The following is a 121,896-nucleotide window of genomic DNA, read 5'->3' as shown; positions in this document are numbered from 1 at the left end:
GGCCAACAATTTTGGATATTCAGTAGATCCAGACAAATGGCAGCATTTATGGGAGAGGAACTACAAATTAACAATGTCCACCGCATATAAAGAAAATCAATATGAAATGTTTTATAGATGGCATATGCCCCCTGAGAAACTGGCAAAAATGTTTAAAGATAAATCGGCTAAATGCTGGAAATGTCGGGCCTCTGTGGCTCAGACTGGTAAGACAGTCTGTTATTAACAGCAGCTGCTTGCAATTACTGCAGGTTCAAGTCCCATCAGGCCCAAGGTTGACTCAGCCTTCCATCCTTTATAAGGTAGGTAAAATGAGGACCCAGATTGCTGGGGGCAATAAAAGTTGACTTTGTATATAATATACAAATGGATGAAGACTATTGCTTAACACTGTGTAAGCCGCCCTGAGTCTTCGGAGAAGGGCGGGATATAAATGCAAATTAAAAAAAAATGTCACCAGTTACCAGGATCTTATTATCATATGTGGTGGACATGCCCAGAAGCCAAAAAAATTATTGGGAGAAGCTAAACAGTTGGTTAGAAGAAATGACCCAACAACACACTGACTCAAAACCGGAGCTGTTCTTATTGGGAATTCTAGCCGAGAAAATCAGTAAAGAAAATATTTATTTGATTATACATGTAATAAAAGCAGCAAGAATTGTCTTTGCGCAAAATTGGAAAGCAGAGAAAATACCTTTGGAAGGAGAAATTATTAGAAAAATTTTAGATTGTGCAGAAATGAATAGGATACTGTAGATCAGGGGTCTCCAACCTTGGCAACTTTAAGCCTGGTGGATTTCAACTCCCAGAATCCTACCTAATTCCTGCAACCGTTCTTCATATGTTTTAACTCACCTTCAACATGTATTTGCGGTGCTGTAACCTCAAGGACCGAAGGCTTTGTTGAACGTAGACGTTGAACGTACCTAGGCATTGTACAATCACTGACAACACAATAACTCTGGACAACTGGGATTTTGACTGTTTGTCTCTTGGACCACAATAACTTCATTTACTTTGCTTATCACTTGGCTAGTTTCCATCTCAAGTTTCACATTGAACCTTGATAGTCCTTGACTTAAAACCACAATTGTGCCAAAAGGAGACCGTCGTTAAGTCAGTTTTGCCCCGTCTTATGAATTTTTCTTGCCACAGTTGCTAAGTGAATCATTACCATTGTTGTTGTTTTTTTATTGAAAAAGTTTTTACAAAAATTTCCCCCCCCCCTTTTTTCCCCCATTACCATTGTTAAATTAATAAATTACAGTAGTCCTCGACCTACGACTGCAATTAAGCCCATAATTTCTGTTGCTAAGTTGTTCAAGTGAATTTTGCCCCATTTTGCAACCTGCCACGCAAAAGTTGTTAAGTGAATCACTGCAGATGTTAGGTTACTAACCACGGCTGTTAAGTGAATCAGGCTTCCTGGCTTGTCAGAAGGTTGCAAAAGGGGATCCCATGACTCCAGGCCACTGTGACCGTCATAACTATGAATCAGTTGCAAAAACGGCTGAATTTTGATCACGTGAACACGGGGATGCTGCAACAGTCGTAAGTGTGAAAAACGGTCCCTTAAGCAGGGCTTAGAATGCGTATAGTCAAGGCTCTGGTTTTCCCAGTTGCAATGGATGGCTGTGAAGGTTGGACCATAAGAAAGGCTGAGCGCCAAAGAATTGAGGCCTTTGAACTCTGGTGCTGGAGAAGACTCCTGCAAGTCCCTTGACTGCAAGGCGAACAAACAAGTCAGTCCTAGAGGAGATCAACCCTGACTGCTCTTTAGAAGGCCAGATCCTGAAGATGAAACTGAAATACTTAATGAGGAGGAAGGACTCCCTGGAGAAGAGCCGAATGCTGGGAACGATGGAGGGCAAAAGAAGAAGGGGACGGCAGAGAATGAGGTGGCTGGATGGAGTCACTGAAGCAGTAGGCATGAGTTTAAACGGACTCCAGAGGATGGTAGAGGACAGGAAGGCCTGGAGGAATGTTGTCCATGGGGTTGCGATAGGTCGGACACGACTTCGCAACTAACAACAAAGCAAGGCTGAAATGCTACCGGTTCGCACCAGTTCAGGCGAACAGGTAGCGGCAGCGATGCGAGGCTCCACCCACCTGCCCAGACATCATTACGTCCTCTGCACCAGTGGTGGGTTTCAAATTTTTTTACTACCGGTTCTGTGAGTGTGGCTTGGTGGGCATGGTATGGCTTGGTGGGTGTGGTTTGGTAGGTGTAGAAGGGGAAGGATACTGTAAAATCTCCATTCCCTCCCCATTCCAGGGGAAGGATACTGCAAAATCCCCATTCCCTCCCCAATCCAGGGGAAGGATACTGCAAAATCCCCATTCCCTCCCCATTCCAGGGGAAGGATACTGCAAAATCCCCATTCCCTCCCCAATCAGCTGGGACTTGGGAGGCAGAGAATAGATGGGGGTGGGGACAGTCAGAATTTTTACTATTGATTCTCTGAACTACTCAACATTTCCGCTACCGGTTCTCCAGAATTGATCCAGAACCTGCTGAAACCCGCCTCTGCTCTGGGCATGCGCAGGAGGCTTTGCACATGCGCAGAGGCTCCAAAATCACATGTGACATGCACACACGCGCGCGCTTCCAAACCAGTAGGAAAGGTAAGTAGATTTCACCCCTCTCCTTACGTGAACTGTTGGAAGTCAAAGTCTACCTGTACCTGGTTTCATTTGATGGACTCCTAAACGTTCTGAAAATATTTGGGGGTGGGCCATGAGACAGGAGAAGGGAGTGAATCAAAGCCCCCCTCCCTCCCCTCTGGAAGTTAATTCTATCTTGATTGAGTTCATCACGGCCTTCGGGTGATGCCAAATTCACGCTGGGTCAGAACAACCTGTGACATCCAGCGAAGGTCAGGAGATAAGAGAGAAGCTCTTGCACAATGTTTGCTGGTGAGATGTTTGCTCACTTACTTTATCGCGTCCAGACCTCCGTTTACGCTGTCGGTAACTTGGGTGGAAACTTTCCTAAACTGTTCTTGCATCTGTTCCAAAACGGATTGGTTAGGCTCCTCGGTCGATGGAGGCGGCTCCTCACTGAGGACAGCAGCTTGAAAACCTAGGAAGGGAAGGGAAGCATGGATGAGGGGCCCCACTCCCCCCCAAAAAAATCATGAAAGAAAACCGATCCCTTTTTAACAGATTAAGAGAGTTGGAAGGGAGCTTGGATGGTAGGTCATCTAGTCCAGGGGTCTCCAACCTTGGCGACTTTAAGACTTGTGGACTTCGACTCCCAGAATTCCTCAGCCAGCAAAGCTGGCTGAGAAATTCTGGGAGTCAAAGTCCACAAGTCTTAAAGTTGCCAAGATGGGAGCCCCCTGGACTAGATCAGGGGTCTCCAACCTTGGCCACTTTAAGCCTGGTGGACTTCAACTCCCAGAATTCCTCAGCCAACCTTGGCGACTTTAAGACTTGCGGACTTCGACTCCCAGAATTCCTCAGCCAGCAAAGCAAAGCTGGCTGAGGGATTCTGGGAGTCGAAGTCCGCAAGTCTTAAAGTCGCCAAGGTTGAAGACCCCTGATCTAGTCCAACCCGCTGCCCAAACAGGAGACCCTACATCACTTCTGACCAACGGCAGTCCAATCTCTTTTTAAAAGCCTCCAGTGATGAAGCCCCCACAAACTCTTTTTACTCTTTGGAAGTAAGGTACGCAGGTGATCTTTGACTTACGACCACGACCGAGCCCAAATCCCTTCTGAGACAGTTGTTAAACGAGACAGTTGTTAAGCAAGTCTTTTCCCCATTGGGAGACCCTTCTCACCTAACCTTTCACTGAATTGCCGCCGTTGGTAAGGTAGTCCCCCGGTTGTTAAGTGGATTTGGCTTGTCAGAAGGTCGCAAAAGGGGATTGTGTGACTCCAGGACGCTGCGACCGTCATAAATGTGAGTCAGTCACCAAGTGTCCGAATTGTGATCCCCAAAGCATGGGGTTGCTGCAACAGTGCTAAGTTTGAAGAATGCAAGTCACTTTTTTTTTTTAGTGCTGTTATAACTTTGAATGTATAATTAAATAAAAGCTTCTATCTATTTCCAGAAATCTTAAGTATTGATCAATTTTTCTTCTTCTTAGCTTTGCAAACAGCCAAAGTGAACAGCGAACATTTTTGCACCTGGCCTTATTTTCGGGGAGGTCTTATTATTTTGGGGCGCGTGGAGCAAGATGGGGCTCCTCTTGCCGTCTTACCTGATTTCCAGCTCTGTCTCTCTAACCCTAACCAGGGGAAATGGTGGGGAACTGGCTGTGCATGTGGTTAAATATTTTCAGGGAGGGCTTATTTTGGGGGGAGGGCTTATTTTGGGGGAGACACAGTAGCAAGATTTTTTCCCCCCCTTTCTAGATTCCTTCCAAGCAAATGTAGCTAAGTCTCCTTCCCCCCCCCTCCTCTGCTGACCAAATTATCAAAACAAATTTTACTTTATGGAGCCTCACAATTTGCTCCTTAAATTCGGATGCTTTATGAAGCAACAGCTGGTGAATCCATGCTTAATCGACTAAGGTAGCTAAGCCCAGTCGACGGGGGTAAATAAAAAAACCATTACCAAAGCCCCGGATGAGCCTTAAACTCAATCTTTGGTATCCGTCCAGCAGGCTGAAATGCAAGAGGTGCAGAGCTTTCTTGAACCCAGTGCCTGGCCAAAAAAACATTCTCTATCGGGTCCTTAACAGAATTGGGGGTTTCTGTAAGATTTAGGGGCTGGAAAAGGATTCGGAGGGTTGAACTGTAGGATTTGGCACCATACCTGTGTGAAAGTTCCCCTTCAGCCATCTGGTAGCATCTCCTTCTGATCTTGGGCTACCAGACTCAGAACCTGGTTCTCCTCCTGCAACGCTTGCAGGTAAGGAAGACATGGGAAGCCACCTAAGAAGACTTACCTGTGAGGAAGACCAGGGTAAGGAAAATTGCAACAGACTTCATGGTGATACCAGCCCAGGTTCTTGTGAAGAATGAGAGAATTAGGACCGCTTGCCAGGGAAGAAAGGACCAATTTATGGATTGTAGGACAAGGTGACCATCTAGTGCTATAATTTATTAACCTGGGCTCCGGAGCGGTGGGACAAACGAAGGGGATTTTTAGCTCTTTCCCTACCTTTTCCTTGCCAAATCGTGGTTTCGAAACCCAAATGTATAAACACACATACCGTCATTGATTCTCGGAAAAAACAGCCACACGAAGCCCTCGATATCGAAAGAGTTTTGTTTCAATTTTTTAACAACCCCTCGAAGTCCGCACATCTTACGGCGCTGATGGAAGAGAAGCTTTGTAGCTCAGGGTGGGCTGGAGGGGTCCTTGGTGTTCTCGCAGCTCGCTGGTTTCCTTGGAGACCTTTCATGACCCAACTAGGGAGCATCATCAGTGCTGGAAGAGACAGGGGTTTGCGGAATGGAGGGGGAAGAGGAAGAGGAGGAAGAAGAAGATGAATGTGGGGTCCTTAGTGCTCTCTGAATTTTGTTGAGTACCCATAGGCCAGGGGTCTCCAACCTTGGCGACTTTAAGACCTATGGACTTCAACTCCCAGAATCCCCAGCAAAGCTGGCTGAGGGATTCTGGGAGTTGAAGTCCACAAGTCTTAAAGTCGCCAAGGTTGGCTGAGGAATTCTGGGAGTTGAAGTCCACCAGGCTTAAAGTGGCCAAGGTTGGAAACCCCCTGATACTAAACTACAGGTAGTCCTTGACTTAACAACCCCACAATCGAGCCCAAATTTTCTGCGGTTGACCTTTTTTGTTGGCCAACATTGTTAAGCCACTCCAGTGATTAAGCCACTCACGCACTCGTGACGTCTTGCCTGGATTACTGCAACGCTCTCTACATGGGGCTTCCCTTGAAGGGCATCCGGAGGCTACAGTTAGTCCAGAATGCGGCTGCGTGGGTGATAGATGGAGCCCCTCGTGGCTCCCGCGTGACACCTATCCTGCGCAGACTGCACTGGCTACCTGTGGCCTTCCGGGTGCGCTTCAAGGTTTTGGTGAACATCTTCAAAGCGCTCCATGGCATAGGGCCGGGCTATTTACGGGACCGCCTACTGCGACCAGATACCTCTCACCGACCCGTCCGCTCTCACAGGGAGGGACTCCTCAGGGTGCCGTCAGCTAGGCAGTGCCGGCTGGCGACACCCAGGGGAAGGGCCTTCTCTGTGGGGGCTCCCACCCTCTGGAACGAACTCCCCCCAGGACTCCGCCAACTTCTGGACCTCCGAACCTTCCGTCGCGAGCTCAAGACACATTTATTTACCTGTGCAGGACTGGCTTAGATTTTTAAATTTAGAGGGGTTTTAAATTGGTTTTAATATTTATATTTCCATTTTTAATAATTGGGCATATCTTAAAATGTGGATGCTTGGCAACTGACTCGTGACGGTCGCAGCATCCTGGTGTGTGTGTGTGTGTGTGTGTGTGTGTGTGTGTGTGTGTGTGTGTGCGAGACGTGATCCCCTTTTGCGACCTCCTAACAAACAAAGTCAAGATTCTGGAAAGCCAGATTAACAACCGGGTGACTAACTTGACAATGGTGGTAATTCACTTCAACAGCGGTGGCAAGAAAGATAGTAAAATGGGGGGGGGTGAGGCCCCCCCCCCGAAACTCCCTTAACAAATGTCTCGCTTAGGAACAGAAATCCTGGGCTCGGCTGCGGTTGTAAGTCGAGGACTACTTGTATCCCATTTGGGCAGGATCCAGGTTTTTCTGAGGAAGCCCATTCGTTCTGATTCTCTGGGCCAGGGGTCTCCAACCTTGGCAACTTTACAGGGCTGGGAAGTGGCTCACCAGGCTAATGCAGCCTGTTATTAACACACAGCTGCCTGCAATTACAATTACTGCAGGTTCGAGTCCCACTAGGCCCAAGGTTGACTCAGCCTTCCATCCTTTATAAGGTAGGTAAAATGAGGACCCAGATTGTTGGGGGGGGGGCAATAAGTTGACTTTGTATATTTATTTTATTTATTTATTTATTTATTTTTTCATATTTATATACCGCCCTATCTCCCTAAGGACTCAGGGCGGTTCACAGGCAGTTAAAATACATATAAATACAGATTAAAACAATGATTAAAAAACTTATTCTATAGCCAAATTATTAAAAACAGTACAAATAGTAAAAACCCATTAAAACCAGTAAATTTAAATTTATTTATATTTATGTATATTTATATACATAATATACAAATAGAATGAGACTATTGCCTTACACAATGTAAGCCGCCCTAAGTCTTCGGAGAAGGGCGGGATATAAATTCAAAAAAAAACAACTTTAAGACTTGTGGACTTCAACTTAATTTGTGGACTTAACTTGATGACTTGTTGGACTTGTGGACTTAATTTGTTAACTTGTTAACTTGTTGACTTAACTTGTTGACTTGTGGACTTCAACTTAACACCCACAAGTCTTAAAAGTCGCCAAGGTTGGCTGAGGAACTCTGGGAGTTGAAGTTCACAAGTCTTAAAGTCGCCAAGGTTGGAGACCCCTGTTCTAGGCTACTGTAAAGCATTGATACAGTTCCTTCTGCTCTGTCGGATGAAAAGAGCAAATATGAAGGAAAAAAGAGAGAGAGAGAGATGGAAATCCTCCAGAGATTTTTCACTTTGTGCAATCTTGGCAAACAGATCTGGTCTTGTCAGCCTTTGCGAAAACTTTTGTGGCTGTCAACAGGGCACAACTTTGTCCAACGATACAGGTTGGATACAGACCAAGGTTGGAGACCCCTTTTCTAGTCCAAATCTCTGCTCAGGCAGGAAACCCTATACCAGTGTTGGCTAACCTTTTTGCCATTACCTGCTAAAAGCCGGGGGAGCACGGGGGGGTGGGGGGTCACGCGTACGCGTGCCCACACCCATAATTCAATGCGCCCCACCCGTGCTCCTCCTGCTTTTGGCATGCAATGGCACGGTGGGCCCGTTTTTCGCCCTCCCCAGGTTCCTAGAAAAGCTCTGGAGCCTGAGGAGATTGAAAATGACCTTCCCCACTGCCCCAGAGGCCCTCTAGAGGCCAGAAACGTCCCGTTTTCCGACTTCCGGTGGGCCTGGACACCCTGTTTTTCACCCTCCCCCAGGCTCCTAGAAAGCCTCTGGAGGGCCTTCGGTGGTAGTGGTGGTGGGGGGAAGGCCATTTTCACCCTTTCTCACCCACCCCTGGAGGCTGGAAACAGCCCATTTCCTGACTTCTGGTGGGCCCAGAACGCCCGAAAATCATGTGCGTGGTGGAGCTGAGCTAGGGCAATTCTTGCGTGCCCACCTATGGCTCCATATGCCACCTGTGGCACGCATGTCATAGGTTCGCCATCACGGCCCTATATCATTTCAGACAAATGGTTGTCCAATCTCTTCTTAAAAACTTCCAGTGTTGGAGCATTTACAACTTCTGGTGGCAAGTTGTTCCATTAATTAATTGTTCTGTTAGGGACTTCCTCCTAGAGAGGTTGGTCCTCTCTAGAGAAGCTTCACTAGACCCGGGGTTCCTCAGCCAGCAAAGTTCTGGAAGTTGAAGTCCACAAGTCTTAAAAGTGGCCAAGGTTGGAGACCCCTGCACTAGAGGGTTACTCCAACCCACTGGTTACTAATAGGATTAAGTCCATTTTCTGGACGCCTGTTCTATAAATCAACCAGATTAACTTGCCTTCATTCAACACGTGTTTGCTGCGTTGTAACCACAAGGACCGAAGCCAGCCAAATCTTGCAGGCTTTGTTGAACATAAGACGGAGTTGTGTACCTAGGCATTGTACAATTGCTGACAACACAATTCACTCTGGGCAACTGGGAGTTTGACCGTTCATCTCTGGGACCACAGTGACTTTATTTACTTAGCTTATCGCCTGGATGGCTTCCATCTGAAGTTTCACACTGTACTTTGGATCGGAGTCTCAAAACATTTTGAAAGTGAGTGAGTGGGAGGGAGGGCGATATTATTTCATGAGTCCATCCAAGGATAACGAAATGAGAGATCGGTTATCAGCTCCGGAATATAAATGGATGACCTGCTTGAAAAATGGGTCTTCAAAACCAGCTTTGATTGTTTCCTCCCAACCTTGGATACCATACAAGCCAGGATTTAAACCAGGGTTTGTTTTCAGTGGGATCTGAAGACAAGTCAATCCAGGGTTGGCCCTTAACCCCAACAACACAACATCGTTTTTCACTTGCTACTCTTCTCTCATCAAAATCGAACAGGGGCTTTTTTGATGTGTGTGTGTGTGTGTCAAACATAGGGGTGTTCGTCCATCGTTGTGGGGTTCCACAAACTCTTCTCCTTAGCTCAAAGGTGTTTTTTTTCCCAAAAGGCAATTGGATTTTGATTTTTTGGTTTTCTTTCAGAAGACGTTTCACTTCTCATCCGAGAAGCTTCTTCCGTTCTGAGTGAAGAAATCGTGTCGGCTTGAAGTTCGCTCAGAACGGAAGAAGCTTCTCGGATGAGAAGCGAAACCTCTTCAAGGAAAAAAAAAAAACCAAACCAAGAAAGTCCAGTTGCCTTTTGAAAAAAAGCACCTTTGGGACAACCGTGACCTAGATAACTGAGAGTCTCCACAGACCTTCTCCTCAGTCTCCCCCCCAAAAAAATCAGAATGAAAGACCAGAACAGGAAGCGTTGTAGATGGGTTTTATTGAAACCAGATATTCTGAACTTTGCAGAGGAAGGCGGCAGCTCCTCTTTTGAGGTTGTTTTGTTTTCCATTTGTAAAAGATCCTTTTTTTTTTTTTTGCCCCCACCCCACCCCCGGCCCATAACTTATAAACATGATTTACACGCAGTCTCTGGTGGCGGGAGGGAAGGGGCAGTGCAGACATTTCCCCCACAAACGCCGTAGGGCCTGGGAGTGACAGCAGGCAAGGCAGCTCTCTCGCGCTCTCTTGCTCCGGTGGTCCCTTAAAGCTCTTTCATGCACAGGACAGAGGCTTCAACTGAAGAGGGATGCTTGTATCGGGGGTGGGGGGGAAGGTCGGAGAAACACTGTTTTCGTACATCCAGCAAATGCAGAGAGACAACGGCAGCTCCTGCACAACTTAAGGAAGGAAGGAAGGAAGGAAGGAGAAAGGAAGGAAGGAAGGAAGGAAGGGGAATAGACACTATTTTGGTGCCCCCAAAATAGGCCTGAGAAAACCACAATTGCCGTTTACCTTTTGGCAAATTCAACAGGAAGGAGGGAGGGAGGAAAAAAGGGAGGATTTTGAAGAGGGAAGGAAGGAAGGAAGGAAGGAAGGAAGGAAGGAAGGAAGGAAGGAAGGAAGGAAGGAAGGAAGGAAGGAAGGAAGGAGAAAGGAAGGAAGGGTGCCCCCAAAACAGGCCTGAGAAAATCACAATTGCTGTTTACCTTTTGGCAAACTCAACAGGAGGGAGGGAGGGAGGAAAGAAGGGAGGAAGGATTTTGAAGAGGGAAGGAAGGAAGGGAGGGAGGGTGGGTGTCCCCAAAATAGGCCTGAGAAAACCACAATTGCTGTTTATACCTTTTGGCAAACCCAACAGGGAGGCAGGGAAGGAGGGTGCAACCAGGGGCCCACAAAACAGGCCCGACAATATCACGATTGCACTTCATCTTTTGGCAAACACCCCCCTCCCCCAACCCGCAAAAAATTATCCTCAATAGACAAAAAACAAGGGAAGGTTCTGTTAGGGAACGGAAGTTTTTTTAAAAAAAAAAACCGCAGGTCCGATGGATTTTTCTCTTTGGAAAACCGTCCAAGTTCTCTCTCTCTCTCTCCTTCCTGGATGGAGGGGGGGAAATGGGAGGGGGGGAAATGGGAAATAGGAGGGTGGGTGGGAGGGGAGGGGGCTAAGCTCCCCTCAACCTGAGACCTCTGGCACCCCCATCTCTGGGAAAGGACACCTTTCCACATTCCCGATGCTAGAGCGCCCCCTGGTGGCAGGAGGCAGCCAAGCATTGCCCCATAGATCTTGTGAACCGTATTTTGGGCCAAAGTCCCCCCCCCCCCAGACCTCCAGTTCCAGCCACTCCTTGTGGGTGGGAGGCGGAAGGCATCCTTCCTGCTCTCCACTCCCCAGACGGCCTCCCTTCCCTTCCTGCCCCACCAAGGGCTACCTCTGGCTAGACAAGGATGCGGGCGGGAGGAAAACGGGGGGGTGGGGGGGCACGAACTGCACTGAAGGTGGTGAAGAAGAGGAAGAGGGGGAGGAGGAGGAAGAAGGAGGAGGAGAATGGCAGTTTAACCAATGGTCAGGCCAAAGCCGCACTGGAATTTGTTCTTGCGGTGGTTGAGGAAGGCGCCCATGGCTAGTGTTAGGGGCAATGGGATCAGCTTTTTTTCCAAAGCGGCGCCCACGATCCAGTTGCTGTCGATGGAGCCTGGAGACAGAGAGGAATCGGAGTCAAAATAATAATAACAACAACAACAACAACAATGCAGAGAGAAGGGCCCTTCCCCGAACGTGTCACGAAGGAGTGATAAATGATTACAACAAATAATTGTCATAAATGTATTGTTATTGTATAATATAATAAAGGGAGGAGATAGAGACAGACAGACAGACTAGATAACATAGACAGACAGATAGAGGTGCATAGACAGAAAGAGATCAATGGATTGATAGACAGAGAGATAGATAGACAGAAAAACAGAGAGAGAGAGAGAGAGAGAGAGAGATACTGGAGATAGATATGGATGATAGATGGATGGATAGATGATGGAGATAGATATAGATAGACAGTCAAATAGATATAGATGATATAGATAGACACAAATTGAGAGAGAGAGAGAAAGAGAGAGAGGATGGATAGATAGATAGATAATGGATGGATAAATGGATAGTCAGATAGAGATGGATGAAGAGATAAATGGATAGAGAGATGGATGAACAGAGAGATAGATAGGCAGATAGAAGGACAGAGAGATGGATAGCTAGACAGAGATGGAGGGATGGATGAATAGATAGATAGATGGATAAACTGGGTGTGGGAGGTTTTCTTTTAAGGGTCTCCCCTCTTTCAATAACCCAGCATGACCGTTGTATAGGTCAGCCAGTTGCCTGGACTGTGATCATGTGAACCATAACAGTCCTAAGAGCGAGGACTGGGTTATATAAAAATCTGTTTTGCCAGGACCGTAACTTGGAACGCTCACTTAAAAAATGGTCATACGGACTGTCTGCAGTTATTGTTTTGAATAAATGACCCCCCACTCCCAAAATCAATTCCAAGAGTTCCATACCTTTGAAAAGAAGGTTGGCTTTGGGTAAATCCAGCTGGTACCCAAAGGTTGCGCTGGTGTCTTGCATGCGAGTGCTGGCTTCGAATTCCACCCCTACCTGCAACTGGAAAGCCGGACCAGAGAGAAGACATGAGAGCCAGGTCAATGACGCCTGGGGCCCCACTGCAGCCCTGCCCCCCCCCCGGCTGAAGGCACATCCAACCCCAAAAATACACCCTATGCATCCCTTCAGGCCACAGGCCTGTATTGTGGTCTGCCAGAAGCTTGAGGAGCTGACAGTCAGACAACGATGAGGCTGAGGAAGAGCTGGGCCAGTCCTGGAGGCTGGGGAAGGCCAAGATGAGGGCTCTGCGTCGGAGGCAGAGGTGGGGCCAGGGCCATCGGGGAGTGAGGTGCGGACTCCAGAGCCTCCAGAGGCTGACAGTAGTGAGGCAGAGGAACAGGAGGAGCCTGTTCCTAATGAACGCATGAGAAGAGCTGCCAGAAGGCAAGAGCAGCTCAAGCAAAGAGGACGACTCGGGAGTAGGGCCAAGAGATGATTGGCCCCTCCCATAAGGCTTAAAAGACCAGCAACGGCATTTGGGCTCTGCTGGAAAACAATATTGGTAGCTTCGTCTTCTTGCATTTATTTTTGTATCGGTGTCTTCCAAACTTTTGCCAAGAAAGGCCTTTGGCAGTTTGCCTAATTGGACCAAGGTTGGTGATAAGACTGAGGAATTGTGTTAGGAAGAATTTGATTTGATTTAGTTTGGGCGACGCTGAGAATGAGTTTAATTCTCAGCTGTTCTAATAAGGTCTGTCTGTTTTTGAACTGATTGCGTTTAAGACTACCTATTTGGGCCTGGGTCACAACAGCCTGGTGAACTTTAATTACAGTTTATTGGAGTCATGGAAGAAGGGAAACCATGACGCTAGAGTGTCAAACTCAAGGCCGGGGTGCTTTAGATGTGGCCCGCGGTGCCTCTGCCAGCAAAAACAGAGCTCGGGAGAGCCGCTCACAGTCTTTGCGAGGTCTGTTTTTGGCTGCGACGGCCTCTTGCAACCCCAATGCCAGCGAAAACGGAGCCCGGGAGGGCATCTTATCCCTGAATGGTTCAATTTTGCAATCCCACGGGGTGGGGGGGTGGGGGAGGAAGACGCAGCTGCTTTAAAGAGGGGGCTTCCACCTTTTTCCATGCGTCGTCTCCCAAAAGCCACTCACCTGGTCGCTGGCTTTGTGGTAATAGGTGGCGTGGGCTCCAGCCTGTCCTACTGTCAGTGTTGCGACCCAGTTTGGCGCTGTGAAGGGTGGAAAAGGGAGAAGGTCTTCCTTGGAGGACCAAGATATGCCCACACCCGCCCCAGACTGAGTGGCCTCCCCACTAGAAGTAGTCCTCGATTTACGACCACAAGAGGGACCGGAAAATGTTTTCATTAAGCGAAATATTGTGTGGCCTTATTTATTTGTTAGGTTTCCATACTAGTTTTGTTGAGGAGCTCAGAGTGGTGGTATACACTCTTGTTCCCTGGAACACCAACTGTTGTGACTCGTCCCCCTCCTCTCCTCAGCCGGGCCCCTCCCGTCTCCAGCCAGGCCTGTTATCAGACTTGGAGTCTGATAATGAAGATGAACGGCCTGTCATGCCTCCAGCCCCCGGCCCTGGCCCCATGCCCGGAGGCGTGTGTTCCTTTGGCTCAGCCGTCAGAGGACGCCAGCCAGGGATTGGAATTGCTCGGGCCTACTCCTTCTGACCCCTCCCTTTCCCAAACAGCAGAAGACAATTCAAAGTGGGAGGATCCTCGCTTCCGGAGATCTGAGAGGCGACGCCAGCAGAAGGAAGGGAGGGGCAGGCCTGGATAAATGCTGAGTCATGGAGCCACACCCCACAGCCTATATAAAGGACCTGCTTGTGGCATTCCAACCTTGAGTCAAGCAAAGTCTCATCTAGTTTGCTGCTATCGGACTCTATCGCTGAAGTCACAACTTGGACTCCTGCCTGCCCTGATAAACCTTGAAGGGACTTGGCAAGCTGCAGAGGCTTCGTTGCCAAGTTTGCCACAGACTTCCTTGACTCGTTCGTCGGAGTGGGGGGTGGGACACGAAACCAACCCTGTCAGGTAGACTAAGCTGGCCCGGAGACAGACAGGGAGTTCTCTTGGCTAAGCAGGGCCTGAATATGTTCACTTTCTCCATCCGACACCTCCTTCTTGTGGAATGGGACAACTCCGCCAGGGACGCTGCCACCGTCATAAACGCGAGTCAGTTGTGAATCATCTTGATGAACATATCTTTTCTTTTATGTACACTGAGAGATATGCACCAAGACAAATTCCTTGTGTGTCCAATCAAACTTGGCCAATAAAAATTCTATTCTATTCTATTCTATTATCTGAATGCACGGTAGATCATGTGACTGCGAGGATTGCTTCAACGGTCATACATGCGAAAAACAGTCCTCGGTCACTTTTTCGGTACCGTTATAACTTCGAACGGTCCCTGAATGAATTCTTGTAAGTCGAGGGCTTACAAGAGTTACAATAACTTCAAAGAAAACGTGGTCACCAATAATAAAAGTCACAGAATGGAAGATTAATACAGAGTCGAATTGTCCTGTGGCAAGTCGGCCGGGGCAAGTTGTTCTAGATCAGGGGTCTCCAACCTTGGCAACCTTAAGGCTTGTGGACTTCAACTTTGCTGGCTGAGGAACTCTGGGAGTTGAAGTCCACAAGGCTTAAAGTTGCCAAGGTAGGAGACCCCTGTTCTAGATCCCCTCTTGGGATCTCTGGCTTTTTTCTAAAATATATTTTTATTGTTTACATATAAATATAATGGATACAGTGCAGTTGTCCTGGCATTCCGCTTGCGTGAAACAAAGGTAAAAAAACAAACTAACATATATACTATTTTAAACAGGGCTAGTGCTGTACAGTTATTTCTGACCATCCTATTCTAGAATATCAATTTATCTATCGTTCTAATACTGTGGTGCCACAGGTGGCATGCATAGCCATATCAGTGGGCATGCGAGCTCAGCTCCAGGGGGCGTGCGTGCGCCGGCCAACTGATTTTCGGGCCTTCTGGGGCCACCAGAAGTAGGAAAACAGGCTGTTTCCTGCCTCTGGAGGGCCTGGGTGGTGGTGGGAGAGGCCCAGTTTCTTCTCTCACCTGGCTCCAGAGCCTCTCTATGACTCTGGGGAGGGTGAAAACGGCCCTCCCCAGACTCATACAAATTTGTACCCTTCTTGGGATCTCTCTGAGAGACATTAATCCAGCTGCCAAGTTCCACTTTCCTACTAAACCATATCCAGGTTTAACTGAACCCCCAAAGTCCCCAAACACCAAGAAAATGGTCGTCGGTACCTGTGTATTTTCCAGCCAAAGACATGACGGTCCCCTCTTCGCCTGCCCGTCGATGGTACACCAGCTCTCCGCCCAGCGCCAGGCACGGCGTGATGCTCTGCAGGTAATGTGCCACTAGGATCCCTGTGGAATGCAGATGGGGAGGGGGGTGCTGTTTAACACCATTCCTGAGCGGGGGGGGGAGGCTTTCTTGGTCCCCCGCTGGGCAGCCTTGCCAGGAAAGGCCAGGGACTGAATCAGAGGCCAGGCCAAGCAAGGAGGCTCGGCAAGAGCAAGGAAAGGAATCAGAGGGTGGAGTTTGCTCACCTGAGCCTACTAAAACGTCGGGGTTCCCTAGCGTGACGGCAGCGGTGAAGTCTGTACCTCGGTATTCGCTGTCCACTTGCCAGTTCACAAATTTGGCCTGCTGCGTCTGGAGAGGGTAAGCAAAGACGGCTTGTCTGCACTTGAAGATTTACAGGAAAGGATACGTGGCGCTCAGGGTTAAACTGTGGGTCCTGGGTGCTCTCGGAGCTTGGTTGTTTTCTTAAAGAGATGTTTCGGGACCTAACCAGGTAACGTCATCAGTGCTAGAAGGGGGTGGGGTTTATAGAGAGGAACAGAAAGGGGAGACAGAGGCACAGCAGGAGGAGGAGGAAGAGGAGGAGGAGGAAGAGGAGGAGGAGGGGGAAGACTATGCGGTCTGTTGTGTCTCGTCCGATCTCACCACAGCTGGGGCCTTCTTATCTGCTTCCGAACACGGAGGAATGTCCTAGTATGCCTCCCGGCCCCAGCCCCGGCTCCATGCCCAGACAGGCTGAAGAGGAGGAAGTATCTCCAGCCCCCAGCTCTGACTCCATGCCCAGGCAAACGGAGCAACTAGACCCCCCCCCTCCTCCACAGCATGTGAGCCTGAGGGAGGTCAATTGCCAACAGCTGCCGACTGGAGTGACCCTCGCGTCAGAAGACTTGATAGGCGGAGGCAACAGAAGGAAGGGAGGGGCAGGCCTGGATAAGTGCTGAGTCATGGAGCCACACCCCATGGCCTATATAAAGGATCTGCTTTCTGGCATTCTCTGAGTCAGGCAAAGTCTAAACATATCTTGCTGAAGTCACTTTCTGGTCTCCTGCCTGCCCTGAGGACTTTGCTAGGACTTTGGCAGAGCTGCAGAGGCACACCCGATTCGGATTTCCCTGACCCGGCCGTCAGCGGAGGAGTGGGACACGACACGGTCCTTGGTGCTCTCTGAGCTTGGTTGTTTGCTTAAGAGACGTTTCGGGACCCAACCAGGTAACATCATCAGTGCTAAAAGGGAATGGGGTTTATGGAGAGGAGGAGCAGGAAGCAGGAGGGGGAGGCAGAGGAACAGGAAGAGGTGGTGGAGGAGGAAGACTGTGGGGTCCTTGTTGCTCTCTGAGCTTGGTTGTTTTCTTAGAGACATTTGGGGACCCAACTAGGTAACATCATCAGTGATGAAGTGGGGGGGGGCTGGTAGTTCCTTGACTAAGGTATTGTTTCCTGCTTGACTGTTGGGGTTTTTTCTTTGTAAAGAACACCTACACACCATTCAAAGGAAACAATCCAAAAACCCAAAAGGAAACAAAAAGACCAAAACACCCCCTCACTAGTAATCAACTCCCAGAGAAGCTAAGATTAATACTGATTAACACTAACAAGCCACAACCAAGCAGTAAACAATTATCCAATCAAGGAACAACCAACTCCAATAATCGAACAATACACAACAGCCGAATCAAGGAATCACCGGGGAAAACTCCCACCAACATTGACAGGGCAAGCCATTAGCATATAAACAGACAGCAAACCCCCACTCCCTTCTAGCACTGATGATGTTATCTAGTTGGGTCATGAAACGTCTGCAAGAAAACAACCAATCTCAGAGAGCGTCAAGGACTCACAGCCCTCCACCACCACCAACCAGCCCTCCTCCTCCCTAAACCCCACTCCATTCTAGCACTGATGGTGTTATCTAGATGGGTCATGAAACATCTGCAAAAAAACAACCAAGCTCAGAGAGCATCAAAGACCACAGCCCCCGCCCTCCCAGTCCTCCTCCTCCTTTCTCCTTCGCAAACCTCACTCTCTTTTAACACTGATGGTGTTACCGAGATGGGTCATGAAACGTCTGCAAAAAACAAACAAACAACCAAGCTCAGGGAGCACCAAGGGCCTCGCATTTTAATCCTTGTTTAGTGTTTTCAAGCTTGTTACAATCAGGGTTCTAGCAAAGGGGCTCCCCTGTACTAAAAGATTGCCCCACCACCACCGCCGTTTGCTAAGGAAAGGACAACCCAGCTGATAGAAACTCAAGTGGTACCAATACTCCAGCTTGGGCCAAAGCCCTGCCCAAAAATTGCTACGCCGCCCACTTCCAATTTAAGAGGTATTCAGAGTTTGAAGCTACAGAAATTAAAAAAAACAAAAACCTGACATATTTAGGTCAAGCTAGCAAAGTGAATGAATTTAGTAGGATTCACAGCTAGCTTTCCATTCAGGGAAATATTCAAAGTGGCAAACATTCTAGAGATTATTATTATTTTTTGAAGTGCCATTAAAATGCAATTGTATAATAAAAGGCAAAAAGAATGCAAATATCTGTTCGGACACAAACATCCGATAAATACTAAACAAGCTTATTTGAAAGGTGTTCAAAAATTGACCAGCAGGGGGTGCCAATTAGAGGTCTTGCAATAAACAATGAAGACGCGGATTATGAATGTACAGTGCGATTCCCGCAGGTGTTTCAGAAATGGAAGGTGGCACCGATCAATAACACGACGCAATATGCAATCTTGGTGAACAGCCCCTGCGGCTTAGAAGGGGCGCATTCCATGTTAAGTCAACGTATCTGGAAGAAATGATCACTGTGGCTAAATTTTAAGGGAAAGAGGGGATCGGTGTTGGCCCGAAAGACACGTACCTGAAAAGCCACCTTTGACCGAATTTTATTTGTGAGCTGGTGGATAATCTGTGCATTAAGGCTGCCGCTGTTGTCCATGTCACCCACCAGCACCGGGAAGGCCTGAGAGAAAGAAGTGGCATGTTTGAATAACAAGAGTTGGAAGGGACCTTGGCGGTCTTCTAGTCCTCAAGGTCCCATTTTGAATAGAATAGAATAGAATAAATAGAATAGAATAGAATAGAATAGAATAGAATAGAATAGAATAGAATAGTATAGAATAGAATAGAATAGGAGAGAATATAGAGAATAGAATAGAATATAGAAAATAGAGAAAAGAATAAAATATAGAAAATAATAGAATAGAATATAGAATATAGAATATAGAATAGAATAGAATAGAATAGAATAGGAGAGAATATAGAATAGAAAATAGAGAATAGAACATAGAAAATAATAGAATAGAATAGAGGGAATAGAGAATAGAATAGAGAATAGAATAGAATATAGAAAATAATAGAATACAGAAATTAATAGAATAGAATAGAGGAATAGAATAGAGAAAATAGAGAATAGAATATAGAGAATAGAATATAGAGAATAGAATAGAATATAGAATATAGAATAAAGAATATAGAATAGAATAGAACAGAACAGAACAGAACAGAATTCTTTTATTGGCCAAGTGTGATTGGACACACAAAGAATTTGTCTTAGGTGCATTTGCTCTCAGTGTACATACAACACTTAGTAATAGTCATAGGATACTAATAAGCAATCAACTCATACTAGGAACGTGACCCAGGTTGAGAAACACTTGTAGTCCACACATCTTAAAGTGACCCAGGCTGAGAAAGTTTACTCTAAAACTGAAATAAACAGCTCAGACTGGGGGGGGGAAAAAAAGAGATGCTAGCTCAAGGGAAAACAGATATCCAACTAAGATACTCAAAGTAGCATAAATCACATCCTGATTAAGTATTATACCAACCTACCTCTGTGGGGCTTAGTTGCTTTGTCCCGACATACGTCGCCCCGAAGTGATAATTGGAGTCCCCGACTGTGCTGAGCGCCACCGTATGATTGACCTGAAGAAAGAAACAAGTCAGAAAAGGACACCTAGAAGCGGGCTCCCTAAGCAGACACGCACCAGGTTAGCCAAGGCAAGGAAGAAACGCCACCAGGTGATCACACAGCAAGATCCTTGAAACGGAAGTGTGCTTATATAATAAAGTGGAGGCACCCAAATGGAATGATGTAGAAGACCCTGGACAAACACGTTGGCGGAAAAAAATATATGATTTGCTCACAGGAGTGTCAGCGCAGAGATGCAGCCGTGTCTACATCGGAGCTCGCCAATTCCTTTGTGACTTGTTTCCGGGGAAAAAAGCGGCGAAGGTGTCAAATAAATTAAAACGGAGGGAAACCATCCGAGACTGAAAACCATCACCTCTGTTTTAAACTCACTGGCCACGTGCGAATACTTACTTGTGAGTAAAGCCGCCCTAAACTCATTGGTTTTCCAGTAAATGGCCCGTTATTCCATTTCCATTTCCCAGCCCACTGGCCCGTTATTCCCTGCTGGGAAATGTAAATGTGGAACCCTAAAAGCAGAAATGGGCAATGCATGGCCCTCCAGAGTTGGGACTACCAAGCCTATCATCCATCTAGAGCAGGGGTCTCCAACCTTGGCAACTTTAAGCCTGGCGGACTTCAACTCCCAGAATCCCCCAGCCAGCTTTGCTGGCTGGGGAACTCTGGGAGTTGAAGTCCACCAGGCTTAAAGTTGCCAAGGTTGGAGACCCCTGCTCTAGAAGATCTTGAAGGTCCTTTCCAGCTCTATTCTGATTGACTGATGTTGTAGGGTCTCCTGCTTGAGCAGAGGGTTGGACTAGAAGGCCTCCGAGGTTTCAGAGTTGAACCACCAAACCTATCATCCTTCACCCCTGCTTGTGCTGGCTAGAGCTGATAAGATATAAAAATAATATACCAACCGTCATTGAATAAATGAATGAATATACCAGCTTTATTCTGATTGATTGATCGATCGATTTGATCCTGTTTGAGCAGGGGGGTTAGACTAGAAGACCTTCAAGGTCCTTTCCAGCTCTATTGTGATTGACTGGTATGGTGTAAGGTCTCCTGCTTGAGACTAGAACAGGGGTCTCCAACCTTGGTCACTTTTAAGACTTGTGGACTTCAACTCCCAGAGTTCCTCAGCCAGCAAAGTCCACAAGTCTTAAAGTGACCAAGGTTGGAGACCCTTGGACTAGGTGACCTCCAAGGTCCCACAGTTGGACTACCAAGGCTATCATCCTTCATCCCTGCTTGTGCTGTCCAGAGTTGATAAGATATAAAAATAATATACCAACTGGTAATGAATGAATGAATGAATGAATATACCAACCAGTTGGTGATATATCATTGCATTTGCTTGCTTCAATCTGTTTTTGTTCTTTTAAATAATTTTGCTGGCCATTGATGGAATAAATATCATTGGTTGATTAATGAATTGAAGGCCTTGGTCAAAAGCCTAGATCAGAGGTCAGCAACCTGCGGCTCTGGAGCCGCATGTGGCTCTTGCATCCCTCTGCTGCGGCTCCCTCGCTCAAAATATGTCTTGCAACCGCCAATGTGTAACACCCGCCGGCATGCGATCTATTGAGCTTTTCGACCCCCGGTAGGCCAACCATGGATAAATCAAAAAAAAAAAAAAAAAGAAAATTTCAAAAGAAAACAGAACATTTAATTCAACTACATATGGTACTTTTCTCAGGAAATAGTCAGGTACGGGAAGGGTTTTGTGGCTCCTGGTGTTTTCTTTTCTGTGGGAAATGAGTCCAAATGGCTCTTTGAGTGTTTAAGGTTGCAGACCTTTGGCCTAGATCAGGGGTCTGCAAACTTGGTTCTTTTAAGACTTGTGGACTTCAGCGCCCAGAGTCCCTCAGCCAGCTTTGCTTTGCTGGCTGAGGGACTCTGGGCGTTGAAGTCCACAAGTCTTAAAAGAGCCAAGTTTGCAGACCCCTGGCCTAGATGAAAGGGAAATATTAAGGAGAAGGAACCCTAGGGCACTGCGTTTTTTGTTGCGTTTAGGAGAGGATTGTTGATCTGCAGGCAGACAATTGTAAGGAAAGGAAGACCATCTGAAAGCCGAATGCAAATAGGGAAAGAATTTAATCCTTCCTCCAGGCACTGGGAGCCACGCCCCTCCAGATCTTGCAACATCTGCCAAGCCGCTGGGAACAGAACTGAACATGTGGAGGGCTACAGGTTACCCACTCGATCACTGATTTGTCACACAGTCACACCCCTTACCTGAAAGTGATTGCTGAGACCTTTGTTTACCGTTAATTTCACCCCCTCCATTTGGATAGGAAACAATTCTGCAAAGGAAAGAAGGAACCTGCCGTCAGTGGCTGTTTTTCTCCCGCTGAACTGTTTCCTTCTACAAAATCAGGTCTTAAAGTTAAAACTAGAGAAAAGGAGGATCAGCGGAAACTGGAAGTAATTGTCGCAATGCCTACACTATAGATATAGTCCTCAACTTACAACCACAACTGGAACCGGAATTTCTATTCCCAAGTAAGGAAGAATTCTGGCAGTTGAAGTCCACCCCTCTTCAGTGGGCTGAGATTGAGAAAGGCTGCGGCTGAAAAACTGGAGCCTTTCGACAGTCTGTTGTTAAATTCTAGAACCATCAAGCAGGCTGCTCTGCAGGCAGTCCTCAATTTACAACAGTGGTGGGATTCCAATAATTTAACTGATCCAGTTCGGCAGAGGAATGATTGAGTCTGTCATTTGCACCTCCATAACTGTCTGGTTTGGTTCTGCAACCCAACAAGAAAAGACACAGACTTCAGAGCATCATTAGAACTGCAGAAAAAACAATGGCTACCAACCTGCCTTCCATTGAGGACCTGTATACTACATGAGTCAAAAAGAGGGCTGGGAAAATATTTACAGACCCCTCGCATCCTGGATATAAACTGTTTAAAACTCCTACCCTCAAAACGACGCTATAGAGCACTGCACACCGGAACAACTAGACACAAGAACTGTTTCTCCCCTAATGCCATCACTCTGCTAAACAAGTAATTCCCTCAACACTATTTACTAAATCTGCGCTAAGTAGCCTGCAGTACCACACTCTAACCACTGCGCCACCGCAGCTCACAGAGGTCCATGCATCTGGATAAAAGTATGTTAAGATGGCGGCACGACGGCCAAATGCGATTTACCTTTGCATTTCCGATGACATTCCTCAAAAGTGCCGGGGTTAGGGAGCTGGTCGCATTTTTCTTCTGCACTGCGATCTTGCACGGGCGGAACCAATCCGGTGACAGGAGGCATGGTGAAACCCGGCGGTACCGATACTAAGCCCGAACCTGGGCCCGATACTGTAGGAGGGGGTGCCGGAGAGCTGGCAGCCAGGACGTTGCCCATGGTGTAAACTGGAGAGTAGGGAAAGACTGGCTTATTATTACAGGGCAGGTGGTTTAGCTCAGGGGTGTCAAACTCGATTTCATTAAGGGCCGCACTGAGGGTTGTGTGTGATCTCAGGGAGGCGGGCGTCCTTCGTGTTGGGGGCCCCTGTGTGGCCTGATTGCTCCGACAGCAAAAACTGGCTCCCGAGCTCAGTTTTCGGCTGCGACGGCCTCCTTGTTGTGGCCCGTCAGCAGAGCTGGCAGCAGATTTGGACAAAGAGGAGGTTGGAGAGGAACGTGGGCCAGTCCTGGAGTCTGGGGAAGGCTCGGACGAGGACTCTTGAGTCGGAGGCAGAGAGGGGGCCAAGGCCATCAGGTAGTTTTGGGGGTTTTTTTGAACGGGACGTGAGCTTTTGCAGGAAGCAATTCGTTCATCTGGTGGGTTCAAGCTCTGGAAAAGTTCCGTTTGACTCTGTGCTAAGTTTGGCCTCGCCCTGCGTGTGTCAATTAGTTCTCTGGCAGCATTCCAAGGGAGATAAGGTGGGTGTTTGTAAACACTCCCCTGAAAGACTGTTTGTGAAGCCTTTCGGACTGGGAATGACAATAATTCACAGCCGTATGAATATAAGAGGTTTGCTGGGACTAAGATTGTGCTTTATGCTTTGTAAGGAAGCTTAGGTCAGAACCCTCCTGCGACCCTCTGCCAGGAAAAACGGAGCTCAGAGGCCTTCCCGAGCTCCGTTTTCACTAGCAAGAGGCACCGCGGGCCGGTCCTTCGCTGTTTCCAGGGCGGCCCCCGCGGGCCAGATCTAACCACCCGCGGACCAGATCTGGCCCCCGGGGCCTTGAGTTTGACGCCCCTGGTTTAGGGCTTCACAAGAGTCCATTTTGTTTTGCACCTTTTCCACAATGTGGGGCTTAAGCGACGTCCTTTTCAGCTAAAACGCTTCATGCAAAAACAATTCATGCACAGACCAGTTGGGGAACAGAAAGCGTGTCAAGAGAGCCCCTTTCTTTATCCTTGTGGGTGTGCAAAGCAGACTTGCAAAGCTCCCCTATTTCTAAAAATGCCACAAGGATATTGCACTATTCTCAATTTTGCACCAGCCCATCAAAGATGCAAGGTGCTTATAAGGTACGTTCAGGAGAAAAACGGTGGCCGGGGGCTGTCAATCAGCTAACTTAGCTAAGTTAGTTGATTGTTAGTTGAGTTAGGAGTTTGAGATCCTTCATGCCAGGGGTGCTGTTGGTTCCTTCGTCTTTGTTTCTGGGTAAATATAGAGGTGTGTGTGTGTGTGTGTACGCAGAGCGATAACAATCAAAGTGCGTGGACTCCGTGAAAATTACTCACTAGAAGCAGAACTGGAACAAAGGGCAAAAAATCAATCCGGGAGCCTATTCATGATTTACAGAATAAGAGAGTTGGGAGGGACCTTGGAAGGTCTTCTAGTCCACCCCCCTGCTCAAGCAGGTGATCCTATACCACATTCCAGACAAGTGGCTGTCCAGTCTCTTCTTAAAAACCTCCAGTGATGGAGCATCCACAACTTCTGGAGGCAAGTCATTCCACTGATTAATTGTTCTCATTGCAGGACATTTCTCCTTAATTCTAGGTTGCTTCTCTCCTTGATGAAGGGAAAGGGAAAGGTTTCCCTCGCACGTGCATGCTAGTCGTTCCTGACTCTAGGGGGCGGTGCTCATCTTCATGTCAAAGCCGAAGAGCCAGCGCTGTCCGAAGACGTCTCCGTGGTCATATGGCCGGCATGATTCAACGCCAAAGGCACACGGAACGCTGTTCCCTTCCCACCAAAGGTGGTCCCTATTTTGCTACTTGCATTTTTTACCTGCTTTCGAACTGCTAGGTTGGCAGAAGCTGGGACAAGTCACGGGAGCTCACCCCGTTACGCGGCACTAGGGATTCGAACCGCTGAACTGTTGACCTTTCGATCAACAAGCTCAGCGTCTTAGCCCCTGAACCACCGCATTCCTTCTTCTTGATTAGTTTCCATCTATTGTTTTCTGTCCTGCCTTCAGGGGTTTTGGGAAATAGGTTGACCGCTTCTTCTTCGTGGCAGCCCCTCGAACATTGAAACCCTACTATATCAAAGAGATTCACTTTGAGCTTTAAAACGAGTCTGTGACTCTGAGAGACAGCCTGGCCCAGACTTGCTTCCAACACACCAATGCAATCTTAAAACAATGAAAACGCTCCATAAAATGCAGAACTGGACGGGGCCGTCAAAAAGCCCAGCCGCCGGAATTGCCCGTGAAGGCAGCCAGTCCCCAACCAAGAGAAAACTCTCCAGGCCTTTCCAGCCTCATCAGCTGGCATTCTCTGCTGCTGTTGATCTGTGCGAATTCTAGGAGCGCCTGCAAAGAGAGGTACTACAGAGTCCTGGCTCCAGGGGTGGGCTTCAAAAATTTTAGCAAGGGGTTCTCTGCCCGGTTGCTGGGTGGGCGTGGCTATGGTGGGCGTGGCCTAGTCGGCCTCCTGCACCACAGTGGCGGGGGGGGGGGGGGGCAGACATTTTTGCCCTCCCTGGGCTCTGGAGGTTTTCCTCAAGCCTCTGGCTTAGCGAAAATAGCCTCCCCAGGCTCTGGAGGCCAGAAATGGGCCCATTTCCCAAACTTCCAGTAGGCTCATTTTTCAACCTCCCTGAGGCTCTGGGTGCATCCTGCACTTACCTGCATCCAAAATGGGCCTGGTGGGGGCTCCTGAGAGGGGCGGGCCAGGGTGGGCGTGGTCAGCCAGGAATGGGATTTGGGGGTTCTCAGAACTGCACAGAATCTTAGTTAGAGGTTCTCTCGAACCCCTGCGAACTCCCAGCGGCCCCACCCCTGGCTGGCTCTATGTAAAGGCCGCCAGCTGCTGACCCATTCATAGTGCACGGATCAGCAGGAGGGCTAAGAAAATAACTGCAGGCAGTCCCTGACTCACAACCCTTCATTTAGTGGCCATTCAAAAGGCACTGAAAAAAAAGTGACTTATGACCGTTCCTCACACTTGTAGCCTTCCCCCGCAGAGTGGCGCGTTCAAAATTCAAGACGCTTGGCAATTATGATGGTTGCAGTGTCCCAGGGCCATGCGATCAACTTATGCGCCCTTTGGGGACGAGCAAAGTCAGTGGGGAAACCAGATTCACTTAACAACTGTGGCAAGGAAGGTCATAAAACGGGGTCAAATTCACTTAACAAATGATGAACGTATCTTTTCTTTTATGTACACTGAGAGCATCTGCACCAAGACAAATTCCTTGTGTGTCCTATCACACTTGGCCAATAAAAATTCTATTCTATTCTATTCTAAATGTGTCACTTAGCAGCAGATATTTTCCGCTGCATTGTGGTCGCAAGTCAAGGACGATCGCAACATAGAGACCTCTCACATCCTAGACATAAAGGGTTTCCACAACTCCTCCTGTTGGAATGCCACTTTAGGGCACTGCACGCCAAATATCTAGACGCACACGGGCAGCTATTTCCCCTCATGCCGTCACTCGGCTGAACACTTAATTCCCACACTGTTTTATGTCTTAGGCATATTTACCCATGTTGTATGGCTGTAGTATTATTTTTATCCTTCTCATCTTTCCTACTACCCCATTGGTATCATATTTTCCAAAGCACCAGAAGGCCAGGACAACAAAAGAACGGATGGAAACTCATCAAGGAGAGAAGCAACCTGGAATTAAGGAGAAATCTCCGGACTGTGAGGATAATTAATCAGTGGAACAACTTGACTTCAAAAATTATAAATGCTCCAACACAGGAAGTTTTTAAGAAGAGATTGGACAAATGTTTGTGTTGTGTCTTGCCCGCCCTCAGAGCAGCCGGGGCCTTCTTACCTGCTCCCGAACACTGAGGAATGTATGCCTCCCGGCCCAAGTCCTGGCTCCATGCCCACACAAACTGCAGAAGAAGGAGCATCTCCCTGCCCCAGCCCTGACTCCATGCCCAGGCAAACGGAGCAGCTAGACCCCTCCCCCTCCTCCACAGCAGGTGAGCCTGAGGAGGGTTTACTCCCAACAACAGCTGATTGGAGTAATCCTCGCATCAGAAGATTGGAGAGGCGGAGGCAACAGAAGGAAGGGAGGGGCAGGCCTTAATGAGTGCTGAGTCATGGAGCCACACCCCATGGCCTATATAAAGGACCTGCTTTCTGGCAGTCTCTGAGTCAGGCAAAAGTCGAACTTATCTTGCTGAAGTCACTTTCTGGTCTCCTGCCTGCTCTGAGGACTTTGTTAGGACTTTGGGCAGAGCTGCAGAGGCAAGCCTGATTCGGATTTCCCTGACCCAGCCGTCAGCGGAGGAGTGGGACACGACAGTTTGTCTGGAATGGCATAGGGAAGGGGTCTGCAAACTTGGCTCTTTTAAGATTTTTAAGCAAAGCTGGCTGAGGAACTCTGGGAGTTGAAGTCCAAAAGTCTTAAAAGAGCCAAATTTGCAGACCCCCTGGCATAGGATCTCCTGCTTGAGCAGGGGGCTGGACTAGAAGATCTCCATAGTCCCTCCCAATTCTGTTATTCTGGATATCATGAATAGGCTGCCAGTGAGGTTTCTGCCCTTAATTCCAGTTCTGCTGCCAGTCAGTAATTTACATCCTTTTTACAGAGTCCAAACACTTTGATTTAATTGATATCATTCTGCACACACCCTCCCGTAGATATTTCACTGTAAACAAACATGAATGGACAAAGAGAATCTCTGGCAATGAAGGATCTCAAACTCATAACAAAGATAACATCACTGGAGGCTTTTAAGAAAAGAGTGGACAGCCACTTGTCTGGAATGGTCTAGGCTAGGGTCTCCTGCTTGCACAAGGGGTTCGAGACTAGAAGACCTCACAAGGTCCCTTCTAGCTTTATTCTGATTGGATTGATTGATTGAAATGGTCTAGGGTCTCCTGCTTGAGCAGGGGGTTGGACTAGAAGACCTCCAATATCCCTTCCAGCTCTATTTGGATTGATTGAAATGATCTAGGATCTCCTGCTTGAGCAGGGGGTTTGACTAGAAGACCTCTGAGGCCCCTTCCAGCTCTATTCTGATTGATTGATAGGATTCTAGGGTTTCTGGACTAGAAGACCTCCAAGGCCCCTTTCAGCTTTATTCTAATTGATTGATTGATTGATTATGATTATGATTCTAGGGTCTCCTTCTTGAGCAGGGGGCTGGACTAGAAGACCTCCAAGGGCCCTTTTCAGCTCTATTCTGATTGATTGATATGATTCTAGGGTCTCCTTCTTGAGCAGGGGGCTGGACTAGAAGACCTCCAAGGCCCCTTTCAGCTTTATTCTAATTGATTGATTGATTATGATTCTAGGGTCTCCTTCTTGAGCAGGGGGCTGGACTAGAAGATCTCCAAGGGCCCTTTTCAGCTCCATTCTGATTGATATGATTCTAAGGTCTCCTGCTTGAGCAGGGGGTTGGACTAGACGACCTCCCAAGGTCCCTTTCAGTTCTATTCTGATTATGATTCTAGGGTCTCCTTCTTGAGCAGGGGGCTGGACTAGAAGACCTCCAAGGGCCCTTTTCAGCTCCATTCTGATTGACTGATATGATTCTAAGGTCTCCTGCTTGAGCAGGGGGTTGGACTAGACGACCTCCCAAGGTCCCTTTCAGTTCTATTCTGATTGATATGATTCTAGGGTCTCCTGCTTGAGCAGGGGGCTGGACTAGAAGACCTCTGAGGTCCCTCCTGCACTCACTCCTGGACCCACCCACCCCCCTCCTTGTGGCTCCCCTCAAGACGCTCTGGGCCAAGCGAAGCCTCCTTCCTCTCCTATTCATTCCAAAAGCGAGAGGTTTTTTTCCAGGCTCCGCTCCCGCCAAGGGGTTGCGCCATGAGGGGCGGCGGGGAAAGAGGAACCTCCGGCCGGCCAGCCGGGGCGAGCGAAGGGGATTCCCCAGCCGATCTCCGGGGCCGGATTCCGCGCCGAGGCCGCCAGGGGCTGACCCTTCCCCTCGGCCCGGCCTTCCCGGCTGTCCTGAGGGCTTCTTGCTGCCTTCCCGCCCCGGGACCCATTTTGGCTTCTTCTCCCCGCCGCTCCGCCTGGTCCCTGAGGGCTCCTCGGCCCTTCTCCGCTTCTCCGAGGGTGAGGCCTCCCTTCCCCGCCCAGGCCGGGCCCTCCCCGACCCTCCTCCCCGGGTTTCCTCACTCACGCGGCGGCGGCGGCGGCGGCAGCGGCAACGAGGGCTGGAGCCGGGAGACACCCGAACCCGCTTGCTTCTCGGGGCCCGCCTCTCCGCCGCCGCCATTGGCCCGCCAGGCTCTCGGCCCCGCCCTCGCCCACCCTGGCCTCGTCGCTATTGGCCGGCTTTCCGTCCAGCCGCGCCCCTTCTCCGGGACCATGCAGCCCTCATGGAGTTTTTTTTTTTTTTTAAGGCCTCCGCCGAAGGTCCCACCGCTTCCCTTTCCTCGAAGAGGGATTCCGATTGGTTGGCTGCCCGGGGCATCACGCGCCGCCCCAGGCTCGTCTCGATTGGGCAGATTGTGGAATGAATCTGGTTCCTCTCGGGCGATTGGTGGCGCCGGCTTGCGTTTTTCATTGGTCGCTTTACACGCGGAGGGAGGGAGGGAGGGCTTGGGGCGCCCCTCGGGGCTTTTCCTCAGAAAGAGGCGGGGCTGAAGGAACAAGGTCAGCGGTGAAGAGCGGGCGCAAGGTCAGGTGGCTATCCCGAAGTGCAGCGCGGGAACCAGTGAGTTTTTGGGCCAGAGGCGCCCGCGGAAACCATAGAGAAGTGGGTAGAGCGCCCTTTCGCCCGCCTCAATGGTTTCCATGGAAACCCTTTTAGACGGTTTCTAGGCTCCTCCTTAGACTAAATATGCTTTTCTTTAGGGAAACAATTTCTCTCCCGTCAATTTTGATTGCAGCAGCTCTCAGATTTGCAACCGCACATGCGGTATGGAACTTTCCCGGGGTCCTTCCACCCTATTTTCACTGTACCCCAGAAAATGATGGTTTCTAGGCCCCCCCTTGGGGGGGATATCTCTATTCTAGTGCATCCTGCCCTCAGGGTAAGGCCGTCACTCTCTGCCTGGTCCTTAGTGGAGGCAAGCCATCGTCATCCTGGTTTTCTCTAGGAGGACTACAACTCCCATCACTCTCAGCCAGCCTGTTTTTTAGTACCAGTTGTTCCAATGTGCTGGGAAAGCATTCTGAATGGGCAAGGTTGCACTTCTAAAAGCCAAATCGTGATATCCTGGCCCCTTGGGCCATGAGAAATGAAATGGGTTTGCAAGAACATGCAAAAATGTGGACTATTCTTGCAAAGCAAATGCTTTGCATCCTTGCAAAGCTGTCGTGTCCCACTCCTCCGCTGACGGCTGGGTCAGGGAAATCCGAATCAGGCTTGCCTCTGCAGCTCTGCCCAAAGTCCTAGCAAAGTCCTCAGAGCAGGCAGGAGACCAGAAAGTGACTTCAGCAAGATAAGTTCGACTTTTGCCTGACTCAGAGACTGCCAGAAAGAAGGTCCTTTATATAGGCCATGGGGTGTGGCTCCATGACTCAGCACTCATTAAGGCCTGCCCCTCCCTTCCTTCTGTTGCCTCCGCCTCTCCAATCTTCTGATGCGAGGATTACTCCAATCAGCTGTTGTTGGGAGTAAACCCTCCTCAGGCTCACCTGCTGTGGAGGAGGGGGAGGGGTCTAGCTGCTCCGTTTGCCTGGGCATGGAGTCAGGGCTGGGGCCGGGGGATGCTCCTTCTTCTGCAGTTTGTGTGGGCATGGAGCCAGGACTGGGGCCGGGAGGCATACATTCCTCAGTGTTCGGGAGCAGGTAAGAAGGCCCCGGCTGCTCTGAGGGCGGGCAAGACACAACAAAAGCATTGGAAGATCGACCCGCCAAGTTTTCTTGCAAACTGGGTTTGTCTAGTTTAATAAAAAGAAGGACTAGGGGGTTGACATGATAGCAGTCTTCCAATATTTGAGGGGCTGCCACAAAGAAAAGATAGTCAACCTATTCTCCAAAACAGGGGTCTCCAACCTTGGCGGCTTTAAGTCTGCCAGGCTTAAAGTCGCCAAGGTTGGAGACCCCTGCTCCATAGCACCAGAAGGCAGGACAAGAAGCAATGGACAGAAACTAATCAAGGAGAGAAGCAACAAATTAAGAAATTTCCTGACAGTCAGAAAAACTAATCAATGGAACAATTTGCCTCCAGAAGTTGTGAATGCTCCATCGCTGGACGTTTTTAAGAAGATGTTGGACAACCATTTGTCTTGAATGGTATCTGGCCGTGGTACAACTGTCTGGTTCGGTTCTGCAACCCAACAAGAAAGACACAGACTTCAGAGGATAATTAGAACTGCAGAAGAAATAATTGCTACCTTCCATTGAGGACCTGTATACTGCACGAATCAAGAAGAGGGCCGTGAAAATATTTACAGACCCATCGCATCCTGGACATAAACTGTTTATTATTATTATTATTATTATTTATTGAATTTTTATACCGCCCTTCTCCCGAAGGACTCAGGGTGGTGTACAGCCGGAGATAAAATACAAAATGACGCTATAGAGCACTGCACACCAGAACAACTAGACACAAGGACAGTTTTTTCCCGAAGGCCATCACTCTGCTAAACAAATAATTCCCTCAACACTGTCAAACTATTTACTAAATCTGCACTACTATTAATCTTCTCATCGTTCCCATCACCAATCTCTTTCCACTTATGACTGTATGACTGTAACTTTGTTGCTGGCAATCCTTATGATTGATATATTGACCATCATTTGTGTTGTAAATGTTGTACCTTGATGAATGTATCTTTTCTTTTATGTACACTGAGAGCATATGCACCAAGACAAATTCCTTGTGTGTCCAATCACACTTGGCCAATAAAATTCTATACCACGTGTGCCAGAGGTGGCATGCAGAGCTCTGTCTGCTGGCACACGCAGAGGTCAGATCTCCATGGTGTTTCTTTCGTGAGCTTCTGTTTCCCTGCAAACGACGGAACAGAAGCTCACGAAAGAAAAATTTCTTACCTCTTGCTGCACTGCCGGGGTTGGGATGCTCTGCCTCCCACTGGCTAGCTGCTCTTCTGGTCCATGGTGCGCAAGCCCGCACAAGCGTGCCTGCCTTTCAATTTGAGCATGCCCGTGCATGCAGTTTCAGTGTCTAAAAGGTTCGCCATCACTGGCATAGGTCTCCTGCTTGAGCAGGGGGTTGGACTAGAAGACCTCCAAGGTCCCTTCCAATTCTTTTATTCTGCACAGAGTTGCTGTTCCAAAATATCCACCTACTTCTGAAGTTGCTTCTTGCATCTGTGTGTTTTCAATATAATAATTTCCCCAGGCTTAGAGCACATACATCTGCATATATCCTGCTTTCCCTGAAGTTAAGGCAAAATGCACCAAGAACAGCATTTTTGGCCCCTCAAGGTTGCCAGCTATCATTCTTCCCAAATCCTCCTGAAGCATCGGACTACAAGTACAATGAACCTGCTGGCTGAGCAGTTTGGGAATTGGAGTCCCACATCTGGAAGGCATCAAGTTCGGAAAGACTTACAAAGCTAAAAAGTGGACATTTTGCTTCCTTTCCCCATCAACAGAACACATGACAGCCACAGTAGATTTGGAAAATTGTATTTATTTATTTTTTTAACAAACATCCATCCGGAGTATAAAAATTTCCCTCTGCATCCCTGCTGAAATTCAACAGCTCAAGAGTGTCAAATCGAGGCACATAAAAGATAGCAGAGGGGGAAAAAATAAGGCATTAGTGTGCTTGTGTGCGACAATTGTTCCCTCCCGTTGACCCTGAGATGCAGGTCTTGTTACCAGGATAGGTGAGCAACAGCTATGACAACAAAATCATAAACACAATTAAAAAAAATCCCACAGTGCCAATTGGTACCCGCATCTAGGAAGAAAAAAAACAACCCAGCAGCAGTGGCAGAGCGTAAGAAGCCTTTGCCTTGGAATGGTAAATCGACTCATTTTTAAAAATTCATTTATTTTAAAATGTAGTTTTAAAAACATCCAACTCAAGAACAGCGATCGGGAAAAACAAAAAACTTTCACATTTTCAGGTCAGGAACCCAAAAGGATTAGAGTGTTAACGGAGCAGAACCGAAGATCTGGGGATGTAAAAATCACAATTCAAGTAATGACCGGAGCCTGTGTCGGAATGCTAAAAAAAATAAAAAAAAGTACAAAGGCAGGAACAGTTTGGCACACCCAATTTTACTAAATGGAGCAAGGTCTCCATTTAGAAACTCGGGAAGGCTCTCCCGCTGGAAACACAGGGAGGGACCATTCAGGTCAGACTCAGTGCCTTACAAGTGTCAGCGTACCAATCCCATGGGGTTTTGTGTGTGTGTGTGTTTTGGCCACTTTTGTGCAATACACAGGCAACCTTACTACCTGGTTAATAATTCCCAACGATTTGAGGAGTGTATATGCTGGTGCCTCCAAGGAAATGTTTTCAAAGCTGCATCTTTAGGGTAAGCCTTTCCCTAGCCGAGTTTAATTGTGCTTTTAGCCTACTACAAACTAGAACATTGTTGTGGTCCGCCAGCAGCCTGCGGAGCTGGCAATGGAGTCGGACAGCGATGAGGCTGAGGAAGAGCGTGGGCCAGTCCTGGAGGCTGGGGAAGGCCCGGATGAGGGCTCTGCGTCAGAGGCAGAGATGGGGCCAGGGCCATCGGGGAGTGATGTGCGGACACCGGAGCCTCCAGAGGCTGACAGTAGTGAGGCAGAGGAACAGGAGGAGCCTGTTCCTAATGCACGCATGAGAAGAGCTGCCAGAAGGCAAGAGCAGCTCAAGCAAAGAGGACGACTCGGGAGTAGGGCCATGAGATGACTGGCCCCTCCCATAAGGCTTAAAAGACCAGCAACGGCATCTGGGCTCTGCTGGAAAACAACGTTGGTAGCTTCGTCTTCTTGCATTTATTTTGTATCGGTGTCTTCTGAACGTTTGCCAAGAAAGGCCTTTGGCAGTTTGCCTAATTAAGACCAAGGTTTGCGATAGGACTGAGGAATTTGTGTTGAGAGGAATTTGCTTTAATTTAGTTGAACTACACTGAGAATGAAGTAATTCTCAGCTGTTCGAATAAAGTTTGTTTGTTTTTACACTGACTGAGTTTCCTCCTACCTACTTGGGCCTGGGTCACAAGAAACATCTTCCATGCGATGTTGTGGAATTAGGGGCATGATTAATAAGCAAAGCTATTTCTGCATGATTCATTTCAGAATTCCATCAATCCATCTGTTTCCCTTTTTTGGAAGTTCTCCCTGCATGGTCAGCTTATAACGCTGGAAAGGCCCAATCTTTATATCTGCTCTCGGGTTTGGCTTTCTGCATATTACTTTTTTTAAAAAAGTTTTTTGAAGGGTTCAAGAGTTAGGTTTAACTGAGCCATCTTTTACACAGATTGTGGGGGGGGGGGGAAGAACCACGATACCCGTTGCGGTCCGAGCAACATTTAAAGACGTTTTGCTCAACCCTCTGGTGGCTCAGACTGTTAAGACAGTCTGTTTTAAAACACAGCTGCTTGCAATTACTGCAGGTTCAAGTCCCACCAGGCCCAAGGTTGACTCAGCCTTCCATCCTTTATAAAGTAGGTAAAATGAGGACCCAGATTGTTGGGGGCAATAAAAGTTGACTTTGTATATAATATACAAATGGATGAAGACTATTGCTTAACATAGTGTAAGCCACCCTGAGTCTTCGGAGAAGGGCGGGATATAAATGCAAATAAAAACAAAACAACCCCCACCCCACCCCTGCGATTCAGAGCATCCAGAGTCCAGAATTAGTTGAGGCTGGCTCCTGTGAACCTTTGAACAAGATTGCCTGGAGCCTCATGGTAGGGGATGAAATCTGGGGGAGATGGGAGACAAACCCCCCCCACAATTGAGGTGAAGGTGCAAGGCACTTACAGGGTACAGCCCCACAGTACGTAACCGAGAGAGCGCTTCTACCTCACTGTAAACAGATTTCACAAGCATTCGACTACATTCCCCGGATGGCAACATCCTTGTGGTTTTTTTTAAAAGCAGCACAGGTCGGTTGGAAGATCTACTAGATCTCAGCCCTGGAGCCCTCTCCAGGAACGATCCCCGCAACCGAAAGTCCAAGAAGTCAAAAGCAGAGAGATTTGTCAAAGTACCGGAAGAGATACTGGATTGAAGTGGAAGGCACAAAGTAGTGAAAAACCCTTCTGAGCGAGATAGGGTCGTGCCCACTTAAGGCACAGGTGAAAGCTGGAAGGTCCAGGAGACGGAGATGGGTACCTAAGAGGATATGATGGAGAAAGAAACCGCTTCTCTCCCGGAATAACACAGGATATCTTTTTAGCAGCATCCCGTTGTTGTTTTTTTGGGACTGTGGCCGTTGAGATTAGCCGGTCGATTTAGACATACATGGCTCTGGACATGACGAAGGCCTTATCGGTGGGCAGGGATGTCAACGCCTCGTCTTCCTCCGTGGCCGCAAAAGAGAGGGCATCGTAAATGGGGTTGATCTGGTCTAAATATTCATCTTCCAGACTGGGGCCGGCCTCGCCAGCCGCCTCTCGTTCCTCCAGCGTTGGCAGCTCGTGGTATCGCGGAACCTCCTGCAGAAAGGGCGAGGGAAGAGGGAGAGGGGAGGCCAGAGGCGGGTGTCAGCAGGTTCGGACCAGCTCTGGAGAACCGGTAGCACAAATTCTGACCGGCCCCTGCCCCCCATCTGTTCTCTGCCTCCCAAGTCCCAGCTGATCGGGAGGAAATGGGGATTTTGCTGCAACCTTCCCCTGGAGTGGGGTGGGAATGGAGATTTTACAGTATCCTTCCCCTGCCACGCCCACCAAGCCACACCCACAGAACCGGTAGTAAAAAATTTTTGAAACCCATCACTGGGGGAGGCGGTCACTAACCGGGACTATAATGCAGTCCTACTAACGACGGGCAACAGGGTGGCACTGCTGTTTGTAGCAACTGTGAAGATGAAGCCATTCGGAGGCTACGTTCCCACAACCTGACATTTGATTATTTATTTCTTAGATTTTTTTTTTCTTATCCCGCCTTTATCTTATAAGTAATTCAAGGCGGAGGAAATACCAAATACCCCTTACTCCGCCTCTTCCTCCCCTCCCCCTGCAACAACAGCCCTGTGAGGTGGGTTGGCCTGAGAGAGAGAGAGAGAGGGAGCGTCCCCTAGCTGGCTTTGAGGGGTAAGACAGAACTAGAACTCACTGTCTCCTAGTGATTGGCCCAAAGTCCCCCAGCTGGCTTTCAGGCTAAGGCGGGACTAGAACTCACAGGCACCTGGCTTTTAGGCCAGAACATTTCCCACGACTCCCAGAAGAGCCTATGCCTGACCCGACTATATTTGTCCTGGTTCGCACAACCTCCTAAGACAACGGTAGAGGTTTTGCGCATTGCACTGAACTACAAAGTACCCAGTCACATTTTAACAAAGTCAGAGTGCGTTGTGTGTGAACACCTGCCCAGCCCCACAGTGGCCTGGCCTGAACTTCAGAAAGTAAAATAAGCCTCCTACAGCCTCTACATACTTGGTAGATCTTCTTTCCCCCCGTCATGAGGACTAGAAACTTGCATCATGTAAGGAAAAAAAGGCAACCAGGGGTCTCCAAATTCTCACGCGGCGCATCCCTGACTGCCCATGCTTTTGAGGACTTGATTTCTGATGCGCAAGATGAAATTTGGAAGGGCTATGTTGTGTCTTGCCCGCTCTCACCGCAGCCGGGGCCTTCTTATCTGCTTCCGAACATGGAGGAATGTCCTAGTATGCCTCCCGGCCCCAGCCCTGGCTCCATGCCCAGACAGGCTGAGGAGGAGGAAGCGCCTCCAGCCCCCAGCCCTGGCTCCATGCCCAGGCAAACGGAGCAACTAGACCCCTCCCCCTCCTCCACAGCATGTGAGCCTGAGGGAGGTCAATTACCAACAGCTGCCGACTGGAGTGACCCTCGCTTCAGAAGAATTGATAGGTGGCGGCGTCAGAAGGAAGAGAGGGGCAGGCCTGGATAAGTGCTGAGTCATGGAGCCACACCCCATGGCCTATATAAAGGACCTGCTTTCTGGCATTCTCTGAGTCAGGCAAAGTCTAAACATATCTTGCTGAAGTCACTTTCTGGTCTCCTGCCTGCCCTGAGGACTTTGCTAGGACTTTGGCAGAGCTGCAGAGGCACGCCTGATTCGGATTTCCCTGACCCGGCCGTCAGCGGAGGAGTGGGACACGACAGGCTACGCTTACGTAGCCCTTGACGTAAAGATTCTCGGCGTAATGCCCACCCAGCTTGCCCGCATTGATAAACCCCGTTTCAGATACGATTTGTTCACCAGCTTCCCCCTCACCTCTTTCGTGGCGGTGGCACCGACCCCTCCAAAGAAATTGTCGGTGGCATTGGGCTCATAGTAGGGAGCTTTGAATGGAAGGCTTTCAGCCCCAGCGGCGTTAGCAACCTGGAATAAACCGGACAGGTGGTAAAAAGGCAGGATCGCACCTACGCTGTCAGGGTACCGCTTTGCTTCGGAGAGTCCGACGGGCAGAAGTCCCTGCCTTGCACCTTATCACATCACTTCCAAGGAGGGATTTTACAGTCATGATTACATTTATAATGTACACTGAAGATGGCATTTAATTTCATTGTATGAGGTGCAAACTAAACCAGGGGTCTCCAACCTTGGCCACTTTAAGACTTGTGGGCTTCAACTCCCAGAATTCCTCAGCTGGCTGGGGGATTCTGGGAGCTGAAGTCCACAAGTCTTAAAGTGGCCGAGGTTGGAGACCCCCTGATACTAAACTACAGGTAGTCCTTGACTTAACAACCCACAATCGAGCCCAGAATGTCTGCGGTTAAGTGAGACATTTGTCCCGTTTCATGAATTGTTTTTTTGGGCCAATATCGTTATGCGAATCATGGCGGTTGTTAAGTGAGTAACGTGGTTGTGAATTGACTTTGCTTGTCAGGAGGTCGCAAAAGGGGATCCCGTGACCCTCCCCGGGACACTGCGACCGTCATAAAGATGAGTCCGTGGCCAAGTGTCGGAATTTTATATGAATTGGGTATGTCTACTTTTAACAAAAAAGAAGAACTAGGGGGCACATGATAGCAGTGCCCCAATATTTGAGGGTCTGCCACATAGAAGAGGGGGCTTAACCTATTTTCCAAAGCACCAGAAGGCAGGACAAGAAGCCACGGACGGTTCCTAACAGCGAGGGCAATTAACCAGTGGAACCGCTTGCCACCAGAAGTTGTGGGTGCTCCGTCGCTGGAGGTTTTTAAGAAGAGACTGGACGACCCTTTGTCTGAAATGGTATAGAGATTTCTGCTTGTGCAGGGGGTTGGACTAGAAGACCTCCAAGGTCCCTTCCGACTCTCGTTATTCCGAAAGCAGATGCCTGCAGACCACGCTGGAAGCAGGGTTGATACTTACCGGCTCTGTTTCTTCCGACAGTTGGCAAGGAGGGGGCGGCTTGTACGCTGGGGGTCCTTCCAAACTGAAGAGACAACAAGAAACAACTGATTGAGTGGGGTTGAGATTGGAGTGTCTGATTTCACACAACTGTGTGAGGGGGGCGGGCTGTGTGGGTGTGGGGAGGGGATCTGGGCAGCCTCGCTTTCATCAATTCACGTTTTAGGTTTCTGTGCTGCCTTTCTTCCTTCAGGAGCTTCAAAGGGCTGCTTCCTGCCGTTCATCTTCCCAACAACCCTGTCAGGTAGGATGAGACGAGAGAGCACCTGGCTCAAAGTCACCCAGGGGGTTTGTGTGACTGAAAAAACTCTCCCTAGTGACAGTCCAGCATCTTCACCATAGTTAAGAGTCAGAGATGGATGTATTTTTAATCGGGGGCGGGGGGGGCGGGGAGGGGGGACGTGAGAATGGGGGGGGGGATCTCAGATCTTCCCCCACTTATCTGAGCCTTTGGGGTTTTAATTGGGAGGATGCAAGAGTTGCCCCGCCTCCTTTTGGCTCCACCCCTCCTGTTTACAGCTGAAGCCCCACCCACTCACATTAGGCAGCTCCACTCCAGGGTTTAGGCCAGGAGTGGGAAAGTGGCAACTTTACAACCTGTGGACTTCAGCTCCCAGAATTCCCGAGCCAACTGAGAATGGGCAGTGATGGCCTCTTTATGACCTGTGGACTTCAACTCCCAGAATTCCTGAGCCAACTGGGAATGGGCAGTGATGGCCTCTTTATGACCTGTGGACTTCAACTCCCAGAATTCCTGAGCCAACTGGGAATGGGCAGTGATGGCCTCTTTATGACCTGTGGACTTCAACTCCCAGAATTCCTGAGCCAACTGGGAATGGGCAGTGATGGCCTCTTTATGACCTGTGGACTTCAACTCCCAGAATTCCTGAGCCAGCCATGCTGGCTCAGGAATTCTGGGAGCTGAAGTCCACAAGTCATAAAGATGCTATAGCAATGCAATCTTTGACTGAATGAGACCTGTTCCCACTGCGAGGAAATTCAGGGTGGGTGGGTGTCCTCTCCCTCCCCTAGCCCCCACTACCCCGCTCTTCCTGGCTTCCCCAGAGCCAACTGGGTCACTTACCCCTCCTCCTCGGGATCCATCCGGTTCTTTTGCTGCTGCCGACAGATCAGGATTCCGGTGGCCAACACCGCCAAGGCCACGATGGTGGCTATCAGGCCTCCGATGATGCCCCCTGTGGTGGCTGCGCCCACCTGGTTCGGCTTCTCTGGACAAGGGAATAAAAACGTAAGCTCAGTAAAAGAGAACCCAATTCTGCTCAAAGGTTCATCCAACAGGGAGCCTGGGACCTATACTTAGCATGTTACATTTGGTCCCCGACTTACGACCACAATTGGGAACATGTTGTTGCTAAGTGATGCGGTCGTTAAGTGAGCCACGTCCAGCTTTGCAGCCACGTCCGTTGCTTAATGACTGCCAGAACAAACGTGATAAAATCCAAGCCAGTCACGTGGGCTGATCCCTTTTTATAACCGCAATGGGCAAGCTCTGTTGACAGTTGTAACTAGAGGATTACTTTTCTTGAAACCGTCCCATCTTCAGGTGGTCCTCGACTTATGACCACAATTGAGCCCGACGTTTATGTTGCTAGGCGAGACAGTTGGTCGTTAAGTGAGCGTTGTTCCGTTTTACGAACATTTCTTGCCACAGCGGTCAGGCGAATCACCGCTGGGGCTAAGTTAGTAAGACGGTCGTTAAGTGAATCTGGCTTCCCTCCCCATCCCATGACTTGGGGGAAGGTCGCAAAAGGGGATCAGATGACCCTGGGACATTGCAACCTGTCATAAATAGTTGCCAAGTGTCTGAATTTTGATTGGAATGCTGCAACGGTCATAAGTGCGAATACTGGTCATAAGTCACTTTTTTTTCCAGTCCTGTTGTCCCTTTGGTCACTAAATGAAGTGTTGGAAGTGGAGGACTACCTGTAACGGGTCCCTCCCCACCAGAATATCTCCTTCTCACCCCCAACACACTCACAATGTCTCACCTCTGCTGTCCATTAAGGAGTCTGCCTCAGTTTCCCCGAATTCTAGATTTATCAGGGTTCACATCTGCCTGCAGATTGTTTTATCTGGCATCGCCCAGAGTCAATTAAATTGGGCGGCTTTCTTAATTTGATTAGTTCATTCTTTCCTTTCCCGAGTATTGAGCTGTCATGCAAAATATTTCCGCCTGTTTCTTCACTGTTCAGCCCTCACGAAGCGTGTTTGATTCATAGCCAAACACGTTGGGTGATCTCAGATATTCTTGGCATCTCAGAATAACAGAGTAGCAAGGGACCTTAGAGGTCTTCTAGTCCAACCCCCGGCTCGAGCAGGAGACCGTATACCATTTCAGGCACATGGCTGTCTAATCTCGTCTTAAAAACTTCCAGTGAGGATATAATTTCAATGAGTGTTTTTTCCAGCCACTTTAAGAAGGGGGTGGACTTCAACTCCCAGAATTCCCCAGCGAGCTATGCTGGTTGCAAGGTTGAGGAAAAAAACAATGCTGGCTGGGGAATTCTGGGAGTTGAAGTCCACCCAACTTAAAAGTGGCCAAGGTTGAGAAAAAAATTCTGGCCGGGGAATTCTGGGAGTTGAAGTCCACCCATCTTAAAAGTGGCCAAGGTTGAGGGAAAAAACAATGCTGGTCAGGGAATTCTGGGAGTTGAAGTCCACCCATCTTAAAAGTGGCCAAGGTTGAGAAAAAAACCGCTGGCCGGGGAATTCTGGGAGTTGAAGTCCACCCATCTTAAAAGTGGCCAAGGTTGAGAAAAAAACCGCTGGCCGGGGAATTCTGGGAGTTGAAGTCGACCCATCTTAAAAGTGGCCAAGGTTGAGAAAAAAATTCTGGCCGGGGAATTCTGGGAGTTGAAGTCCACCCATCTTAAAAGTAGCCAAGGTTGAGGGAAAAAACAATGCTGGCCAGGGAATTCTGGGAGTTGAAGTCCACCCATCTTAAAAGTGGCCAAGGTTGAGAAAAAAATGCTGGCCAGGGAATTCTGGGAGTTGAAGTCCACCCATCTTAAAAGTGGCCAAGGTTGAGAAAAAAACCGCTGGCCAGGGAATTCTGGGAGTTGAAGTCCACCCATCTTAAAAGTGGCCAAGGTTGAGAAAAAAACCGCTGCCCGGGGAATTCTGGGAGTTGAAGTCCACCCATCTTAACAGTGGCCAAGGTTGAGAAAAAAAACGCTGGCCGGGGAATTCTGGGAGTTGAAGTCCACCCATCTTAAAAGTGGCCAAGGTTGAGAAAAAAAACGCTGGCCGGGGAATTCTGGGAGTTGAAGTCCACCCATCTTAAAAGTGGCCAAGGTTGAGAAAAAAAAAGCTGGCCGGGGAATTCTGGGACTTGAAGTCCACCCACCTTAAAAGTGCAAAAAGCTCGCCTTTTGCACTTCCAGCCACTAGATGGCGCTTCAGCTCTGCATGCCAACCTTTCAGCTTAGTTCCCAGCAGAGTTCTTTCTGGTTGAACCTGCCTTGAATATATATCAAATTGTCTATTATTCGCCGCTTTGCAAATAGGGAAGAAGAGAGAGAGTGGGCACAGCAGGGAAGATATGGTTTTTATGGGCTGCATCCTCTTACATCTTCAACTGCTGGGCCTTGGGAACATCTGGCTGGCTGGCAGTGAGAATGGGAATTCCCTAAGTGAATACAGATAACCGTTCTGGAATACGATAGGCAAGGCTCTTTGGGAATTCAGAATGAATCGGGTTTCCTAGTTTCTAAGCAACTGCACCACGCACGAGCCAGCATTGGTGCTGGACACAGAGGTTAACATGCAATAAAAAAAAAAAACCCAAAACCCTAAGCTTTCATTTTTCCTTTATTGAAATCAAGTTTCTAGTCCTTAAGACACACGTCGGCAGGGGAGGCATACTCAGAAAGCACAGATCAGTTTCCCAGCTATCAGGAAATAGGGTTTCAAGTTTAGTTCTTGGCCTCTTTCCAAGATTGGCAGGAACGGAACGTATTACGACCGCAATTGAGCCCATTTCCCTTTGAGCCCAAAGGGAGGCGTTTGTCAAGTGAGGTTTGCTCCATTTTATGACCTTCGTTGCCACCAGCTGCTAAGTGAATCACTGCACTCGGTAAAGTTAGTGGGTCCCGCGGTTGTTAAGTGAAATCTGGCTTTCTCCTGTTGACTTGGCTCGTCGGAAGGTTGCAAAAGGGGATCCCATGACAACCGTCGTAAGTATGAACCAGTTGCCAAGCCTCTGAATTGTGACCATGGGGGAAGCTGCAAAGGTCGTAACTGGGGAAAACGGTTGTAGGTTGCTTTTTTTCCAGTGCTATTGTTTATTTTTATTTTATTTTATTTATTTACATTTATATCCCGCCCTTCTCCGAAGACTCAGGGCAGCTTACAGTGTGTAAGGCAATAGTCTCATTCTATTTGTATATTTACAAAGTCAACTTATTGCCCCCCCAACAATCTGGGTCCTCATTTTACCTACCTTATAAAGGATGGAAGGCTGAGTCAACCTTGGACCTGGTGGGACTAGAACCTGCAGTAATTGCAGGCAGCTGTGTTTTAATAACAGGCTTCTTACAGCCTGAGCCACACCGCGGCCCTTGTAACTTTGGCGGTCACTAAACGAACTGTCGTAAGTTGAGACCCCACACACCCACTTCATGGTCTGTTTCTTTGCTCCCCTCTGGGAGGAGGTTTCGGAGTATTTCTAGCAGGGCTATCAGATTCTGTAACAGCTTTGTTCCCTGTGCCAGGGGTCTCTAACCTTGGCAACTTTAAGACTTGTGGACTTCAACTCCCAGAGTTCCTCAGCCAGCTTGGCTCTAAAAGAGAGAACTCTGGGAGTTGAAGTCCACAAGCCTTAAAGTTGCCAAGGTTGGAGACTACTGCCCTATGCAATCTGTCTGGTAAATGCTCAAGATTCGTTTTTTTCTCACCATGTACATGTATGCATCCAAACTAGACTGTGTTGTTTCTCCGGGTCATACAATACATGTGGGCATATGCGTAATTTTTTCATTTATTTATATTGTCACGGTTATGTAGCGTATATCGGAGACCCTCTGAGAGCTGTATGCCACGAAATTCCATTTTAATGCACGCCGATTAGTGTACATTCGAAGTGACAACGCAGGTTTATTCTAAGTTTAAGTCTATTATGCGCAGGAGAGGGATACACGAAAACGCAATGAACCCACGGTCGCAATGATCGGCTTTCATCGGAGTTTAATTTCCAAGCGGGAAGAAGATAAAACGTACGACTCAGAAGAATGAATGCTGGGATTTTGTCTTTTGATCTCTCTGCCACAGCCTATGGAACGCATGCCACAGGTGGCAAGCAAAGCCATATCCGTGGGCACGCGAGCGTTGCCCTAGCTCAGCTCCAGCGCGCATGCGCGTGCCAGCCAGCTAATTTTAGGGCCTTCCGGGCCCACCGGAAGTTGGGAAACGGGCTGTTTTCGGCCTCCGGAGGGCCTCTGGGGAGTGGGGAAGGCCGTTTTAACCCGCCCCAGGCTCCAAGAAAGGCTCTGGAGCCTGGAGAGGGCGAAAAACGGGCTTACTAGGCCCACCGTGCCATGGTGTACCAAAAGCGTGGGGAGCGTGGGGGGTCGTGCACGCATGCACGGGGAGGGGGGGGGCCGCATTGAATTATGGGTGTGGGCATCTGCGCACGCGACCCCGCCACGCTCCTCCCGTTTTTGGCACGCGACGGCAAAAAGGTTAGCCATTATTGGCTTGGGGCTGCTGCTTCTTCGCCATCAAGATCTCCAGCCTTGCCAGCCTGCTGTAGGAAAAACAGCAGGGTCTGGCGACCGAGCTATTTGGTTGATCTCCAGATGTGCAAACGCCGCCCACCCCTCCCACCGCACTGCCCGGACTGCATCTGGAGGGACTCAGTTGGGAGAAAGCTGCCTTAAATAAAACCAGGGTAGCTTTTCCGGTTCTTAAGTGTTTGCAACAGGGCCGTGATCCTTCTCTGCTGGTTTGGAAATCCGCAGATGTTCTTAAGGAGGGCGCCATGTTGGGAGATAAGGACCTCACCTGAACTGCCCACCTGGGCTTGGTACACACAGTGGGGAATGCCTACAGAACAGGATGTTGTTTGTTTGTTTATTGTTTATTATTTGCATCCGGCCTTTATTGTTTTTATAAATAAGGCGGCGAAACGTAGCCGACACAGCTTCCTCTTCCTGTTTTTCCCACAACAACAACCCTGTGGGGTGGGCTGGGCTGAGAGGGAGGGATTGGCCTAAAGTCACCCAGCTGGCTTTCATGCCTAAGTGGGACTAGAATTCACTGTCTCCCGATGATTGGCCCAAAATCACCCAGTCGGCTTTTCTGCCTGAGGTAGGACTAGAACTCTCCGACTCCTGGTGATTGGCCCAAAAGCACACAGCCGGCTTTCATGCCTAAAATGGGACTAGAACTCTCCGAGTCCAGGTGATTCACCCAAAGTTGCCAAGTCATTTTTCATGTCAAGGGCGGGACTAGAACTCACCGTCTCCTGGTGATTGGCCCGAAGCCACCCAATTGGTTTTCATGCGAAGCTAGAACTCCCTGTCTCCTGATGATTGGCCCAAGATCACCCGGCTGGTTTTTGTGCCTATGGAGGGACTAGAACTCACCGTCTCCTGGTGATTGGCCCAAAGTCACCCCGCCGGCTTTTCTGCCTGAGGTGGGACTAGAACTCACTATCTCCTGGTGATTGGCCCAAAGTCATCCAGCTGTCTTTCATGCCTAAGTGGGACTAGAACTCAATGTCTCCTGATAATTGGCTCAAGGTCACCTAGCTAGCTTTCATGGCTAAGGCAGGGCTAGAACTCCCAGTCTCCTGGTGATTAGCCCCAAATCACCCAGCCAGCTTTTATGGTCTATGGCAGTACTAGAACTCCCCCTCTCCCGCTTTCAACCTGACGCCTTAACCACCCGACCAGGTGCAGGAACACCTGTGAAACAACTCTAAATAACCGAAGTCTGTTATTTCATATCCCGTTTCCTTTCACTCATCCAGGCCCCAGAAAACCAACCAAGGGCAAGGACCAGCGCCCCGAGTTCCAATCCAAACTTCCCCTTTGCGTGCGAAGAGTTTCGGCAGCTGCCACCTGGCACACCTGGAAATTGAAAGGCCACCTTTCCTGCGCCATCCGACTGCTTGCCAGCTTGGCATGTTCATCCCAGCAACAGATTCCCCCCACCCTCAGCCCAGCCCCCCCCCGCAGCCCTCCCGGGGAAAAAAGCCATAATTACACACATGGCCTTATACATTATGCATGGAGGCGCTGGGAACAAGTGGCCTCTCTCGCAAGCAGCTCCAAAATTCTTATTTTTAGCTTCGAGAGGAAGGTTTCCGATGGAATTCTTTCCGACGCCGGCTCGAATGCCAAGAAGCTGGGCCGGTTAGGGATCCCGAATAAGGAAGAGAATGGGGGAAAAGGAACGGCGGAAGACAGGTGGAGAAATAATTGCTTCCTTTGGTAGAGGAAGGATTCGCCTATTTCCCCCCCCCCCAAGTCAAGAAATGAAGGAAAATCGGACAGGCCTGCACATCTGGGCTACGAACCTGCGAGATCAGGGGAATCGCCGTACAGGTGTGAGGGGCTTCACTGACCCACCCCTGGCTCCATCTAGGATGTCATCATACTGCACATCTATCTGGGCCGGAGCGGGTAGGTGGGCCGGAACCACCTACAGGTTGCAACAACAGGTTCGCCTAAACCGGTCTGAACCGCCAACAGACCCTGACTGGCTGACCCCCCTCTTCTTTGGGACAGCCCCTCAAATATTGGAACCCTGCTATCGTGTCTCCCCTAGTCCCCTAGTTTTCATTAAACTAGACATACTGAGTTCCTGCAGCCGTTCTTCGTATGTTTTAGCCTCCAGTCCCCTAATCTTCTTTGTTGCTCTTCTCTGCACTCTTTCTAGAGTCTCCACATTTTTTTTTTTACATCGTGGCGATCAAAAATGGATGCAGTATTCCAGTCTCTCCCGGTTTGTCCTCCCCGGCAAACTGGTCCCAAAGGAGAGGTGCGCGTACACCTGCATTGGCGGTGATGTCATTTCCCACCTTTACTTGTTCGATCCTCATCGTCGACTTTCAGCGTTATGCCCTCCCCAGTCTCGCGCCCGTCTGGGCAGAGGAAAGGAAGAAAAGAAGGGAAGGAGAGAAGGGAGGAGGGCTGAAAGGGCAAGGCTGGCACAGGTGACTCAACCAGCTCAAAGGCCATCTGGGAGGAGACGAGATCAGATCATGCGTCAGAGTCTGATCTCTCGGCCTGCAAGAGGAAGCAAGGTCAATCGAAGGAATGATGGGGTTTAAGCTTCCTGGTGTTGCGACCCAGGCCCAAGTACGTAGTACGAAACTCAGTCAGCGTAAAAACAAACAAACTTTATTTGAACAGCTGAGGAACTACTTCATTCTCCGCGTAGTCCAACTAAATTAAAGCAAATTCCTCCCAACACAAATTCCTCAGTCCTATCGGAAAGTTGGTCCATTTAAGGCAAACTGCCAAAGGCCTTTCTTGGCAAACTTTCAGAAGACGCCGATATAAAACAAACGCAACAAGACGAAGCTATCAACGTTGCTTTCCGGCAAAGAGCCCAAACACCGTTGCTGGTCTTTTTAAGCCTTATGGGAGGGGCCAATCATCCTTCCTCCAGGAGTGGGGTGGGAATGGGGATTTTGCAATATCCTTCCCCTGGAGTGGGGTGGAGATTTTGCAATATCCTTCCTCCAGGAGTGAGGACGGAATTTATTTATTTATTAAATTTTGATTTTGCAGTATCCTTCCCCTGCCACGCCCACCAAGCCACACCCCTCCAAGCCACACCACGTCCACCAAGCCACGCCCACAGAACCGGTAATTTAAAAAATGAGAATTTCACCACTGGAACAAACCTACTGGCACTGATGATGGTACCTAGCTGGGTAACGAAACGTCTGCAGGAAAACAACCCAGCTCAGAAAGCACCTCGGGGGGGGGGGGGAAGAGAGACTTTTCTCCATTTTTCACACTTAGTACAATCCATAGCAGCAGCCCAGGGGGTTACGTGAGCCACATTCAGATGCTTGGCGACTCATATTTATGACGGTTGCAGCGTCCCGGGGGTGTGTGTGTGTGTCACATGACCCCCTTCCGCGACCTCCTGACGAGCAAAGTCAACGGGGAAGCCAGTGTCGCTGAATGACCGTGCGACTGAGCGATTCGCTTACCGACGGTGGCAGGAAAGGTCGTAAAAGTGGGAGAAAAGCTCACTTTAACAACTGCCTTGCTTAGCCATGGAAGTTTTGGGCTCCAATGTGGACGTAAATCGAGTAAACATTGGGGGGGAGGGGCGTCTTCTCTTTATCGCCAAGCTTTGGCCCCCTCCGTAGGGGTCACCGTTCCTCCGACGTGCCTCCCTGCAGTGCAGGCCGAGGCCGTGGCAAACCGGTTCCTTGCCCAGAGGAGTCATTGGGTGAGCCGCGATGGAAAGGAAGCCTTTTGGCTGCAGAAGGAAAATAAAACCGCCGTTGTTGCCAAACAAGCCAGACCGGAGCGATTAATCCACTTTATCTGCCCGGATAATCCACTCCTGTCAGGTGGTTCCTAGGAAACACGCTTTGGGGAAGTAGAGTCAGGAGGGACTCGGGGGGGGGGCAGAGAGCTAGGTGAGGCGCGGGGAGAAGCCAACAGATGGGTGAGTCAGACAGGTGGGGCGGAGGGAGGGAGGGCAGGAAGGAAGGGGAGCGAAACCTGGCCGTTCTTGGAAGAGGAAGGGTTTCGGAGAAAGGGAGAAGAAGACAAGAAAGCAAAACGAAAGTCCCGAAGTTCATTTCCGGGAGGGAGCCAAAGCTCACATTCTCCAGGCGTGACAACATGTGTGTGCTGGCAAGTTATGCCGATGCCCATCTACCGCCCTAAACTGGGCACTAGAGGGAAAGTGGGGGGAGAGAACGAAAGCTTGGCTCCAATTGCAATCTGCATGCTTTATTTTAGTTCGGGGGGGGAGGGGGGGTTTGCGGCTTGCCCGCCCCGGGGTCTGGCAAGGCTCCCAACATGGCACCTGCCAAATTCTTTTGGTTTTTTTGTTTGTATCCTGCTGGTTATTTTTTATACGCAACACAAAGTAAACATTACATTAATTCTTCCTCCTATTTTGTCCTCAGCAACAACCCTGTGAGGTGGGTGGGGATGAGAGAGAGAGAGAGAGAGAGAGAGAAAGAGAGAGAGAGAGAGATGGACTGACTCAAGGTCACCCAGCTGGCTAAGGAGGAACTAGAACTCTTAAGTGATTGGCCCAAGGTCACCCAGCTGGCTTTCGTGCCTAAGGCAGAACTAGAACTCACAGTCTCCTAGTGATTGACCCAAGGTCACCCAGCCAGCTTTCATGCCTAAGGCAGGACTACAATTCACTGTCTCCTGGTGATTGGCCCAAAGTCACCCAGCTGGCTTTGATCGCTAAGGCAGAACTAGAACTCACAGTCTCCTAGTGATTGACCCAAGGTCACTCAACTGGCTTTCATGCTTAAGGCAGAACCAGAATTCCCAGTCTCTCGGTGATTGGCCCAAGGTCACCCAGCTGGCTTCCCTGCCTGGCAGGACTAGAACTCCCAGTCCCCCACTTTCTAGCCTTGTGCCTTAACCGCTGGACAAACTGGCTCCATTCCTCCCAGATCACCAGGCTGCTATTTGGGAGGCTGATGGGACAGACAGCCTAAAGCTTCGGGAAGGGACCAGGTGAGGGAAGGGGAAAACACCCTGGCCGGTGATAACACCCCCGTTCCTCGTTTCACCCTCCCACCCGCCCCTCAATTCTGAATTTCATTTCCATACCAGCCCCGAGAAAAAGGCGCGAGAAACCCGCACTCAGATCGCACTCAGGAGATGCCAACCCTTCTACGTGGGGGGGAACGCCAAATAAAGCTGGCTTCTCGGTGCATTTCCTTCCAGAGGTTTCTGCCCCTCCCTCGGGAATGTCTTTGCCCATGTTTACATGAAACTAAACAAAAAGAGGATAAAAAAATACCAAGCTGTACTTTTTGGCCCCTGGGAGGAAAAAAAACGAGCTGATGTGGGGGGGGGGACCACCGAACCCGAGAACTCGTAAGCCTGAATCAAAAGCAGGAGAGTCAAACTTGAGATGGAGGTCTTCCCACCCACGCCCCCCAGGTCTGGCTTTTACAAGAAGTTGTTTCTCCTTCCTCCCCTTGCAATCTCAGAGTATTTTTATTATTTTATATTTCACGGCTGTCACAGAGGCAAATAATCCTAACCCTGCAGAGACGACACGAGAAATATTTCCAAGCTCAAGATAGATTTCTGCATTGTTTAATGTGGCTTTTTTTTGGGTGGGTGGGTGGGTGGTGGGGGAAGGATGAAGAGGGGAAGGGTTGTTACTGGGTGCAGAATTTTCTCAAGAAGAGCCGTATTATCCCCCTTAAATAGCTAAGCCACATGCAGAGGGAGGAAGGGGGGGGGAGGAAAAAAAAAAGGAAAGAAAAGAGGATGTATAGTGGAGTCCTGTTTTTTTTTTTGGGTGGGTGGGTGGGGGGGGGGGGAGGGATGAAGAGGGGAAGGGTTGTTACTGGGTGCAGAATTTTCTCAAGAAGAGCCGTATTATCCCCCTTAAATAGCTAAGCCACATGCAGAGGGAGGGGGGAGGAGGAAAAAAAAAAGGAAAGAAAAGAGGATGTATAGTGTAGTCCTGGTTTTTTTTTTTTTTGTCGGGGTTTTTTGCCATGCGGGGCCGAGAGAATCCCTTTTAACCTGAATGGAAAATAATCAGAAAGCAGCACTCAACTCATAATAGGATCGGGAGATCTTTATCTGAGCTCTTTGGAAACAGCGGCGGGGACAAAAATAAGTTGGCTGTCACTAGGCAGGAGCAGAAAAATATTCTGCTTGGCTTACTCATCACCCTTCAGAGGAAAAAGCAAAACAAAAACCCAGCGTACAAATTAAGATTCTCCAATATGGCTTCCTTCTTCTCCATCCTCTCACCAGTTCACCGCCGTCTTGTCTCCCAAAACGTTCAGGGCCTGGATTATTATTATTATTATTATTAAAATCCTGATTTAAGAAGGGGGGAAAAAAAATAATCGTTTCACCTTCGCAATCCACCTTTCCTAAACCCGGCGTCAACAGTAGACTTTGTTTTGCAAAGAACGCGATTAAAAATTAACTTCGTGCTATCTTGGTTTTTGCCTTTCCAAATCTCGACCGAAACATTCCTCTGCACATAAACCACCCAGGGTTTATGAAGCGAAAAGAGGACAACCGAAGGAAAATGGCGTTCTTGGCAGAATTTCTGAACAATGGAGTTGGAAGGGACCTTGGAGGTCTTCTAGTCCAACCCTCTGCTCAAGCAGGAGACTCTATACCAGTCATGGAGAACATTTTCGGCATCGAGTGCCCAAACCGGAAAGTGGATGCATGCGCATACCGAAAACTCAAAGACCAGCTGGTGGACATGCCCGTTTTTGGAAGTCTTTCAGGCTGTTTTTCAGACCATTTTTGGGGCGTTTTTCGGCCATTTCCCCGCCATTTTCCGGGCTGTTTTTTTGGGCCGTTTTCTGGCCATTTTCAGGGCGTTTTGAGGGCATTTTCAGGGCTGTGTTCCGGCTGTTTTCAGGGGCATTTTTGGGCTGTTTTCAGGGCTGCTTTTTTGGACCAAAAATGGCCTGAAAAATAGCCTAAAAGGTGCTCCGGCACTCGCGAAGACCAGCTGGTTGGCGTGCTGGAAACAAGAGAAGCTGGCGATGGCGCGCATGCCCAGGGAAGGCTTTGCGTGCCACCGGTTCGCCATCATAGCTCTATACCATTCCAGGCAAATAGTTGCCAAATCTCTTCTTCAAAATCTCCAGTGATGGAGAACCCACGACTTCTGAAGAAAAGGCATTCTACTTGATGAACTGTTCTAAATGTCAGGAAATTTCTCCTGAATTCTGCTGTTGAGACGTCTGGTTCGGTTCTGCAACCCAACAAGAAAGACACAGACTTCAGAGGATAATTAGAACTGCAGAAGAAATAATTGCTACCAACCTGCCTTCCATTGAGGACCTGTATACTGCACAAATCAAGAAGAGGGCCGTGAAAATATTTACAGATCCCTCACATCCTGGACATAAACTGTTTCAACTCCTACCCTCAAAACGACCTATAGAGCACTGCACACCAGAACAACTAGACACAAGAACAGTTTTTTCCCTGAAGGCCATCACTCTGCTAAACAAATAATTCCCTCAACACTGTCAAACTATTTTCTAAATCTGCACTACTATTAATCTTCTCATCGTTCCCATCACCAATCTCTTTCCACTTATGACTTTATGACTGTAACTTGTTTCTGGCAATCCTTATGATTTATATTGATATATTGACCATCAATTGTGTTGTAAATGTTGTACCTTGATGAACGTATCTTTTCTTTTATGCACACTGAGAGCATATGCACCAAGACAAATTCCTTGTGTGTCCAATCACACTTGGCCAATAAAAAATTCTATTCTATTCTATTCTATTCTATTTATGATAGACAACTCTTTAGCCTAATGTTTAGGCTACTCTTCATACGTTTTCGTTCATCGCGCAGCTACGATTTGCTTTCAACCAGGGTTTCTCAACACTGGGCACGTTTGAGCCAGGTGGACTTCAATTCCCAGGATTCCCCAGCCAGCCATGATGGCTGTGGAATTCTGGGAGTTGAAGTTCCACCACCACCACCATCCTAAACTTATCAAGGTTAAAAACACTGGTTTAAGCCATTCTAAGTTGAGTTCACCAACTCTTAATCGACAAGAGCACAACGGCCGAAGTTGTGTGCTTTGTCCAGAAGTGCAATCTACCCTGTGTACATTGTGTAAATACAACTATTTAAGGCAACTATTGGATGGCAACCAACAGGACGTGGGAGGTGAAAATCCGACAAATAAATATTTTGGAGACGTTGGGAAGCTTGCGATTTCACTTTCCGGTCCAAAAAAACAAGAGAAAAACCTTGACGCTCAATTCTTTCAGCACATTTTTTCTCTCGCCTGCCCTACAGACATCAACAACTAAGAATTTGAAACCATGCCACGGAATTGGGAAAGAGCCTTAGAAAAAATCTCGATTCCTTCTACAAGTGGATGACTGCACACCTACCGCCGTGACTCGTATTAAGAGCAGGCTCGGCCACCGCAAAATTGTCGTCATGGCTTTTATCAGAAATCCCTGTAAACCTAGGTAGGGTTTACCAAGTCGGACTAAGGCAGGGGTCTCCAACCTTGGCAACTTTAAGACTTGTGGACTTGAACTCCCAGAATTGAAGAATTGAGGAATTCTGGGAGTTGAAGTCCACAAGTCTTAAAGTTGCCAAGGTTGGAGACCCCTGGACTAAGGAACGAGACCCCTGGACTAAGGAACACAACACGGGGCTGTGTTTGGACCCATCTCCAGTATTAACCTGTGGCCGGCTTTGCAACGACACTGGGCTAATTATAAACATCCTCCTGCTTTGGCTATTAATATTCTGTGACCTGTGCGACGCTTTGAAAGAGGAGGCCTGATTTCTTGTAGATGGACCACGTGATACGCCAATGCAACGCTGCAAGTGTTTATTACTTGTCTACGGTGTTTGCATGCTGAGCCAGCCATGCATGGGGCTTGTTCTTCGTTTCCTGGTGAGTAAATTCTGCGGTGGGCAAAAGGGCACCACCTCCCTTAAGATTTCAACTTTTCCTCCAGAGCCATGAACCAACTCAGAATTTGCTTGTGAAGATGGGAGATTTTTTTTTATTTTTTATTTTAAATGGACCGGGTTTACGCTTCACACTAAATTATTGTTGGTCGATCAGGTTTATTTCAGTGGTTCGGGTTTGCACGTACTAAACCATGCACCATAAGGTTATAAAACCATAAAGCTTTATAAATCACAGTGGGTGACTTCACAGACTCCTCCTCCTCTTCCTCTTCTCTGCAAATCCCACTCCCTTCTACTAACACTGAAGATGTCAGCTAGTTGGGTGATGAAACGTCAGCAAGAAAACGGGGCCTCTGGTGGTTCAACAGACTAATGCACTCTGTTATTAACAGCAGCTGCTTGCAATTACTGCAGGTTCAAGCCCCACCAGGCCCAAGGTTGACTCAGCCTTCCATCCTTTATAAGGTAGGTAAAATGAGGACCCAGATTGTTGGGGGCAATAAGTTGACTTTGTATATAATATACAAATGGATGAAGACTATTGCTTGACATAGTGTAAGCCGCCCTGAGTCTTCGGAGAAGGGCGGGATATAAATGCAAATTAAAAAAAAAACCCAGACAAGCTCAGAGAGCGCCCAAGGACCCTACAGTCCTCCCCCTCTTTCCCCCTCCCTTCCTCTTCCTCCTCCTCCCCACTGACCCCACTCCCTTCCAGCACTGATGATGTTACCTAGTTGGGTCATGAAACATCTGCAAGAAAGCAACCAATATTTCCTCCTCTTTGGAGTCTTCTGCTCCTACAGCAGCCAGCATAGTCTATTTTCACCGAATTATCTTCTAGGGATAGAGGTATATTTTACTTCCCTGATATGTCTTTTTTATTTTTCACAGTTTCCCAGACTTCAGAGGGTTAAGTCAAACCTATGCAAGTCAAGATCAGTTCTATGATCCACGTGTGGCTGTATCTGGCTTGTCTTAATCAACGTGGTTGTTTGTATTCACACAACACCATGAACTATTCATTCATGGTGTGTTGGTGTTGACAGAAGACGTGAATCCGCAAAACAAGGAATCAATCTGTGGCCCAGTATCAGTGATGGGTTGCTCCTGGTTCAGTCCGGTTCTATAGAACCGGTAGTAAAACCGGTGGGAGACGCCGCCCACCCACCACGTCGTCATCCTGGGTGATCTGTGCATGCGCAGAAGCGTGCTTGCGCGCTCCCGTTGCAAACAGGTAGTAAAAGTAAGTAGAACCCACCCCTGCCTAGTATGTTGTGTTATTTCCGTCTAGGGCAGGGATGTCCACTCTTGGCAATTTTAAGACCTGTGGACTTCAATTCCCAGAATTCCCTAGCCATGCTGAGGAATAGGGTAGAATTCTGGGAGTTGAAGTCCCCAGGTCTTAAAAGTTGTCAAAGTTGGATATCCCCAATCTAGAGTGAATTGCGATCCTGCACTAGCAGACCAAGCAATTGATGAGAACGTTATGGATATAATATTTTGACTTTGAGTCTTACAAGGATATGGAGTCAGGCCCTGACCTTGTTACAACCCCTCTCCAAAATTTAGTGCTCTAAGCCATTTTAATGGCCTTTTTAAGTAGCAACAGCTGGTAAGCGTGTCTTCCCAGACCACAATTCGGATGGGCCGAAGGATGAAAATCATCGGTTATTATGGGTTTCAACAGCACATCCGAAAATCTGGGGAGGGATTCACGATTCACAACAAGGGTTTAGCGGGACCCCACCCTGTCCTGATGTGGAAAGGGATGTCAACAGCTGGGCGAGAAGGAGCAACTGGACCACATGCACGGCACATTAGCCAAGACCTCCGGCCAAACTCTTCACAGCATGGATGCCTTTCGCCAGCCAGCAATTACGCTGAACTTCACTGAGCTTTTTCCGGGTGGCAATTGCTTACAATGGGTATTTTAAGATCAAACTGGATCGAGATCAGATGTAAAATAATCCTCCGGGAATCTGCAAAGAAGTTTTCTCTCCCCTCCCCCTCAAATAACAAGCCATCAAAATCTTGCAAGTGGGGGGGGAGGGGTTTCTTACGCTTCCATCTAAAGTTTTCATCCCACCAGCCAAAGTCCCACTGATTGGGGTGGCTGATAAAAACTGGAGAAAGAAATCAATAGGGAAGTCAATAAAAGTGGCCGTTTCCTTCAATCACGGTGGAGGCCATGCTGCGAAGCGGAAGCGAGAACGAAGGTTCGCTAGGCCAGGAAGGCATGGAGAGAGCTAGGGAACAAACAGTGTCAAGTACAGATAGTCCTTGACTTACAACAGTACACTTAGTGACCATTCAAAGTTATAACGGCGCTGAAAAAAGTGATTTACAGCCATTTTTTACAGTTGCAACCTTTGTAACATCCCCTAAGTCACTAAATGAATGGTTATGAATCAAGGATTATCTGCACTGGCCATTTTCTACCCTGTGGGACTGTTTGGGGATTTCAATTTGAGCCCATCCATCCACTTATCCATCCATCGCTCCATCCATCTTCTATCTACCTATCCATCTATCCATCTATCTACTCATCTACCCATTTACCCACCCACCCATCCATCCATCATCCATCCACCCATCCATCCATCTACCCATCCATCATCCATCTACCCATCCATCTACCCATCCATCCATCCATCCATCTACCCATCCATCATCCATCTACCCATCCATCTAACCATCCACCCATCCATCCATCCACCCATCCATCCATCCACCCACCCATCCATCCATCTACCCATCCATCCATCCATCCATCTATCCATCTACCCATCCATCCATCTACCCATCCATCCACCCATCCACCCATCCATCCATCTACCCATCCATCCATCTACCCATCCATCCATCTACCCATCCATCCACCCATCCATCCATCTACCCATCCACCCACCCATCCACCCACCCACCCACCCACCCACCCACCCATCCATCCATCCATCCATCCATCCATCATCCATCCACCCACCCACCCACCCATCCATCCACCCATTCATCCACCCACCCATCCATTCACCTATCCATCCATCTATCCATCCATCCATCCATCCATCCATCCATCCATCCATCCATCCATCTATCCATCTATCCATCCATCCATCTATCCATCCATCCACCCATCCATCCATCCACCCATCCATCCACCCATCTACTGTCCATTCACCCACCCACCCATCCATCCACCTACCTATCCATCCACCATCCATCCATCCATCCATCCACCCACCCACCCACCCATCCATCCATCTATCCATCCATCCAATTACCCACTGGGGCAAGATTCAAACCCATCATTACCGGTTCACTCACACCCGCACCGCTTCTATGCATGTGCAGAAGTGTCCGGGTGGCTAGGCAGAGCCTGCCCCTGCCACCGCCGCTACCAGTTTGTCTGATCCGGGGCAAACCGGTAGCAACCCACCACTGCCACCCACCCACCCACCCACCCATCCGTCTTCCCATCCACCCACCCACCCACCCACCCATCCTTTTAGTTTCTTGCATTTTAGCAACTCTGAATTTGCCCTGATCTCTTCCCTCATTGCATCACGCAAGAAAACTGGGTCACTCCAGCTCTTCCTCAGCTGTTAACTCCCAACCGTCAGCCTTCACCCCCGACAGTGGGAGATGCTGGGTGGAAACGACTGAACATCTGGAACCCTACAGGTTTCTCCAGCCCCACTTGTTCCCCTGCCGCCTGTTAAGATTCCCCCCCTTGCAAAACAAAACAAAACAAAACACCCTACGAAAAGGAGGCTTCCTAATTACGATGGTCGGCAAGAGATGGCACCCACCCCCACCCCTAACGGTTCCGTGTCTCTTCAAAGCAGCGTCTCGGTCCCCCACCTGCCGATACGGTGGGGCGTTCGGTTGGCTGCTTTGAAGAAACGTGAGCTCCTTTCCGAGGCGAGACAGGTGGTCATGGAGACATGTTGGGAGTCGACAGCTCCGGCGGTTCGCAAGCCACGGGCATCTGCTCTCGCCAACAGAAGGTGTTCTGAAGGTTGCTTAGATGTTGCTGTCATGTAATGTTTGAAGAGGGGTTTGTTCAAGGCCCAGAAATACAGAACTGTAGGGGGGGTGGGGAAGAAGGTAACTATGGCTTCGGCAGCCAAGGAAGCCAACTTGTGGTTTATACCTTTCCAAGTTCTTTTTTTTTTTTAATTTAGAAAAAGATCTGCCTGCAAGTTTTAATTGGAAGAAGAGACGGGCCAGTTCCAGAATTAAAATACCAGACTTTAAAAACCACGGAGGGTAATGGCAGCGGTGGGATCCTGCTGGTTTAACAACTGGTTTGGTGACTGTGTGTTTTGCGGGTGGGTGGGTGGGCAGGCCGACCTGATTGTCGGAGCTACCGGTTCGCTTGATACCGGTCTGTACTGGCTAAATCCCACTACTGGGTTACAGTCAAGTTTTGTCTTGACCACTCACTTTCAGTGCAGGATAAAAGGGAGGGAGGGGAGTTTAAAATGAAGGGAGAACACCCCGATAAAGCAGTAATAAATAAACTTAAAAAGGCCATCTCTGAAAATCTACCACCAACTGTTTAACCATCTCTCTTTAGCTTTGGACATGGCAAGTGGGCACATTTCTATATATTTCTACGCACGAATGCTGTGCAGGTGGTCCTCGACTTACAACCGTGACCATTCAAAGTGTATTGTGCTTTTTCCCCCCCTTGTATTGTGTATTTTAACTTTTTGGAAATTCAATAAATATTATTTAAAAAAGAACAAACAAAGTTACAACATCACTGAAAAGAGAGACTTGTGACCATTTTTCAGAGTTACAACCTTTGTAGCCTCCCCATGATAAATCAGGCGATCAAAATCCACATGCTTAGCAACTGTTGTAAATGTTGTACCTTGATGAATGTATCTTTTCTTTTATGTACACTGAGAGCATATGCACCAAGACAAATTCCTTGTCTGTCCAATCACACTTGGTCAATAAAAATTCTATTCTATTCTATTCTATTCTATTCTATTCTATTCTATTCTATTCTATTCTATTCTATTCTATTCTATTCTATTCTATTCCCTCCCGATCAGCTGGGACTCGGGAGGCAGAGAATAGATGGGGGGCAGGGCCAGTCAGAATCTTTACTACCGGTTCTCCGAACTACTCAAAATTTCCGCTACCGGTTTTCCAGAACTGGTCGGAACCTGCTGAAACCCACCTCTGGAACAGTGGCTCCTTCAGGACTTGTGGACTTCGACTTCCAGAATTCCTGACCACAAGTCCTAAAAGGGCTACCGTTCCACCCCCCCACCCCCCCACCCCCATCTTACACAGAAAAATTGCCATTTCTCCAGCTGACCTCCCGGGACATCTTGTTTGCAAACGATCCTGCACCTCCGCTTTCGAAATCCAAGTTCATCCGCCAAACATAATAAGGTCGAGACAAGAGCCTCCTTGTCACTCTATTAAGAACCATTTCAATTTCACCTCCAGCAATGCTGATATTTATTTTTACACCATTCCAGGCACCCATCCAAGTCTTGCTGGCCAAATCGAAACGAGAGAGCGAGAAAGATAAGAGGTAGGTTTTTGAGACAGCATTTAATTACACGCAAGCAACGGCAGAATTGATGTGGAGATGGGGGGTGGGGGGTGGGGGGAGGACAAGGGAAGGCACAGCCAAACCTAGTATGAAAATATCTCTTTTGTGCTTTTGCTGTTGGGTGTTTTTTGTTTTTTGTTTTTGTTTTAAAGCTTGGGTATTTACAGACAAGGGAGAGAGGACATATAAAGAAGAGCACAAAGGTAGCGTGTGTGCATGGATGACCCAAGAAATGGCTGGGTCCACGTTATGGGAGAGCCATTTCTTTCAGCCTTCCACGCGAGACCGTTCCAGAGACAGACGGAGGACGTGGTACACAGCCAAACCACGGAATCCACAAGACGGACAACTTCAAGCAAATTCCCGGATAATTCCTTAACCCTCCGAGGATGCTCAAAGACACCACCACAACAGGACATTTGAAGTCCCAGTTTCCTGGAGCAAAGGGACGGCTGAGGGTAGCCCGGCCTCTGAAAGCAGCCGAGTCTCTTGCAAATCAAAGTCGAGAGCACCAATATCAACGGAGTCCCGTCGGAGAGGGTATCGGACTCTCCGTCCCTCATTGGGAGTCCCGTTTCACGGGGGGGATGCTGGATCAGTTTCATTCCTTTCCTACACACGTATTACAATCCGGTTCGCATCTCCTCCAACATTAAAAAACAAAAAGATTTTAAAATCCTTCTAAGGCAGCGGTACCGAAAAGATCTCTCCAGACGGGACAGTTTTGAAGGCCTTGATAGTTTTCTCCTTAGTTTTTCCCTTTTCCCCGGAACAAACCTTGTTGGTTGTTCCTCCAATGCCCACCTGCCCTGACAGCTGCCTCTCGTTCCTTAAGCGGGGGCTACTGTCGCCAGAATCCGTAAGTTAAAAAAAGACATTAAAAATCCTTCAGAGAGTCTTTGGGAGGGAGCACCGTTCTCTCGCTGTCCCCAGAACGGCTGTCCAGACCGAGCTCACACATAGACAGCCGTTTTGGAAATGATGGAGCCGTCGTGCTGTGATTCCATGTCGTCGTAGTCGTAGCCGTGCGGGTCGGGGCTGAACCGCAGGATCGGTCCCAGCTGGTCGAACCGTTCCTCCTCGTCTTCCCGGTGTCGCGGGGCATAGCCGTAGGGAGGGTGCCGCCGTTCTTCGCGCTCCTCCTCTCTGTAATCATCGTCTTCGTCGTCCTCCGGTTTTCGCCCCGTGGCGGGTTTCAGCGGCCGGTCGAGTTCGGTGAAGTCGTGAGTCGGGGGTTGAGCGGTGCCGTTGCCAAAGACTCGAGTCTTGGGATCAAAGGAGCCTTTGGAAGCTCGGGGGTGCCGGCGGTGCAGGATGAAGAAGACTATGATTCCCACAACTGCCAGGGCCAGGATCCCCCCCACGATACCCCAGGCCAAGGCTCCAACGTTGCTGCTCTGACTCTTCACCGGCTGGTCTGAGTAAAGAAAGGAAGACGGGGAAGTCACTCCGAGAAATGCCAGTTGTTAGTAATACCAGCACTGGGGAAGGGGCAGAGCCTCAACTGGATCCAGAAAAGAGAAGACCGGGGGAGGGGTCCTCTGGGACCCTGCCATCTACCATCCTCCACCACCACCATCATCATCATCACTATCGCCATCTCTCTCAGGGGGCCAAGAGGCCCCGAACGTCCAAAGAGAAACTAGGGTATCAGAGGGTCCAGAAAAGTACCATTTGTCCCACGTGTGAGGTGCCCCAGATATCCTTCTCCCCATAAGCTGCTCTGCACCTACAATGCATCTGGCTCCGGGCCTATCTGAGCCCAGGGCTTATTTAACCACCATGCCTTGGACTAGTTAAATCTCACAGTGCTTCCCGCCGTCCTTTTGCGCAAAGCCACCACGCGCTGAATTTGTGATAGAAGAGGAAGAATTCAATAATTTTTTTTTAATTTGCACTTATATCCCGCCCTTCTCCGAAGACTCAGGGCGGCTTACACTATGTCAAGCAATAGTCTTCATCCATTTGTATATTTATATACAAAGTCAACTTATTGCCCCCAACAATCTGGGTCCTCATTTTACCTACCTTATAAAGGATGGAAGGCTGAGTCAACCTTGGACCTGGTGGGACTAGAACCTGCAGTAATTGCAGGCAGCTGCTGTTAATAACAGACTGCATTAGCCTGTTGAGCCACCAGAGGCCCAATATTCGGTCCCCCCCAGGTTAGGTTAAAAAAAAAAAAGACACCGATTATTTCACCGTGCATATGATGCAAATTGGCCTTTTTAGTCACACCAGATGCTGTTTTGGGACCTCCTTCCAGAGCACGATATCATCGTCTTTTGAGATTGAAGGTTGCCAACGATGTGATGAGACTCTAGACGCGCAACAAGCTGGACCGGCTTCACATGTCGGCCCTCCCACCCCGAGCAGCGAAGCGGCACCGAAAATCTTAATTCATCTTCGTCCCACACATACCGCCATTAGCCCCACAGCACATTTGAGAAGGTTGCAAAAAGCCCACGGCTCTTACCCCGGACGAGGATTATTTGCTGCGTCGAAACCTGCCCCACGCGGTTGGTGGCTTGGCAGATGAAGGTGGTGTTCACAGAGTAATCCACTTTTTTGACCAAGAGGCGCTGACCTTGAACCTCTACCGACTTCGGAAGTGGGCCATTGGACCTGGGAAACCAAGCAAGGCCGGTTAAGCCATAAAGAAAACCAGGGGAAATCAGGCAGAGAAGGTAGGTAGGTAAGCAGACATGCAGACGGATGATAGATAGATAGATAGATAGATAGATAGATAGATAGATAGATAGATAGATAGATAGATAGATAGATAGACACAGACAGACAGGCAGGCAGGCAGGCAGGCAGATAGATAGATAGATAGATAGATAGATAGATAGATAGATAGATAGATAGATAGACAGACAGACAGACAGACAGACAGACAGACAGACAGACAGACAGACAGACAGACAGACAGACAGACAGACAGATAGATAATCAAAGATAGTAACTTTGTGGCTTGTATCTTTACGATTTATATTGATATTGATTGTTTCCTGATTGCTTATTTGTATCTTATGACTATCATTAAGTGTTGTACCTTAGAATCCTTGATGAACGTATCTTTTCTTTTATGTACACTGAGAGCCTATGCACCAAAGACAAATTCCTTGTGTGTCCAATCACACTTGGCCAATAAAGAATTCTATTCTGTTCTGTTCTGTTCTGTTCTGTTCTGTTCTGTTCTGTTCTATGATAGATGATAGATACTGTAGATAGACAGACAGATGACAGATAGAGATAGATAGATAGATAGATAGATAGATAGATAGATAGATAGATAGATAGATAGATAGATGGATGGATGGATGGATGGATGGATGGATGGATGGATGGATGGATGGATGGATGGATGGATGGATAGATAGATAGATAGATAGATAGATAGATAGATAGATAGATAGATAGATAGATAGATGGATGGATAATAGGCAGGCTGGCAGATAGACAGCCAGGCAGGCAGGTAGGCAGGCAGACAGACAAACAGATATAGTATATAGAGCAGGTTTGTCAAACTCAAGACCCGTGGGCCAGATCCAGTTCACGGGGTGCTTAATCTGGTGCTTAGAACTGGCCTGCGGGGCTACCCTGGAAACAGTGAAGGTCTGGCCCACGGTGCCTCTGCCAGCAAAAACGGAGCTTGGGAGGGCTGTATGCGGCCCTCACGAGCTCTTTTTTCGGCCACATCGGGTTCCTGCAGCCTTCTTCCAGCAAAAACAGAGCTTGCGGGAGCTCTGTTTTTGCTGGCAGAGGGCTGCAGGAGCCCGTCCCAGCCAAAAACGGAACTCGGGAGCCCATTTTTGCTGACAGAGTGCTTGGGCCACAGGCACTCCCGACATAAGTGATGTCGAGCTGGCCATGCTCACCCCAGCCCACCGAGATCAAACACCGAGAGCGAACCGGTAACAACCCACCACTGTGTGTGACGAGGGAAAACAGGAAAAGATTAGGTAGGACTCACGTGGTCCAGGAGAAATCTACCGGGGTGGGATTCCCCCTCGCATTGCAAATGAGTGTGGCATCATTGCGGGTCAAATACCAGTTGTCGTCGTAGCCCTCTATGGCAACCTCAGGAGCATCTGCAGAGAAAGCAGTCAAAAAAAGCTCACACTTGGCTGAAGGCATGCCCACGCACAGACACACCCACCCACGCAGCCTTCCTTTTCGGTCTGTGTTGTGACCCAGGCCCAAGTAGGTAGTAATAAACTTAGTCCGTGCAAAAACAAAACTTTATTCGAACAGCTGGGAATTACTTCATTCGCAGCGTCATTCAACTCGAAGTAAAACAAATGCCTCCCAACACAAATTCCTCAGTTATCTCACAAACCTTCGTCCAATTAGGCAAACTGCCAAAGGCCCTTCCTGGCAAACATCCAGAAATCACAAAAACAAAGACGTACACAAAGCAGAAGACGGGGCAGAAGACGAAGCTACAACGTTGTTTTCCGGCAAAGCTGAAACACCGGTGCTGGTCTGTTTTAAGCCTTATGGGAGGGGCCAATCATCTCCTGGCCTTACTCCTGAGTCACCCTTTTTTCTTCAGCTGCTCTTGCCTTCTGGCAGCTCTTCTCATGTGTGCATTAGGAACAGGCTCCTCCTGTTCCTCTGCCTCACTATTATCAGCCTCTGGAGGCTCTGGAGTCCACACCTCACTTCCTGATGACCCTCCCTCAGTACCCCAAAGCCGCGACATCCCCACCCAACTCACACAATATGGAAAGATGGATAGGGAAGGACTCGCTTTGTGGCAGGGCCACGTGTTCCACGAGGCAGGTGATCTGCTGCTCATTGGCTTCTTTGGTGGGGATCAGATTGTAGTGGCTGGTGACGGTGACGGTGCCGTCCGAGTTGTTCGTCTGCTTGACGCTGGAGTTGCCGTTCAGCTTCGACTGCCAGGTGATGCGAGCCGGCGGCTTCCCGTTTGCCGAGGTGCACACGGCCACGGGCTGCTCCACGTTGCTGGATTTGACCTCCATGGCCTCGGCGCCACTTGTGGGCTTGGCTGGAAGAGAAACAGAGGTGAAGGTGGGAAGGTTGCTTTGACTGCTTCTGGGAATTGAAGTCAAAGCATGCTGACTGGGGAATTCTGGGAGTTGAAGTAAAAGCATGCTGACTAGGGAATTCTGGGAGTTGAAGTCCATGCATGGTGGCTGGGGAATTCTGGGAGTTGAAATCCAAGCCTGCTGGCTGGGGAATTCAGGGAGTTGAAGTCGAAGCATGCCAATTGGCAGATTCTGGGAATTGAAGTCCATGCATGGTGGTTGGGGAGTTCTGGGAGTTGAAGTCCAAGCCTGCTGGCTGGGGAATTCTGGGAGTTGAAGTCCATGCATGGTGGCAGTTGAAATTCAAGCCTGATGGCTGGGGAATTCTGGGAGTTGAAGTCAAAGCATGCTGACTGATGAATTCTGGGAGTTGAAGTCCATGCATGGTGGCTGGGGAATTCTGGGAGTTGAAATCCAAGCCTGCTGGCTGGGGAATTCGGGGAGTTGAAGTCGAAGCATGCCAATTGGCAGATTCTGGGAACTGAAGTCTATGCATGGTGGTTGGGGAGTTCTGGGAGTTGAAGTCCAAGCCTGTTGGCTGGGGAATTCTGGGAGTTGAAGTCCATGCATGGTGGCAGTTGAAATTCAAGCCTGCTGGCTGGGGAATTCTGGGAGTTGAAGTCAAAGCATGCTGACTGGGGAATTCTGGGAGTTGAAGTCCATGCATGGTGGCTGGGGAATTCTGGGAGTTGAAATCCAAGCCTTCTGGCTGGGGAATACTGGGAGTTGAAGTCGAAGCATGCCGACTGGCGGATTCTGGGAATTGAAGTCCATGCATGGTGGTTGGGGAATTCTGGGAGTTGAAATCCAAGCCTGCTGGCTGGAGAATCCTGGGGGTTGAAGTAAAGCATGCTGACTAGGAATTCTGGGAGTAAGTCCATGCATGGTGGGGGGGGAATTCTGGGAGTTGAAATCCAACCCTGCTGGGTGGGGAATCCGGGGAGTTGAAGTCGAAGCATGCCAATTGGCAGATTCTGGGAATTGAAGTCCATGCATGGTAGTTGGGGAATTCTGGGAGTTGAAGTCCAAGCCTGCTGGCTGGGGAATTCTGGGAGTTGAAGTCCATGCATGGTGGCAGTTGAAATTCAAGCCTGATGGCTGGGGAATTCTGGGAGTTGAAGTCAAGCATGCTGACTGATGAATTCTGGGAGTTGAAGTCCATGCATGGTGGCTGGGGAATTCTGGGAGTTGAAATCCAAGCCTGCTGGCTGGGGAATTCGGGGAGTTGAAGTCGAAGCATGCCAATTGGCAGATTCTGGGAACTGAAGTCTATGCATGGTGGTTGGGGAGTTCTGGGAGTTGAAGTCCAAGCCTGTTGGCTGGGGAATTCTGGGAGTTGAAGTCCATGCATGGTGGCAGTTGAAATTCAAGCCTGCTGGCTGGGGAATTCTGGGAGTTGAAGTCAAAGCATGCTGACTGGGGAATTCTGGGAGTTGAAGTCCATGCATGGTGGCTGGGGAATTCTGGGAGTTGAAATCCAAGCCTTCTGGCTGGGGAATACTGGGAGTTGAAGTCGAAGCATGCCGACTGGCGGATTCTGGGAATTGAAGTCCATGCATGGTGGTTGGGGAATTCTGGGAGTTGAAATCCAAGCCTGCTGGCTGGGGAATTCTGGGGGTTGAAGTAAAAGCATGCTGACTAGGGAATTCTGGGAGTAAGTCCATGCATGGTGGCTGGGGAATTCTGGGAGTTGAAATCCAAGCCTGCTGGGTGGGGAATTCGGGGAGTTGAAGTCGAAGCATGCCAATTGGCAGATTCTGGGAATTGAAGTCCATGCATGGTAGTTGGGGAATTCTGGGAGTTGAAGTCCAAGCCTGCTAACTGGTGGTTGGGGAATTCTAGGAGTTGAAATCCAAGCCTGCTGGCTGGGGGATTCTGGGAGTTGAAATCCCCAAGTCTTAAAAGTTGCTAAGATTGGACAACCTTGGTTGAAATTATGGGGATTATGCCCCCCCCTCCCACTTCCAGGATTTATGGGTTAAAATTGGAATCTAATGTTTTCCTTGCATCACCCAACCTCTCTGAAGAGCACTGCCCAAACCTCGGGCATGGGGGAAGAATCCCCAATGCTAGTTCCAAAGCTAGTGTCTGGGGATGTTTGTTTGCAACTAATTTGCACAGCATAAACACAACATTTTTGCGGGGGTGGGGGGGGGGGAGGAAAGGAGACTACAATAGACAAAGAGTCTCATTTTTCTCATCCTTTGCCAGGTCTCCCCACCCAGAAGTGCCATCTATTTCGGAGAGAAAGTTCTATAATCATGAAGTCCTAGAGGGGTTGCCATTCTTGGAACTAAAATGAATGGGATTTCCAGATAAAAGAGAAAGGGAGGCCTTTGGAAGTTTCCCACCGATTCCCCCTGTAATCATAAGAGCCAGAAGAAATTCTGCGTAGAACGCACAGTGCACACGGCAAATAAAAAATAAATAAAATAAATCCCTATAATTTTTGTAATTGCAACGTATGCAAAAATCAGTCTCGGGAGATACCTTAGTTTTGCTGGTCATAAAAAATTCCCTCCCCACTCCTGGGGGGAAGGATACTGCAAAATCCCCATTCCCACCCCATTCCTGGGGGAAGAATATTGCAAAATCTCCATTCCCATCCTACTCTGGGGCCAGCCAGAGTTGGTATTTGCCGGTTCCCCAAACTACTCAAAATTTCCGCTACCGGTTCTCCAGAACCTGTCAGAACCTGCTGGATTTCACCGCTGGATTCTACCCTAAACAGCTGAAATTTTTGCACAGCCTCTCATTGGGCCTCACAATTTTCAACAGGCATTGCTCAAAGAACAACAACAACCCACACCTCTTATTTATTTGTAATTTTACATCGCAGGTAGTTCTCGACTTACGACTGTTCATTTAGCCATCGTCCTGAGTTACATTCGCACTAAAAAAAAAATTGACTTACGATCCCACCCTTGTACTTACAACTGTTGCAGCATCCCGTGACGGTTACGTGGTCAAAATTTCGTGGTTGCGTGGTCAAAAGCTTGGCAACTGGCATGTACTTATGACAGCTGCAGCATCCTGGGGTGGGGAGGTGTCACGTGATCCCCATCTGCGACCTTCCCAGCTGACTTCTGACAAGCAACGTCAATAGGGGAAGAAGCCAGATTTGCTTTATGACTTCCTGATTCACTTTAACAACAGTGACAAAATTGGTATTAAACTTGGGCACGATTTACTCGGCAACCGCCTTGCTCAGCATCAGAAATTCTGGTGCCAATTGTTGGTCGTAAGTCGAGAATTACCTCACTTCGTTTTTTTTTAAAATAAGAAAACCAAAGCTCACTTCTGGAACAAGGCCTCTCCCAGTCCCGTATTCTGCATTCCTGCAGGATTGCAAAATGCAAAAAAAAAAACTTGCATTTTAAATTAGCAGCTTTCTTATGGAGTGGGTAAGAATAGAATAGCAGAGTTGGAAGGGACCTTGGAGGTCTTCTAGTCCAACCCCCTGCTCAGGCAAGAACTAGTGGCTGTCCAATCTGTTCTTAAAAACATCCAATTGTTGGGAGAATTCACAACTTCAGGAGGCGAGTTGTTCCACTGGTTAATCCTTCTAATTGTCAGGAAATTTAGTCCTTAGTTCTAAGTTGCTTCTCTCCTTGAGTAGTTTCCATCGGTTGCTTCTTCTCCTGCCTTCAGGTGCTTTGCAGAATAGCATGACTCCCTCCTCTCTGTGGCAACCCCTGAGGCCATGATGGCGAACCCATGGCAAGCGAAGCCATGTCGCCCAGCACACACGGCCGTGCCCGTTTGTCTTCCGGGTTTCTGGCACGCATGCGCGCGCGACGATCAGCTGTCTTTCGTGTGCGCGACAGTGCCAAAAACCAGGATGCGGAGCGTGATCTCTTCGTGCGCACGGCGGTGCCAAAAAGGGGCCTGCACATGTGCACCAGTCAGTTGATCGTCTGGCGCGCAGGCATGCTAGAACCCAGATGTTCGGCTTCTCCATAGCGCAGCCCCAACAAGCACACATGCGATGTTTCCATGCAGGGGCCGAAAAGGTTTGCCGTCACTTCCTTCGGGAGAAGGGCGGTATACAAATTAAAATATTATTATTATTATTATTATTATTATTATTATTATTATTATTATTATTATTATTATTATTATTATTATTATTATTATTATTATTATTATTAACTAAGAAAAGAGAATTGTCTTTTTTTTTTTCCTCCCCATAAAGTCCGTCAGTGTTCCGATTTTTCAAACCCAGGAACTTGAAAGTACAACACCTTTACCCAATCTCTCTGCGGATATTGGAGAGTGAAGCCGAAGTCGTGTTAGATCTGAGCGCAAACACAAACCTTTGGGGGGGGGGGTATTTTGGTATTTTGCTCCGCCGAAGAACCCATTGCTAAGTGTCATTAGCTTAGTCCATCGTGCAATAAATGAGTGGCCCGTAATTAATTGAAAGAATGGGGACACGGCCGCGCGCTATCTCCCTTTTGCAATCCGAGAATGCATGACCTACCAAATCTGCTTAAGCGCATAACAGCCCCTGGGAAGTCATTCAAAACCGTCAGGAACACTTGAGTACCAGATGTAGGGGGCATAGAAACAGATGTGGTTTGGCTTCGCTCGTTGAGTATCTAGGGGGGGCTGAAGGGCCCACAACGCCGGAGGACTTGGGCAAAGTTGGGTTTAATTCAGCAGATAAATAAATAAAAAATAAAACTCTAAGGCTGATTGGGGGTGGGGGTGTCTTTAGAAGAATGGGGGTTGTTGCTTTGTCCCTAGGCCTTCCAAAACAGAGGTCTCCAACCTTGGCAACTTTAAGCCTGGCGGACTTCAACTCCCAGAATTCCCCAGCCAACAAAACTCTGGGAGTTGAAGTCCACAAGTCTTAAAAGAGCCAAGTTTGCAAACCCCTGTTCTAGGTTATAATACAAATAGTCCTTGGTTTGCGACCACAATGGAGCACAACATTTCTCTTGCTAAGCGAGACATTTGTTCAGTGAATTTTGATCCCTGTTTTGCGACGGTCGTTATGTGAATCACTGCAGTTGCTAATAACGCGGCTGTTAAGTGGATCCGGCTTCCCCATTGACTTTGCTTGTCAGAAGGTCCGCAAAAGGGGAGCACACGATCCCGGGATGCTACAGCCGTCATAAGCGTGAAGCAGTTGCCAAGCATCTGACCACTTGACAATTAGGGGGGAGGGATGCTTCAACGGTCACACGTGTGAAAAAACAAGTCACCTTTTTCGGTGCTACTGTCACTTCGAATCGTCACTAAATGAACGGTTGTAAGTCGAGAATGACCCGTACTATACTTGAAAAACCTCTTATACCAAAGAGAATCAACGCCGGGCAATCTTGAGCGTATTTCTCATGCTTTCCTGGTTTCCTGGGCGAAGCTCATATTTTACCAATGGCTGTCACACCCAGGGGTGGGCTTCAAAAATTTTAGCAAGGGGTTCTCTGCCCAGTTGCAGGGTGGGGCATGGCCATGGTGGGCGTGGCCTAGGCAGCCAGCTGCACTACGGTGGGGGGGGGGGGCTTTTTGCCCTCCCAGGGCTCTGGAGGCTTTCCTCGAGCCTCCGGGAGGGTGAAAACAGCCTCTCTAGGCTCCAGAGGCCCGTTTTTTGCCCTCCCTCTGTGTGTGCCCTGCACTTACCTGCATCCAAAACGGGCCTCGTGGGGACTCCTGGGAGGGGCAGGGTGGGGTGAGCGGGGCCAGCCAGGAGTGGGATTTGGGGAGTTCTCCGAACTGCACAGAATCTTAGCTAGAGGTTCTCGCGAACCCCCAGCAGCCCACCCCAGGCCACACCCCTTACCTCTGTGTTCAATTCAGGGTCACAAACTGCCGTTAAAAATAATAAATACTTGGCCTTGCCTTCCCGTGCGGTCTAGACAGGGTCGGTGGTAATTCTATCATCTGCAACTCGACCAAAGGAGTGGAACCCCCCACCACCACCACGCCTTACAAGCTCCCCCACGAATCGCAACTCAGCATCTCACAACTTCATTTGGGGCAGGTGTGTGTGTGTGTGTGTGTGTGTGAACCCTGCAAAGTGTTAGCCGGAGGGCTTCCACCTTCAAGATGGAAAGCAAGTGCTCGGGTTCTTCTTACCTAAGACGATCAGGTTGGTGGTGCCAAATTCATTGCCGTTGGGATAGGTGGCAAACTCGCAAGAGTAGGTGCCCTCGTCCGACATGAGGAGGTGTTCGATGACCAGGGTGGCGTCCGTCAAGGAATTTAAGGAGAAACGGATCCGCCTGCTGTTCTTCTCCATCGGGTAGCTCTGTCCATGCGTTGGATGGTGGACGGCCACGTTCTGCCGCCGGCCTCCGACCTCCTTCACCCAGGTCACTTGGCTGACCTTCATCTCGGGTCCAGTTACCGCAATATTGCAGGGCAGAACCACTCTTTTCCCCAGGTACCCAGTGACTTCATGTTTGACCGTTACTTGCTGGGCAAGTACAACTAGAGAAGGAAAAAACAAGAATGCTGAGTGATGGGTCAGTTCCTGAAGTAAGTTCTCCAGAAAGATTACACTACTAACCAGAGCATACAAAACATTTGCTAGACCAATTCTTGAATACAGCTCGCCTGTCTGGAACCCACACTTCATTTCGGACATTAATACAATTGAGCGTGTCCAGAAATATTTTACAAGAAGAGTTCTCCACTCCTCTGATCACAACAAAATACCTTATGCCACCAGAAATCCTGGGTTTAAAAAATTTAGAACTCTGCTGCCTTCGGCATGACCTGAGTTTAACTCATAGAATCATCTGCTACAACGTCCTTCCTGTTGAAGACTACTTCAGCTTCAATCGCAACAATACAAGAGCACACGATAGATTTAAACTTAATGTGAACCGCTCCAATCTTGATTGTAGAAAATATAACTTCAGTAACAGAGTTGTTAATGCCTGGAATGCACTACCAGACTCTGTGGTCTCTTCCCAAAATCCCCAAAACTTTAACCAAAGTTTATTTTTAACTTTATTAACTTTATTTTTAACTTTATTGACCTCACCCCATTCCTAAGAGGTCTTTAAGGGGCGTGCATAAGAGCACCAGCTTGCCTACCGTTCCTGTCCTAATGTCCCCTTTGATTGTATCCAATTCGTATGGTTATTTCATGCTTATACATATATATACTGTTGTGTTTGGCAAAATAAATAAATATAATAAAATAAAAAAACTTTCTGATAAGCACTTTTAAAGGCAACCTAGGACATCCTTTTTTTAGGGGATGCAGTGGCACAAACGCTGAGCTTGTCGATCGACTTTTTGGGGAACAGAAAGAAGCTTTAAGATATATTGATGTGACGCTGAATTAACATACTGAAACCCTAGTAAATTGGGAAGCACACCGAATGCCCTAAGCATAGAGAGCAATTAAACAGATTGCTTCACTTTATATTCCAAAGACGGGATCTAAACTCTCGATTTGAAGGTACAGGATCAGTCCCCCCCCTTTCAAACCAACTCCTTTATTGTCATACAAGAAGATTTATGAAGTAGTCCTCGACTTATGGCAATTGAGCCCCAGATTTCTGTTGTTAAGCAAGACAGTTGTTAAGTGAGCGTTTTGCCCCATTTTTACAACCTTTCTTGCCACTAATTGTTAAGCGACTCAATTCAGTTATCAAGTTAATAACACGGCCGTTAAGTGGATCTGGCTCCCCCATCGACTTTGCTTATCAGAAGGTCGCAAAAGGGGATCGTGCGACCTCGGGACACTGCGACCGTCCGTCGTAAATGCGAGTCAGTTGCCAAGCACCCAAATTTTGATCACATGGCCCTACGCGTGAACAAGAGTCGTAAGTCACTTTTTTCAGCTGTAGCTTTGAACGGTTGTAACTTGAGGGCTACCCTGTATATATTTCAAATAAAAAGATTTTATTTGTCATATTTTTAAAAAATATTTATTACAATGGGCACACATCATCCTCTTATTCTTTCTATTTTGATTCATCTGCTTCTTTCTATATTGTTTTGTCGGGCTTCCTCCCCCTCTTTCTCTCATTGATAGAAATATTTTATGTACACCAATGGAAATAAGAACACTATTCATTGAAATATATATAAAAGCAACGTTAAAATGACCATGCAGATCAGGGCCTTCTCTGCGGTGGCCCCCAATTCTGTGAAATCTGCATCTTTGGACCCCTTCCTTCTGAATTTTAGAAAATGGCTCCAATTTTCCATATGAAACGGGCTTTTGATGCCAAACTTAAGGAAGAAAGCAATGACCATCTCGTTTTTTTAAGCACCTGATTTGTTAAAAGTTAATTTAAGCACATTGGCAGATGGTTTTATGCTGTAGTTTTTCCCTAATAAGGCCAGAGTTGTTAATAATGTTATGCCTCCTTCTTCCCAAGGACTCCAGTGTTAATTGCAAGGATTAATTGAAGAAAAAAAAACTTTCTGATAAGCACTTTTAAAGGCAACCTAGGACATCCTTTTTTTAGGGGATGCAGTGGCACAAACGCTGAGCTTGTCGATCGACTTTTTGGGGAACAGAAAGAAGCTTTAAGATATATTGATGTGACGCTGAATTAACATACTGAAACCCTAATAAATTGGGAAGCACACCGAATGCCCTAAGCATAGAGAGCAATTAAACAGATTGCTTCACTTTATATTCCAAAGACGGGATCTAAACTCTCGATTTGAAGGTACAGGATCAGTCCCCCCCCTTTCAAACCAACTCCTTTATTGTCATACAAGAAGATTTATGAAGTAGTCCTCGACTTATGGCAATTGAGCCCCAGATTTCTGTTGTTAAGCAAGACAGTTGTTAAGTGAGCGTTTTGCCCCATTTTTACAACCTTTCTTGCCACTAGCTGTTAAGCGACTCAATTCAGTTGTCCAGTTAATAACACGGTCGTTAAGTGGATTATTATTATTAATTTGATTTTTATACCGCCCTTCTCCCGAAGGACTCAGGCTCCCCCATCGACTTTGCTTGTCAGAAGGTCGCAAAAGGGGATTGTGCGACCTCGGGACACTGCGACCGTCCGTCGTAAATGCGAGTCAGTTGCCAAGCACCCAAATTTTGATCACATGGCCCTACGCGTGAACAAGAGTCGTAAGTCACTTTTTTCAGCTGTAGCTTTGAACGGTTGTAACTTGAGGGCTACCCTGTATATATTTCAAATAAAAAGATTTTATTTGTCATATTTTTTTAAAATATTTACTACAATGGGCACACATCATCCTCTTATTCTTTCTATTTTGATTCATCTGCTTCTTTCTATATTGTTTTGTCGGGCTTCCTCCCCCTCTTTCTCTCATTGATAGAAATATTTTATGTACACCAATGGAAATAAGAACACTATTCATTGAAATATATATAAAAGCAACGTTAAAATGACCATGCAGATCAGGGCCTTCTCTGCGGTGGCCCCCAATTCTGTGAAATCTGCATCTTTGGACCCCTTCCTTCTGAATTTTAGAAAATGGCTCCAATTTTCCATATGAAACGGGCTTTTGATGCCAAACTTAAGGAAGAAAGCAATGACCATCTCGTTTTTTTAAGCACCTGATTTGTTAAAAGTTAATTTAAGCACATTGGCAGATGGTTTTATGCTGTAGTTTTTCCCTAATAAGGCCAGAGTTGTTAATAATGTTATGCCTCCTTCTTCCCAAGGACTCCAGTGTTAATTGCAAGGATTAATTGAAGAAAAAAAAACTTTCTGGCTAATATGTATATGGGCTAGCACACCTGAGTCAACCAACTAACCTGCTTTTCAACAATCACCACCCAGAGAGATAGTTTGGGTTGACCCAAAGCCATTCCCTCCATGAGAACGGACTTGAATATGAATCTCATATAAGCCAAGTCTTTAATTATGACCATGTTCTTTTAGTGAACTTTCTTCTCCTCCTTTCGGCAGTGTCACCTAAATTGAAATAATGGGTGTTTCTCCAGCTACAGGGACAAATTAAGCCACTGATGATATACCAGGCTTTCAGCAAAGGTGTTTGATGAACGCTAGGCTTTTTAATAAGTTGCAATAGGACAGACTAGTAGTACCTGTATATTTATTCATTGGTTAAATCAATATTTTTCAAGCGTGGAGACTTTAAGATGAGTGGATTTCAACTCCCAGAATTCAACTCTCTGGGAGTTGAAGTCCACCCATCTTAAAGTGACCAAGTTGTGAGACAATGCTGGCTGGGGAATTCTGGGAGTTGAAGTCCATCCATCTTAAAGGTTGAGGAACAGTGCTGGCTGGGGAATTCTGGGAGTTGAAGTCCACCCATCTTAAAGGTTGAGGAACAATGCTGGCTGGGGAATTCTGGGAGTTGAAGTCCACCCATCTTAAAGGTTGAGGAACAATGCTGGCTGGGGAATTCTGGGAGTTGAAGTCCACCCATCTTAAAGGTTGAGGAACAATGTTGGCTAGGGAATTCTGGGAGTTGAAGTCCACCCACCTTAAAGCAGCCAAAGTTTAGAATCCCAAGAGAAAACAGGTTTCACTCCCCTCCTCCCCATTACAGCTTAAATTACAAAGAAACTTTTAATTTTGGCATTTCTTGAATTAAAACCGGTAAGATTGTCACTTTAAAGAGTGACATCATCGTGGAAAAGGCAGGCAGCTCAGCCAGCTGAGTAGACCTGCCCAATTCTCGAGAAAGGCGTGGCGGCGTGGCACAGGAGCTTCAAACGAAACCCCGCATTGTCCAGGCTCTGCATGGAGCCATGGGTTGAAGGAAAGCAGGATGTCCCCTCCAGAGTCAAAACAAACCCTTGAATTGTTTGTCAGGTTATGGAAGTAAACATCTGGTAGGATGGTTTTTTTGTTTTTACACACACACACACCCAGCAGCAACCTGCTCACCCAACCCTGATTAGGAGTAAATATTTATTTATTTCAAATATTTAAACAGATGCCCCTCCGATATCAAATCTGAAATGTAAGAGAATGGAGCTAGGGAAGAAGGAGGTTCGTGCTTCTTTAGAGAGAGAAGATGGCTAAACCCCATTGTCGCCCATCTAGTTTCTGCCATCCCACGGAGACCTACCGTGTTTCCCCGAAAATAAAACCCTGTCTTATAATTTTTTGAACCCCCGAAATAAGCGCTTGGCCTTATTTTCGGGGAGGTCTTGTTATTTTGGGGCGCGTGGAGCAAGACGGGGTTCCTCTTGCCGTCTTCCCTGATTTCCAGCTCTGTGTTTAAATATTTTTGGGGAGGGCTTATTTTTGCGTGGGGGGGGGAGGCTTATTTTAGCGCATGCGCTCAAAAGCCTGACTCCGCTTATTATCAGGGGATGTCTTATTTTTGGGGAAACGGTAGAATCACAGAGTGCAGGGATCTTCGAAGGTTATCTAGTCCAGGGGTCTCCAACTTTGCCAACTTTAAGACTTGTGGACTTCAACTCCCAGAACACCTCAGCCAGCAAAGCTGGCTGAGGAATTCTGAGAGTTGAAGTCCATAAGTCTTAAAGTTGTTAAGGTTGGAGACCCCTGATCTAGTCCAGCCCCTGGCAGAGCACAGCACTACTATAATTTCTCTGACTTGTGGCCATTCAAGACCTCTTTAAGCACTGAGAACCCACCCATTCCAAGGTTAATTTCTCCTCCTACTGAACAAGCTCTCTTGGATGCTAGGGTTGTTCACTTAAGGGTCTTAACAGTGCCACTGCCTTGATATATTATTTATATTCCAGCCTGTATTGTTTGTAAATAATAAATTCAAGGCAGTGAATATATCCCACAGACTTTTTTCCTTCTCCTGTTTTCTCCAGAACAACCACCCTATGAGGTGGGTTGGCCTGAGAGGGACAACCTCAAAGATAGGCAACTGGCTTTCATGCCTAAGGCGAGGCTAGAACTCACTGTCTCTCCTTTTTGGATTGGTCCAAAAATCTCCCAGCTGGCTTTCATGCCTAAAATGGGACTAGAATTCACATCTCCTGGTGACTGGCCCAAAGACACCCAAATTGACTTGGCGGGACCTGCCTAAGGCAGAATTCACTGCCTCCTCATTATTGGCCCAAAATCTCCCAGCTGGCTTTCATGCCTAAGGCAGGACTAACATTCACTGTCTCCTGGTTATTAGCTCCCAAAATCTCCCGGAGTGGGACTTGAACTCACGGTCTCCAGCTTTCTAACCCTGGCACCTTAAAACTACTACAGCAGACCAAACTGGCTTGCATTGATGCCCAGAAGCTGGCTTTGCAGCAGCCAGCTTCTCAAGCCATCCAAAGGACCTTTTCCAAAAATCTTGGCAGGAAAAGGGAGTTTGGGCCAGAGCAGCGGCCCGCCACACAAAACCTTCTCCACTTCCACGTGGAGAACAGCCTAGCTGTCCGTCAGGCATCTGAACGAGTCCAAGGAGGATTTACGGCTCTTTGCAAAGTATTTAGCAGGCTGTGTCCCCAGGAGGGTGAGGACTCTTCCAGACCGTGGCACAGACGGAGCAAGAAGGATGCGCAGGGCGAAGGATCTCTTAGCACTACTATCTGGGTACCATTATTACAGTAACGGATCAGTCCATGCTCCATTTAACACACACACACACACCCTATGCTCATTTCGTTTAGCACCACTGGCTTGACTTGCATAGTGAAAATGGATGTTTGTCCCAGAAAGCCTGAAACCGCCATTCAAGAGAGAGGGTAGAAAAGAAGATTGTAAGAAATGTTTAAGTCCTTCTCTTCTCTTCTCTTCTCTTCTCTTCTCTTCTCTTCTCTTCTCTTCTCTTCTCTTCTCTTCTCTTCAGGTGGTTGGGGGCCAGCTCCTGCCTTCCATCCTTCTCCAAAGCAATCTGCGCGTAAGCCTACTCAGCACCAGCGAAACCAATTTGGGTCGTTCATTAAAATTAATGCCCACACATCCAGGTTTTAATCTGGAGGGACAGATTTGACAAGGAACGAGGGAGGGAGGGAGAGGAGGGAAGCGGTTACTTTAAGTCATGCACCAATTGAGCATCTCCAGCCTTGGTTCAAGGAAGGTTGCAAGAGTTACACAGAAAATTGTTGTGTTCAGCTTTTAAAACAAAGGTGGCCCCCTTTATGAATTGTGGACTTCGGACACCCCAGAATTTCTCAACCGGCATGGCCGGCTGAGGAATTCTGGGAGCTGAAGTCCACAAGTTGCCACGTTTGGAGACCCCTGGCCTATTCCATGCATTAAGGAATTCTTCCGCAGCAGTGGGCACTAGATAAAACTGGCAGAGATGTTCTGTTTTGATGCCATCTCAAAGTCCTTAAGCGGTAGGGATCCCAAAAAATGAAACCGGCTGAAGAAATAGGATAATGCCCCGGGGGCCTGAACAAGGAGCTGGAGGCTCAAATCTATGATGGACAGTCGCAGGAACTGGATATGTCTAGTCTAACGAAGGGAAGGACTAGGAGAAACATGATATAGCAGACTTCCAATATTTGAGGGTCTGTCACAAAGGAGGCTGTGGCTCAGTGGCTAAGACGCTGAGCTTGTCGATCGAAAGGTCGGCAGTTCAGCAGTTCGAATCCCTAGCACCGCCTAACGGGGTGAGCTCCCGTGACTTGTCCCAGCTTCTGCCAACCTAGCAGTTCGGAAGCAGGTAAAAAATGCAAGTAGAAAAATAGGGGCCACTTTCGGTGGGAAGGGAACAGCGTTCTGTGCGCCTTTGGCGTTGAGTCATGCCGGCCACATGACCACGGAGACGTCTTCGGACAGCGCTGGCTCTTCGGCTTTGAAACGGAGATGAGCACCGCCCCCTAGAGTCAGGAACGACTAGCACAGATGTGCAAGGGGAACCTTTACCTTTACCACAAAGGGGACAATCTATTCTCCTAAGCAATTGAAGGCAGAACAAGAAGCAACGGATGGGAGATTATCGAAGAGAGACCCAACCAGTGGTGGGTTGCTCCTGGTTCGGACCGGTTTGCAAAAACCGGTAGTAAAACCGGCGGGAGGCTCTGCCCACAGACCCAGACGTCACCAGGAAGCTTCTGCACAACCAGAACTGGTTGCAAACCAGCAGTAAAGGTTAAGTAGAACCCACCTCTGGACCAACCTAGAACCAAGGAGAAATTTCCTGGTAGTGAGAACAATTAACCAATGGAAGGTATTGCCTCCAGAAGGTGTGGGTGCTTCAACATTTTAGGGTTTCAAGAAGAGACTGGAAAGCCATTTGAAACGGTATAGGTTTTTTGCCTGAGCAAGTGGAGGGGGGGGTTGGACTAGAAGACCTCCAAGACCCCTTCCAATTCTGTTACTATGTTATTGAAGAAAAAGACGGCCAAGCTTAACATTTCAGTACCGAACGCTCTTTAGAATAGAATAGAATAGAATAGAATAGAATAGAATAGAATAGAATAGAATAGAATAGAATAGAATTTTTATTGGCCAAGTGCGATTGGACACACAAGGAATTTGTCTTGGTGCATATGCATATGGATCTCTTTGCTACAGTCAAAACCTTCTCAGATTTGCCCTTTATGCAGAGTTTTCTCTCCTTAGCCGCAGGATTTCGACACTCGGGATGCAAGCAGAATTGGGGGGAGGCAGCGAGCAAAGAAACGCCGTCGCTTAATTCACGACTTGTTTACCCTAATTTACAGCTCTGCCAGGAGCGATTTGCAAAAAATAAAACGTCAAGCCAATTTGAGGAAAGGAGAAAGGGAGAGAAAAAAAATGGCAGGAGATCTGCAAAGGGAGCCTCTCGGTGCACACACAGAGTCCATTTGTGAAAGTGGTTTTCCCTGCATTGGGAGGAAGGGAAGGGGACCAGAGATAGATAGATAGATAGATAGATAGATAGAGGAAGCAAGGCCATCAATCTACGCCCAAGAAATAAAAGTGAGTTTGAGGTCGGAGAACACCTGTGCGCTCCAGGATAGAGAAGCTCAAAGGTTACCTGGCGGACGGTGCAGAGCCTGTATGGAAGTCTGTCCCATTCGGCAGTTTTTAAAAAATATATTATTAATCCTCTTATTGTTCTTCCTCTCCCTGTCAAACAGATGGGCTTCCTGTTTGATTCGGAAGACGCTTTTCGAAACAAAAGAGAGAGAGAAAAGAGAAAGCTTAGAACAATGCCGAGAGCAGGAAAGAGGGGGGAAATAAAAAGGCCCGAGGTTGGGTTTTGTTTTTTTTTGATGTTTTTGAGGGAGAGAACTGAGAAAGACACATCAAGGACAGAACATCTGGCGGGGTTAACCATCTCCCGTATTTTTGGATGGGTGGAGAATGATGACAAATGAACTCACAGGAGGAAGGAGGCTGAGATGAATCATCTCAGCTCAGTTTTGGGACCCCAGTTCGGGGCTGGATTCTGCGAAAAAGCACAGCTCCGGTTTCCCCTCTACAAATGTCCTTACCGGAACCAAGAACTGGGCATGTTCACACATCGGCTGAGTTCAGGAAAGGCACCCTAAGGAGGGGACACTGTTTATTTATTTGTTTGTTTATTTGTTTGTTGGTTGGATGGTTGGTTGGTTTCTATCCCACTTTTATTTTTTACAAATAACTCAAAAGTGCTAAAGATAGCCAACACACCTTCCTCTTCCTATTTTACCCATAACAACAACCCTGTGAGGTGGGTTGGGCTGAGAGAAAGAGGGTGAGGGAGGGAGGGACTGGCTCTAAATCACCTAATTGGCTTTCGTGCCTAAGGCGGGACTAGAACTCCCAGTCTCCTGGTGATTGGCTGAAAGTCACCCAGCCGGCTTTCGTGCCTAAGGCGGGACTAGAACTCCCAGTCTCCTGGTGATTGGCTCAAAGTCACCCAGCCGGCTTTCCTGCCTAAGGCGGGACTAGAACTCCCAGTCTCCTGGTGATTGGCCCAAGATCACCCAGTAAGCTTTCATGCCCAAGGCAGGACAAGAACTCCCAGTCTCCTGGTGATAGGCTCAAAGTCACCCAGCCGGCTTTCCTGCCTAAGGCGGGACTAGAACTCCCAGTCTCCTGGTGATTGGCCCAAGATCACCCAGTAAGCTTTCATGCCTAAGGCGGGACTAGAACTCCCAGTCTCCTGGTGATTGGCTCAAAGTCACACAGCCGGCTTTTGTGCCTAAGGCGGGACTAGAACTCCTAGTCTCCTGGTGATTGGCTCAAAGTCACCCAGCCGGCTTTCATGCCTAAGGCGGGACTAGAACTCCCAGTCTCCTGGTGATCGGCCCAAAGTCACCCAGCCGGCTTTCGTGCCTAAGGCGGGACTAGAACTCCCAGTCTCCTGGTGATTGTCCCAAGATCACCCAGCAAGCTTTCGTGGCTAAGGTGGGACTAGAACTCATGGTCTCCCATTTCTAGACCTGCCAGTTGCGAAGAATCCAAATTTTGATCACATGACTGTGGGGGAATCTGTGCGACAGTCCTAAGGGTGAGAGACCTTGGCTGTAAGGCACTTTTTTCAATGCCCATTGTAACTTTGAGCAATCGCTTAAGCCAGGGATGTCCAAACCTTGGCAACTTTAAGACCTGCGGACTTCAACTCCCAGAATTCCTCAGCCAGCAAAGCAAAGCTGGCTGAGGAATTCTGGGAGTTGAAGTCCGCAAGTCTTAAAGTTGCCAAGGTTTGGAGACCCCTGGCTTAAACAAATGGTTAGGAGTCAAAGACTCCCTGTACAGCAGACAGGATAGAAAGTTCTTCCCTCTTAGCATTTTGGGGAAGCTCATATGAACTGGCTGAACTGCGGGGCAGGATTTTTCTCTTTGTTTTGACATTTGGAACTGGAGAGAATACTTCTAATTTTGCGAAACAGATATAAAATATTTGCGAATATTTGCGAAAGATATAAAATATTCTATTTTTTTTAAAAAAAAAGATCTTATGTTTGTTACAGGGTTTTCACTACGGTGTAAAACACAGCACAGAAAACTGGGCTAATTTGACGCAGTGTTAATATTTGGCCGAGTGTCTTACGGGAACTCCACCGTCGCTTCAACAGAGCAACGTTAAGCCAGCCGGAGGTTCCAGGGTGGGGTGTTTTTTGTTTTTTTTAATTTGGAGCCGTGCCACTTTAAACTCAGGGATTTGAAGTTGAGTTAACTCTCCCAGGTGGTGGCTGCTGGGTTTTGGGTCTCTCATCCATCCACACCGGCTGGGCCAGCCAAGCATGCTAAGCAGAAAGGAAGGAAACTGAAAGAGAAAAGGAAAGGAAAGGAGGCCAAAAGGTCATCCACATCAGCCGTGGGACGATCAGACACGATGAATACTGCTGCTGCGGTTTCTCATTTGTTCTAAAAGTTGTGAATATTTATGGGATTTAATGGGAGGAAGGGGTCGATTTGAAGCGCATGGGGACAAATTTCTCCTTGAAGGGAGCTGTCTAAGGTTTAACACGGGTGCCTTAAAGCAGCCATGTTGCTCCTGAAAAAGCAGCCACATCCAGGGGTGGAATTGAACAATTCTAGCAACCGGTTCTTTGCCTGGTTGCTGGGTGGGCATGGCTATGGGGGCGTGGCCTACTTAGCTTCTTGCACTGGGCGGAGGGGCGTTTTCACCCTCCCAGAGACTGAAGGGAAAGCCTCCGGAGCCTAGGGAGGGCGAAAACGGTCTCTCCCAGGCTCCGGAGGCTGGAAATGGGCCCATTTCCGGACTTCCAGTAGACCACTTTTTCGCCCTCCCAGAGCCTCCGCGCGGGCCCTGCTCTTACCTGGCATCCAAAACAGGCTGCATTGAGACCCTTGGGAGGGGAGGGGCGGGCGAGGGTCAGCCAGTACTTGCAATTACCAGTTCGGTGAACCAGATTAAAATTAACATCCAGTTCGCCCGAACCGGCTGAATCCCATCCCTGGGGCCTGCATCCCATCCGGTCAAGATTGCCTCACCAAGAATCCCTCCGTTAAGGAACAGCACAGGGTCTATTATTATTTCCGAAAGTCAAATTAAGCTGCTAATAAACACTGGCAAGAAGGGCCCCTTCACTCCAATGCCCTCCCCCCTCTCATTCTGTGCAAATTTTAACTCGGGGAGACCACGATTCACAAGCTGCCAGCCTTCCCTAACGCTGATAGACCATAATTGGCAGCAGAAGATGGTCTCCCTTTGCTTTGCCCCAGCAGTCGTGGCTGCGTCTCGTTTCTGCAAGGATAGTTTTAAAAATAGACCGTAATTATGTTATTCTGCATTCCAGGAGGAAAAAAGAAAAAAAAAAGAAATAAAAAAAGAAAACCAGAGAAGAAAAGCTTCGGGCAGGTTCCGCTAGACGATTTTTTTTTGCTCTGAAGGAAAGATTTTGCTAAGGAAGCAGACAAGTGGCACTTTGTGTGTGTGTGTGTGTGTGTGTGTGTGTGTGTGTGTGTTTTTAATAAAATATAAAAATAGTCGTCGAGTCCACCCACCGCCTTTCCCACCCCCCCCTCCTGTCGCAGCCTTTCCCTTTGCAGTTTCTCCAATCTGGAATGGGTTGCTTTTTATTTTAAGCCGGGACCCATCCCGGCTCAGGACAATTTTATCCCAGACTGCCGAACGCCAGAAGTGTTCCTAATGGGAAGTGACATTCCCATCCCAAGTCCTGTGTTTCAGTCACGGCAATTTGAACAGCCTGAATGAAGGCCGCTTAATTTGATAAGAAAACAGATCGAGTGTGAAGTGGAAGCATTAAGAATTCAGCTTACGCATGTTGTCTATGGAAAGGGCCTCTTTTTATTCCCCACCCCCCCCGTCCCCGCTTTTAAAGGAACAAGTTAAAACGAGGGCAGATGTGGGGATAGTTTTCCTGGATCGGCTGTTTCCAAGCAGGGCTCCTTCCCTCTTATCTCCACACGGGAGGAAGAGAGAAAAAAAAATCCGTATTTGAAGGCACAATTATGTTAATGTGGATCAGAGCCCGGCTTGGCGTGCGCGCTGCAGTTTTGCAGAAGAGCAGGGAGAGCGCAGCTTTAATTAAAAGGGACTCGGCAAGTTTCTAGCCCTCAAGATCTGTCAAGATAGGCAAACACCTGCCTCCATCTTGCCTACCCAAAGCCTGAGCTTCCACTCACCAAGTTTTTTATGGTTTCTCGGGAGGAACCAAACCGGAATAAGGGATGTGGCCTTGAAAGTGGAAGAAATATCTGAATCAAAGGCTCGTCAAAACCGAAGAGTCCTAATATGGAAGATTAAACAGAGGTTTTTTTGTTTTTTTAAATCTCACTGCTTTTCCACTCCTACCTCAACAACCGCTGGAGGGTGTTATTCTTCTGGAGCGGCGTTTCTCAATCTTGGCCATTTTTTAAGACGTGTGGACTTCAACTCCCAGAATTCCCACAGCCAGCCAGGGAATTCTGGGATTTGAAGTCCACTCGTCTTAAAGCGGCTGAGCTTGGCAATTAGACAATAGGAACTTGTCTGTCTACGGAGATTCCCAGTCATCCAGGTCACGGTTGTCCTTTCCAAAGGCTTTGTTTTTCCTTGAAGACGCTCTGCTTCTCCTCCAAGAAGCGTCTTCACTTCTGAGTGATATAAATATAAATACAAATCCTTTCTATTATTATGCAAATATAAATCCCATAAATACACAAATCCTTCCATTTCCCACCCTTCGATCAGAGCTGAAGAAGCTCCTTGGAGGAGAAGCGAAATGTCTTCAGGGAAAAACAAAGGAAGTCCAGTTGCCTTTGGAAACAGCACCTCTGGGACAATAGAAATAACTGAACTCTTCGTATTTCAGCGGGTCCCCAACCTTTTGGGCACCAGGGACCGGTTCCGTGGAAAGAGGTTTTTCCATGGACCGGAAGGGGTGTGTTTTCATACGCTGCCTGCATCCCACGGATGCGGCTTCGCTCGTTTGTGTCAGCGGTGGTCTTCACTTACTTTCACATTCGCAAATGTGAGTGTGCACGCATGCTCACTTCGCTCGTGTATGCCCTGTCCATGCATGCGCCCAGCCTTCTGTGCATGAGTTTTGCTGGCGTGCGTGCCTTCCGCGCAGGTGCCCAGCCTAAAAACGTGCCTAAATAGGATGACATAGAGCCGTGGCGGGTGGGCGGGGCCACCTGCCATTTCCACTCTACCGGTTCGGGCGAACCGGTCTGAACCTATTTGAATGCCACCTCTGGTTTGCGTGGCCCCGTTTCTGACATGCCATGTTGCATTCTATTCAAGAAGGGTTTCCCAAGCTCAGACATTTTAACAACAACTCAACATGTTGCCTGGGGAATTCTGGGAGTCGTAGTCCTCCCATCTTCAAGTGGCCGAGGATGAGTCTAGATTCTCCTCAGGCTGTAAGAGTCCGTATGTACTAAATTAAGGAGGACTGAGAAACAGGTCAAGGTGCAACGTCTGTTAATGTTTACGGAAAAACATTTCATTGTGGGTAATTGTCTTTTGACAAACATACCAAAGCATTTAGCTATCCACTTCGTCTGGGAATTTAGCTTTCCTGCTTAGATGACACCCTTGACTTTCCGAGTAAACTCAAGGTTTAACCACATCCAGAGGATGAGTAAGCGTTATAATCGCCTCCTTCATCTGTTCCACTCCTTGCCTTTAAAATCCTATGAAGCAAGACTGGTGCAATCCCAGAATCCACATCAAAATCAAAACTGCAGGTTCTAGTCCCGAGGTTGACTCAGCCTTCCATCCTTTATAAGGTAGGTAAAATGAGGACCCAGATTGTTGGGGGGGGCCAATAAGTTGACTTTGTATATAAATATACAAATGGATGAAGACTATTGCTTAACATAGTGTAAGCCGCCTGAGTCTTCGGAGAAGGGCGGGATATAAATGCAAATTAAAAAAAATAAAAAATAAAATAAAATAAAATCTACCTTCAAGAGTGATGCAGAAACAACACAGCCCACATTTTTTTTCAACTACAGACAATCCTCGATTTACAACAGTTTACTTAGTGACCATTCGGAGTGGCATCAGCACTGAAAAATGTAACCGATGGCCATTTTTCACAGGTACGACCTTTTTTGTTTTTGTTTTTGTGGCATCCCCAGGATCACGTGAGCAAAATTCAGACGCTCGGCAACGGGTTCAGACTTACGACCGTTGTACTGTCCCCGGGGAGGGGAGGGCGGGTCACGTGATCTCCTTTTGCGACCTTGTGAGAAGCCAAGTCAATGGGGAAGCCAGATCCACTTAACAATCAGGTTACTAACTTAACAACTACAGTGATTCACTTGAACCACTTGTAGAAAGAAAGGTCCTAAAACGAGGCAAAACTCAACAACCTTTCTCAGTGTCGTCGTAGCTTTCAGCGGTCACTAAATGAATGGTTGTAAGTTGAGGACTACCTGTATTTCATTGCACCTTTTTTTCTTTGAACGTATTTCTTATTCTACAGAGGAATTATTGAGTCTGTCATTTGCACCTCTATAACTGTCTGGTTCGGTTCTGCAACCCAACAAGAAAGAAACAGACTTCAGAGGATCATTAGAACTGCAGAAAAAATAATTGCTACCAACCTGCCTTCCATTGAGGACCTGTATACTGCACGAATCAAGAAGAGGGCCGTGAAAATATTTGCAGATCCCTCGCATCCTGGACATAAACTGTTTCAACTCCTACCCTCAAAACGACGCTATAGAGCACTGCACACCAGAACAACTAGACACAAGAACAGTTTTTTCCCGAAGGCCATCACTCTGCTAAACAAATAATTCCCTCAACACTGTCAGACTATTTACTGAATCTGCACTACTATTAATCGTTTCATAGTTCCCATCACCAATCTCTTTCCACTTATGACTGTATGACTGTAACTTGTTGCTGGCAATCCTTATGATTTATATTGATATATTGACCATCATTTGTGTTGTAAATGTTGTACCTTGATGAACGTATCTTTTCTTTTATGTACACTGAGAGCATATGCACCAAGACAAATTCCTTGTGTGTCCAATCACACTTGGCCAATAAAAATTCTATATCTATAAAAAATTCTATATCTTAGTATGTGTTTAAATACTTTGATAAAAAGTATATATATATATATTTTTAAAAAAGGCTTAATCAAACAGTAACAACAGCACCTGATGAAGCCACCAGCTCACATTCCCAACCATAACAGAGTACCCAGTAACTTGGCATCTTAAGTGAAAATATGCCATGAAAACCTCAAAAAGAAATAAAAAGGTGGTGGGGAAGCCAGATTTACTTAACAACCAGGTTGCTCACTTAACAACTGCAGTGATTCACTTGAACCACTTGTAGAAAGAAAGGTCCTAAAACGAGGCAAAACTCAACAACCTTTCTCAGTGTCGTCGTAGCTTTCAGCGGTCACTAAATGAATGGTTGTAAGTTGAAGACTACCTGTATTTCATTACACCTTTTTTTCTTTGAACGTATTTCTTATTCTACAGAGGAATTATTGAGTCTGTCATTGGCACCTCTATATCTGTCTGGTTCGGTTCTGCAACCCAACAAGAAAAACACAGACTTCAGAGGATAATTAGAACTGCAGAAAAAATAATGGCTACCAACCTGCCTTCCATTGAGGACCTGTATACTGCACGAATCAAGAAGAGGGCCGTGAAAATATTTGCAGATCCCTCGCATCCTGGACATAAACTGTTTCAACTCCTACCCTCAAAACGACACTATAGAGCACTGCACACCAGAACAACTAGACACAAGAACAGTTTTTCCCCGAAGGCCATCACTCTGCTAAACAAATACCGTATATACTCGAGTATAAGCCGAGGTACATAAATTTACCACAAAAACTGGGAAAAACTATTGACTCGAATATAAGCCGAGGCACCAAATTTTACCACAAAAAACTGGGAAAAACTATTGACTCGAGTATAAGCCGAGGGTGGGAAATGAGGCAGCTACTGGTCAATGTAAAAAATAAAGATAGAGCCAAGTAAAATAACATGAATATTTATTTGAACGAAAAACAATAAAAGTGCAAAAGGGGGAAGGAGGATTCCCAGCTCTAAACAAAGGAAGTCCAGTTGCCTTTGGAAACAGCACCTCTGGGACAATAGAAATAACTGAACTCTTCAGATTTCAGCGGGTCCCCAACCTTTTGGGCACCAGGACCGGTTCCGTGGAAAGAGGTTTTCCATGGACCGGAAGGTGTGTTTTCATCGCTGCCTGCATCCCACGGATGCGGCTTCGCTTGTGTCAGCGGTGGTCTTCACTTACTTTCACATTCGCAAATTCTATATCTATAAAAAATTCTATATCTTAGTATGTGTTTAAATACTTTGATAAAAAGTATATATATATATATTTTTAAAAAAGGCTTAATCAAACAGTAACAACAGCACCTGATGAAGCCACCAGCTCACATTCCCAACCATAACAGAGTACCCAGTAACTTGGCATCTTAAGTGAAAATATGCCATGAAAACCTCAAAAAGAAATAAAAAGGTGGTGGGGGGGAAGCCAACAAGTTCACCACACCAAGAATATATACTCCCACCTGGCACCGGAGGCAAAAAATGAAAATGAACTACTCCAAAAGGGCAGAGAAACCAAGCATGAAACCACTTGGTATGTCTGAGGCAGATCTAATTTTAGGCAGCGCTAAGCAGAGGAATATTGATATCAAACTTTTTTTTAACTGACAATTCGGTAGCCTTTGGGGTGCGTAAGTTTAAAAGGCAAAATTTTCCCCAAGATGACAAAAATATGGACGAGGCCGGGCACTGTTGTTGCCTGGGGAAGAGAGGGAGGGGGAGAGAGTGGGAGAGGAGCGTAAAAACAGAGAGGTAGATGGAGAGATACATAACTAACAGAGAAGGAAAGAAGGAGAGAGAAAAAGAGGGGGAGAAAGAGAGTGAGAGAGAAGAGGTACACAGAGGGAGATATACGTAGAGAGAAGGAGAGAGAGAGAGAGAGAGAGGAAAGAGATGGAGCTAGATAATAATAATAATAATAATAATAATATAATAATAATAATAATAATAATATTATTATTATTATTATTATTATTATTATTATTATTATTATTATTTTATACCGCCCTTCTCCGAAGGACTCAGGGCGTGAACAGGCAAATAAAATAAAATAAAATAAAATAAAATAAAATAAAATAAAATAAAATAAAATAAAATAAAATAAAATAAAATAAAATAAAATAAAATAAAATAAAATAAAATAAAAATAAAATTAAAAAAAATAAAATAAAATCTACCTTCAAGAGTGATGCAGAAACAACACAGCCCACATTTTTTTTCAACTACAGACAATCCTCGATTTACAACAGTTCACAGTGACCATTCGGAGTGGCATCAGCACTGAAAAATGTAACCGATGGCCATTTTTCACAGTTACGACCTTTTTTGTTTTTGTTTTTGTGGCATCCCCAGGATCACGTGAGCAAAATTCAGACGCTCGGCAACGGGTTCAGACTTACGACCGTTGTACTGTCCCCGGGAGGGAGGGAGAGAGAGAGAGAGAGAGAGAGAGAGAGAGAGAGAGAGAGAGGAGAGAAGGCGAGAGGGAGGGAGACTGACTTTCTAATCTAGTTTATGGGTTCTCTTCGTGGTCTCCTGTCCAAGAATTAACCAACTCCTTTTCCAACATCACTCAAAGCCCGTTTTCCTCCCCCTCCTCTTTTTGCTGCCCAACTCAGTTCCTTCCCTTCCAATTTTCCCAGCTTTTTTTAATCACCATATTAAGAAACCTGTTTTTTTCCCCCCTCTGCCTGAAAGCCCAAGAATAATAGTAGTAAAAACAAAAGCCCTGGCCTTAAACCTGCCTCGCCAGCCAGCTAACTAGCATTTTCACCCAAGAGCGTGGAGGCGGCGGCGAACAGAGGTTATCCGCCAGCCACAGTCTTGCTTGTCAAGGGAAGGAGGATGGCGGCTACAAAGGGCTGAGAGACAATCAATAAAATTTAATCAGAATCCCAAGTATCCCTGCAGGGGATGGATTTTATATACCCTTAATATACATGCAAATTGTCTGGGAGAATTAAGTAGGTCACCCAACCATCCTGATCCTTGCAGGGCGGTGTACAGCCAGGAATAAAATACAGAAAGAAAACAACAATACAAAACTAAAACAACCCTTATAAAACCTAAAACAACCCTTATAAAACCTAAAACAACCCTTATAAAACCTAAAACAACCCTTATAAAACCTAAAACAACCCTTATAAAACCTAAAACAACCCTTAAAAACATGATGTAAGCTAGGAAGGCAAGCTGCTTGAAGGGCATCTCTGGGTTTATTTTCCTATTCGAGTTCTCTCCTTCTCCTTCTCTTCCTCCTCCTCTTTTTGCTGCCCAACTCAGTTCTTTCCCTTCCAATTTTCCCAGCTTTTTTTAATCACCATATTAAGAAACCTGTTTTTTTCCCCCTCTGCCTGAAAGCCCAAGAATAATAGTAGTAAAAACAAAAGCCCTGGCCTTAAACCTGCCTCACCAGCCAGCTAACTAGCATTTTCACCCAAGAGCGTGGAGGCGGCGGAGAACGGAGGTTATCCGCCAGCCACAGTCTTGCTTGTCAAGGGACTTGCTACAAAGGGCTGAGAGACAATCAATAAAATTTAATCAGAATCCCAAGTATCCCTGCAGGGGATGGATTTTATATACCCTTAATATACATGCAAATTGTCTGGGAGAATTAAGTAGGTCACCCAACCATCCTGATCCTTGCAGGCTGTGCAAAGAAATAAGAATATGGGAAAGCAGGAGGAAAAACACCCTGGTGGGCTGCAAGACTGCAGGAATCCTAGCAGGGCTTAGAAAGTCCTTTCAAGTGTTGTCTTAAAAGTGTTTTTGGCATTATTTTCATCGGCCTCCTCAAAAAGGACAAAGACGATTCACGGAACCGAGTCGATGATTTTTGCAATGTGGTAGGAAGTGGTTGCTGAGACTATCTTCCAGGAATTTGGGTATCTGGTTTTATTCTAATATGCTAATATTCCAGTGTTTCTCAGTCTTGGTCCCTTTAAGATGTGTGGATTTCGACTCCCAGAATCCCCCAGCCAGCCATGTCGAGAAACAATGCTGGCTGGAGGATTCTGGGAGTTGAAGTCCATCCATCTTAAAGGGACCAAGGCTGGGAAACAATGCTGGCTGGAGGATTCTGGGAGTTGAAGTCCACCCATCTTAAAGGGACCAAGGTTGAGAAACAATGCTGGCTGGGAGATTCTGGGAGTTGAAGTCCACCCATCTTAAAGGGACCAAGGCTGGGAAACAATGCTGGCTGGGGATTCTGGGAGTCAAGTCCATCCATCTTAAAGGGACCAAGGCTGGGAAACAATGCTGGCTGGGGATTCTGGGAGTTGAAGTCCATCCATCTTAAAGGGACCAAGGCTGGGAAACAATGCTGGCTGGGAGATTCTGGGAGTCAAGTCCATCCATCTTAAAAGGACCAAGGTTGAGAAACAATGCTGGCTGGGAGATTCTGGGAGTCAAGTCCATCCATCTTAAAGGGACCAAGGTTGAGAAACAATGCTGGCTGGGGATTCTGGGAGTTGAAGTCCACCCATCTTAAAGGGACCAAGGTTGAGAAACAATGCTGGCTGGGGATTCTGGGAGTCAAGTCCATCCATCTTAAAAGGACCAAGGTTGAGAAACAATGCTGGCTGGGGATTCTGGGAGTTGAAGTCTACATGTCTTGAAGAGATCAACCAATGGCTCTGGCTTAGCTAGGCTTTCTTCAGGGCCATTTTCACGATCGGCAAAGAACCTAACCACCTTCGTTTTACAGGTAGTCCTTGACTTACAATAGTTTGCTTAGTGACCGTTCAAAAGTTGACATGGCCCTGAAAAAGTTATGACCATTTTCACATGTATGACCGTTTATAGCATCTCCACGGTCACGTGGTCAACATTCAGACCGGGCTCATATTTATGACATGGGTTGTGGGATCATCTTCTGAGACTTTCTGATAAGCAAAGTTTGTGGGGAAGCCAACAAGTTCACCACACCAAGAATATATACTCCCACCTGGCACCGGAGGCAAAAATGAAATAAAAATCTACTGGCTTGTCAGCGCAAAAATGGGGGGACTTGCACACCTAAAGTGATGTTTGATGTTCGGAAGAAGAAGAAGAAACCCCCCCACTCACACACAAAACAATGCTTCTCAACACAGCAAACTGTCAGGAAAAATGGGCATTTAGAATGAGGGAGCTAGAAACACCCTTGTAGCTTCTGGGCTCTGCATTCAGACTACAGGCAAGGAAGAGGGGGAAAAATTGAAAACGCAACTGATAAAAAAAACAAACACCTTTGATTGGAAAGGAGGAAAAAACACCCTGGTGGGCTGCAAGACTGCAGGAATCCTAGCAGGGCTTAGAAAGTCCTTTCAAGTGTTGTCTTAAAAGTGTTTTTGGCATTATTTTCATCGGCCTCCTCAAAAAGGACAAAGACGATTCACGGAACCGAGTCGATGATTTTTGCAATGTGGTAGGAAGTGGTTGCTGAGACTATCTTCCAGGAATTTGGGTATCTGGTTTTATTCTAATATGCTAATATTCCAGTGTTTCTCAGTCTTGGTCCCTTTAAGATGTGTGGATTTCGACTCCCAGAATCCCCCAGCCAGCCATGTCGAGAAACAATGCTGGCTGGGAGATTCTGGGAGTTGAAGTCCATCCATCTTAAAGGGACCAAGGTTGAGAAACAATGCTGGCTGGGGGATTCTGGGAGTCGAAGTCCATCCATCTTAAAAGGACCAAGGTTGAGAAACAATGCTGGCTGGGGGATTCTGGGAGTCGAAGTCCATCCATCTTAAAGGGACCAAGGCTGGGAAACAATGCTGGCTGGAGGATTCTGGGAGTTGAAGTCTACATGTCTTGAAGAGATCAACCAATGGCTCTGGCTTAGCTAGGCTTTCTTCAGGGCCATTTTCACGATCGGCAAAGAACCTAACCACCTTCGTTTTACAGGTAGTCCTTGACTTACAATAGTTTGCTTAGTGACCGTTCAAAAGTTGACATGGCCCTGAAAAAAGTTATGACCATTTTTCACATGTATGACCGTTTATAGCATCTCCACGGTCACGTGGTCAACATTCAGACCGGGCTCATATTTATGTCGGTTGCGGCGTCTCCGAGTCACGTGATCCCTCGTTACGACCTTCCGACCAAGCAAAAAATCCAGGAGGAAGGCAAATTTGCTTAACAACCGTGGGACTAACTTCACCGCAGGGACAAGAAAGGAAGGTGGCAAAACGGGGCAAAACTCCCTTAACGACGGAAATGTTGGGCTCAGTTGTGGTCGTAAGTTGAGGGCTACCTGTATTTATTTTAAATCGATAAAGAGGATGGCAGAGTTCAGAGCTGGGCTGCTGGGGGTTCGTGAGAACCTCTAGCTAAGTTTCTGGGCAGTTCGGAGAATCCCCAAATCTCACTCCTGGCTGGTCCTGCCCACCCTGCCCCGCCCCTCCCAGGAGTCCCCACGTGGCCCATTTTGGATGCAGGTAAGTGCAGGGCATGCGCGGAGGCTCGGGGAGGGCAAAAAACAGGCCTCTGGAGCCTGGGGAGGCCATTTTTGCCCTCCTGGAGGCTCAAGGAGCCTGGGGAGGGCAAAAATGTCCCCTCCCCTCCCCGCCATGGTGCAGGAGGCCCACCATGGCCACGCTCACCCAGCAACTGGACAGAGAACCCCTTGCTAACATTTTTGAAGCCCACCCCTGGCAATGTGTTTCTTCACCCACCCAAGCCCACCCACCTGGAGGGCAAGATGCCAGGCGGTACTACCTGTAGCTTCAAATGAGTTAGCACCGCGTGGATCCCTCTTGCCACCCAGCCTCTGTGTATATATATTTGTTTTTATCCGGTGGGCACTCCAGATTTTAAGAGCGGTCTTCATCAACCTGAATTAGGCTTCTAGCTCGCAGAAGGAAAAAGAGAAGCGTATGTTGGGGTCTAATTAGTCCCCCAAGATCCATCGGAAGAGATTATTGGCAAAGCGTTCTCTTCTGCCGAGAGATTGATGGCATCTCTACCCAGATAAGATTCATTGCAACCTACAGGGCTCTATATGGAAGCACTGTATAGTCATCTGGTACTTTTATGACTTCTCCGGTTGCCATAGGCGACCAGGTTCTCCCGCTAGATGAGTGAAGATGCTGGCAGATGGATTTTACACTGGCTTTCTTCTCTATGCCCACCTGCATTAAACGTTTCTCCCCTGCATCTATCGGTTGTCCAGCACGGACAACCGAGCCGCCACACACTTCAACCCTGAGCTACAAATATTTCTCTTTGGTTGGGACTGGAATCCTCGCCCATCACACATTACGTGCACATAGAATATAGAATAGAATAGAATATTTTTATTTATAGACCGCCCTTCTCCCGAAGGACTCAGGGCGGTGTACAGCCAGGAATAAAATACAGAAAGAAAACAACAATACAAAACTAAAAACAACCCTTATAAAACCTAAAAACAACCCTTAAAAAACATGATGTAAGCTAGGAAGGCAAGCTGCTTGAAGGGCATCTCTGGGTTTATTTTCCTATTCGAGTTCTCTCCTTCTCCTTCTCTTCCTCCTCCTCTTCTTCCTTCTTCTTCTTCCATATCCATCATCGGATGTCAGCGATCCTATTTGTATCAACAGCAAATAGGAAAAAAGTGCTGCTGAGTTTTGTCCAATCCACTCCCTTCAATCTTTCCCTGGAGGATTTAAGTGAAGGATGCAGTATTAACCCTAACCCTAACTACTAACCAGAGCATACAAAACATTTGCTAGACCAATTCTCAAGTACAGCTCGCTTGTCTGGAACCCACACTTCATTTCGGACATTAATACAATTGAGCGTGTCCAGAAATATTTTGCAAGAAGAGTTATCCACTCCTCTGATCACAACAAAATACCTTATGCCACCAGACTTGAAATCCTGGGTTTCAGAAAATTTAGAACTCCGCCGCCTTCGGCATGACCTGAGTTTAACTCATAGAATCATCTGTTACAATTTCCTTCCTGTCGAAGACTACTTCAGCTTCAACCGCAACAATACACGAGCACACAATAGATTTAAGCTTAAAGTGAACCGCTCCAATCTTGATTGCAGAAAATATGACTTCAGTAACAGAGTTGTTAATGCCTGGAACACACTACCTGACTCTGTGGTCTCTTCCCAAAATCCCCAAAGCTTTAACCAAAAACTGCCTACTATTGACCTCACCCCATTCCTAAGAGGTCTGTAAGGGACATGCATAAGAGCACCAACGTGCCTACCCATTCCTGTCCTAATGTTCCCTTTGATTTTATCCAATTCGTACAGTTATTTCATGCTTATACTTATCACTCTGCTAAACAAATAATTCCATCAACACTGTCAAACTATTTACTGAATCTGCACTACTATTAATCGTTTCATAGTTCCCATCACCAATCTCTTTCCACTTATGACTGTATGACTATAACTTTGTTGCTGGTAATCCTTATGATTTATATTGATATATTGACCATCAATTGTGTTGTAAATGTTGTACCTTGATGAACGTATCTTTTCTTTTATGTACACTGAGAGCATATGCACCAAGACAAATTCCTTGTGTGTCCAATCACACTTGGCCAATAAAATTCTATTCTATTCTATTCTATTCTATTCTATATATATTGTTGTGTTTGACAAACAAACCAACAAACCAATAAATAAATAAATAAATAAATAAATAAATAAATAAATAAATAAATAAATAAATAAATAAATAAAAATAGAAAGAAAGAAAGAAAGAAAGAAAGAAAAAATATTTTTCCAGGTGTCGCATCACCTGTCCGAAATATTCTAACTTCCGCTTTTTTAATGGTTTTGATGATTTCCCGTGGCTTTCCCAGGCGGCTCATCCCCTCCTTCTTTCTGATTTTGGCAACCCAGCTTATACATAATGGCTGCCTGTAAATCCACATTTCAAATGCTTCTAGTCCAGGGACGGCTAATCTTTTCGGCACCAACCAAGTGCTGAAACTGGAGCGTGCATGCATACTCCAGAGCGCCGGAACCTGGAAGAGAGCAGCTGGCCGGCGCGCATGCACACGAACGGAGCCCGGAAGAGCAGCTGGCGAGGGTGCGCGTGCCCACAGAGAGGGCTCTATGTCCCACCCCTGGCACCTGTGCCATAGGTTCGCCATCGTGGTTTTAGTCTCTTCAAGTGGCTTTCTGTCAGAGACCAACTTTGACATGTGCCGTAGAGCAGGATAGAAAAGTCCTTCGGGAGAAGGGCGGTATATAAATTAAAATAATAAATAAATAAATAAATAAATAAAAGATTTAACATCTGAGCAGCTCGATTTTCAATCTTAGGCTTATGTCGTGACTGCAGAAGACCTTTTTCATTTTGAAGAATGCTGGTCGAGCTTTCTCTATCCTTGCCTTTGCTTCAAGTGGTCATCTCCCAGCTTAGAACCGAGGTACGTGATCCTTTTAAAGTTCTCTTTAAAAGGTAAAAGTAAAGGTTCCCCTCGCACATCTGTGCCAGTCGTTCCTGACTCTAGGGGACGGTGCTCATCTCCGTTTCAAAGCCGAAGAGCCAGCGCTGTCCGAAGACGTCTCCGTGGTCATGTGGCGGCGCATGCACACGAACGGAGCCCGGAAGAGCAGCTGGCGAGGGTGCGCGTGCCCACAGAGAGGGCTCTATGTCCCACCCCTGGCACCTGTGCCATAGGTTCGCCATCGTGGTTTTAGTCTCTTCAAGTGGCTTTCTGTCAGAGACCAACTTTGACATGTGCCGTGAGCAGGATAGAAAAGTCCTTCGGGAGAAGGGCGGTATATAAATTAAAATAATAAATAAATAAATAAATAAATAAAAGATTTAACATCTGAGCAGCTCGATTTTCAATCTTAGGCTTATGTCGTGACTGCAGAAGACCTTTTTCATTTTGAAGAATGCTGGTCGAGCTTTCTCTATCCTTGCCTTTGCTTCAAGTGGTCATCTCCCAGCTTAGAACCGAGGTACGTGATCCTTTTAAAGTTCTCTTTAAAAGGTAAAAGTAAAGGTTCCCCTCGCACATCTGTGCCAGTCGTTCCTGACTCTAGGGGACGGTGCTCATCTCCGTTTCAAAGCCGAAGAGCCAGCGCTGTCCGAAGACGTCTCCGTGGTCATGTGGCCGGCATGACTCAACGCCAAACGTGCACGGAACGCTGTTACCTTCCCACCAAAGGTGGTCCCTATTTTTCTACTTGCATTTTTACATGCTTTCGAAACTGCTAGGTTGGCAGAAGCTGGGACAAGGAACGGGAGCTCACCCCATTACACGGCAGCACTAGGGATTCGAACTGCTGAACTGCCGACCTTTCGATCGGCAAGCTCAGCGTCTTAGCCACTGAGCCACCGTGTCTCAAAAGTTCTCTTTACATCCCCTCAATCCAAGAAGCCACCGCAGCTCCTTCTGAAGCTCAGCCAGAAAGCCTCTTCCCCACTTGCTTTGTTGGCACATACACAGCTCGCTTAGTGACTGCTTGAAGAAAGCAGCTTATGACCATTTTTTTTAAATTTGCATTTATATCCCGTCCTTCTCCGAAGACTCAGGGCGGCTTACACTATGTTAGCAACAGTCTTCATTCTATTTGTATATTTATATACAAAGTCAACTTTTATTGCCCCCCCAACAATCTGGGTCCTCATTTTACCTACCTTATAAAGGATGGAAGGCTGAGTCAACCTTGGGCCTGGTGGGACTTGAACCTGCAGTAATTGCAGGCAGCTGCTGTTAATAACAGACTGCATTAGCAGTCTGAGCCACAGAGGCCCCTATTTTATATTTTATGATCACTCTAACGACCGTGGCCAGCTTCCCTATCGTCACGTAATCCAAATTCAGGTGCTTGGCAACCGACTCATACTTACGACGGTTGCAGGGTCCCAAAAGTGTGATTCTCCTTTGGTGACCTTCTGACAATGAAGGAGCCGGATTCTTCTAACAATCACGTTACCGACTTAACAACGGCGGTGCTTTCTGGAATAAGTTTTGGCAAGAAAGTTTGTATGCCACAATGGCGCAGTGGTCAGAGCGCAGTACTGCAGGCTACTTCTGCTGACTACCTACCGGCTGCCTGCAATTTGCCAGTTCGAATCTCACCGGGCTCAAGGTTTGACTCGGTTTTCTGTCCTTCTGAGGTGCGTAAAATGAGGAGCCAGATTGTTGGGGGGCAAGAGGCTGACTCTGTAAACCGTTTAGAGAGGGCTGTAAAACACTGTGAAGCGGTATAGAAGTCTAAGTGCTATAGCTACTGAAGACTAACTCTGCCCAGTGTCTGGAGTTCAATTCTGACAGACTCAAGGTTGACTCAGCCTTCCATCCTTCCGTGGTGCGTAAAATGAGGACCCAGATTGTTGGGGGGCAAGTGGCTGACTCTGTAAACGCTTAAAGAAGGCTGTAAAACACTGTGAAGCAGTATAGAAGTCTAAGTGCTATAGCTACTGAAGACTAACTCTGCCCAGTGTCTGGAGTTCAATCCTGACAGACTCAAGGTTGACTCAGCCTTCCCTCCTTCCGAGGTGCGTAAAATGAGGACCCAGATTGTTGGGGGGCAAGTGGCTGACTCTGTAAACGCTTAAAGAAGGCTGTAAAACACTGTGAAGCGGTATAGAAGTCTAAGTGCTATAGCTACTGAAGACTAACTCTGCCCAGTGTCTGGAGTTCAATCCTGACCGACTCAAGGTTGACTCTGCCTTCCCTCCTTCCGAGGTGCGTAAAATGAGGACCCAGATGGTTGGGGGGCAAGTGGCTGACTCTGTAAACGCTTAAAGAAGGCTGTAAAACACTGTGAAGCGGTATAGAAGTCTAAGTGCTATAGCTACTGAAGACTAACTCTGCCCAGTGTCTGGAGTTCAATCCTGACCGACTCAAGGTTGACTCTGCCTTCCCTCCTTCCGAGGTGCGTAAAATGAGGACCCAGATTGTTGGGGGGCAAATGGCTGACTCTATAAACCGCTTAGAGAGGGCTCAAAAAAGCACTGTGAAGTGGTAGATGTCTATGTGTTATTGCTATTCCTTCCTTCCTTCCTTCTACCCACAGTGGTTAGAATGCAGTATTGCCGATTCTGCCCACTGCCAGGAGTTCGATCCCAACTGATTCAAACTTGACTCAGCCTTCCATCCTTCCGATGTGAGTCTAAGTGCTAAAAGGAGGCAGTTCACTCCACAGTTCAGCAAGAGAAACGCTGGGCTCAATTACGGTCGTTAAGTCGAGGACTACCTGTAGCTGCCTAACAAGAGGAGTCCCGATGGAGGCCTCCTCTGCTGTTTGCCCGAGAAACGCAGCCTTTTCCCAATCTTGGGCTGGCCTTTGCCCTCAACTCAAATTCTTGGCTGTCGGCCTGCGTAGATTAGTTGCAAAACCATCCAATGCAGGATGCAGCCGCTCTCGAGTTTTATTGTGTGCTCTGCTCTTAGGTCAAACCAGAGAACCCCACCCCCATCTTTCTCCTTTGTACTTTATGGGGAGGGGGGTTTGCCCCTGCAAAGGGGGCAGGGGTAGGGTGGGGATGGGGGGGCTGTCAGAATCCAAAGTCTGGCCCTTCTCCGCCTGCATTTGACTCTCTCTCCAAAGTCCGTTCTTTGCAGGCATCCAGAATCTCCATACCCAGCCTGGTTCTCCCCCAGCCCCACCCTACCCTACCCCACACCTCCAGGCCTGGGAAGGCCAGTGCCAGGCCCCTTACTCATCAGGAAGAATGAGAGAGGGGAGAGGGGACAAGGGGGTGGATTCCTCCCCACATTCCTTGAGGAATGTTATCCGTAAAACAAGAGGGGATGAAAGGGAGGGGTGGGGAGGAGAAGGGGGCAGACCTTGGCCCATCCTCTCCCACGGGGAATTTTCCTTGAAGACCAGAAGACCAAATGAGAAGAAGAGATCACGTCTGGAGTTTGCTACAAGGGGAGAATTGCAAAAGAACACGCAGAATCGCAGAGTTGGAAGGGACCTTGGAGGTCTTCTAGTCCAACCCACTGCTCAGGAAAGAAGACCCTGCACCAGCGATGGCGAACCTTTTCGGCACCGAGTGCCCAAACCGGAACGTCCATGCATGTGTGTATGCGTCAGAGAACCGGAAACCCAAAGACAAGCTGGCCGGGATGCACATGCCTGTTTTCAGGCAAGTTTTTTTGGTTGTTTTCAGGCTGTTTTCGGGCCGTTTTCAGGCTGTTTTTCAGCAATTTTTAGGGCCATTTTTCATGCCAAAAACAGCCTGAAAATGGCCTGAAAAACAGCCCCAAAAGGCCCAGAAACGGCCAGAAAAATGCCCTGGTTTTGGGGCTTTTTCTGGCTGTTTTCCAGCACTCTAGCACCCGCAAAGACCAGCTAGCTGGCACGCATGTGCGCAGCAGAAACTAGAAAAGCGGCTGGCAACAGTGCGCATGCCCACAGAGAGGGCTGTGTGTGCCACCTGTGGCACACATGCCATAGGTTCGCCATCACGGCCCTACACCATTCCAGACAAATGGTTGTCCAATCTCTTCTTCAAAACCTCCAGTGTGATTCCATCACAATCACAAACACACACACAATTGGCTCAAGAAAACATAGATCTTGCACTGTGCGCCAGGACACCAATTTCGTGCACAGATAGTTCTTGACTTCCAACCGTTCATTTAACTGATCGTTTGAAGTTACAAACAGCCCCAAAAGGCCCAGAAACGGCCAGAAAAATGCCCTGGTTTTGGGGCTTTTTGGCCGTTTTCTGGCACTCTAGCACCCGCAAAGACCAGCTAGCTGGCACACATGTGCGCAGCAGAAACTAGAAAAGCGGCTGGCAATGGCGCGCATGCCCAGAGAGGGCTATGTGTGCCACCTGTGGCACACATGCCATAGGTTCGCCATCACGGCCCTACACCATTCCAGACAAATGGTTGTCCAATCTCTTCTTCAAAACCTCCAGTGTGATTCCATCACAATGACAAACACAAACACACACACAACTGGCTCAAGAAAACATAGATCTTGCACTGTGCGCCAGGACACCAATTTCGGGCACAGATAGTTCTTGACTTCCAACCGTTCATTTAACTGATCGTTCGAAGTTACAAACAGCCGCCCCCCAAAAAAAGTGGAATTATGACCGTTTTTTCACACTTACAACCATTGTGGCATCCCCGTGGGTCGCGCGATTTAAAATCCAGACTCCTGGCAACCGGTTCGTATTTACTACACGGTTGCAGAATCCCAGGGTCATGTGATTTTTGTGATCTTCCAGCAAGCAAAGTCAAGGGGGGGCAGCCCAGATTCACTTAACAACCTTGTTAAAGGTAAAGGTTCCCCTCCCACATATGTGCTAGTCGTTCCCGCCTCTAGGGGGCGGTGCTCATCTCCGTTTCAAAGCCGAAGAGCCAGCGCTGTCCGAAGACGTCTCCGTGGTCATGTGGCTGGCATGATTCAACGCCAAAGGCGCATGGAACCCTGTGACCTTCCCACCAAAGGTGGTCCCTATTTTTTCTACTTGCATTTTTTACCTGCTTTCGAACTGCTAGGTTGGCAGAAGCTGGGACAAGGAATGGGAGCTCACCCCGTTACGCAGCACTAGGGATTCGAACCACTGAACTGCCGAACTTTCGATTGTCAAGCTCAGCGTCTTCGCCACTGAGCCACCGTGTCTCAAAAGTTCTCTTTACATCCCCTCAATCCAAGAAGCCACCGCAGCTCCTTCTGAAGCTCAGCCAGAAAGCCTCTTCCCCACTTGCTTTGTTGGCACATACACAGCTCGCTTAGTGACTGCTTGAAGAAAGCAGCTTATGACCATTTTTTTTAAATTTGCATTTATATCCCGTCCTTCTCCGAAGACTCAGGGCGGCTTACACTATGTTAGCAACAGTCTTCATTCTATTTGTATATTTATATACAAAGTCAACTTTTATTGCCCCCCCAACAATCTGGGTCCTCATTTTACCTACCTTATAAAGGATGGAAGGCTGAGTCAACCTTGGACCTGGTGGGACTTGAACCTGCAGTAATTGCAGGCAGCTGCTGTTAATAACAGACTGCATTAGCAGTCTGAGCCACAGCCTCCTTAGTGACAGTCCCTCAAATATTGCTATCACGTTTCTCATAGTCCTTCCCTTCGTTAGACCGAGTCCCTAACAACCTTTTTACTTCCTGAAAAAAAGGAAAAAAAACTGCCCTTAACAACCACAAGCAAGAAAGGTTGTAAAAAAAAGGAGGGGGGGTAAAACTCACTTAACAACTGTCTCACTTGGCAATTTTTGTGCTGAATTGTGGTCGTAAAACAAGGAGCACCTTTAATTGTTCGGGTCCCTATGCACAGGGAAGGGAGGTAAGTGAATCCCACCTCTGGTCGTAGCATTGAACAGTCGCAAACCGAGGAATACCTGTTAGTCAGGCAATATTTATGCAAAGGCATAAATGAACCGATCAAGAATTGCCAATCCAGCATCTCTTTTATGCAAATATTGTTTCTTGGATATTTCTAGCCCTCTTTCTTCCCACTCAACGGGAGTGTGTGGAGAAGGGTATCAAGATTCATTTTTTTTCCCTAAGGATTAAAGGAATTCCTTCTGTTGTCCTGGCTAAGCTGGGGTGCGCCCTCTTTGCTACTCTACTTCTAATTCTTAAATGCACCAGGTCGTAATCCCGTTAATGGACAAAAGCAATTAAGTTAAAATCAAATTTAAACCATGTCCTGGCTTTTCCACTTTCTGGAGTACGTCGCCCCAAAACCTATCCCGGATCCATCCCATTCTCTAATTGCGCAAAACCATCCAATGCAGGATGCAGCCGCTCTCGAGTTTTATTGTGTGCTCTGCTCTTAGGTCAAACCAGAGAACCCCACCCCATCTTTCTCCTTTGTACTTTATGGGAGGGGTTTGCCCTACAAAGGGGCAGGGTAGGGTGGGGATGGGGGGCTGTCAGAATCCAAAGTCTGGCCCTTCTCCGCCTGCATTTGACTCTCTCTCCAAAGTCCGTTCTTTGCAGGCATCCAGAATCTCCATACCCAGCCTGGTTCTCCCCAGCCCCACCCTACCCTACCCACACCTCCAGGCCTGGGAAGGCCAGTGCCAGGCCCTTACTCATCAGGAAGAATGAGAGAGGGAGAGAGAGAGAGAGAGAGAGAGAGAGAGAGAGAGAGAGAGAGAGAGAGAGAGAGAGAGAGAGAGAGAGAGAGAGAGAGAGAGAGAGAGAGAGAAAGAGGGAAATAAATGTGTATTCCTCGCATTCACTCCCATCTGTTAATGCAGGTTTTCTTCACTTGACAATACTTTTCACTTCAAAGAAACCTGGTTATGTGGACGACTGAAAAGTCGTCCTCATTTTACGTCCCGCTTGAAAGACAAATGTCATATGTGCACTACAGGTAGTCCCCGACTTACGACCACAGTTGAGCCCACCGTTTACGTCGCTGCGCGAGAAACCGGTTGAGCGCGTCTCTCGCCCCACGTCACAACTTCTCTTCTTGACACCTTTGTGGAGTGAATTTCACTGAAGTGGTTAAATTAGGAACAGCGTCGTTAAGCGAACCGGGGCTTCCCCCATTGATTTTGCTCGTCAGAAGGTTGCAAAAGGAGCTCACGTGAGTGATGCTGCAACCGTCATAAATATGAGTCAATTGTCCAGCATCTGAATTTTGGTTATACGACCTGGGGAAATTGCAACCATCATAAATACGAACCAGTGGTCAAGTATCCAAATGTAAATCACTTGATTGTGGCAATGCTGCAACAGTCATAAATGTGAAAAACGGTTGGTCCGAAGTCACTTTTTTCAGTGCCTTCGTAACTCGAGGACTTGCCTGTACAAGTAGTCCTAGGTTCACGACTATAATTGAACCCGGAATTAGGGTTGCGAGTTTATGGCAGTTGTAAGTCAAGGCTGGAATCCTGTGACCGGGACACAATTTCTTGGCATTTTCTTTTGTGTCGGTCGTTAAATGTATCAGTCATTAAGTGAATGTGACGGTCACTAAATGAATCCGTGATACCCAATGAATACCACCTGCATTCGTTTGAACTGCCTGGACTACTGATTTGCCCCCACTTGACAGGAAGTGGCAAATGACAAGTGACAAGGGCCTCTGTGGCTCAGACTGGTAAGACAGTCTGTTATTAACACAGCTGCTTGCAATTACTGCAGGTTCTAGTCCCACCAGGCCCAAGGTCGACTCAGCCTTCCATCCTTTATAAGGTAGGTAAAATGAGGACCCATATTGTTGGGGGGGCAATAAGTTGACTTTGTATATAATATACAAATGGATGAAGACTATTGCTTAACACTGTGTAAGCCGCCCTGAGTCTTTGGAGAAGGGCGGGATATAAATGCAAATAAAAAAAAAATGCCCGTATTGGTGAGTCGCTAAGTACCCAAAATATAAATCACATGACCACGGTGCACACATGCGTGTGTGAGTGTGTATGTGTGTGAGAGAGTGCGCATGCAGTCACTGTAACTTTGAAATTGGATTGTGAGCTCTTAGGGTGGGGTGGGAGTTTGTCGTAGCCAGAGATGGGATTCTGCCGGTTCGGGCAAACCGGTAGTTGTGACTTAAGGAGGCTCTGCCCACCTGCCTGGATATAATGCTGTCCTATTTAGTCACGTTTTTGAGGCCGGGTGTATGCGAGGGAGGCGCGCACGTGAGCAAAAAACATGCACGCATGCTCACCTTTGCGAACCGGTAAGGGGAGGTAAGTGAATCCCACCTCTGGTCGTAGCATTGAACAGTCGCAAACCGAGGAATACCTGTTAGTCAGGCAATATTTATGCAAAGGCATAAATGAACCGATCAAGAATTGCCAATCCAGCATCTCTTTTATGCAAATATTGTTTCTTGGATATTTCTAGCCCTCTTTCTTCCCACTCAACGGGAGTGTGTGGAGAAGGGTATCAAGATTCATTTTTTTTTTCCTAAGGATTAAAGGAATTCCTTCTGTTGTCCTGGCTAAGCTGGGGTGCGCCCTCTTTGCTACTCTACTTCTAATTCTTAAATGCACCAGGTCGTAATCCCGTTAATGGACAGAAGCAATTAAGTTAAAATCAAATTTAAACCATGTCCTGGCTTTTCCACTTTCTGGAGTACGTCGCCCCAAAACCTATCCCGGATCCATCCCATTCTCTAATTGCGCAAAACCAATTTGTTCCCTTCTAAATGCGTGTTTTTGGCACAGGATCTGGCTTTATGGAGCTCAGGATTCTAATTAAATATATATATATATGTAGATCAGGAATGTCCAATCTTGGCCACATTTAAGACCTGTGGACTTCAAATCCCAGAATTCCCCAACCAGCATGAGATGAGAGATGATATAACGCTTCCATATGCATCTTTAAGAGTTTCTGGATTATTATTATTATTTTTTTTTTTCACTGCCTCCCTTTCTTAAAATTTGGAGACAGCAGCACACCAGGTGGGACGCAAAGGAAAGCTCATAATTGCAGAGAGAAAGAGTGAGAGAGAGAGAGAGACGTAGGAAAAGAAAAGACTTAGAAGAGGTTCCCGGTTACCATAGCGATGGGAAGATGAAAGCTGCGGTCCTGTTTCCCAGGACAAAATTGATGTAAGTCACTTGTCAGAATACAAATCCAGAAAAAAATCCTGTTTCCAAAGGAATCGCACACTGCCCGCCTGCTTAGTTTGCAGTGTGATCTATTTAAAACCGCTTTTACCGACTGAAGTTACAACAGCCCTGGAAAAAAGGTGACTTACGGCCAGTCCTCGCAGTTATGACCGTGGCCAGTATCTTCAGTCACGTGATTAAAATACGGACGTTGTACGTATTTGCAACAGGCGCAGGATCCCAAGGTGGCATGAATGCCATTTGTGACTTTCCCAGCTGTCTTGCGACAAGCAAAGTCGATGGAGGGGGGGAGCCGACCACGTGGTTCGCTTAACAACTGCGGTGAATCACTTAACATGAAAGATCTCAAAATCAGGTGCAACTGAACTGCCTTACTTAGCAATAGAAATTAGTCGTGGAATCACAAGGCACCTTGGAGGTCTTCTAGTCCAACCCCCCAGGATATGCATCCATCAATCAATCAATAAAATCTTGAGTGTTTTATTTTAGTTCTCGTATCCATCCATCCATCCATCCATTATTATTAGCCTTATGATGAGAACATGACAAACAGAAGTAAACATAGACACACAATCCAAGTAGCTATACACAAAATTTTCAAGACGGTGAGGCATCAATGACTCAATTAAAGTCTCTTGTGTGTTTTTACAGATAGTCCTCCAGTTACAACAGTTCATTTAGTGACCGTTTGAAGTTACGACGACCCTGAAAAAAGTGACTTTTTCGTACTTATGACCACTGCAGTATTCCCACCCTCACATGATCAAAATTCAGATGCTTGGCAATTGACTCATATTTATGACATGGGTTGTGGGATCATCTTCTGAGACTTTCTGATAAGCAAAGTTTGTGGGGGAAGCCAGATTCACTTAACAACCCGCGTGATTCGCTTAACAACGGCGGCAAGAAAGATCGTATGAGGAGCTGCGATGGCGCGGTGGTTAGAACGCAGCACTGCAGGCAAAACTCTGCCCACAGTCAGCAGTTCGATCCTGACTCAAGTTTTCCGTCCTTCCGAAGTCGGTAAAATGAGGACCCAGATTGTTGGGGGCAAGAGGCCGACTCCGTAAACCACTCAGAGAGGGCTGTAAAAAGCACTGTGAAGCAGTATATAAGTCTCTAAGTGCTATTGCTAAAATGGGGCAAAATTCATGGAACAGCTGTCTCACTGAGCAGTAGAAATGTGGAACTCAACGGCAGTCGTCAATCAAGAACTACATGTATATCTCATAACCATAAATAAATAAATAAATGAAATGTTTGCGTTTCTCACAATCCAACAGACCTCTCCGACTCTCGAAGCTTCGCCAGGGAGAGCTAACCAACCAAAACCACCCACCCACCCGGGGCAGAGAGGGTTAACTCTACCCGGTCAGTGGTTGCAGCCAGCTTTTCTTATGCTAATGTCGGATCCTGTCTCCTAGGCAGACGGCTGGGCTGGGGAGGGGGAGGGAGGGAGGGAGGGATGCATTCAGACAGATTTGGAAATAAGCATATATATCTCCCACCACATTTGCTGGGGGAGGGGTGGGTGGGAGGGGGAAGAGAAGGGGGTCCAAGGAGAAGGATTTATCAGTCCTGTTCAAGTGCATGTGTTTGTTTTTTTTGTGTGTGTAGATAGATAGATAGAAGATAGATATAGATAGAAGACAGATACAGATAGAAGATAGAGGTGATAGAAGAGAGATAGCAGATATAGATAGATGATAGAAGAGAGAAGATAGTAGATAGATAGATAGATAGATAGATAGATAGATAGATAGATAGATAGATAGATAGATAGATAGATAGATAGATAGATAGATAGATAGGTAGGTAGGTAGGTAGGTAGGTAGATAAATAGATAAGATAGATAGATAGATAGATAGATAGATAGATAGATAGATAGATAGATAGATAGATAGATAGGTAGGTAGATAAATAGATAAGATAGATAAATAGATAAGATAGATAGATAGAGATATAGATAGATAGATAGATAGATAGATAGATAGATAGATAGATAGATAGATAGATAGATAGATAGATATAGTATAGATAGATAGGTATAGAAGATAGAGATAGAAGAAAGATATATAGAAGATAGAGATATAGATAGATAGGTAGGTAGGTAGGTAGGTAGGTAGGTAGGTAGGTAGGTAGGTAGGTAGGTAGGTAGATAGATAGATAGATAGATAGATAGATAGATAGATAGATAGATAGATAGATAGATAGGTATAGAAGATAGATAGATAGATAGATAGATAGATAGATAGATAGATAGATAGATAGATAGATAGATAGATAGATAGATAGATAGATAGATAGATAGATATAGATAGAGAGAGGCTGCTGCTCCCTTGCTGGGCAGGCAGGCAGGCACCATAAATAGATGAAGCTGGGAGTCTGGAATGCAGACAGTTTGAACTATATTTATCCTCCAAGGGGGATTTAAGTCCCCCTCCCTCTCAAATAGTTTACTTGAAAAGGGGGAGGGCCTTCTCATTATAGGTTGAGAATAGGGTAAGGGAAGCTGGGGGGGAGGGGGCCTGTCCGATGTTCATTTTTGCAGGGGAAGAGTATTTAAATTTAGAGCCCACCAATTTTACACCCCAGGAGAGAAATAGCAAGAAGCACAAATGTCTAGGAGACCCCCCCCAAATTATTTTGATGACGTCGTCTGCCATTTCAGAATCATTTCCAAGGGGTTCTGCAAGATAAGTTCAGCAATTCCTTGAGTTACGACAGTTCGTCCCTTCAGTGACCGTTCAAATGTTACAACTTGGATTGATCGTGTAATTGTTTTTGATTGTTTTTCACGCTTAAAGACCGTTGCAGCATTCCCCACGGCCACGTGATCAAAATTCAGGCGCTTGGCAACTGACTCAAATTTATGACGGGTTGCAACGTCCGGGGGTGGGGTGGTGGTGGTCACGTGATCCACTTTGGTGACCTTCCGACCCAACAAGGTCAACGGGGGAGGGAGGCCAGATTCACTTAAGGACAAGTGTTCCTAACTTAACGACCGCCGTGGTTAGTTTCACAACTGCGGCAGGCAAGGTTTTAAAATGGGACAAAGCTCACTTAACAAAGATCTCACTTAGGAACAGAGAAATTGTGACCTTAATTGTAGTCCTAAACTGAAGAACCAGATGTGAAAGTTTTTCTTGGGAGAAAGAAAGCCAATTTTTGCCAATTTTTTTTTTCCTGTAAAGCGGAGGTCTCCAATCTTAGTAACTTTAAGGTTTGTGGACTTCAACTCCACAGTTCCTCAGCCAGCAAAGCTTCCAGGAAAACTGTTTTGTTTTTGGTTTTTTAAAGGCTATTAATAAACTTTTTTTACTACTTGGGAACCGGGCAGCCTGTGAATAGTTTACAAAATTTACTAGGCAGCCGGCCCCTGAGCTTTGTTTGCACATAATCTGTGCACCTTGGAGACTTAACTAAAGTTATGCGCCGCAATCAGGCACCACACAATTGTTCTCAGGTTGTTGTTTTTGACGTGTACAAAAAAAAAAGAAGCAAGCCATTAAGCCAGGCTCCTCACACAAATTCAGCTTTCTATTTTAAAAGTCTTGTCTTATGGCTGATTTATTATCCAGCAGGACTAGATCGGGGTTCTGCAAACTGCTTTGGAGAGGTATTAAAAGGAGTTTGAAATGTAGAATTTGGACAGTATTTCTGTAGGGATTGTGATAGCGAGGAAGAAAACAAAGAAGCTACAAACAACAAGAAACACCAGAAATGAAGATATTTGAGGTTTCCTGACACTTCTTCTGTCTACCTCAGCCTCCCCGGCTGATGTGAGTTCCCCAAAAAACTTTTGTGGTAGGTTTCTTTTCTTTTCTTTTTTTGGAGTTCAAATAAGAGCCCTAACCAAGTGCAAATAAGGAGGTTGTTGACTCACGGAATACCAGAGCTGATCTTTGTGTTTTCTTTTACAAAAGTTCTATTCATGGAAAGGGGGGAGAATAAAGATCCTTGTCAAGCACAGCCTTGAGAAGTTCACAAACTATCCGAATTTGGTTATTTCCCTGCGGTTCAGAAGAACTACAAGGGCGGACAAAATGTGTGGCAAACAAGGAAAAAAACTCCACACCCACACAATTAACCCTTAAAAACAGTTTTAAAGTGCAAAGGGAAGGGAAGGTTTGACCTTTCGCGTTCCTTCCTTTGCCTCACCAAGCTCTCTGCAGAGGCAAGGTCTTCAAAGAAAAGATTATAAGTTTGCTTATTTTTCAACTAGATTGGTCATCAAGATCACTTCCTTTGAAATTAGAATAACAAGAGTTAGGAAGGGACCTTGGAGGTCTTCTAGTCCAACCCGCTGCTCCAGCAGGAAACCCTCTACCATTCCAGACAAATGACTGTCCAATCTCTTCTTAAAAGCCTCCAGCGATGGAGCACGCACAGCTTCTGGTGGCAAGCTGTTCCACTGGTTCATTGTCCTCACTGTCAGGAAATTTCTCCTTAATTCCAAGTTGCTTCTCTCCTTGGTTAGTTTCCATCCGTTGCTTCTTCTCCTGCCTTCTTTTTGGAAAATAAGTTGACCCCCCCCCGCCTCCTCTTTGTGGCAGCCCCTCAAATATTGGAACCCTGCTATCATGTCACCCCTAGTTCCTTCTTTTTTATACCATCTCTGAGCATGCACAGAGTATATTTCTCTACTCTTTGGGAAGCACTTGTGTCCTAAATGATTTCAAAGGGATTATAAAAAAAAAAAAAATTAACTTTTTTCTAAGAGGCTGTTTTCCTTTGGGGACACAAACGAATTTTAAATTTGAACAGGAAGAGCATTTTATTAACATTATTCAGTGTTGTTGACATTTTATCTCTGGACTTCCCTTTAAAACAACCTGTCATCTCCCCCTGGGGGGGGGGGGGAATACATTTCGGGTGACATCACCCAACTTCACAGAGGGGAAAAAGGACACCCAAATGAAGATTTAAAACATTTTCACACACAGTCTATAGCAATATTTCTCAAACTTGGCAACTTTTAAGACATGTGGATTTCAGCTCCCAGAATTCCCCTGAAGCAAGTATGTCCAAACTTGGCAACTTGAAGACTTGTGGACTTCAACTCCCAGAATTCTTTGCTGGCTGAGGAACTCTGGGAGTTGAAGTCCACAAGTCTTCCAAGTTTGGACACCCCTGCCCTAAAGGAATCACTAAACAAATGATTGTAAATTGAGAGAACTATCTGTATCCCCCAACCCCAGAGGGGTTGAGTTTCCTTCCCAATAATTCTGTTGTCCCCGTCAGAATTTTTTAACGTGGCAGAAGAATAAGTTATTAAGTTTATACCCCTCCTGATATAACAACCGGGTGACTCACAACTGCCGGGCTTCACTTCACAACTGTGGGGAGGAAGGTGAATAAAACAAAGACAAAACACACGTAACACTTGGCAGCAGAAACTTTCGGCTCAACTGTGATCGTAAGTCGAGGACCACCCCAAAAAGAAAAAAAAAGGAAATAAAATAAGACAACACAAAAAACAGGCACGCCAGCAAACGCACAATATATAAAAAAAAAAAAAGATGTGGAGACTCTAGGAAGAGTGCAGAGAAGAGCAACCAGGATGATTAGGGCAGGGGTCTCCAACCTTGGCCACTTTAAGACTTGTGGACTTCAACTCCCAGAATTCCTCAGCCAGCAAAGAATTCTGGGAGTTGAAGTCCACAAAGTCTTAAAGTGGTCAAGGTTGAAGACCCCTGGATTAGGGGACTGGAGGCTAAAACATACGATGAACGGTTGCAGGAACTACTCTAGTGAAGAGAAGGACCAGGGGAGACATGAGAGCAGTTGTTCTAATATTTGAGGGGCTGCCACAGAGAAGAGGGAGTCAACCTGTTTTCCAAAGCACCCAAAGGCCAGACAAGGAACCATGGATGGAAACTGAACAAGGAGACATTCAACCTGGAAATGAGGAGGAACTTTCTGACAGTGAGAACAATCAACCGATGGAACAGAAGCTGCCTTCAGAAGTTATGGGAGCTTCATCACTGGAAGCTTTCAAGAAGAGACTGGGCTGCCATCTGTCAGAAATGGTGTAGAGTCTCCTGCTTGGATGGGGGGGGGGCGGTTGGACTAGATGACCTGCAAGGCGCCTTCCAACTCTGTTAATCTGTAAAACGCTCACATCCGAAACCAGGATCTTAACTGCCATCTGACAGCGAAGGTTTTAAATAGGTAGACTTGCAAAAACATCCTTCAGCAGCGACTTATTTGCCAAGACGCAGTTAATCTTCTCCCAAAGGGCTGGGCCAGTAAAAGGATAATAATAACCATTACTTTTGAGCCACAGGAAACAGAATAGAAGAGAATAACATAGTTGGAAGGGACCTCGGAGGTCTTCTAGTCCAACCCCCTGCTTTCAGGCAGGAAACCCTCTAACCATTTCAGACAAATGACCGTCCAATCTCTTGTTAAAAACTTCCGATGTTGGAGCTAATAAAGCACAAGTTCTCCAAGTTTCCAAAATAACCAAGCCCTGGGGGGGGGGGATAAAAACCCTCCCTCCGAAGTAGGCAGCGCCCGTCAGGAATTGTGGGCTTCCTTGCAACGCTTCCTGGTGTCACAGGGAAGGGCTCGCCCGGGATCCCAAAACCGGATGAGCGATCCAAAAACAAAGCACCTTTCTCTTTGGAGAAGCACAGCGGAGTCACCCCGCAATTATCTCTTCCCCAAAAAAAAAAAAAAGGAAAGGCGTAGAGAGGCATCTGCACAGGATATCCCATAATAATACCGCTGCCCCAAAAATGCCAAACAGGTATATGTCACCTTGCACTCCCTTCCCTCCCCCCCGCCCCATTTCTTTCTTTCCCGTAGAAAAGAGCATTTCGAATGGCCTTTCCTCCTTACTGGTTTTGCAAGGGGGTCGATGATGGGGAATTGAAAATGTTACGTCTAACTGAAGTGACTGGCTGTTTAGATGGGAAGCCAAGGGGTGAACCTTGGGGGAGCCTAGTCCCCCCTCGCCCCCACTTTGCCTAAAAGTCCTGCATTTTTAGAAGTTGGGAATTATCTTAGAATCACATCTTCATAGCTGTACTGTGGAACTTGCTTGGCTATTAGGAAAGAAAGAGATGGGCCTGAAAGACCCCTGCTTGAATTCCTGCAGGGTCTGTCCTTCTTTCTTTCTTTCTCTCTCTCCCTCCTCCTTTCCTTCCTTGCCTCTCCCTTTCTCTCCCTTCTCCTTCCTTTTCTTCCTATTCTTTTCTTCCTTCTCTCACCCTCCCTTCCTCTCTTCCTTCTCCTTTCTTTCTATCCCTTCTCCTTCCTTCCCTGTCCCTTCCTTTCCTATTCTTTCGTCTCTCCCACTCCCTCTTTTTCCCTTTCTCCTTCCTCGCTTCTCTCTCTCTCTTTCTCTCCCTTCCTTCCTCCTTTCCTTCTTTCCCTCTCCCCCTTCTTTACCTTCCTATCCTTTCTCTCTCCTACTCTCACTCCCATTCCCTCTCTTCCTTCCTTCTTTCTTTCCTTCCTTCCTAAACCAAATACTGAAAGCATGGAAAGTGATACTCACAAAGCAAATTCCAATTCAGTGTAGTTTATATTTATTTCGAAGAATAGAATAGAATAGAGTAGAATAGAATAGAATAGAATAGAATAGAGTAGAGTAGAGTAGAGTAGAGTAGAGTAGAGTAGAGTAGAGTAGAGTAGAGTAGAGTAGAATAGAATAGAATAGAATAGAATAGAATAGAATTTTTATTGGCTAAGTGTGATTGGACACACAAGGAATTTGTCTGGGTGCATATGCTCTTAGTGTACATAAAAGAAAAGATGCCTTCATCAAGGTACAAACATTTTGTACAACAAGGTACAAAAAAGGCAGGCTTTAAAAATTCTGCTCCTGATTTTGATAAGGCAGCCTGTACCACTAAATACATATATCCATTATTTTAAAAAACTACAACGGGCTGGAATGCAAAACAAACAGATTAACATGTCCAATTGTTTTAATTAGCAATTCCAAGTTTCCTTAGTGAATTAAATCCATCTAGCCTCAGGCACTTCCTAACAAAACACAAGTGATGCAACTGGACCTCGCAAAAAGAACATCACAAAAGAAAGTGCAAACTCTCGCAACTTGTACCACAACCAGTAGCAGAGCTGGCGCATCATGCCTAACCATAAGCCACAGTTTATAGACCACCACACCTGGGCTCTTGCTAAGGAGGGAACCAGATACCGAGGGCTCGGCAGGATGCGTGAGCTAGGCCAAAATAAGTTTCTTTCCAGAAAAAGGAATTCCATACATAACACGAACGGTTTATTTTTTTAAGAAATTTTTTTAAAAGAAAAATCAGCAGCTCAGCTATGTAGACTTGCAACAATATGAGAAGAGAATGTTCCAGGGATTAACTCCCTTGAAAAGCCTGCAAGGAAACCGAAATCTTAGATCAAGGGTCTCCAACCTTGGCCACTTTTTAAACCTGGCGGACTTTAAGCAAAGCTGGCTGGGGAATTCTGGGAGTTGAAGTCCGCCAGGCTTAAAGTGGCCAAGGCTGGAGACCCCTGTCTTAGATTAATGTCTAGAACAATATTTCTCAACCGTGGCAACTTGAAGAGAGGTGCGCGGGCTGGGGAATTCTGGGAGTTAAAGTCCACCTGTCTTTAAAAAGTTCCCACGGTTGAGAAATACGGTCTTTTTGGTATTTTTTTTTCCCTGAGAAAAAAACCATTCCACAACCCCATCCTCTCTCATAAAGGTCCCCTATCTAGGGGATGTAATTGAGCTTCCGTGACCCTCTTTTCCCCATAAAGACGAGATGGGGAGGATATCCTGAAGCTAAGGATTCGAATCTGGAACGCTTTCAGACCCATTGCATTTCAACCCAACCCCCCCACCCCGCCCCCCGAAAGCATTCCAGAATTCTCTGCTAGGATGTGGTGGGGAATGTGGGAAGGTTCTGCAGAAAACAGGGCAGCATTTCATCATAGAAAGGAAGCATTAGAAAGGAACTTTAGAGACCATCTGGTTCAGCCCATTAGTTTAGGATACAGGGAGGGAGGGAGGGAAGGAATGGGGAGGGAGGAGAAGAAAGAAGGAAGGAGGAAGGGAGACAGAGGGGGAAGGAAGGAAGAGGAAGGGAAAGAGAGACAGGAAGAAAGGGAAGGAAGAAGGGAGAGTGAGAGGGTGAAAGGAAGGAATGAGAAGGAAGAGACAGGGAAGGAGGAAAGAAGGAAGGTGTAGGGAGGGAGGGAGGGAGGGGAGGGGAGAGAGAGAAGGGAGAAGGAAAGGAAAGAGAGAGAGAGGAAGGGAAGGAAGAAAGGAGGGTGAGAGGGTGGAAGGAAGGAAGGAGAAAAGAGAAAAAAGAAAGGGAGGGAGGGAGGGAGGGAAGAAAACCTGCAGCAATTCAAACAGGTGACTTTAAACCAGGGGTCTCCAACCTTGGCAACTTTAAGACTTGTGGACTTCAACTCCCAGAATCCCTCAGCTCAGCAAAGCTGGCTGAGGGATTCTGGGAGTTGAAGTCCACCAGTCTTAAAGTTGCCAAGGTTGGAGACCCCTGCTTTAGACTATCCAGAAGCAGTCTCTTTCCCCCCCTTAATTACCAAGCAGGTCCCACAGTGCGGCTTGAGGATTTCTTACTACACTTGATGTAAGATACTTCTTCCTGAACTGAAGAAGCTTCTTGGATGAGAAGCGAAACGTCTTCAAGGAAAAACTTAAGTCCAGGTGCCTTTTGAAAAAGCACCTTTGGCAGGCCAAGGAAGAGCACCCAAGCTCGCCAAAGCTTCTCCCTTTTAATAAACACCTTCACCTGAAAAAGTGATAGTAACCAGAGTCCCACCCCATTCCAAGGAGCCCTGGCTTAGACCCCCAACAGTGGCTAGCTACCAACCCTAAATTAACGGAAGACAACTGCTGCAACCTGTAACGGGAGGACAGATTTCCGCACAATACTGAGATTTACCCCATCGGCGCAACAAGCCCACCTGAACGGGGCTTAGCAGGTGGTGTGAACCGAGAGGCTCCAGGGCTGCGTTGACCCAGAAGATCTGGATTCGAAAGCCAGATCGAGCAACAGCCGGTGGGCTTAGTAAAGGCATCTTCGACAGATGCAAGAGGGAGCAGCTTAGCAAACTACTTAGTCCAGGGGCTGAGAAACACAAGGGAGTGGGGGGGGGAAAAACAACCCCACAAGGCAGAAGGGTGCAAACCTCATTGCTGCTGGAGACACCATCCTTGGCCACAGCGCATTACTAGGGGTGCCTGCCTGTGTGTTTTGCATGGAATAAATGCTGCTTGGGGAAGAACGAAAACCTGGGCGAGATAGAAGGAACCGCTAACCATTGAAGCTGAGGTGGGGAGGGGAGAGAGGGAGGGAGGGAGGAGAAAAACATATAGGATGAACTCCTTATGGTGTGTGTGTGGGGGGATGTTTTAGAAATGAGTGGATTTTGGGTGTACCATTGGGAGATCGTGGCTTGTTAAGCGCCAGGGATCCGGTCTGAAATGAATGGATTTTAGGCTCATTACTTGGAGATGGTGGCTTGTTAAGCGCCAGGGATCCAGTCTGAAATGAATGGATTTTAGGCTCATTACTTGGAGATGGTGGCTTGTTAAGCGCCAGGGATCCAGTCTGAAATGAATGGATTTTAGGCTCATTACTTGGAGATGGTGGCTTGTTAAGCGCCAGGGATCCAGTCTGAAATGAATGGATTTTAGGCTCATTACTTGGAGATGGTGGCTTGTTCAGCGCCAGGGATCCGGTCTGAAATGAATGGATTTTAGGCTCATTACTTGGAGATGGTGGCTTGTTAAGCGCCAGGGATCCAGTCTGAAATGAATGGATTTTAGGCTCATTACTTGGAGATGGTGGCTTGTTAAGCGCCAGGGATCCAGTCTGAAATGAATGGATTTTAGGCTCATTACTTGGAGATGGTGGCTTGTTCAGCGCCAGGGATCCGGTCTGAAATGAATGGATTTTAGGCTCATTACTTGGAGATGGTGGCTTGTTAAGCGCCAGGGATCCAGTCTGAAGAAATGAATGGATTTTAGGCACCCTGCCGGCAGATGGTGGCTTGTTAGATGCCAGGGCTCCAATCTCAAGGAGTCCCTTATCCACCATCATTTTTGAAACAACTGCCATTCAAAAAACTGATCCGAACAGAAAACTAGAAGAGGGGAGAGGGAAGAAACGGGGGAGGTAGATCCCCCTCCATCCCTCCATCCTTCCTCCCGATCCTGGCCATTTATGAAGCCAGATCTCCCTCCTTCCCTCTCCTCTCCTCTCATCTCCTCCTCCCTTTCCTCTTTTTTTTTCCCCTCGCAGCCAAGAAGGGAGGCAACTCCGCCGTCTCCCCCATCGTGTGTGTGTAGTTATGTGTACGGAAAAGATCGCAAGAAGGAAGATCCCCACCAGCAAGCTCTCCCGATGGTGCGGGTGCGTGTGCGGGGGGGGGTGGTGGAAAGGATCGCAAGAAGGGAAGATCGCCAGCAAGCTCTCCGCGCTTCCCCCCAAAGGAGAGATGAGAAGTGGGGCGGGGAGGGACGATCCCCCCCCCGGCGACCCCTCCCCTCCTCCCCTCCCCACCCACCCCGCGTCCCCTCAGTTTCGCCCGAAACTCTCCCTCCCCTCCCTTTCCCTCCCTGCGGGGGGGGGGGTCCGGCGCCTGCGGAGCGCCCCGTCCAGGTGAGAAAACGAGCGAGAAAGAGCCGCGAAAGGGCGGCGGCGTCGCCTCCTTAACCCTAACCTCCCCTTCCCCTTCCCCTCCCCACTCTTTCCCTCCTTCCCCTTCCTTCCCCGCCTCAAAGCCCGAGCTGAGGGCGGCTGGCCGACCGGCCGGCCGGCCAAAGGGAAACAGGTTCTCGGGCCCTCGGCCATCTTGGCGGGGAGGGACGGAGAAAGTGGGGGGGGGGAAACTTCAGGCCGGCCATTTCGGGGCGGGGGGAGGGGGGGAACGAGAGAAAGAAAGAAAGAAAGAAAAAAAGAAAGAGAAAGAGAGAGAGAGAGAGATGGAGGGGAAAAAAAAAAAGACACCGTCCGTCCGTCCGTCTATCTTATCTGTCTGTCTGTCCGTCCGTCTGCGGGGCGGCTGAAGGAAACCCGGCGGAGCCCCCCCCCCCCGCAACCAAGCCCAAGCCCGCCCGCTCACTCACTCACTCACCGGAGAGGCAGCCCCAGAGGAGGCTCGCCCAAGCGCACGGCCGCCGCGCCGAGCCCATGGGGCGCAGGAGGAGAGGAGGAGGAGGAGGAGGAGGAGAAGGCGAGCAATGGGGCCGGCGGGGGGGTCCTCCGGGGGTGTGGGGGTGTCTCTTGGGGGGGTCCCTCCGTCCGTCCGTCCGACGTTGGTGCTTTGAGCCGCGGCTTCGCCTCGGAGCCCCTCCGCTGCGGTTGCTTTCCCCCAGCTGGGCTGCCGCCGCCGCTGCCGCCGCTGCCGCTTCGTCTCCTTCGTCGTCTTCTTTCGCCTCGCTCCCCTCCGCCAGCAACTCCGGCCGCCCAGGGCGCCTCTGGCACCCCTCCGCCGGGGGGTGGGCGGGGCGGAAGGGCGGCCACGCCCACCCCCAGGTGCCAACCCCCCGCCCCCCCCCCCCACCCCTCTGGGTGTATATATATACCCTCCCCTCTTCCGCCGAGCAGCGCCACTTCCACCTGGGCAGCCGACAGGTGAGGTTGTCGGCCGGCTGTTGTTGTGGTGGTGGTTGTTGTTTTGGGGTTGTTTTGGGGCGTGAAAGGTGCCTCGATCGCGGGGCTTGAGCTTGCCTTGATCCAGGGGGTGGGTTAGGGTATAGAATAGAATAGAATAGAACAGAGAGTAGAGTAGAATAGAATAGAATAGAATAGAATAGAATAGAATAGAATAGAACAGAGAGTAGAGTAGAATAGAATAGAATAGAATAGAATAGAACAGAGAGTAGAATAGAATAGAACAGAGAGTAGAGTAGAATAGAATAGAATAGAATAGAATAGAATAGAATAGAACAGAGAGTAGAGTAGAATAGAATAGAATAGAATAGAATAGAATGAGATAGAATGAGATAGAGATAGAACAGAGAGAGAGAGAGAGAGAGAGAATAGAGATAGAATAGAATGGAACAGAGAATGAGATAGATAGAATAGAGAATAGAACAGAGGTAGAGTAGAATGAGATAGATAGAACAGAATAGAATAGAATAGAACAGAACAGAATAGAATAGAACAGAGGTGAGATAGAACAGAACAGAACAGAGAGCAGAGTGAGATGAGATAGATAGAGATAGAATAGAATGAGAACAGAATGAGAATAGAATGAGAACAGAACAGAGAATGAATAGAATAGAATGAGAGTAGAGTAGAATAGAATGAGATGAGAACAGAGGTGAGAATAGAATAGAATGAGATGAGATAGAATGGAATGAGATAGAATAGAATAGAATGAGAATAGAATGGAATGGAATGGAATATATAGAATAGAATAGAGAGTAGAATAGAATAGAGAGTAGAGTAGAGTAGAATAGAATAGAGAGTAGAGTAGAGTAGAGTAGAATAGAATAGAATAATGGAATGGAATGGAATATATAGAATAGAATAGAATAGAATAGAGAGTAGAGTAGAGTAGAATAGAATAGAGAGTAGAATAGAATAGAATAGAACAGAGAGTAGAATAGAATATAATAGAATGTAGAGTAGAATAGAATAGAATAGAATAGAATAGAATAATGGAATGGAATGGAATATATAGAATAGAATAGAGAGTAGAATAGAATAGAGAGTAGAGTGAGATAGAATGGAATGGAATATATAGAATAGAATAGAATAGAATAGAGAGTAGAGTAGAATAGAATAGAATAATAATAATAATAATAATAATAATAATAATAATAATAATAATAATAATAATAATAATAATAATAATAATAATATTTTAATTTGTATACCGCCCTTCTCCCGAAGGACTCAGGGCGGTGAACAGGCAGATAAAATATAAATACACACAATAATTTAAAAACAACCCTTAAAAAACTAATTTAAATGCCCAAAACGTTAAAAAACATACTCCCCTGTAAAATAACACAATTTTAAAAACCCATCCAATAAAAATAAAAATCAGGCTAGTCCAGAATAGAATAATGGAATGGAATGGAATATATAGAATAGAATAGAATAGAGAGTAGAGTAGAATAGAGTAGAATAGAATAGAATAGATTTTTTTATCGGCCAAGTGTGATTGGACACACAAGGAATCTGTCTTGGTGCATAGGCTCTCAGTGTACATAAAAGAAAAGATGCCTTCATCAAGGTACAACACTTATAGGACTTTAGACTTATATACCGCTTTATAGCGCTTTGCAGCGGTTTTACAGAGTCAGCATATTTGCCCCCAACGATCTGGGTCCTCATTTTACCCACCTCGGAAGGATGGAAGGCTGAGTCAACCTTGAACCTGATGAGATTTGAACTGCGGCCCGTGGGCAGAGTTAGCCTGCAATGCTGCATTCTAACCGCTGCGCCCCATGGAAAGGGAAAAGACATCGTCAAGATGCTAAAGTTGAGAAACCCTAAGGCACACAGTGCAAAAGCTTAAAAGAGCCAAGTTTGCAGACTCCCGCCCTAGTCATATACTAGAGCAGGGGTCTCCAATCATGGCAACTTTAAGACTTGTGGACTTCAACTCCCAGAAGTCCACAAGTCTTAAAGTTGCCGAGGTTGGAGACCCCTGTACTAGAGAGAGTAGCATTTTCGAATCTCACGTCGCTGTTTCCATTTTCCTGCAAGTAGAAAACTAGCACAGCAAGGAAACTGGATGAAGGATTAAGTGTTTCCCCTGATAAGTCAGTTTTCCAGACTGGGAGTTATTTTCAACCCAGGGCAGTCGTCAGAAATGCTAGTGGGGGGGGGGGGCGGCAGAGGGCAGAGTATTAATTTTTATTTCCGGAATCTGAATAAATTCATTTTTTTTCCCTGGCCTTTTTTTTTTTTAATTTTTGGTCACTCTGGCGAGGTCTTGCTGGTTTTACAAGCATCCAGCGCCCCCTAGTGGTCTCCACCTTCTCATGCATGCATAGATGCACAGGCTTGGAAAATAATTACATCCTAGATTATGTTTTAGAATATTTTTTGAATTGCTTTTCCTCCCTCCACCTGTTGCTCTTCAGAAAAGGGAGTTTCCATACAAGCAGCAAAGGTGGGGGAAGGGTGGAAATAACGTACTTTGTGTGTGTGTGTGTGTGTTTGTATTTGTGGGTGTGCTGTGATGTCATCTCTCCAGGTGTTTTGCCAATCGTATTTTTAATTTATATTTCATATTTCTAAACCGCCCATCTGCCTGAGAGATAGGCTGTGGGTGATGTACAATACAATCAATAAACATTAAAATTAAAAGAAGAATAATTTAGGGGTGGTTTTTTTTCTTGCAGCTTCCACAATGATGTCATTGTGGTTTCTCTCTCTGTCCCTCCCTCTGTCTCTCTCCCCTCCCCAGCTTGTCAGTTCCTGTTCCTCCTAATCACCCAGCCTCTCTTTCCCTCCCGCCCTCCCCCTCTCTCCTTCCTCCCTCTCCCTTCCTCTCTCTCCACTCCAGCTCGTCAATTCCCCTGTTCCTCCTGATTACCCAGCCTCTCTCTCTCTCCTCCCTCTCCCCTCTCCCTCCTTCCATCCCTCTCTCTCCTCTCTCTCTCTCTCTCTCTCTCCCCTCCCTCTCTCCTGACTCTCCCCCCTCCCCAGCTTGTCAATTCCCCTGTTCCTCCTAATCACCCAGGCACTCTCTCCCTCCCTCCCTCATTCCATTCCTCCCGTCCTCCCCTCTCTCCTCCTCTCCTCCTCCTCCTCCCTCTCTCTCCCTAGCTTATCAATTCTCCTGTTCCTCCTGATCACCCAGCCTCCTCCTCCTCTCCTCCTCCTCCCTCTTCCCCCCAGGTTGTCAATTCCTTTTCCTCCTGATCACCCAGCCTCTCTCTCCCCTCTCTCCTCCTCTCCTCCTCCTCTTCCCCCCAGCTTGTCAATTCCCTGTTCCTCCTGATCACCCAGCCTCTCCTCCTCCTCCTCTCCTCCTCCCTCCCTCTTTCCCTCCCCAGGTTGTCAATTCCCTTTTCCTCCTGATCACCCAGCCTCTCGCTCTCCCCCTCTCTCCCTCCCCCCTCCCTCTCCCTCCTCCTCTCCACCCCCCAGCTTGTCAATTCCCCTGTTCCTCCTGATCACCCAGCCTCATGGGAATGGGAATCTCTCAAAATGGTAGGCACCCACATGAATAATGTAGAATGAAGCTGGCTGGCAGGTTTTGTGGGCATGAGTCTTTCTATTCATGTGCAATTCGAAACCTCACATTCCTTTCACTTCCTCAAAACCGGCTGTTCCCCCCCCCTCCTTTTGGTCCCTTGAGGCTTAAATCACCAGTTCCTTCCATTCACCTGGCCTCCCCTCTCTAAAACTCCCCCTTAAAATTACAGGGGAAAACAGGGCTATCAGTTGAAGAAAGCTATCCTTTCACTTTTTAACTTTAACTTATTATTTCTATCCTGCCTTTATTTTATGTTCATAACAGTGAACATATTTTATTTATTTATTTATTTGTCACACAGTATATATAAGCATAAGCATGAAATAACTATACAATATATAAGCATATATATATGCATAAGTATGTAATAACTATATTAATTGGATGTAATAAAAGGAAACAATTGGACATATATATACTATATATATATATATATATATATATATATATATATATATATATATTTGTTTTCTGAGGTTTTCGCGGGTGTTTGTATGTAGGTCTTTGGTTATTCGGGTTTTCTCCCGCGTAAAATTGGAAGTGTCTTGGCGACATTTCGACGAAGTCTCATTCGTCATCTTCAGGCTTCAGCTTCGTGCTTCTGGGAGCAATAATATATATATTAATAATAATAATAATATTCTAAGGAGTATCTAATACTCCTTCCTATTTTCCCCATAACAACAACCCTGTGAGTGGGTTGGGCTGAGAGAGGACTGGCCCAAAGTCACCTAGTCGGTTTTCATGCCCAAGGCGGGATTAGAACTCACTCACTGCTGATGATTGGCCCAAAGTCATCCAACGGGCTTTCATGCCTAAGGGTGAGCTAGGACTCACTGTCTCCTGGTGATTGGCCCAAAGTCACCCAGTCGACTTTCATGCCTAAGGCAGAACTAGAAGTCACCGTCTCCTGGTGATAGGCTCACAGTCACCCAGCTCAGGGGTCTTCAACCTTGCCAACTTTAAGCCTGGCAGACTTCAGCTCCCAGAATTCCGCAGCCAGCTTTGCGTGCTTTTCCACTTACCCAATGCCTCCTTTTGGTGTGCACTGTGTGTCCGCACCTCGCATTTGGTGCGTAGTGTGCCCTGCGCATACATGCACGCAGCGCAAATGTGCAGCCAGCGAACTGGTAGTAAACAGGTTCAGATTTCACCACTGGTTCGGAGGCGTTTCTCCATCCTTGAATCAGAAGGAAAGATGGATATAATACACACAAATTCCTTGGAATTTGTTTGGGTCCAGGAAAAACATCCGAAATGCAGGCAATCCTCAACGTTCATTTAGTGACCGTTCAAAATTACAACAGCACTGAAAAAAAAGTGAGTGAAATATAACCGTTTTTCATACTTACGACCGGTGTACCATCCCTATGGCCACATGATCAAAATTCGGAACGCTTGGCAAGTGACTCGTGTTTATGACGGACGGTCACAGTGTCCCGGGGGGGTGGGGGGGAAAGGTCACGTGATCTCCTTTTGTGACTTTCGGACAAGCAAAGTCAACGGGGAATCCAGATTCACTTAACGACCATGTTATGAATTGAACATCTGCAGCGAATCACTTAACAGCTGCGGCAAGAAGGTCCGTAAAAATGGGGCAAAACTCACTCAATAACTGGTCTCGCTTAGCAATAGAAATTTTGGGCTCCATGAGGTCTAGCTGTAAGAGATGAAAAATAGTAAAAGACCCTCTGTGCAATGTGCCACATTCAGCATCCCATCCACTTGACCTTGGATGACTTCATTCGAAGAATATTAAGTGCTATTAAGAGTATTAAGTGTGAACATTTTTTTCCAGGAAAGGAAGGGGTGAAAATTCAGCTTGGGTGAAGAATGTCAAAATTCATTGCAGTCTGCATTCTGACCACACGAGGGGGCAGTTGCTCTAAA

The 121,896-nt window shown here is 47.3% G+C and overlaps 2 protein-coding genes and 1 long non-coding RNA gene across 4 annotated transcripts; 1 reads left to right on the top strand and 2 right to left on the bottom strand.

The window, feature by feature from the left end:
• Positions 1-9,602: 9,602 nt before the first annotated feature.
• Positions 9,603-29,194, bottom strand: TOMM40 (translocase of outer mitochondrial membrane 40). The gene is made up of 10 exons (XM_058195696.1): positions 29,004-29,194; positions 22,659-22,871; positions 21,736-21,803; positions 19,416-19,508; positions 18,442-18,543; positions 15,827-15,932; positions 15,521-15,643; positions 13,382-13,458; positions 12,181-12,283; positions 9,603-11,318 (listed from the first exon to the last, which is right to left on the bottom strand). The coding sequence occupies exons 1-10, from the start codon at positions 29,191-29,193 to the stop codon at positions 11,179-11,181; spliced, it is 1,215 nt and encodes a 404-aa protein (XP_058051679.1). The 5' UTR covers position 29,194; the 3' UTR covers positions 9,603-11,178.
• A 3,222-nt stretch (positions 29,195-32,416) lies between these two features.
• NECTIN2 (nectin cell adhesion molecule 2) lies at positions 32,417-116,257 on the bottom strand. Of its 2 annotated transcripts, XM_058195694.1 has the most exons (9): positions 115,918-116,257; positions 69,630-69,983; positions 63,212-63,505; positions 62,465-62,582; positions 60,965-61,113; positions 39,355-39,499; positions 38,232-38,295; positions 37,149-37,256; positions 32,417-35,407 (listed from the first exon to the last, which is right to left on the bottom strand). In XM_058195694.1, the coding sequence occupies exons 1-9, from the start codon at positions 115,973-115,975 to the stop codon at positions 35,204-35,206; spliced, it is 1,494 nt and encodes a 497-aa protein (XP_058051677.1). In that variant the 5' UTR covers positions 115,976-116,257; the 3' UTR covers positions 32,417-35,203. The 2 variants fall into 2 exon arrangements, with proteins under 2 accessions (XP_058051677.1, XP_058051678.1); XM_058195695.1 differs by lacking the exons at positions 32,417-35,407; positions 37,149-37,256; positions 38,232-38,295; positions 39,355-39,499 and adding an exon at positions 58,478-59,905 and having other exon boundaries at positions 115,918-116,249.
• On the top strand, positions 49,954-58,381 carry LOC131204430 (uncharacterized). The gene is made up of 3 exons (XR_009156595.1): positions 49,954-52,890; positions 53,802-54,153; positions 57,095-58,381. It is a non-coding gene; the product is annotated as an uncharacterized LOC131204430 (long non-coding RNA).
• Positions 116,258-121,896: the final 5,639 nt, after the last annotated feature.

This window comes from Ahaetulla prasina, chromosome 10 (assembly GCF_028640845.1).
Source record: "Ahaetulla prasina isolate Xishuangbanna chromosome 10, ASM2864084v1, whole genome shotgun sequence".
In the NCBI taxonomy this organism is placed as follows: Eukaryota; Metazoa; Chordata; class Lepidosauria; order Squamata; family Colubridae; genus Ahaetulla; species Ahaetulla prasina.
This window is presented reverse-complemented; position numbering and strand designations above follow the sequence as displayed.

Bases quoted from the DNA above. Each gene is read 5' to 3' on its own strand.
- TOMM40 (XM_058195696.1), bottom strand. From the start codon at position 29,193: ATGGTCCCGGAGAAGGGGCGCGGCTGGACGGAAAGCCGGCCAATAGCG. The intron at 21,804-22,658 runs GTAAATCGCATT...TTTCCTTTGCAG, and splicing joins ATGTCATCGGAAATGCAAAG to AATTGTTTCCTATCCAAATG. The intron at 13,459-15,520 runs GTACCGACGACC...CACCCTTCACAG, and splicing joins TTTGGCTGGAAAATACACAG to CGCCAAACTGGGTCGCAACA.
- NECTIN2 (XM_058195694.1), bottom strand. From the start codon at position 115,975: ATGGGCTCGGCGCGGCGGCCGTGCGCTTGGGCGAGCCTCCTCTGGGGC. The intron at 69,984-115,917 runs GTGAGTGAGTGA...TTCCTTCTCTAG, and splicing joins CCTCTGGGGCTGCCTCTCCG to TTGTACTTGCCCAGCAAGTA. The intron at 62,583-63,211 runs GTGAGTTGGGTG...CTTTCTCTGCAG, and splicing joins TATCCATCTTTCCATATTGT to ATGCTCCTGAGGTTGCCATA.